This window comes from Panthera leo, chromosome A1 (assembly GCF_018350215.1).
Source record: "Panthera leo isolate Ple1 chromosome A1, P.leo_Ple1_pat1.1, whole genome shotgun sequence".
Classification (NCBI taxonomy): Eukaryota; Metazoa; Chordata; class Mammalia; order Carnivora; family Felidae; genus Panthera; species Panthera leo.
Window position 1 is genome coordinate 182,252,043 of NC_056679.1, and position 144,179 is coordinate 182,396,221.

General features: G+C 35.5%; 1 long non-coding RNA gene across 3 annotated transcripts; it reads left to right on the forward strand.

The window, feature by feature from the left end:
• Positions 1-45,242: 45,242 nt before the first annotated feature.
• On the forward strand, positions 45,243-81,839 carry LOC122201462. 3 transcript variants are annotated; one of them, XR_006194178.1, is made up of 5 exons: positions 45,243-45,578; positions 71,844-72,008; positions 77,033-77,101; positions 79,111-79,310; positions 81,564-81,839. It is a non-coding gene; the product is annotated as an uncharacterized LOC122201462 (long non-coding RNA). The 3 variants fall into 3 exon arrangements; XR_006194181.1 differs by having other exon boundaries at positions 79,200-79,310; XR_006194179.1 differs by lacking the exon at positions 45,243-45,578 and adding an exon at positions 66,491-66,569.
• The last annotated feature ends 62,340 nt before the right edge of the window (positions 81,840-144,179 follow it).

A 144,179-nucleotide genomic window follows, 5' to 3' on the forward strand; every position in this document is an offset into this window, starting at 1 on the left:
ACAACTGTGAGATCATGACCTGAGACTAAATTATGACTCCCACACTCAAGTGACTGAGCCCCCAGATGCCCCCACCCAGCTGTATATCCTAAGCCAGGCTTGCATCAGGATCAGTCATGTGATAGTAGGATTTTGTGAGACTTCCTGCTTAAATATCAATTTCAAAATCTTATTGTTATTTGCATGAATTTTGGTTTTCTGATGAATTACTTCAATGTTTGGTATTTTATTTAATAGCTATTCCTTGATTTCTTGGGCCATGTCCCCCCAAGAAGCTCCCTGAATTTTACAGGATCAGCAAGCTTTCTGGGAAGGACCAGGTTGCCAATACTTTCATTTTTATGGGCCACAAGGTCTCTATTGCAACCACTCAACTCAGCTTGGCAGTTGTAGCATAAATGTAGTCAGAGACATGATGAAATTGAATAGACATGCTATGCTCCAAAATAAAATTATTTATAAAACAGGTGGCCAATGGTAGGTAGAACTTGTCGCACAGTCAGAACCCTGTTAATGGTAATGTTTGTTAACTTTTACTCTCTTCCCCTTTGAAATGTTCGAGAGACACATTCTGTCAAAGCCTAGCCTCTCTTGAGCACCAGACATCCCAGCCTCTCATACTTGCTTCTGCTGTTGGTAAAATTGCAATGTTCTGTGCCAGGCATACAACAAATGAGAGAAAAGTGCCTGGGAGTGAGCAAGGTGAAATCCTTTAAGATGTTTAATGACAACAGTAACAAATAGAGGCAATGACTGTTTTTTTTTGCACCCTCTATGTGCCCTACCATCATTTGACCTGCCCAACATTCTTCAGAAATAGATATTATTAGAGCCTCACTTTATAGATGAGGCATCTGAGGCTTTGTAAAAGTTACAGTTAGGGGCGCCTGGGTGGGTCAGTCAGGTGAGCATCCGAATCTTGATTTCCACTCAGCCCATGATCCCAGGGTAGTGGGGTTGAGCCCTGCATAGGTCTCTGTGCTGAGCATGGAAACTGCTTAAGATTCTCCCTCTCTCTCTCTCTCTCTGTCTCTCTGTCTCTCTCTCCCTCTGCCCCTCTCCCCCACTCATGCGCTCTCTCTCTCTCTCTCTCTCTCTCTCTCTCTGTCTCACTCTAAAATTAAAAAAAAAAAAGTTATGGTTAGAAAAGCAGTCATAGGTAGGAATAGATTTCATGCCTTGGGGCCCCAGCAAGACTACGATCCATTTTTTTCTGGTCCATCTTCATAATACTTTTGCCACAATGGTTCCATTTCAATTAACACTCACAGTTCTAAAGAAATTGCTTGAGATGTGGGTTTTCACTTGATTCTTATAGAAATCCATGGGTAGACAACAGAAGAAGATTCATGACCCTTCCTTTGAGATGAGGAATGAGAATTCTAAAATGTTTACTATCTTGCTTAAGGCCAAAGAGCCAGTACCCTCCTGGATTGTCACCCATCTCTAACTTTTGTTCCCAACTTAAGTTTAAATCTCCCTTTCCTTGCTGCCACACCTAGGCTTTAGAGAGAAGAGCACCATGCAAAGGATAAGATACATTATTTAAAAAAATATTAACGTTTATTTATTTTTCAGATACAGAGAGACAGAAAGAGACAGAGTGCAGAGAGGGAGAGGGGCAGAGAGAGAGGGACACATAGAATCTGAAGCAGATTCAGAGCCAGACATGGGGCTCAAACTCACAGACCTTGAGATCATGACCTGAGCCGAAGTTGGTTGCTTAACCGACTGAGCCACCTAGGCACCCCTAAGATGTATTATATAATTCTTGCTCCCTTGCATTCAACCAGGCTATTCATTCTCATCTATGTCCACAGATAGAGACTAACAAGAGAGCTCTTGAGTTTATGCAGGCAAATAAAACCTATGAGCTCCACAACTAAGGAAAGCCACATTTCTGTTTTGAAGCCAAATGACCAGCCATCCAGCCAAGCTTTGCTTCTGAGAATGGAAGGCTATTGCCCTCATCACTGAATATACTGAGGCATAAAGCATGATTGTGGCTTTAATTCTAAGCAAATCATGAGCTTTCAAAGAGCAATAATATTGTCCTCTGATTACATGGCTCTTTGAATGTAAAATTGGGATTTGTGTAAAAGAAAGGAGAAGGCACACGACACTGCATATTAAGCACTACTTAATATCTACAAGGTTTGGTTATCAGTTCCACTAACTAGTACCAGACTCTCCTATTTGAATATAAAACACACAGATGTGTTCTTTTATTATAAATATCATAATTGTTCTTTGGTATCTTCAAATTCATGTTTGACGGAAATTTTACATAGTCAAGGACATCTCTTTGCTTTTTGCATTTTTGCTTTCTCAGCACATAAAAGCCCAGCAGAAAATGGGCCTTAATCCCTGATGAGCCTCCCTGGATGCCTTGGGGAGGACATCTAGGTTTTTTCACTATATGATAATATTTACTCATCATACTTATTTTCATCAATATCAATTGATTATTTCTTATAAAGTGAGGTGAAGTCCTCCAATAAAATTTAATCTACATGCTTTTAAGCTACTTTTTATTCCCCTTTAAAATTCAGGTTTCTGAGTAACAAAGCAGAAATTGTTTCAAAGAAGCAGTATTCAGCACATTTTAGTCTAAGGAGACACATAATTAATAAAATTTGCACACACCATTTTAAAAGGTGATCAGACCTTTTCTCTCTGGTGAGTGCCAGAGAGAACATATTTGACCAGTTCACAGACCAGTTATAGAATTTGAATAATTAAGAAAAAATTATTGCAAAAATGCACATGACTTGTTTATTATTATAAATGCAACCTCTAATACCTTCCAATTCACCAGGGTGTATTCACTTAAAGATGAATTTATATGCTATTTAAGTACCATTGATATTATCAAATGATGTCAGATTTAATTAGTAAAAAGCAGATTTTACAAACATTGACCTTGGTTCAAGGGGGAAAAAAAAAGGACCTGAAGATAAGGAGATAACAATTGATGGATGGAACATTATTCTATTTGAGAAAACGAAAAATGGTAAAGCATTTAGAAATTGAATTCATGACCTGCAAAACAAGATCAAATTAAAAACTGTCAGACTGCTGAAAAATCCCTAAATGTGTGAAGGCAGAGCATTCTAGTTCTGAAATGTAAATGAGGATAGTTAGAAATGTGAACTGAAAGCTGGTTTTCTTATTGTGAGAAAGAGGGGGAAAAAGATTTAAGGGAGAGAAAAAGTAGGTAAATATATCTGGGCTCTGAATTGGTGGTAATATTGGAATGGCGATAAAGCGCTAACAATGTCATGTACTAGATTAATTATGTATTCACAAGGAAAAAGATTCTCTACCTGTAGAAAGGCTAGAAATCCCTACCTAAGGAGTTTTAAGATGTTTTAACTTGTGATGATGCGAGTGCAATATAACCAGCAACATGCATTGAACCTTGTTTTGGATGTGCTTGACACTCAGTCATAATTTATTGAAGAAATGTAGTGGTAGTGAAACAAATTTGAAAAATGACCAAGAATAATAAAAGGTAGTAATAACTTATTTCCAATAATTGTGTGAGAACAAGTTGGGTGATATTTTTGACATTTGAGAGAAAAATGGGAAAATACTACTGATAATACTGTGGATTTTTATACTTACAGGAAATCCTGAGCTATTATTTGCCTCTGTGCACTCTGATGATAATAAAGAAGGAGGATTATTAAAAATATCATAAAGAAATCCTAAGGATATAAACCACAACTAAGAGGGCAAATGATCTTAACTTACCAGTTCTAAAGAGACATCAACATAAAATCAATAGATTCTTAACACTAGTGAATTTTAAAGGATGGGCAAAATTGGACTGAATTTTGAATGAGTATGAGATAGTAACTACAACAATGCACATGTTTATAAAATGCAACCATCATTTTAAACAACTCCCATTTATAATTTATCAGAGATAGGGTAGATATTAATCCATTTGATGAATGAGGATACTTATCCTTAGCAAATTGCATTCAGTCACTCAACTGACTAATGTTTATTGAACACTTACTATGTGCCAGGTTTCTGCCAGAAGTTGGAGATATAAAAGTGAGCCTCTGATCTCAGAGAATGTACAGTGCAGGTGAAGCAGACATTAATGAAATAATCATACAATGTTCATACAATTTCAATCTTAGAAGAGTATACAGATAAGGAAAATATCACTATGAAAATTTTTCTTTGAATAGAAAACTAATTCAATTTGCAGGGCCATAGAGTCTTCCCTAAGAAAGGAATGGTAGAGCTTTCTAGTACGTAAAGGATGAGCCATACCTGTAAGGAAAAAGGAGGCTGGTAGAATGACAGGGAATAGCTTTCCAGGCAGATGAAAAAGCATGTGCATAGTCCCTGTGGTGGGAGTGACAGAGCTGTCTTAGAAAGCTCCTGCTCATCTACCAAGGCTTTTGTCAGCTCCCCCAAGTAGCCCAGGTAAACATATATGATCTCCTGCGTGTTGTCTCAAATCATTATGGTCACAGTATTATAGCCCTTACCAACCTCTAGCAAAATTATTGTTTTAGTTATTAATTTTCTCCTAAAATCATAAATTCAACCTGATATGAGAAGCTTGCTCCCAGCTTTACTTCTCATTGTTCATTCCAGCAGTGCCTAACATAACTTGTAGCAAAGATAGGAATCCGAATAAATACTTAGAAGTATCAGTGAACATACAAATGAATCTGGGAACCATATGAGAGGCCATCTTCATTTAAAATACCAAATTAGTAAATATCAAAAGGAACTTTTTTTTTCTAACAAAATTTTAAGAAAGAATAGAAACGTTTTTAAGCAAATTAAAAACACAGGTGTTTAGAGCATAAGTACATAATATGGTAAATTGTTCGAAGGAAATAACCAAAGCAAGTGGAATTTTGGCAATGATTGTTATATACCACTGAAAGGCAAAAACAAATCTGTCCTGAAATCTTGAGAAATATATTTAAATATAACTTTAAAATCCAAGGACTGGGTTATTATATTCCTCTTCAGGACTGAGAGCAATTCATAAATGTTATAGTAGGGCTTGCAAAATATGTTGATTTATCATCTTTGTTAATAATATACTGCGGGGTATGATGCATCTTTCTTTCTCTCCTAAACACTACTGTTCTGGTTTTCGTTTTCTTGATAACAAGGCTCTTTGTACCCAAAGTGGTAGAGAAAAATGTCCCAGAAGATTGGAACACAGCTATCTTCTATTTGTCCACCAAGGCTCCGTTGGATATTGATTTTAGGATGGTTGGAGCAGTATTCTTTTTCTAACTATTGCTGCTTCCTTCATTTTTGTTTTAGAAAACAGGTCAATATTTCACAATTTAGATATATCCTGCAAAATAGTTACCTTATGAGGTAGAAATAATGGAGTTCTGAGCTCCCAAAAGTATTCTGGAAATCTGATTAGTAAGGACTACTTGAGTTACTTACTAGGATCTGAAGCTCTGATGTATTTAAATAAGATCTAATGGTCTCCAGGTAGTGCTGGAGAACACATAACCTGTCTGGTATAACTTCCAATCAGTGTTTTACTTAGGAGGAAAATAACTTGTTATGTGGGAGGCAAAAGAATGTGTGTATGCACATTACATATGCATATGTAGTGTGCATGTGTATATGTCTATGTACATGTACATGTACTCTGAGAGAGTATATTCAATATTATGAGAAATTTTGTGTTAAACATTTTGAAGTCTTCTTATTTTCTCTTTACAAATCACTTATAAATAAAATCGAACAAAAATATTTTTGGCCAGTAGGGATCATGATTGAAATAATGTTGAAACCACTGGTCTTACCTATGATTGGCAATCACCAATCAAGAAATAATGCAAATGCCCATATAATTTCAATCTTAGAAGATTATAAAACTCCTTCCTTTCTAGACGATTTTTACCTTTTTTTGGCAGCTAATTTTAATAAGTGAGGCAGAAATGAAAGTAGAAAGAATTATATTTTGAGTATCTTTGTTAGTACATTTGTAATAAAAATGTTTAAAATTCAGACAGATATCCCCTGCTTTTCTAAAGTTCATGTCACGCCACTTAGCTTTTATGAAAGACCTACATTAGTACCTGTTTTTCCTAACTGAAATAAATTCAAAGAGGATTTTTGCTTTTATATTAAAAAAAAAAAACAGCAAAAAGCAAATAAAGCATTCAGCATTTGTTTTGCAGAGACGTTAAAGGCAGCAGTACCCTGAGCTGCAAGAAAGGCCCCGCCCAGCTCCTTCCCGGGAACCACACTAAGCATCTCAGCATCAAGCTGCCATAGCTTTGAACTGTGTCTGTGAGCATCTATGCTTTATCTCAATTATTTCGTGAATCCATTAGCAAGATGCATCTTAAGAGATCAGAAAAGCCTAAGAGAGGTTAGTTTTGGGGTCTGAGAATTCTGGAAAATATTGCCATGTAAATTAATGGTAATTGCTTATTTACTTCACGCCGTTTCAACTGACAAATGTTTTCATAGGAACCCTCTACTTTCAGATAATGGGGAAAACCTGTATATGAAATGATAGCCCAGAATAAACAAATATGCAAACAAATGAAAACAAAAACATGCCCACATACAATGAAAACAAATGAAAGGAATAACCTAGAATGTCCCAGGATCAAACAATGGGTCTGCAAATGGCAAAAAAGCACTACTATATCAAATGACAGAGTTCCAGGTCAAAGTAGCTTAGAAAAAGTCAGTCTTCACAGATTGAAATAGTTGGGAAAGGAAGAGGAGTGGCTGGAGGAGGGGAGCAGAGTTGTCACCCCACAATATGCCTCTTTGGCATAAATATTATTTGCGGCTGATTGTTTTTGAGAGGCTGCAGGCACAGGAGAAGCTCTGAAAACAGAGTAGAAGTTAGCGCTTCAAAATAGACATTTACACTTGGGTCCCTAGGTGGCTCAGTTGGTTAAGCAACTGACTGTTGATATTGGCTCAGGTCATGATCTCATGGTCCTGAGATCAAGCCCCGTGTTGGGCTCTGTGCTGAGTAAGGGGTCTGCTTAAGTATCTCCTTCTCCCTCTATAGCTCTCCCCTGCTTGCTCTCTCTTCCTCAAAATAAATAAACAAACTTTTTTTTTAAAAAAAGAGGGAGACTGTGGTGTCTGGGTGGCTCAGTCAGTTATGTGTCTGACTTCTACTCAGGTCATGGTCTCAGGGTTCGTGAGTTTCAGCTCACATTGGGCTCTGCACTGTCAGTGACGATCCTGCTTCAGATCCCCCACCCCCTTCTCTCTCTGCCCTTCCACAGCGCTTGCTCTCTCTCTCTCAAAAATAAACATAAAAATTAATTAATTAATTTAAAAAGAGAGACATTTACCCTTATAAGGGAAATCTCTTGTAAGAGTGTCTTCTTCTTTACCAAAAGCAGTGTGACATCTCTAAAAATTCTTATTAATAAAGAATGTCAACTTATGTCTGCATAACAATCATATTCTTGTTTACTGGGCTTTTCTGGTAAGAGCCCATTATTGACCATCGTCCTCCATTTCCCAACATCTTTCTTTTGTCTTTAGCTGGTGATTATATTTAAGGTGATGGCTTGGGCCATCTTGGAGATTTACTCAGTTTTCCTGGCTATCTCCCGTGTATACAATGGGTATACAAGTTATTAAACTTTTGTTCTTGTTAATTTGTCTTTTTATTAAGGGGGTGGCAGGGTCTCAGCCAAGAACTTAGAAGGAGAAGTACCTTTTCATCTGTACTTTAGAAATCAAGTATTGCCAATAATGCCTCTTATTCTGCCCCCTCACCCTGGCTCCCCTGCTTCTTTCTGGATGTTAAATTCAGTCTCTTCTTTATAAAATATGGAGCCAGCTGGGGAGATGGATTGGCTGCCATCACTAGGGATATGAAATAGAGGGAACAAACAGATACATACTCCACAACTTATAGGAGTCTGATTGGATGCCCTTTTAATTATAGGAAATATGCAGATACATTTATTATATAAATGTGATATTAAACATATTGTTCTAATATATGCTTTTAATCCTTAACTATCATTCATGCCAAGACATAAATGTTAAGCCTATATTTTTCTCAGTGATTTCATTATATGAATTCATATGTTGAAATTTCCTACTTACTGGTTTTGTAACTTTGATCTAGTATTTAACATCTCCATAGATCACTTCTTCATCCAAAAAATGGGGATAATTATATTATTAGGTTTTAGAGAAAATTAAATTATATAACAAGTGTAAAGTCCTTAATATATTGCTGACACATAGTAAAAACTCAGTAAAGGTGATCTATTATTATTATTTTATTAGTATTGTTTTACCAATTACATGTGAACAAATAGATTCATTTTTCATCAGTGTAAACAACACCTAGAATAGGCTTTTCTTTAATTAATTAATTAATTAATGCATTCATTCATTTATCTGAGAGATAGCACGAGCAGGGGAGGGACAGAAAGAGGGGGGACAGAGGATCCGAAGAGGGCTTTGTGCTGACCGGCTGATACCACTGAGCGCAATGTGGGGCTCAAACTCACAAAGTGTTGAGAATGTGACCTGAGCTGATATTGGACAATTGATTGAGCCACCCAGGTCCCCCTAGATATTCTTATATTTATTGTTGTATACAAATATTTTCTTCCCATTCTTTAGATTCATTTCAAGAAATGGAATTAGTAGATAAAAAGGTCTACACATTTAAAATACTGAGATACTGCTAGGTGGTTCTCCTGAAAGGTTTTGTCAATTCATACACCTATCTCTAGGGGCATTTCTCCACATTCTTAACAGTATTAAATTTTTAGATGATTACAAGTGAGTGTATTCCAAATTCTACCTTTGGGTTAAAAATAAAAAATTCCTAATGGCCTGCTATCCCAAAATGTTACAAATACTTAAAATAGGGATAAAAAGAAAGTAAAACAGTGTTTAGGGACCATAAAAAAAAAAAAAAGAATTTTCCAACTACTAATCCTACTACTGTTGATTAACAGGGTATCCGGGGAAGAGTTAAATAATACTTTTGGGGTAAGCAGCCTTAGTTGCTAAGTAGAAAATTCAGGAAAAGAGCCAAGTGTGTTTAATTTCCTACAACATATCACTTCAACCATCTGTGAGAAAGATCATGCTCTCTTGGGGAACTGGGTGTCTCAGTTCGTTAAGCCTCTGACTTTGGCTCAGGTCATGATCTTGTAGTTGGTGAGTTCGAGCCCCACATCAGGCTCTCCGCTGTCAGTGCAGACATCACTTCAGATTCTCTGCCTTGCTGTCTCTGGCCCTCCCCTCCTGGTGCTCCAGCACGCTCTCTCCTTCTCTCAAAATAAATAAAAACATTAAAAAAAAAAAAAGAAAGATAATTTTCTCTTAAAAGGAGAAACAATTACTGAGAAAGGGGGTTTAGGGGAATAACTTGATACTTATTTCATGTTCTTAAATTAACTCTTTGTTAATGGGTTGCTAAGACATATAAAATAATTAATATCAAAACACTAAAGCTGCAGAAATAAAGATCTAAGACCTAAATTGAAATTATATTCCCAGTTAAAACTATAATATAACTTTATTTGTATACATGATAAAGTTAAAATATGACCTCCATCTTCTTCATGGATGGATACATGGATATATGGATAGATAGATTTAAACAATCATATCAGTTGACTTAATAAAATATTATTATCACTTAGATGATAGAATAAAAAGAATGGCTTCTCCAATAGAATGCTTTTTTTTTAATTTTTTTTTAATGTTTATTTATTTTTGAGACAGAGAGAGACAGAGCATGAACAGGGGAGGGGCAGAGAGAGAGGGAAACACAGAATCGGAAGCAGGCTCCAGGCTCTGAGCCATCAGCCCAGAGCCGGAGGCGGGGCTCAAACTCACGGACCGCGAGATCGTGACCTGAGCTGAAGTCGGACGCTTAACCGACTGAGCCACCCAGGCGCCCCTCCAATAGAATGCTTTTAAGTAGGATCATTTCCAGAATATGTGTTATGGACACGTATTGCTCTTTTCCATTTCATTTCCTTATAGATGAATATGCTTTCAATTTTTTGACATTTTTTTTCTCTCTAGTTTATATCTTTATTTGTGTGTGTGTGTGTGTGTGTGTGTGTGTGAGAGAGAGAGAGAGAGAGAGAGAGAGAGAGAGAGGGAGAGAGAGAGAGAGAGCGCACAGGCCAGTAGGAGAGAGGGGCAGAATGAAGGAGAGAGAGAGGATCTTAAGCAGACTCCAGTATCAGCAAGAAGCCTGACATGGGACTCGATCCCATGACCCTGCAATCAAGGCCTGAGCTGAAATCAAGAGTCAGATGCTCAACCAACTGAGCCACCCAGGCTCCCCACTCTCCAGTTTATATCTAATAAATCTCTAGATTCTATTATATATGACAAATATTTAGGTTCCATTACCCACTTTATGGAAGTAGAAAAATTTCCCAAAAAAGCAGCCTCCGTGGCAGAAAGAGTCAACTACAAAAAGAATACCATAAATTACAGGATCAAATAGCTCAGTGAATATGTGCTCCAACTGTACATTAAAATTCATCTCTGTAGTGGTGTTACAAGCAACATTCTTGGAAAAAATCACATGAAACTTCAAATTATGTGAAGCATTTGGTTTGCAAGGACAGGCTTTTTTTTTTTTTTTTTTTAATCCTGTGTAAAATTCCTAGAAACACAATTTATGTCCTAACATGCTTAAAGGCTAGGGTTGTCCCAGGCAACAGCAGCTTTTGTTCAGCATATCTGGCTTTGGGTGGATTCATGGACCGTTTGCAATCAGTGTTAAAATGCAGGCTCCAGTGAAAAGTGTGAGAAGCTGAGAAATGTTACATGCATAATTCATAGTTCCCTCATCACTGGATGCATGCATGTGAGGATTCAGGGTTACACTACTATCCTAGTTCACTGAAAGTATAAATTTGAATGTATTCTACATTCTCTTACTCATTTTTTTCAATCTCATATCTTTCATTAGGAGGAAGATTTTCGGGGAAGGTATTCTCACTTTTACAGTTGCAACTTCCCACAATGAACAACACAGCCCTAGATTATCTGGTTTTTATTTACTGCAACAATCTCATTACATATTCTTGTCTTCCTCCTCCATTTTTTTTAAGTTTTATTTATTTTGAGAGAGAGAGAGAGAGAGAGAGAGATCAAGCAAGCATGGGGGAAGGGCAGAAAGACGGAGAGAGAAAATCCCAAGCAGGTTCCACACTGTCAGCACAGAGCCCGACATGGGGCTTGATCTCATAAACCATGAGATCACAACCTGAGCCAAAATCAAGAGTCTAACACTTAACTGACTGAGCTACCAGGCACCACAACCTCCTCCATGTTAAACTACATTGGTCTTTTGACAAATTTTTTTCTTTCTTTCTTTCTTTCTTTCTTTCTTTCTTTCTTTCTTTCTTCCATTCTTTCATATGAAATTTATTGTCAAATTGGTTTCCATACAACACCCAGTGCTCATCCTGACAGGTGCCCTCCTCAGTACCCATCACCCACCCTCCCCTCCCTCCCACCCCCCCATCAACCCTCAGTTTGTTCTCAGTTTTTTAAGAGTCTCTTATGTTTTGTCTCCCTCCCTCTCTAACCTTTTTTTTTTCCTTCCCCTCCCCCAGGGTCTTCTGTTAACTTTCTCAGGATCCACATAATAGTGCATTCCAAGCTATTTCCTCACTCAAGACTTCTGGCACCATAGTGTGTTTTCTCATCTATGTAGGCAGATTCTAAGATGGCCTCCAATGATCCCTAACTCCTGATATTCACATCCTTGTTTAGTTCTTTCTTCTGAGTATAGGCTAGATCCAGTAATCAGCTTCTAATGAAGAGAATGTAGCAAAGTAATAGAATGTCACTTCAGTGATTAGGTATAAAAGACTGCGTGCTCTTTCTTGTTTTCTCTAAGAGAAACCAGCTGCAGTGTTGTGAGCTGCCCTATGGAGAGGGCCATGTGGCAGGGCACCGAGGGAAGTCTTTGACCAAAAGGAAACCAAAGAACTGAAGTCTTCAGTCCAATAGCTGGTGAGGAACTAATTCTGACTACATCCATGTGAGTGAGCTTAGAAGCAAATCCTGCTCTAGTAGAGCCTTCAGAAACCACAGGCCAGACCAACAACATAACTGCAAACTCCTAAGAGACAATGAATCAGAGGTACCCAGCAAAGCTATGCCTAGTTTCATGACCTGCAGAAACCATGAGTAGTAAATGTGTAGTTTTAAACCAATAAGTTTTGAAGTAGTTTGTTATGCAGCAATGGATAATTAATGTGCCACCCAAGCTACTCTTCTCTTGCTCTTTGCTTTTCCCCTACCTTACTTCTCAGGTTCAAATAACTCCTTCAAAGAAGCTTTCTTTTATCAGTCCAAGTGAAGTAGATTGCTCCTTACCCTTTATTCCCTATTTGAAACTTTGTTGGATTTCTTATTAGATTACAAAATAGTGTAAGTTTTCTACTTGTTCACAGTAAAATCTAAAATTAACGTGGGGGGCTATACTTTTCTTGCTCATAGTATCTATCACAGTGCCTCATACTTACTAAGAGCTCAGTGAACACTTGCTATATAAATTATTAACAAAATAAAGAGTATATATAATCCATGAGAGTTCAGTTCTTTTAAAAAAGTGGTATTTTATGATTGTTATTATTGGTAGTATATTTAGGTTATGAAAATGACTATGTAAAAACAAAAATTAATAGATAAGTCATAAACATGTTATGAACTTCATTCAAACATCTATTTCAAATTTGACTTTAAATTTTTTTTTAAGTTTATTTATTTTGAGAGACAGAGAAAGCAGAAGAGGGGCAGAGAGAGAGAGAGAGAGAGAATCCCAGGGAGGCTCCACAATAGCATGGAGACCGATGCAGTGTTGAACCAAGGAACCATGAGATTGTGACCTGAACTGAAACCAAGAGCCAGTCGCTTAACTGACTAAGCCACCCAGATGTTCCTCAAATTTGTCTTTAAATGATTTTGTATCTGTTTAAGATTTATGGGGGCTGAGTTTATCTAAAAGATAGTGATGTCACCTTACATATATTCAAGAAACAAAAGAGAAAAGAAGATTCTAGAGTTTCTAAAATGTCTCACGTCTTCTCCAACTTTAGGGTTGTTACATAATAGTATTAATGATTAGAATACAAAACACAGATGTCATAAAATTTCCTACTATCATTTAAAAAGCTGAAGAGTTCCTCAAAGTCAAAAAATGTTAAATTTTGACTATGTGAAGAAACATTAACAATATTGAAATGAGTTAGAGTTATAGATTGTGAATTTAAGAATTAAGCAATGGTGTTAAAATGAAAAATATATATTCTAAAACTTTTGTAAAATATAACATTGTAAATATTATTTATTCCATTTATGACAATACCATCAGTTAATAATAAAATAATCTATAGTTTATAACTTGTTTAAATAGAGTTGAAGAAAGGGTCAAATAATCACAACACAAATGTTGGTTAAAGACAAAAAACAACAAAAATTCAGGATGAGATCCTTCTGAAGAATACACCAGAAATGCTGAAATAGGCTATAAATCTTAGATGTATTTTATGGGAGATAAAGGATGATTTAAATTATAAAGCTGACTATCTAGCATAGGGGGAGTCACTTCTCTTAACATGAAAATTAAATCCATGGTGTAGTCAAACAGGCTGACTTGGGCTTTTATCCTTGCTCTGCCATTTATTCACTCTATGATTTCAACCAGTTACTAAATGTCCTTGAGCCACTATCTGTGAAATGAAAGAAATAGCAGAACTTTCCCCTGGGTTGACATGAAGGCTAAGTGAGTTTCGGCATGTAATGGTTAATACTTAGCACAGGACCCAGGATAAAACCAAAGCTCAATAATACCAGCTATACAATTAACAGGAATTGTTATTACCATTACCTTGTTATTATTATTACCTACTACCACTCCAAAAATAGGGAAAGAAGAGATAATTGTATCATATCTGTCTATGGCAGTGGTAAAGACAAATGAGAATTATATTAGCATGTTGAAAAGTGCCATTGGTAGTTACCTGTGAACAGCAATAAGGTTAAAATTTTTGGAATACCCTCTGTGAAACATAAGATATATGTTCATATCAAGAGATATTTCTACAATTCATCACTTATAATAAAATGTACCAATCTAACATTATTTGGTTGCACAGAGTACATATTTACGGAAATATTAGAAAAAAGTAAACAATTGTGTTTATGATCTTTACAGTTAAATCTAACTTCTAAATACTGTAGGGAACAAATAAACATGTCTGGAGACATGTCAAAAGAGCATTATGTTTTGTCCTTTAAGATAAAATTCAAGACTTCCAAGGTAAACTTAAATTTTTCATTGTACATTACAATAGTGATGTGATTATGGATTTGATTGCAGATCTAGCTACACAGATTTTAATTTCTTTTTTTTTTAAGTTTATTTATTTATATTGAGAGAGAGAGAGAGAGAGAGAGAGCGAGCGAGCATGAGTGGGAGAAGGGCAGAGAGAGAAGAGAGAAAGAATCCCAAGCAGGTTCCACACTCACAGTGTGCAGGACTCAATCCCACGAACCACGAGATCATGACCTGAGCCGAAATCATGAGTCTGACACTCATTCTGGGTGAATGAATCACCCAGAAGCCCTTAGAATTCATTTTTAATACTCATGTCTGCCAATGTTACTGTAAGTTCCAACATCTTCTCTTTGGCCTCTTCTACACTTAAAGACACATAGAGTTTCTTCTAATTATTTCCTAGAGCTATCTTGAATAGAAAGGCCCCTGCTGCTTTATGTTGTGTATCTGTGTTAGATCACAAGGCAACATGATTTGAAATTATTACTGGTTTCTACAGGTGACAAATTCTTTAACAAGGTATTTAACACTCTTTGCTAATATACCTCTCTCCCTTTGCAAATTCACATCTGCCCCTCTTTTTTTTGTAGCTTTAACGGACTATTGGAAATAATCTGAGCATGGCTTGCATTCTGACCAATGCGTGCTTTTTTTATAAAATGCCACATCTCAAATATCACTACTCCCAATTTCTCTGGTCTTCTATCTTCTTCAAGTCCCAGACTTATTGTCATCATCTCCATGAAATCCCCACTTTGTTCCTTGCCTATCTTCCACTTCTAGAAAAAATTAATGACTCCTTTTTGTGTGTGCATTTAATTTTTATCACCAGCAGAGCACTACAGTTGGCATTTGGCATTTGACTCTTGAAATGTTTTTTCCCAAGATATTGTGATTCCTTTGACAAAGACCTTATACTTTATTCCTCTTTCTTACTTCAGGGCTAGCACATAGTTTGAAAACCAGGAAGGGTACATCCTAGTTGATATATTCAAGTAGAACAAATTGCATTATTACCTTCAAACTTAGTTATTAGGTATTTTTTTTAAAGCTAGCACAGTGGATAATACATAGCAGGACGCAAAAATATTAATGAACAGATGAATGAGTAACTCTTATTCTTGTGGGAAGTAAAGCATAGAGTTATGAAAAGTTCCTTGCCTTGACCTCCACCACAGGTATGCGTACGTGAATAGGTACATCTTTTTTGAGAACTGATGATTGCCACAGGAAATGTCTGACTTACAGTTAATAGAATTGTGATTATGTTCCATTCTGATTTTATAGCTTTTCTTATTTTAAATAAGACATCAACATCAACAGTCCAAACACATTTATGGCTATAAATTCATGACTGATAGGCTCTTATTGGCGAATCTGTGGAGAGCTAAATTGACTTATTTGATTAGATGCAGTTACTCTTAAAACAGCTACCAGATTCTTGTAGATTTTCTTAAAATTTGGAATTCCTTCTTACTTTACACTGTATGTTAAAAAAATCAATTTAATGCAAAGAATGTCAACAGAGTATCATGAAAGTATAACATTTAGGAAACAATCATCCTATTTTAAGGCAAAAGTGTTTAGGAATGAGAGACTCCAAGTTTAAATCGTTGGTTTCTACTATAAACACAATTTTAAAGACCAAGGTAAAATTTACAGAGAAAGTGGAGAGTGCCAGAGGGACACAATCAGTAGTGATGATATTTGTTTACAAATGTATGAAGTTATATCTATACTCATGTGCATACATATGTATGTGTATATGTGTGTGTGTGTATATGTGTGTGTGTGTGTGTGTGTATATATATATATATATATATATATATATATATATATACATATATATATATACATATATATATATATATGTATATATATATATGTATATATATATATGTATATATATATATATATATAAAATGGGATGAATGGTGAGGAAAGGAAACTTTTGATTGCATGATGGACACTTAGATTCCACACACCTATATTCTTCTGAGCCAAGGGAAGCTGTTGATAAAAGCATTAACTTTTCAAAAACTTAAGAACTGGTGTCTCAAGAGTAAGAAGAACTATTTTGTTTGTTGTTATTGCTGCTGTTTTTGACTCAAATGAGAATGGTATTATTCTTCAGGAAGTATCAGCTGGATATAATCACAAGACAGAGAAAATATGCAAATATCAAGATTTGCTGAAGAATGTTTCAGAAAAGTCAGCTGAACTTGCTGACTAGGAAGGCTTTTGCATATAACACATGCTTATTTTAAAATATCATTTTTGAAAATTTGTGGATCTTCAATAGCTACATTGCAAAGGAAGAAAAATAAGAACCTAGCTATAAAGCAAGCAAATAAATGATTAGAGTCTCATGTAATGCTCAGCAATAAAAAGTATTATTGATTTGGAAGAACAGAGAATAACTGAAGAAAAAGGAGTCCAAATGGAAAACTTACTCCCCCAGCATTTACCACAGAAAAACTCAGAAATCGGCAAACTAAATGCTACTGAAAACGTTTGAGATGGATAGACTCAGCCTTGAATGTTCTTTGTTGGTGTTTCAGCTGGGTATCTTGTCCCAGACTCTGCCTGCCCATTTGTCACATGTATTATTAAAAACTTTCTCCTACCCTGTGACTATATACTAGTCACTATATTCAAGGAATAACTAATATTCTTGCAATGGTCAGTTCTAGGATTAGAATCCACAAAAATTATAACTACTATTATTCTAGATTTTGTCTAGAGGATCTGGATGCCATTTGCCAATTTCCATGTAACATGGCTCTGATTTATCCTTTATAAAGACATATACTATATTTCTTATTGATAAAGCAAAAATAATAGAAATGAATACCTCTACATATTTATAAATGGGATAATCTTACTCTAAGATTGTGACATTCCTTGAATAAATTTCTTTACTTCCATTGTATCTAGAAAGAATTCAATGATAAGGATGAGGTATGATCCCCAGAAGAAAGAGGTCCTTAACATAATACTGTCAACATTTTTAAAGACTGTAGAGTTATACAAGAAAAGTTTATTTGCATATACTCAATTAGCCCAGAAGAGACAAAGAATAAAGGAAGAATCATTTCTTTTGGAAAGTGTGTAATACTGAGGTGATGCATACCTCATTTTTCTATCTCAGCTGGCTAGACACCAGTTTTTTTCAAAGTAAGAAACAGAGAGAAAATTCTACTCACTGAAAGGAACGATAAGTTTTTCAAGTTCATATTATACCCATTGCTCTAACTTACTGAAGACAGTGAGGCACCAAACCTTTTCTTGTCCTGCTATCACTCAAAAAATTGTTCAGGATTCATAATGGGAATAATTAGTAATGATTTCAACTGAATACCTTTTGTTATCATGGTTTAAAACTAATGTAAGATACAAGTGCCAAGAGGGAAAAGAACAAAAAACAACTTCCAAAAGATTTGGTTTCAAAACAGTCTGATTCTTTGTAATATCTCAAAGATAACAAGTGTCCAACAAGTGGATACTAAACTTGGCAAATGAATCATTTTATAAAGAGACATTATTCTGTAAAGTACAAGTAGACACAGATAGATATTTGATATTCTCTAAAATGTGAACTTAACTGCTGTTTAAATATAGGATGACTTTAGGATCAAATCATTTACACTTCTTGTTTACATTTTCTTATTCTCTACTTCTGAAGATTTCCTTTTTGAAGTCATTTCCTATTTATCTACCTCCATATTAATAGGATTATAGTGATAAACAAGGAACAATTTTTCTCTGTCAGTGCCTCTGAAACCTTAATGTGTATAAGAATCCCCTAGTGTTTTGTTAAAATGGAGATTCTGATTCAGCATGTCTGGCTGGGGATACTGATTCTGCATGGCTAGCAATTTTCCAGTTGATGCTGATGCTGCTTGTCTGTGGACCACACTTTGAGTAGCATGGCTCTGTGTGATTTGGAGTAGGAAAAATGCAGTGTTATACAGGGTTGGACAGATAATCACTAGCCTTACCAGTTACTGTAATTAAAGTCTTAAACCATGGGAACTTCAGTTATTATGATTCACAAACCCCTGAGAAGAAAGGAATGATAGGGAATTGGACAACAAACATTGCATTTCTAGTTTGATGCATGACAACAAAATTCATTTCTTCAAATATATTTTTATTATCTGTATGATGGGAATAAAAATACCTACTTTATAATATCATGAGAAGATTATATAAGATCCTTATCACAGTTCCTTGAACACAATAAGGGCTTAATAATAGACATTACTCATTTACTATTGACATTATTATCACTATCTCACCATCATCAAAATAGTATATTGAAGACCACCGGGAGAATCCAGACTGGTGTATTTATTCATTAAATAGGTGAGGAAACTGAAGCCTAGCAGTGGAAATGACCTGTCCAAGATTATATAACAAATCAGTAGTGGAGCTGAGGTAGGAATTTTATCTTTTTCAATACTAGTAATTCATTCATTCACTCATTCATTCCTTCAAACATTTGAGTGTTAACTATCTGTAGTTACTGTGCTATGAATACAAAATAAGAATATACGATGCCCTGCTTTCAAGAAACATTGAGAAACTGTTTTCCACTAGAGAGTCATTTTAAAAATTATACACAAAAACTGCTTTCACAAAGGAATAGTTGCTATAATTAAGGTTCATCAGAAATACAAATGGAGGCTTTCATAAAAATATTTTTAAAAATCCGGAGTTTTCTAAATATGAAAGAGGAAGATATTTTAAGCCAAAGGGGCCAACATGAGCAAAGGCTAAACAGGCTGCAATAGTGGCAGGATCTGGGTATACATATGGTACAAAATTAGATGAGATTGTATTGTGAAGCAGAAGGATTGAGTTGGCCACTAGGAGACCCAGTCCTCTGGTCAACGTTTTACAACTTGTGAGTTTGTTGTCAACATTTAACATTTGGGAATTTTCACACGAATAGTCAACTTTTCAGCTTCCTTTTTAAACTCAGAAGAACTTCTCATACAGAAGAACTTATCATAGTAGATAGTCTCCTGCATGTAGCAAAGCTTAATTAGAACTAGGTGATGGGTGTCCCTTTTAAATGGCTTATCTGTTTTTCAGACTCAAATTCTTTATTGAGGTATATAGGAATCCTTTAGGACTTTGAAATCTATGACCAAGGCAACTCATATATGTTTTCTTCTTTTAACATTGAGCAGCTTTGAGCTGCTTAGAACCTGAAATTCTTGGCTAGTGGATGATATACCAAAGTGACAGATTTTCTAAACACTTCTTTTTTTTTTAACTTTTTAAATATTTATTTATTTTTGAGAGAGAGAGACAGAGACAAAGTGCGAGTGGGGGAGGGGTAGAGAGAGAAGGAGACACATAATCTGAAGCAGGCTCCAGGTTCTGAGGTGTCAGCACAGTGGGGCTCGACCCACTAACTATGAGATTATGACCTGAGCCGAAATCAGAGGCTCAACCAACTGAGCTACCCAGGTGCCCCTCTAAATACTTCTTGCTCTGAGCAAGTCAGTCATTGATACCAACAAGGTGCATTTTGATGTGAGGGCTTCTTTTTTCATTTTAAGAAGGAAACTTTTTTTTTAAGTTTATTTATTTTGATGGGGTTGGGGAGAGGGCAGAGAGAGGGAAAGACAGAATCCCAAGCAGACTCCGTGCTATCACTGCAGAGCCCAACACGGGGATCAGATTCACAAACTGTGAAATTATGACCCGAGCTGAGGTCAAGAGTGGAATGCTTAACCTCGGTGGCCCAGCTGAGCCACCCAGGCACCCCTGATGTGAGGACTTCTGTCGACTATTAAATATTAACTAAAAGGTCAAAGTCACAATTTTATCTCCTTGAATACAAGTTAGTTTACTTGATCCATGGCTATCATTACCATTAATGTATCATTTAAAACTTTTAAAATACATAAATTTCAAAATGAAATACTCAGGCAAGTCAAGTGCTTATTATCGATATTAATATTCGATTTCTACACAAATACTAAGAAAGTAAACAGAAAATATATAGATGAACCCCGAATAAAACTCATACTTAAGAATGGGTATAGAAAGGGGCTCCAAATGGGCACAGATGTGACAAAGATAGATTTGTAAAAAGATAGTTCCATATACTAAATGCTGAAACATATTTGCAGAAAGAAAAAAAATTCTTTCAAATATTTATGTAACTCTATCCATAATCTTGAATACAATTCCCTAAAGTAGTTCATTTTTATGAAATCATCAAATTCTACTAAGATATTTAAAACCAGAAGGGAAATTTTACTGGTGTTACTTATTTGAATGTAGAAACTGCACTTATTTATTCATTTGGTATTTTAGAAGACATCACCTGCTAGTGTGGTTTTCTGAAGGAATAATACATGTTTATTCAACTCAGGTTTTAGAGAAGTAATATGAAAAAGTATTAATGGGACTATTTCTAGTATTTGCTGGAGTAGAATAAATGAGGATAATATTTATGCGTTTAGGGAGCAGAGTAACAGGTTTTTGAAATTCAATGTTAGGGAGAACTGTCAGCATTCTTTTTTTAATTGGTTTTTGCTTTCATTAGAGTAGATAAATTCTCTACTACTTCCTATTGTTTACCACATATATTTTAAAGGCCTTATCGTTTTTGGTGGTAGTTTTTGGTGGACATTTTCGATGCTACCGCCATGGTAAAAAGTGATGACCTTAAAAGACAGCATACAGTGCTTAATAGTACATAGACCTAAGTATTACATGCTTATTTATTTATTTATTTATATTTTAAAAATAATCTTATTGAGATATAATTTATGTGGCATAAAATTATGCATTTTAACTATACAATACAAAGATATTTGGCAAACTCTTGCAGCTATCACCATGATCTAATTTTAGAACATTTTCACCACACCAAATGGATTCTTGTGTCCCTTTATATTTAATCCCCACACACATGCCCAGCCGACACAACCACCAATCTACGTTCTATACTACACATTAGCCTTTTCTTGAGATTTCATATAGATGGACCCATAGTTCTATATGATCTTTTGTGTCTGGCTTCCCCCACTCTGCATAATGTTTCTGAGGTTTATTCATTTGTATCATATATTAATATATATTTTTTTACCATATAGATATGGCATATTTTGTTTACTTCTTCATCAGTCTAAGCATCTATCCTTTTGCATTTCATCCACAATATTTAAAGGACTATTTTGTCGGTTCTATTTAAAATACTTCATTTCTTGGGGCGCCTGGGTAGCTCAGTCTGTTAAGCATCCGACTTGGCTCAGGTCATGATCTGACAGTGTATGAGTTGGAGCCCCATGTCGGGCTCTGTGCTGACAGCTTGGAGCCTGGAGCCTCCTTCGGATTCTGTGTCTCCCTCTCTTTCTCGGCCCTTCCCCATTTGTGCTCTGTTTCTCTCTCTCTCAAAAATATATAAACATTAAGAAAAATAAAAATAAAATAAAAAATAAAATAAAATGCTTCATATCTTTTTTTTTTAAAGGTTTATTTATTTTTGAGACAGAGAGAGACAGAGCATGAACGGGGGAGGGTCAGAGAGAGGGAGACACAGAATCTGAAACAGGCTCCAGGCTCTGAGCTGTCAGCACAGAGCCCGACGCGGGGCTCGAACTCACGGACCGCAAGATCATGACCTGAGCCGAAGTCGGCCACTTAACCGACTGAGCCACCCAGGCGCCCCTAAAATGCTTCATATCTTAATGACAATCTTAATATTTCCCTGTTATTTGAGAGGAATATAAGACAAAATCTGGATCCTATTTTAACTATAAGTTGGTCAGACTCTGATGATTTTATGTTAATAGACTAATTACCTAATAAAACTATTTACTAATTAACAAAATATAGTATAATTTAATTATGACCGCAAATTTTATTGAAGTGAAATTTTTTCCTTGAAACAATCACTTTTCTAGACATTGTTACACAAGCATGGCCAACAGCATGAGCCGTGGGGAAGAGGTTTGGGGAAGAATTACAAATGGAAAAATCCATTAATAATAAGAGCATGCTTAAAGATATTCCATTTTTCTAGCAGAGGTCAGAAGGAACTGTTTTGTTCAGCAAAGCTTTAATGCTTCTTGAACACACAGAAAAGCTAATCCCAGTCTAGTTAAAAATGCCAAGTTCATGAAATGGCAAAAGAAATGTTACACCGCTTATGGATTTGTAGAGAGAAAAAAAAGACAGAAAATATTACCAAATATGTTGTTCTATATGCTAACAGGCTTCAGAAGAAGTTTCATTCTGTTTATAATCAAAATGCTGATATTGGCTGACATAGAATGTGTAAACAGAGAACAGGAAAGCAAAAGAAGGTGTAGAAGATTAAGCAGAGTATTGTATAATTTATGAATCCTTGGAAAATGATAGAGTATAACAGAAAACAACAGAGACTCATTATCTGTGTACTACATAGAAAAAAGAAACTATCTGAGTAGCCCTCAAATACGTTTTTCTTGTAAGGCCAGTATACTTAATTTGCAATTAGTTTTTTATAGTCATCTATTTTGATTTTAAAATTAAGAAAAATATTTTCTACACATTCTTTTTATATTTATTTGAAAGCAAAGGAAATCCTGGTATAAAGAAATGAACACAAAAGACTTGATTCTTCTTTGACATATTGTTCAATGAAGTATCATGTCAATAGTTTTATTTTCTCCGGATCAAGTCTAAGTTCTTAACATTTGTAAGCAGTAAAACATTTGCGTCATTAAACAAAGTCCTTAGAACGCAAAATATCCCTATACAATAGGTCAAGGGCAGTACTTTCACTGTTTCACTCTACTGAATTGCTAGAGAGAGAAATGGTGTCTTGTGGAAGGAAAATACAGCATCACTAATGAAATATTTTGTTTCTCATAGCAGTTACTTTGTTTTGGGATCAAGAGTTTTGAAATTGTATTTCTAAAGGTGTATAAACCATTCTTTTGTATTTGGGGGGAAATATGTAATTATATTACCTGGAAAGCTTCTTATTAGTTTTGGATATTTTTATTCCAGAATTCTTTTTTTTTTAAATCTTATACAATACATTTAATTTTTTTTTTTTGGTTTGAACTTTGAAGAATTGATAGTCTATATATAGTCTTTGAGGCTTGCTTTTTTTTTTTTTTTTATTCTCAAGTTAGTTAACATATGGTGTAGTCTTGGCTTCAGGCATAGAACCCAGTGATTCATCTCTAAAATATGACATCCAGTGCTCAAACTGAAGAGTGCCCTCCTTAATGCCTGTCACCCATTTAACTCACCCCCCCACATCCCCACCCCTATCAAACCTCGTCAGTTTGTTTTCTGTATTTAAGAGTTTCTTATGGTTTGCCTCCAAATGGTTGCTAGATTTTGTTGAACTACTCTAGAGCTTCTTAGTACGAAAATGTCTTAGTATATCTCTCAAAAATGGCCCCTCAAGATCTGGGAAATGAGTCCCTGGGAGTGATAGTGTATATAATTGCTAAATGGTATATACCTTTATTCAGACACCTTGGAACTAATTAATTCAGAGATTCATTCCACAAATATGTATTGAACATTTACTATGTTTCAGGAGTACAACCAACAACCTGTTACAGGTAGATAAAATATATAGAAGAGTAACTAATGATAAGAGAAAGAAATATATTAGCAAAAAGGAATATAAAATGTGGGTAAAGGTGAAAGGTAAGATAGGAAGGCCTTTGGAGGGCTTTAGAAGGTAAGAGAGTTTGCCTGCGGGGGGGTGGGAATCTGCTGGGAATGCATTAAATCAGGGGGACAATGCAAAGTCTGAAGCAGAAATATATTTTATAAATTCAAACTATATCCATAATCCAATCAGCACAGCAAACATCTTTCTACCACTCTATTTCAGTCGGCAACCTCACTGTCCTGGCTTACTGCTAAAACCCCAGCCTGGTCTTCTTACTTACTCAATACTGAGATCCCTTGGCTTGCAGAGGTCAAGGGTAGAAATAAATGGACTAGACAGGACCTAGAACATAGAACAATCCACTTGATAGGATAAAAAGGGGCAAGTGGAAATGGAAGAAGAAATTCAGCTTTGGAAAAAACTCAGATAAGTATCTGGATGCCCATTAGATATCCAGATAAAGACTCTAGTCAGCAATTGGATATATGTCTGGAGTTCAGTGCAGAAGTCTTGGCAGGAAATATGATGTTGAGAATTATCAGTTTATAGGTGGTATGTGAAGCTGTGAAAATGGATGGATTATATTTGTAGTGAGTAGAGACAGAAAAGAATAAAGGTCCAGGGGTGGAGCTCTACAAAATGTGGAGGTCAAATGTATGGAAAGAAACCCACAATGAAACTGACAAGGTGCTCTGAGAAAAGCTAAGAGAAAAGCCAGACAAGTGTGGTGCACTGGAATCCATAAGGAGACAACCTTGTAGGTTTGTTTTCTAATTATGATTCAACCCTCCTCTGCACTCCATTCCACAATGAGGCTAAGCCCAGGGACCAGCACCACCTTACCCCTGGCTGCCCAAGTCAACGGTATGAGACTGTTCTTAACTCTTAATTGCCCACTTTTTTTTAATGTTTATTTATTTATTCTCAGAGAGAGAGATAGAAAGATGGGGAGAGGCAGAAAAAGAGGGAGAGAGAGAATCCCAAGCAGTCCCCATGTTGCCAGTTCAGAGCCTGATGCGGGGCTCCATCCCATGAACTGTGAGATCATGGTCTGAGCTGAAATCAAGAGCCGGATGCTTACCTGACTAAGCCACTCAGGTGTCCCAGTTGCCCAATTTATAATCAATTACTATATTCCTTCTCTTTGACTGCTTAAATGTTTCTCAAATCTGTACCATTTCTTCATTTCCTGCTTATCCTAGTTCAGGCCATAATCATCTAGGTCCAGGATAATAAGAGAACCTCTCACTCTTACCAGTGCCTGCTCCCTACAGTCTTTCATCCCTTAGATCCATCCTCCATATGATAATCACAGTAATTTTTTCCCCTAGTTTCAAGCTCTCATTAAAAATGAGTTAGTAAAAATACAATGAAATATTAATTTCAGGAGTAGAATTTAGTGATTCATCACTTACATACAACACCCAGGGTTGATCACAAGTGTCCTGTTTAATACCCATCAACCATCTAGCCCATCCCCCACCCACCTCCCCTCCAGCAACCCTCAGTTTGTTTTCTATAGTTAAGAATCTGTTTATGGTTTGCCTGTATCTTCCCCCCAACCATGTTCATCTGTTGTGTTTCTTAAATTCCACATATGAGTGAAATCATATAGTATTTGCCTTTCTCTGACTTATTTCACTTAGCATATTTATACTCTCTAGCTCTATCCACATTGCGGCATATGAGAAGATTTCATTCAATTTTATGGCTGATATTCCATTATCTATACCTTTATCTATTATCATCTATATCTATCTATCTATCTATCTATCTATATCTATCTATCTATCTATACATAATACAACTTATTTTTTTAAAGGTTTATTTATTTATTTTGAGAGAAAGACAGAGGGTTCATAGGATGGGCAGAAAGAAAGGGAGAGAGAGAGAATCCCAAAAAGGTTTGCACTGTCAGTGCAGAGCCTCATGAGGGGCTCAAATTCACAAACTGGAAAATCATGACCTGAGCCAAAATCAAGAGTTGGATGCTCAACCAGCTGAGCCACTTGGGTGTCCCACCACAACTTCTTTATCTATTCATCAGTTGATGGACATTTGGGCTCTTTCCATAATTTGGTTATTATTGATAAAACACTGGGGTACATGTATCAATTCAAATCATTATATTTATATCTTATGGGTAAATACCTAGTAGTTCAATTTCTGGGCCATAGGGTAGTTCTATTTTGAACTTTTTGAGGAATCCCCATATTGTTTTCCAGAGTGGCTGCACCAGTTTTTATCCCCGCCAACGGTGTAAAGAGGGTTCCCCTTTCTTTGGATCCTTGCTAACATCTGTTGTTTCCTGTGTTAATTTTAGCTATTCTTACTGGTGTGAGGTGGTATCTCATTGTGGTTTTGATTTGTATTTCCCTGATTATGGGTGACTCTGAGCATCTTTTCATGTGTCAATTACAGTAATCTTTTAAAATTTAAATATAATTAATGAGAACTCAATTACTTTCTATTGCCCTCAAGATCAAGTCTAAACTCAAGGTCCTTCACAATCTATATTCTCCAGCCTCCTGTCTCCCTTTACTGACCTCAAACACTTCAGCCATTTAATCCAGCTTTTGATTCTTTCAAAGCATCAGCTCTAGACTCTATACAAGCTGTTCCCATGTATGGAACTCCCTTCTTCACAGATTTTTACATGGATTATTTCTACCAATATTTTAGGTCTAATTAAATATTATTTCACTCAGAAATCTATCAATGGTACTCCTTATTTGGGTTTTTTGGCTCTATTTGGGGCTTCTTACTTTAGCAATGACAATTCTGATTCTTTCTTTCTTTTTATGAAGGTATAATTGAAATACAAAATTATAAGATATTTATAATATATCATGTGATTTGATATATGTACATATTGTGAGAGGATTCCCCCATCTAGCTAAATAATACATCTATCACTGCACATATTTACCTTTTTTTAATGAGCACATTTATGTTCTACTCTCTAAGCAAACTTCAATTATGAAATACAGTGTTATCAACTATGGTCACCATGTTTTACATTGATTACATCCTCAGACCATAGTCATCTTACAGCTGAAATTTTATACTCTTCTTCCAGCCTCTATTTCCCCCACACCCATCCCCTGACAACCACTTTTCTACTCTGTTTCTATGGGTTTGACAAGTTTTGTTGTTGCTAATTCCACAACTGATACCATACAACATTTGTCTTTTTCTGTCTGGCTTATTTCACTTAGCATAATTCCCTCAAGTTCCATGTACGTTGTTGTTCAATGACAGAATTTCATTCTTTCTTGTGGCTGAATATTTCATTGTGTGTATATGTGTATGCATACAAAACATATATAAATCATACATATAACACAATATATACATACAGCACATCTTCTTTATCCATTCATCTGTTAATGGTCACTTAGGTTTCTCTGTCTTGGCTATTGTGAAACATACTTCAATGAACATGGAGTACAGATATCTATTTAAGATCCTATTTTCATTCTCTTTGGGCATATACCAAAGAGTGAGATTTCTAGGTCAGAAATATTTTTGTTTTTAATTTTTTGAGGAATCTCCATATAATTTTCCATAGTGGCTATGCTAATTTACATTCTCTTCTAAAGTGTACAAGGGTTCCTTTTTCCCCACATCCTCACATTATCTCTCATCTTTTTGATGATAGCCATTCTAACAGGTATGAGGAAATATCTCATTTTGGTTTTGGTTTGCATTTTCCTGATGATTACTGGTGTTGAGCACTTTTTTCATGTTCCTATTGATCAGGTGTATGCATTCTTTGAAAAAAAATGCTCAGTTCCTCTGTCCATCTCTAGTAGGATTACTTATCCATTTTGCTACTGAGTTGTATAAATTCTTTATATCACCATTTATTTATTAATTGATGTGTATCTCCACTGTACTAACCATTAACATTGTCTTGCTCCATCACTGTGTTTGCTCTAATTCCCAGAATAATTTCAGAAGCATTTCAAGTATACAGAAATTAATTGCTAAATAAATGAACAGATGAAATTTTATCTGTTCTTGTCCTCACCTGAACAACACAGAATTTCTATCCCCTTGCAAAATCATCTTTCCTTCATCCCCACTCAGGTCCTTCTGGAGGCCTTACAAGGGTATTTCTCATGCACAAACAAAAAAGTCTATTCCCACTAGCCATTTGCAATATTTTATCCGGTACCAAACGTCTGACCAAATGCCTGACCAAAGCCCACATCCCTCCCTTGCCACAAGCATCTGCCATTTTATACTAGCATCTCATCCCTACCAGTGCCCTGAGGTGATTTCTCCATAATCAGGCAATGACAGAGATGTTATAGAATTACAGTGGTTCCAGAAAACTCTATGTGTCCAGCTCAAGTGAGTAAAATGCTCATCTCTTCCCACTCTGGGATACAGGTTATCCTAACAACAGCTAAGTAAAATTATATTGTCCTGTATTTCTTGAACATCGTTGTATAAACAGTTCTTTCTGTTTCCGCATAAAGCCTTTCTTTTAAAGGGTTCAAATCATTCTTAGGGCCCAAGCTGGGGAAAAAACTTCATACCATTCTTTTCACTTCCCCTTTTTTTTTTCATCTAAGACTCTAGGCTCCTTGAAGTAAAAACTTCCATTCATAAGCTCCTTATCCTATGTCTTCCCAAACCCCACCCTATGAAAATCAAATCATATATACTGAGGTCTAGGTGACTGCTGACTATTCTAAAACTAAGATCAGACTTAACCAGGAAATTATTTCAACTACTCCTTCACTATAAATCTCCAGAACTGTATAATTAGATTAAATGGGATATTATGGATACAATGTTTAGCTTGGGGTTAAGCACAGAACAAGCACTGAATAATTGTTAACTTTTTACTGTGAAAGCATATTTTAGATGCAAAATGTTCAAATATTAAGAATGCTGATCATACTCTTCTACTAGTACTCAACTCCATCCAGACCATGTTCTTGAAAATATTTCTCACAATGAGTCATATCTAACATTAATTTGTCATCACTCCATTTTTGTCTATTTCACCTAATTCCCTAAACTTGGAACCAAACATACTTGTTTTCTTCTTGATTACAAGCCAATATCAAGCCTAACTAAAAGCTCTATCAGAAAATATTTCTCTAGCTTTTTAATTTTCATTTATTCTTTTCTTATATGTGAAATTATATGAAATTATAGATTTTCACCATTCCACATTGGTCTCCTTTCCTCTAATGGCAAGAAATTGTAGAGAAGTATACTAATTAGTATACCCTAAATACTACTAAGGGTCTCCTTACCATATTTGCCATATAGTATAATTTTTAAAGTGTTTTGGCCTGTGCTGTTCTTTTATTGAGCTGTTCCCATCTACTCCTTTGAAAATTTAATTCTTTAATTTCCTTTTATAGAATTTTCCTGAATATTTTCTTGATTACCTTTAGCTCATTATGATCTTTACTTCTCTAAATTATTTTCTTATCTGGAATACTAAAGAATCTACCATTTGGTTGTAAGTTAGATATTAATGCTTCCGCTCCCAATGTATTGACTGTTTGCCTTTTAAACTTTATTAGAACTGAATCAAAAGGAGGGGCCCTTTTATTTATGGAGGCCCCACCACAGGCTCTAGCAGATTGTTAAGCACACTATCTGCTTAATATCTGTGTATTAATATATTGAAGAACAAAAAGAAAATCTAGCGATGACCTAAACATGTTCATCTTTATTAAGCAAAGTGATATGCTCTTAAGAAACTACATCCCTTTTTAGTTCATGCTTGACTTTCCAGACTTAGATGCAATTTATTTTCTAAAAGTATTTCATATGGCATGCAAGTCAGGAAAAATAATTTCCAAATTTCCCCATGAGTAAATGTAATTTTCAGAGAGCTGGCTTGGTCATTAACATCATATTTCTTATCGGATCCAATTTCTGATCACCTTTAAATGCATTTTATTTTAGTTATCATGATGAAAATTTCCTAAATAATCTAATTTTTTTAGTGAAAATTTTGACTACTGTAACATTTATAATATATGCTCAGAGAATATAGAAACTCAGGCCTAATAAATAAATTGCGACTTAATACCAGCTTCTAAAGGCCATTTTGGCTTATTCCAAATCTCTGACACTTTTTAAAATCTAGACATAAAGGCAAGTTCCTGATTTGTTCTAAAATGTTTCTGGAGGTGGCAGAATGGCCCTTCAGGGAGGAGGCACTAGGACCTGTCAATCTTCCAGTGGGTCTCAAGAGCCTAGTGAAGTACTGGCTTACAGCTTTGAACATAATGTTTATTATCACGGAGTGTCCTCTAACTGCACTTCAACTCTAATAGTATATAATGCTCAGTCTCCACTGCAAGTCAGTTTACTGATATCATACCTTGAACATTTGAATATTTCCATTTGATTGGCTAATAGAAGATGTACAGGAACAGTCAATTTCCAGATAAACCTTGGGTTTTTCCCCAACCCGGGCAATAATTAAAAGTCATTTGTATCTCATTCATTTATTGCACACTCTTTATTCTGTTTATTGACAACGGCAAATTGTTTTTAGTTATTGTTTTGAACCTATTCTGATTATTCACACCACTTCTTTTTCATGGTGACAAAGATTTAATTGCTTTTCCAGAACCTCTGATATTTTGAGACTCCTTATGATAGGCAAGTTCTTATGAATAGAAAGATTTAGGACATTTACTTTGGATGTATCCATACGCTGACCTACAGTAATGGACAACAAGAAAATGGAGTGCAATGTAGAAAAAATACAAAGTAGTGCTAAGTACTATTTAGGTTCTATTTTAAGAAACACAAAGTATTAACTAACATGCAGTTGTGTGCTTATTATTAAGTATGTGTATTTGTATGTGTGTATACATGCATATGTCTGTGTGTATATAGTTTTTTCTTAACATGTGATTTGAATTTCTCAGTTCATCCTTTATCTCAGAATAGGAACCAAACATCCTTATTACATTATACTTTAATAAGCATTACCCTACTTACTCAGGGTTAAAACTTTGGCCTCTATTTCTGGAATTCTGTGAAGATATATTGCTTTGAGAATACTATTCATAGGGGTTCTAAGTGTTTAGAATGCCTTCCTGATTGACTAAGTCAGTGACACACAAAATTTGACCAGACATCAAAAAGTTACATGGATGACAAAAGACATTTAGACTGAAATCCCAATGCTGCCACCAGTCTTAATAGTCCCTATATCTATGGCAAGAGTTTTCTGCTAGCTTAGCTGTTGGGTTTTGCCATTTTTAGGGCTCTTCTCTTACACCTAAGTCTAACAGGCATAATATGTTTTAGAGTGAAGAGACTGTGATAGGTCTTGGAATATGTGTGCTGACATGAAATGTGAAGACTGGTAGGCACTTAAATGATTCAAAGCATGTTTATTTTTATTTAATAGAGCCTAGAAGCATTCTTACAGTTTTATAATCCACCCTTCAAATTGGGTGTATTTATGGAAAATAAGTGGTGACTTTTCCCATATCTGTCCCTGTGATACTGTGATGTGCAATGCCAAGTCTCCAGGATGTCCTAGACAAGAAACCAGTGTCTGCTTCCTTAGTGTGCTTTTCTCTGCATTGCTGCACAGAAACAGACTCCCTTTTCAATCCCTTACCTCTTATATGGCAAGCCTGTTCCTGTTAATCTCTCTTCTTGCTCTTTTTGCCTCCCCACTTATGACTCTCAATCCTGACCCCAGGTCTGGACGCTACTCTGTGGTTTTCAGATTCAGGTAAGGTAGGATGAGAAATGGATGCTAAATAAATGACTCACAAAGGATGAATGCCATTCCATTATTCACTCTTGCAATTCTTCTTTATACCTTTCTAGTGGTAGGATTATTATTATTATTTTCAAGAATCAGCCAGTAATTTACTATTTTATGGTCAGCCTTTTCTTTTTTCTTTTCTTTGAATTTAAATTCAAGTTAGTTAACATATAGTGTAGTATTGGTTTCAGAAGTAGAATCCAGTGATTCATCAGTTCCGTATAACAGCCAGTGCTCATCCCAACAAGTCCCCTCCTAGATGCCCATCACCCATTTAGCCTATCGCTCTCCCAACTCCCCTCCAGCAACCCTTCATCTGCTCTCTGTATTTAAGAATCTCTTATGGTTGCTTTCCTAACACTTTTGCACTATTGGTGGGAATGCAAACTGGTGCAGCTCCTCTGGAGAACATTATAGAGGTGCAAAAAATAAAAAATAGGGGAGCATGGGTGGTTCAGTATGTTAAGCGTCCGACCTCAGCCCTGGTCATGATCTTATGGTTCATAGGTTTGAGTCACGCATTGGGCTCTGTGCTGACAGCTCAGAGCCTAGAGCCTGCTTCAGATTCTATGTCTCCCTTTTTCTCTGCCCTTCCCTTGCTCGTGCTCTGTCTCTCAAAACTAAAAAAAATAAACATTAAAAAATAAAAAAAAAAAGAACTACCCTATGACCCAGCAACTACACTACTAGGCAATTTATCTAAAGGATGCAAAAATGCTGATTTGAAGGGGCACATGTACCCCAACATTTATAGCAGTGCTATAGAGAATAACCAAATTGTGGAAAGAGCCCGAATGTCCATCGACTGATGAATGGATAAAGAAGATGTGGTATATGTATACAATGGAATATTACCCAGTAATCAAAAAGAATGAAATCTTACCATTTGCAACAACGTGGATGGAACTAGAGTGTATTATGCTAAGCGGAAGAAGTCAGTCAGAGAAAGAAAAATGCCGTATGATTTCGTTCTTATGCGGAGTTGAAGAAACAGAACAGATGAACATAGGGAACGGAAGGAAAAATAAGATAAAAACAGGATTTATTTTTAAAACTTTATAGCGCAAGATAATATTTGATATGTATATTTTCTCTGATTCCATGTGGCCATTTTCCCATGTTGTCAGCTCTATATTTAACATTACTTGTTTAACTGACAGAACTACCTCAGGAAGGCCATCTTCCACTTCAGAGAGTGAGATGAGAGCTAAGAGGCAATTCTTGTCCTTTGAGTTTCAAGTCCTAGACCTTAGTTTCATGTTCTGGAATGAAATGCAGGACATAAGCAATACATTCAAGACACTACCTAAAATGAAACAGTGACCTATATTTCTCAAAAGTAGGAGGAAATGGAGAGAAGCAGAGGATGCTAAGAGTAAATGGATATGGGTCCCTGAGAAAGGGGGCGTGTTCCCTGCTCTATAGACCAAGCTCCAAATTGAGGAGGGATGAGAATAATATCCTTGAGACGTCTGTGTGATCTGCTACTAAAGGAAACCTGTGCTTTAGAACCCAGAGTTAATGAGATGTCAGAAATTATAAGGCAGGAGATGATGTTGAGATAAAGGGGGTCTGAAAGAGGTTCACTCACTTCCTCTGTGCCAGTGTAGTAGAAGACCAGCATTAATATGACTATGAAGGATCTAACCCAGAAAATCTGTGAAGTCAGAACTGAAAGCTGACTCAGCATGGAGAATTGATGTGTAAGCTGGATGAATGACAGACATATAGCAATAGTTGAAGTGGTAAGTCCTTGCTCATAGTACCAAAAAGTCCCTCCACCATCACCGAAACTCCAGCCAACTCACATACCTACATAAACATCCAGGTATTTATACCTAGACCATGGTGGGGGGAGGTGGAAGAAAATCAAGAGTCAACTCAGTTTGAAAGTACATAAGAACCCATATTAGAAGTTAAGCTAGGTTCTCAAAAATTAAGTAATATCTGTCACCTATCTGAGGAGTTAGGTTGGAGTCCTTATCGGCTACATATACAAGAAAATATTTTTTTAAATATCACATTTCTGTAGGATGCAGTGTCCTTATATAGATGATATTTACACATGAAAAATAAAATAAAAGAATAAAAACCCATAAAATTAATTATTGGCTAGCTGTCATGTGTGTGCTAGGTAGTTCACAAATATTTTGTGTTTCCGTAAACACAGTATAATAAATAATATTACCCCATTTCACAGAATAGAAAACAAAGGCAGAGGGAAGTCAACTCACTTCTCAGGGTGATTAAAAAATGACCAAGGCAGAATTTAGTGCTATGCTCATGTACATTCAAACCTTCTTTTATGTTTCCCACTTAATAAAGAAAGGTTAATTGAAATTACTAGATAATGGAAGAAAAAACAACACTAGATTTTTCTCCTGAATTATGAAGAAAATAACCTACATTTCTCACTTAACTTTATATATGAACATAAAATATATTGATATCTAAATTTAAAAAATATTTCTCCATTATCATATTAAGAAACCCATTAAGCATACCATTAAATCTTGCCTATGAAAACCGACCACAAATTTTTCACTCTAAATATATTTAATAAGATTAAATAATGACCAGAACAGTAAAAAAAAAAAAACAAAACAAAACTACCTAGCCAGAAATCAATTACAGACATGGTTCATTATGTACACCTTGATTATTATGAAAGTGTTATAAGAGACAAATAGAACACAAAGAGGGATATGAAAATGAGAATTTAATTATTTTGACTTTATTTTACTACTGCATTATAAATACAAAGTGTTTGTAAAGGGCTATCTGATCATTAGCATGAAGGTGATATATATTTTCTCCAGAGCTGATAAATTCTAGTTAATAATTAATAAAATAACTGAAAATAATGAAGGAGCTGGAAATCTCAGAAACCATTGACACTTTGAAAATCTTGTTTACCAGAAATAGCACTAGATCTAATGAAAACAAATTTGTTATTTACATAATCCAGAAGTGACGTATAACAACATGCAATTGTGAGTCAAGTAAGAAAAATTGTTACTTTAATCCAAAACATTCCACAAATCAATCAACACAACAAATTATCAGTGTGATAATATATTCAACACATTTGACATTTACATTAATTGGAGGTAATGAAGAAAATATTTTTTGTTGTTTGTTGGATGAAGTTAAATGGGCTGGAAATACATATGAATAAAACATCATTATTACTCTCACTGTACACCTGTTCAAATTTCTATTGACAATTTGATATTTTTATTAGAACCCACACGGAAAGGCGACAAGCACAAACAATTTTTTACACTCACAGGATAAAAGTAAACAAGCAGTGTTTTGTGCCCAGCTCTCTTAAACCACGGCACTATGACAAGTGCTTAACTAGCCCCCGAACACTGCCACTTAGTCATGACTTCTGGTTTTATAAATTATTTACAGTTTGCTAGGTATGAGGCTGGTGGAAAATGCCTTTCTTAGCTGCTTGATTGACAGTATAATTATACTGTGTTTTTGTTTTAAGCACTGTTATGCAGAATCATAATGCCATAAAAAGTAAATAGGAATTTTATGAGCTTTTAACTTTGACAAGGTCATGCTGAAGCGTACCAAAGAGATGTCATGAAAAGCCATAGCCGTTATTAGCTGTGTCCTGTAAGTGCCACTGCACCTCAAAGCTCCGTTTGGGTTATAACATGTATTCGCTATTCTCTACCTCAGCACAGGAAGTAAGGGGATGATGGAAACCACACAAGCAGTGGGCACATTTAGTCTTTTAAAGTTTCCTTCACTTTTCTTCTTAAGTGCAGCCTGGTTAACGAGCTGAATTTTTAAAGATAATAAAATGATATACAAAGCTATATGAATAGTTTTGTGTTTGATCTTAATTTCGGTCATGTCTTATAATATATAGGAGGGCTTATTCTCTTTTTCTCCTACCTCTTGCCTTTGATATTTTTCTCCTTTTAATATTTACGCATGCTAACCAAGACAGAGGTGGTGATGGCGGTAATGGTGAATGGTATTAATCATTGTTATAAAGCGAGTGTCGCTGGGGCTATGGCTATCAGCCTTGAGTTCTCATGTGGTACCCCAATTTTGCCTCAGAATAAATGCCTCCTTTTAAAAACTGCACTGGGATCTTTAGAATAAATAGAACAGATGGGGTTTTAAGGTCTTTCCCAAAAGGCCTGTGTTCCATGCCAAACTCAATTTATCTAACTTGGCAGAAAGAGAGTGCAGCACCAACCCATTTGGGATTTGAACCCTTGGTTCTAGCTGATTGCTGATCCAAAATTTGTTCTTCATGTAGAATGGGGACTGAAGTTTAGCTTGGAGGAGGTCTTTTATAAAATTATCTACTTTTTCTCAGCAATTTTGGCTTTGATCTTGTTGTCTTTAACCTCCTAATATTGTGACATGTCCCAAGTCTTCAGAATCAGTTCCTTTTTTCATTGCTCTAACAGAATAAATACATTAGTATTTGTCTTGTGCATCCTGTTCCAGCTTTGGTGCTCCGACAACATATTTTTTTTTTCATTTCTCTCAAGTCATTTATTCTTTGTGCTCAGTCTCCATGACTGCTATAAGAAAATGAGAAAGGAGCACCGCATGATGATGGTGGCATTGGCAGGGCACAAATGTCACTTCAGACTTTCTTGTCAACCCTTATTCCAAATGCTGCCCATCTTGGCTGAGAATGAGTGATTGCTCAGCAGTGATTCCTTTGATCCATCATATAGGAGTAAATTGTTCTGAATAATGACCTATTCCATCTTTCCTACTTGGAATATATAAGATGCCTAGAAAAATACTATTTCAACTCAGTTGTTTACCATAAATGCAAGGTGGAAGTCTTAGCGTCTTGGGCCCCTTAAATGTGAAACATGCTTATGATTCAGATTTAAGCTTCTGACAATTATCTGGGTCCATTTTCTTTCAAAATTCTGCTGGAAAGTGAAGTTGTAGAGTAATTGCTATGGAAATTGCATGAGCAATCATTATATATATGTTTGTGTTGTGTAGGGACAGAGTAGGTGAGGGGAGAATTTCCATTTTGCCATATTTCAGTTTGAAAACAGAAACAGAATTTTTTTTTTTGTGGTGCAGCAGCTTAAGACACAGTATAATAATCTGATTGCTTTAGTTGTAAAACTGAATTTTCCCCTCCTCATATGCTTGAGTGGACTGATTTAAGTTCCTTATCTCTGCAGCAGAAAGAAGAGGAGACAAATTGCTATCTTCTCTCATGTGGTACTACCAGGAGTATTCAAGTCTCATCTGGTATTACTAACTTATCTGGGAAAATGTTTACAAAGGAATCCCTTGGATACAGTGCCAAACTCCTACAGAAAGATAAAAGGTTTCTAGCTTTGTGATTTTACCTGTCCCAAGAGCTATGGTGTCAGTTTTTAGACATCTCCCTTGATACCAGGGCAGGTTCAACTCTCTTGCTTTATATAAAATATTATGTACGTACACACACACACACACACACACACACATCGTTATATGTCATTATATGTATTGTATGTATCTTGTGGTTGGACATAAGTATATATAATTCACACTTGCTGATGTTGTATTATATAAGATGGATTATTTTTAAAGTTTCTAATGTTATCGTTTCTGAAAAGTTGTCAATTATTCAAAATGTACCTATAGTGTAAAAATATGTTCCAAAATTTCTGATTTTCAAGGAGAGGGACATCTCTAAAATAATAATCTTCATTCCTCTCTTGTATCTAAAGAGAGCATATACATTTATCCTGTAGAATACTACACATTACTTAAATTACTTACTTTTCTCCTAGTGAATAAATGTGTACAGGAAAATTCTGTCAACGAAGTATTATCAAATATTTTAAGTATATATTGAATGTGGGAAATGTAGTATTTAGTTCACACCTGGACAAATCAGTACATTTTTTAGGTCAGGATCATAAATCTGTTTTTTCTACATATTTTTATTATTATTTTTTAAATTATTAAGTTAACTTAAAGCTCTTTAGTCAAAAAAATCAGTCATTTTTTGGTTAACTGATTCAGTCTTCAGTAAATGTAACAAAGATTATAAAGAACAATTCATAAGTCACTTTGACAAGAGTTAAGTACTCACCATCTGCATTTTAGGTTTTATCTCTAAGTTCCCTTGATACATTCCCTTCCCAGCGGGTTTTGACTAATTCAAATTTGTTTTCAAAAAAGGAAATAAAATCACTGACTCTGGATATACTGCAATGTCATCAAACTCTTCCATGTCAAGTATATTCCATACATTCTATATAAATATATCTTTTGTGTGAAAACCGGAATACCCTCACTTAACAAGATTGTTAATTTAATCAACATATACCTACTGAACACTTACTTTGCCAGATCTCTATATGAATACCATAGAGAAAGATAAGTATGATTCCTCCCTCATGAAGTTTTAATAATGTACCACAAATAACAACGAGCATTTCAAACTTCTAATGAAACATAATTCAATATCTTCCATAAAATTCTGATGTTATATAGTAACAGAGATGCTCAGACTTTTAAAAATACATTTCAAAATCAACTAGTGTTCTCTGAGAAATACAGAAGCCTGGGTCTCTAATCCAGAGCTTCTAATTAGGGTAGTTCTGGGGCAAATCCTGAGCATCTACACTTTTAATAAGCCCTCCAGGTAATCTTTACATAAAACAGAGTTTGCAAATTAGTGGTCCAAAATGCAATTTTTAATCTTATTTTTTTTTGTTTGTTTTGATCCCATGTATGTTAAGAAGGTCAATGTATCATGTAAATATTAAACATAATATGTAAATTAGTAAATTAATAAAGAGGATGATAAAATATTTGACTAAAAGCCTACAGTCTGGGATTGTAGCTAATTTTCTGATTATTATAGTCTCTTATTGGCACTCAATATTTTTTTAACAGTTATTATCATTATCTTAGCTTTTAGATGGTATATCAGAGATGTTTTTAGAAAAGAATTTATTAGCTCATATGCTTGAGAAGTTACATGGTAGTAATATTGACTTCAGGTATAGTTCAATCTAGAGGTTTATATTATCTCTTCACGTGCTAACTCTATGTTCAGATTCATTTTCAATTCCATCAGCCATCTCTGTACCAGTTTCACGTTATGTTCTTAAACTATATCACACAGAAAAGGACTTCCTTTTACCTTCCGAATTAACTAAAATTTCTGTTATTTTACTCTAATAAAATTAACGTAGGTAATATGCCCATTTTATTTTTTAAATTTTTTTAATGTTTATTTATTTTTGACAGAGAGACAGAGCATGAGTGGGGGAGGGGCAGAGAGAGAGGGAGACACAGAATCTGAAACAGGCTCCAGGCTCTGAGCTGTGAGCACAGAGCCCGACGTGGGGCTCGAACTCACGGAGTGTGAGATCATGACCTAAGCTGAAGTCAGATGCTCAACCGACTGAGCCACCTAGGTGTCCCGATAATATGCCCATTTTAAAACCAATGTCTGAGAAAGAGAGATGAGGCTGTACTGATCAACTTATACCAATCAGGGTCCATATGGAGCCAGAGTTGTGGCCCAGTACACTACAAACCAAGGCTGTACACAATAGAGCAGTGATACAATGGATTCTGGGAACACATCCCCAAAGTCCAATACTGAAGAATATGGTATGAGATAGAAATTTAAATCATCTCTCTGAAGTATAAGATAGTCTCAACTCTAAATTTGCCAAGATGTGTCTATTCTTTCTCTTGTATAATTTTTCTTCAAATTGTATAAATCAAGCAAAAACTATCACAAAGTTAGGAAGAATAAATAAGGTGTTCCAATTTCTCTCTTATAAGCTGTGAGCCGTGTAATTTCATTGTGGGATCCTAAAGTGGTAGGGCAAGTGGATAGTAAATGCTATTATATTTACTGGAAAAGAACATGCATAATCATAAGATAAGTCTACTTGTCTTATAACCCAAAATGCAGGTAACAACATTATTAGTTTTTTAAAAGTAAGCATGAGGAACAGAGAAGAGAATTTAACTATTTGCAGTCCACACAGTAGCACAGAATGTGATGCTAATTTAAAGGAAATAATGATGAGATCCAAGCTAGAGGCAGTTTGATGATGAGCCATACAGAGGTGATTAGTGTAGGTTTAAGAACAATATGTCAGGAACATTCTATGAATTTCACTTTACTGCCTTTGGTTTCTGTAAGAGACAGTGTGAGGTGTGAGAATGCAGGCAAACCCAGGGTTTAATATATTTCTGTCCATACATGCAGATGCTCAGGGGATTAGAGAGAATATTGTACCTATGTTCTACTTAAGGGAAAGAAAGCAAGAATCCAGAAGAAAGCAATTCCAGTCTGTGTGGATCACTGCAGTGTTTTAGATAAGGTAGAAACTCGTCAGCATGATGGTTCAGGGCTTAGGTTTTAGAGTTGGCTCTCACACCAACAACTGAACTCCTAATCTGTATACTAATAGAATTTACACCCAATTATTGCTACAAGAGACAAGGTAATGCTTATGTTGTAGTTGTTATCAGACCAAATTTTAAGAAGCAATAATTACTTTAAACTAATTTTAATATCGGGACTGCCTCCATCTGGTTAGTGTATCATTTCTACTATCAAAAGTAGGATAGCATCTATAGTGAATGTCACGCTAGGGTGGGCCTGCCAAAAGTTCCTTGTTCACCCCTGACCCCACTCCTCAATCTCAATCAGGTTTTAAACAATTGTTATGGCGCTGAGTGTTATATGAAAGGATTAATGCCCGCCGCCCCTCAGAGGACACAAAAACCCTCAGACCTACTACAACCAGACAGGTACAGTAAATGAATCATCCTGTTTACACTGTGGTAACTGGGAGAATGTGTGCACCATCTAAAGGTAGACAAGCTTTAGCAAGTCCTATCTGCCTTTGCCATTTTGAGAATGTGGGCCCAGCCAGAATTGCTATATCTTCCAATTTTTCAAGACAAGCTAGAGATTCGTTTTTACATGTGCAATACCCCCTATTTCAATAAATTAATAAGATAAGAGGCTATATAATTCAAGTAACAAAAGTGTGTCAGCCAGATGTGGGTTGTGGGAATCCAGGTTCCTCTGTCTGACCTTTGGGAACCACACAATAGTAGGATAAGATCTATCTCATCACTTTACTTATGATTCTAAAGCTCAACCTGCTCCTCTGGACTTGCAAGTTTTTGGTCATCAGAATAGTCGTGTCTTTCAATAACTTTCCAATTTATAACTCCTAATTGTTGTCTGACAATAAGAGTCACAAACTCAAACACTTCCAGAAGCAAGGCATTTAAAGCTAATATTTCAAGTGGATTGGACATAAAAGGCCAGGGAGAGACTGTGAGGCATGTGGCAGTGTGCAACTCCCCTTAGAAGAGAGTGATAAATTTATCTTTCAGGTCAGAACACTACGAAAATGGAAAAGGGTGCTGTTAATAATTACACTAGATTAATAGGTGCAAAAGGGGACAAAGTAGAATATATGGCCATCTCTAAGAGGTAATGAATGCTCAGATTTCAGCAATGCTCACATTGGATCTTCAAGAACTTGTGATTTGTGAGGAGAAGATACACATGGGCATTTAGTGGTATATCTCCTAATTTTTAAACCTATTGATAATTTAATTTTAATTCTTATTTAAAACAAAAAACAAATCCACCACTGAGCCATATATGTCAACCAGATCCTGCCCTTTGCAGACTTACTATATGGCTTTGTATTAGATCTTCCTCTTTTTCTAAGTATGTATCTCTGGTCAATTGTTTTCTTTGTCTCTTGTCTGTTTTGATGCCATAATTTAACTCTGGTACATATGAACATACTTATAACCATTCCACTTCTTAAATTCCATCCTTGGAGATGGAAAGCCTTCCACCGTTTCTCAGTTTCACTTTGTGGATCCACTTATGGGCTCCTGCTTAGGGCAAGTCATACTCCTACCCATTCCAAATGAGGCACCCTCAGCCTCTCACCTTTACAATCCTAGACCTAAGGTCTCATTATCAATGACAGGTCCTTAGGAAAGAAGCTGTTCACAACTGGTATTTCTATTCTCTGGCAGAAAGTTACCTTTGTCAAATTTACTAACGATATGACTATTGGCAAAAAGGAATTACAGTCCTATATCAGTAAACATAAAATTGGTAAACAATTTCATCAATAAATATGGCCCTCATAAATCTACCACAGATCTCAAAGCTGCATATAAAATGTACTGGCAATGGTAATATAAGATTAGTGAAATTTTCATAATTGTGCTATTTTGTTAGGAAATTAAGGAATTTTCAAAGTGAAACTCTCTAAATGTTATATTTAATACATGCATACTTAAAAAAAAAAAACCCTCAGCAAATGAATAAATGCATCAGGGAAAGCAATACATCTTCCAGAGTTAAATTTGTGCTTCTATGATGTACAGTGATTTCACTTGCATGTACATATTTAATAGGTGTGTAATCTTCTAGTTTGAATGAGAGTCATCATATATGCAGGCACCAAGAATTGGCAAAGAAAATAAACATTAAATTGAGTTTAAATGTTCTTCAAAATTGATTATAGCAAATTACCCAAACTAAAGCTATATTTAGAAATAAACCTAGGAAATCTTGTTTTGGCAGATGATATAGGTCTCCTGACTAAGATGTACAAATTCATCCCAAGGGGTTAGAAGCACTCTTCTAAGCCAGGGGGCAGAGCTATGCAGACTCTTTTTGATTCAATGTCACAGTCAAAGATATACACCAATAAATCTTGCATTTTGATCTAAAAGCTCAGTTTCAAGTAAGTGACATTTTCCACAATTCCAAAGCTAATCAACATATTTTTATGACTATGTACCTGATCATAATTGGACACAATGAAATCTTTCCCTGGTAAGCATAGTTTTAAATATCTGAACTTTAAATAGTTTGATTTCTCTTTATACTTCTTATATCCCCTCACCACACTTCTGTTCTACATATATTCATAGAAAATGTCAGTATTTCCTGAGTCAATTTATTTTGTTTTCTAGATCTAATTGGTCTTCAAGTGGCCTTGAGTTTGCAGTTTTAATATATAGTATGTATTTTAAATATATTTAGAATTAATTTCATTCTTATATTTTATGTCAATATATAAAATTCCTTTCAGAGAGAGAGAAAGAGAGATAGAGACTGTTAAGAGACAGTGTTCTAGATTCTGTGAACAGAAAAGTAAATATAAATAGTTCTATCCCTTAAGTAGTCATGACCTGGCAGGACAAGGTACATGGAATTAATTGTAAGTTAATAACACAATAACCACCACTTCCACCATTATCAGCAAAATTTGTTAGCAAAATTTCTAACAATATCTAATTGCTGCTAACTGATTACTATGTGGCATTATCCTGTTCAACAAATAACCTAAATCATAGATTCATTATTTAGAGATGAGGAAACTGAGTATTAGGATTTCAAAAAGTTATTTATTAGTAAATAAAAGATTAGTAATTTGAGTCCAGAAATATAAGTTTAAATTCTTGGTACTTAGATGCTATGGAACTTAGACAAAGGATAAACTAATTATGAATCATAGGAGGAAAAAAATATATAGAAAGAATTTTTTTTAATTTATTTTATAATATTTATTAGATATTTAATATTAGATTAGTAATATGCTAAATGTTAAAAAGTTCACAGTCTGGTAGAGAAGACAGCCTTGAAAAATGATTAATGGGGAGATAAGGGCAGCAATAGACATATGGAATGGGGGCAACAGGGAGCCAGGCACCTGCTTGGGTAGGTGAGGAACGGCTTCACAAGGAAAAGACAAGTCTTACTGAGACCTGAAGAACAAGAAGGAATTGCCAGATGGCCAGAGTGAAGTTCATTTGTGGCTCAGCATGCAAAAAAGCAAGGAGGCTTAAAATATCATTGCATGTATGGGAATGTTGAAGCTGGAGATGCAGTGGAAGTGAGGAGAGTCTCGTGAATCTAGTCAGGCCACGGCAACATAGCCTTTGGGTAAGAAGCACAACAACATGTCACCCTTATTATTAGTCTTTTCTACTAAGGACTCTAAAATTTTACCCTATTCAGTATGCGGAGCCATGGAGAAATTAAACCGGGAAGGTAATGTAACTTGGTGTGTGATTTTAAAGTAGGCAGGAGTGCAAAGAATGAGTAGGCTTTTCCTAAGTACTAGAGGAAGGAGAAGGCACAACATAATGACATCATATGGTTGATGTCCTTAAGGGAAAATGATAATGCAAAGTGGGAAAGGCAGGGCTGCAATCAAAAGGTTGATTAGGGTAGATTTTAAAGGGCCTTCAATCCCATGGTGAAGAGCTCTTTTGTTCCACAAAAGAAGGGGGACAAGGAGTAATCTGGATTTTAGAAAGGTAAATCTAGTGGAAATCAAGAAGGATGATTGTCCACAGACAGCCCAGGAAGTAAGTTTTGTGATGGTCTATGTATGAGTGGGGAAAGAAGCTGGAAATGAAGTAGCAAACAGAAAGGAAAAATGGACAGTGAATTTATAAGAATCCTATGTAAGAACAGCATGACTTGGTAAGGAAAAAGATGTACATACTGAGAGGGCAGAATTAAAGATTGTTCTGAGGTTTGCTGATGTATTCTTGTCATGGATTGTCTTGTGTTATAATGTCTGTAATGTGTAGATGATCTTTCTTCTCAAATAACATATATATGTGTGTGTGTGTGTGTGTGTGTGTGTGTGTGTGTGTGTGTCTGTGTGTGTAGTACCAGGCAGTTCCATGATCATGAGGAAAAGGAACAAAAAAATTAGTTATTGGTTATAAGGTTAGAATAGAATCAGTAGCATCGTTCACTTGATAGTGAATTGGCAAATCCTTGCCTGTGACTCCTTGTATTTGTTCCCAAACAATTTGGGTTCCAGAGTCTGCAGAAAGCTAAATCCAGAAGTATAATTCATATCTCTACAGGTTGAGGGAGATGCAGAATTTTAGGCAAGGCACTGCATGATCAGAAGGTTTTGAAGGGAAGAAAGGTAACTACTATCGACTGAGCTTCTGTTTCTATGTTAGGTACTGTGGCAACAATACTAAGACATAGATGTTATTATTCCCATTTTACACACTTGGGACACTAATATTCTTATGGTGACTTGTCTCAAATCACAGAGCTAATAAGTGGATAAGCTGGGTCTGTCTGTTTAACTGCAAAGCCAAAACAAATTCTTCTGTCTCATACTTGTTCCCTGGAGTAGTCCACAAGGCCCACTTCAAATGCTTAGTGTGTGCTCACACACACAAACACAAGTACCTGGCAGCTGATATTCTAAATGCCTCCTAATTGATAAAGCGGTTCTATTTCTCTGTCCATAGAGACTAAAGAGATATTCTCTCAGCAAAGGATAAAAACAGAAATGCGTTGTTCTGCTAAGCTTCTCTCTACCCTAGTAACCTTTACTCCCTTGGCCCCCTGCCCTCTATGACACAAACAATGTTCTAAATGAAGGAATCACTGTCAGATATGACTTTCACTGCTGATCGAAGGCCACCATACTGCTAACTTCTTCATGTCTTTGCTTGCAGTTGGAGGAGCAATTGTAAAACATGATTGGATTCTTCTAGGCCATGTAAGGAACCAAGGGGCCATTTGAACGACAGCCTGCCAGTCCCATAGCAACTCTGTGTCTGACCTAATCAATCAATCAATTAGAGGCATTAGGTCAGAATGTGACACCCTTTGTCACCTTACTATTGGAGTTCCAGTCTCTGAAATACTTTTTAGAGCTTCCTTCTGGAAGTCTGATAAAGATGGTACAGGAAATGGTGCAACCAGAATGATAGAAAGTGGGACAGTGAACATCTGCTGAAAAAAGCACAAGGTGGGATTCATTTCTGTTGAGTCTATAATCCTCCTACAAGGACTACCCTTTACCTTAAGACAAATTCATTTGGTTTTGCAATGTTGATGTGTTTCTTACAAAGTCCTAACAAAAAGTTAAAACTGGTTTAATACTAAGATTTACAATTAACTTCCTAGTAGCCAGGCCTTGCACATTCACTTAAAAAAGACTATTATTATTATTATTATTCCTTTATTACTTTAAACTTGGTAGAAAATTATTTTTTTCAAGTTTTTAAGTTTATTTATTTTGAGAAAGAGACAGAGGGAGTGAGCAGGGGAGGGCAGAGACAGAGAGGGAGACAGAGAAAATTCTAAGCAGGCTCCACACTGTCAGCACAGAGCCCACTGCGGGACTCGAACTCACAAACCACAAGTTCATAACCTGAGCCGAAACCAAGAGCCTGTTGCTCAACTGACTGAGCCACCAGGTGCCCCTAAACTTGGCACACAATTAATAAATATTTTCTGATTAATTCATAAGGACTCTGAGTATCATACTAATAATTACATGGTTTTCCTATATTCCTTATGTATTTTATTTTATACAGTTGTGCTTTCTTATCCCTGGGTTGGATGTAGCATGATTTATTAAGCACTTTATTGTAGCTTTTTGATAAACTATAAACTATCTCACATAAAAGATGAGCTTTATTTTTTAAAGACACAGACTTATTTGTACTTGATTGTGAAGGAATCCTAAGTCACCAAGAGTCATGATGCTGAGAGCCCAGGATGAGGTGGTTTATTTTGCTCTCATTAAAGATTCTCTGGATGGCTTGCTTACAGGGTGAGGCTTTATTTTCCAACATCAAAAATAACTCTTAGCTTCCACTGTACTATTTCACCCCCAAAAAACACTGAAGAAAAAAGAACGCATACGTTTTTGGAATAGATTTCAGAAGAACATGTGGTTAGGGATCGACTGATATCACAGTTTATACTCTTAATTTTTAATAATAACCTCACATAGTTTGAAGTATAACAAATCCAACCATCCCACAAATGTTTGGTCAAAGTCTACAAAGACACTTTGCTGAATGGTTGAAGATGTAAAGATGCGGAAAATATGTTCTAATTTCAAGGACTAACTAGAATGTAATCCTTTCTCACATTTATCTCAAACATACAGAAAATGAAGAAGAAAGCAGAATATTTCACACACTATTAGAAAAACACCAAATGTGAGTCAATACAACACACACACACACACACACACACACCCCAAATCCAGGTATTTTACCTACATTTCACCATTAACCTTGAATCCCCTGAAACTAATAAATGTTTTAAACTCTTGACACTTCCCACTGCCCCCATTTATACCTTTGTTTAAAGGTAGAAAGGGAAAAATAGGTATAAAGATGCCTTAGATCTCAGGGCAACAAGAAAGAGAAATATATAAATATTAGATATATAAATATATATATAGAGAGAGATAGATATATAGAGAGATAGATATAAATATATAAATACATATTAGAAATATATAAATAAGGACTGAAAAATCAGAATTCAGCCTTAGAAATAACTGGACCCTTAACACATGTCTGTTCAACCACTCAGTTAACACGTTAATCCTAAAGTAGATTAATCAAGGCAAAGGTAAGTATGGAGAAAAAAGATAAGGTATAAAGCAGGTATGCATGCATGGTATATGTGTTTAAGTTGAAATAAAATAATGTGGTTTATCTAGCTATACTTTTTTTTAAAGATACACTATTTTTTTTCCCAAGAAGGTGGAATTTATGGTTATGCTAATAACATGAGTTCATCTCAAATAGTATGGTAGGATCATGCTCATTTCCTACATGGTAGTAGTTGTGGGGATAAGGGCAGGTAAGGCAAAATAGCTAGTAATAAAATATCAATGTTTTGAAGTCCAGCAGATTTGGAACTAAATTCCAACCCTATTACTTTCCAGGCCTCTGACCTTAGAAAGTCATTTGACTTCTCTGAACTTATGTGCTGTCATCTGTAAAATGAGAAAAATGATCTTCTCACAAGATTTATGAGTCAATATGTGTTAAACTTAGGACAGTGTCTGGAAGATAGTAAGAGCTCAGTAAATGATGGAAGCAGGGTAGTAAGACTAGTGGTAATAATATGGGTCATTGGAATTGTGGATTGTTAAACTGATTTGGGATAATGACTAATGACATAAGAATTGATTTCAGTTTCTACAGGACTTTTTATGGATTTACATTAAATTCAGAAAGATGCTGGCAAGTGGGGGAAAACAACCTATTTCAAATCATTCTAGGAAAAAAAATCATTGTTGATATTGTCACTTTGCCCCACATTACCTCCTTCCTTCTACGTCTTTCTGGTCATTGCCCCCACGTACTGACTCAGCTCCATTTCTGGTCTTCCTGAGAATCCCTGCCTTGGAAATCCTATGGATCAAATATGTTTCATTGAACAATGCCTCTTCATAGTTTTGTGGTTCTCAACAATCTGGGGTTAATACCACCCAATTTTAGAATACAATCGAGAGCAGATATCACTGTGGCTGTTAGGCTGTACCTGATTTGAAGATGCCATTTCTTTGTCTGTACATTTATTTTTAAACATAGAAGTAATTCTCAAAACATTAAAATTTGCAGTTTTTATTGGAAAAGGAAACCAAAATATCTTACCCCTGAGTCCCTAAGAATAATAATTGGCTGGGCCTGAGTAAGGGTATAGGAGATACCATGGACCAGCATCCATTCCCTCCTCTCTCTTTCCTGATAGAACTATATTGGTTCAGATGTACAAATGCACATAACTTTTTTTAATGTTTACTTATTTGAGAGAGAGAGAGAGAGAGAGAGAGAGAGAGAGAGAGAGAATCCCAAGTAGGCTTCATACTGTCAGCACAGAGCCCGACACACGACTATGAGATCATGACCTGAGCCAAAATCAAGAGTTGGATACTCAACAGACTGAGCTACCCAGACACCCCACAACTGCACATGACTTTTTTAACTCCAGGAAAAGTGACTCTCTCGCAATTTCTGAATTTTCCTTTTTTTTACCCATAAATGTGTTCTTCAAGGATCTGTGACCAAATATGGACTAATGAGATCTTAGGAGTCATTTTCTGGGACTTCTGGAAAAGTTTATTTCTCCTAAATCTTCTGTGAACTTCCCAAACCATCCCTGTCCTTTCTTTTGGATGCTATGTATTCATGATTATGAGGCTTGGAATGGCTGAAGCTATCTTGTTACCATCTTGAAGATAAAGCCCTACAAAAGGAAAATAAAGCTATGGGTATTGGATGAAGAAAAAGAAAAGAGTCCTGAAAATAAATCAATTCAAAATCCCACATTACCTCTGGACTTCCTGTATGCAAGCCAATAGTTCCTTTACTTCATCCATTCTTTGTTAATTGAAATGTAACTAGCATGTTACATTGGTATCAGGTGTACAACATAATGATTCAACAATTCTTGTACACTACTCGGTGCTTGGGAGGATAAATGCAGATCCCAGCTTTCACCAAACAACACTGTTACAATCTTATTGACTATATTCACTATGCTGTACTTTTCATCCTGATGACTTATTTATTTTATAACTTGAATTTCCGTTTATCTATTTCACCCAACTACTCACCCACCTCCCCTCTGGCAACCACCAGAGTATGGTTTTTGTGTCTTGTTTCTTTGTCTGTTTGTCTCTTTTGTTTCTTAGATCCCAAACACGAGTTAAATCATATGGTATTTAACTTTCTCTGACTTATTTCACCTAACATTATGCCCTCTAGGTCCATCCATGTTGCTGCAAAAGCCAACATCTCATTTTTTTTTATGGCTAAGTAATATTCACATCACATCTTCTTGAGATGTATCACATCTTCTTTATTCATTCATATATCAATGAACACAAGTTATTTCCGTATCTTTACTACTGTAAATAATGCTGGAACAAATGCAGGGATATATATATCTTTTTGAATTAGTGTTTTTATTTTCTTTGTGTAAATAACCAGTAATGGAATTAGTTGATTACTATGGTATTTCTATTTTTAATTGTTTGAGGAACCTACAGACTGTTTGCCATAGTGGCTGCACTAATTTACATTCCCACCAGCAGTGCACAAGGGTTCTCTTTTCTCTATACCCTTGCTAACACTCGTTATGTCTTGTTTTGGTTTTTTGTTTGTTTTTTGTTTTGTTTTGTTGGGTTTGTGGGGTTTTTTTATTCTCCCTATTCTTACAGGTGCAAGGTGCTATCTCATTGTGGTAAAGACTCCACCAAAAACTGCTAGAACTAATAAAGTAATTCAATAAAGTCAAAGGATAAAAAAATAATATACAGAAATATGTTGCATTTCTTTTTTTTTTTTAATGTTTATTTATCTTTGAGAGACAGAGAATAAGTGGAAGAGGGGAAGAGAGAGAGGGAGACATAGAATCTGGACCAGGATCCAGGCTCTGACCTGTCAGCACAGAGTCTGGTGCAGGGCTTGCACTCATGAACCATGAGATCATGACCTGAGCCAAGGTGGGACGCTTAACTGACTGAGCCACTCAGGAGCCCCAAAATATATTGCATTTCTAGATACAAATAATTAAATATCAAAAAGAGAAATTAAGAAAACAATCTCATTTAAAATGGGACAAAAAATAATAAAATACCTAGTAGTAAATGTAACTAGGGAGATTAAACACCTGAACTATGAAAACTATAAAACACTGATGAAAGAAATTGAAGACAACACAAATGGAAAGACATTCCATGCTCATGGACTGGAAGAAATAATATTATTAAAATGTCCAATGAAATAAAATAAAATGTCCATATTACCCAAAGCAATTTATAGGTTTAATGCACTTTCTATCAAAATACCAACAGCATTTATCACAGGACAGAACAAATAATCCTAAAATTTATATGGAACCACAAAAGACCCAAAGCAATCTTGAGAAAGAACAAAAATCTAGAAGTAACACAACCCCATATTTCAAGATATACTACAAAGCTGTACTAATCAAAACATATTGGTACCGGCACAAAAATAGACACATAAATTAATGGAACAGAAAAGAGAACCCAGAAATAAACCTACACTTACATGTCAGTTAATCTTTAAGAAAGAAGGCAAAAATATACAACAAGGAGAAGACAGTCTCTTCAATAAATGGTGCTGGGAAAGCTAGACAGCTACATGCAAGAATGAAAATGAAGTATTTTCTTATACCATACACAAAAAAATAAGTACAAAATGGATTACAGACCTAAATGTGAGACCTGAAACCATAAAACTCCTGGAAGAAAACATAGGCAGTAATCTCTCTGACATTGGCCATAGATACATTTTTCTAGATACATTTCCTAAGGCAATGGAAACAAAAGCAAAAAAAAATTATTGACACTACATCAAAACAAAACAAAACAAAACAAAAACTTCTGCACAAAGAAATCATGAACAAAATGAGAAGGCAATCTATTGAACAGGAGAAGATGCTTGTGAATGATATATCTGATAAGGGGTTAATGTCCAAAATGTATAAAGAACTTATACAACTCAACACCAAAAAACAAATAATCTACTTAAAAACGGACAGAACTTGAACAGACATGTTTTTCCTGAAGAAGGCCTACAGATAGATGGTCAACAGATATGAAAAGATGCTTAATATCGCTAATCATATTACCCACTTTGAGTGGTTGCTGCCAGTCTCTGAATTAACAAAAGTGACTAAGGGAGTGGATGTATCCTGTGCATGGCTACATCTCCATAGCGACATCACTTCATATATGTGCTCTGGCCTGCTTACTGCTATTAATTACTTATCAAGCCCAGGTCAGCATTTAAATTTGTGCTTCTTATTACAGACATGTATTGAAACAAATCCTGACCAGAAAAATATCAGGGTTCATGGTATTTTAGGAGTCAGAGTGAAATGTGCTAACTGGTGACTTCTTTTAAAATAGGTGTGATGGAAAAAGATTATCCCAGGAAATACTTCCTACTTTTCTAGGTATATACAATGTTTCTTCTCAGGAAAAGTATAAAATAGCACTTCTAGACAAGGGCTCTGAGATCAAACCGCTTAGATATAAATCCCAATCCTTCAGCTTACCATCTGTTTAACTTGCAGTAAATGGCAACTTTTTAAACCCTCAATTTCTTATGTGAAATAGTGGAATAGTAACTGTACTAAAATTATTGGACAGTTGTAAGAAGAAAGACAGTATACGTAAAGAAGTCGACTTCCTAATTCACATGGAACATGCAACACATTAGTTTTTAAAAACACAAAAAATGACAAATTGACACAAGACAATCAATTAAATGGTTTGTAGCCAACACATCTCAACAAGCAAATGGCTCTTTAAGATTCAATTTAAATCGGGGCACCTAGGTGGCTCAATTGGGTTAAGCTTCGACTTTGGCTCAGATTATGATCTCACTGTTTATGAGTTCAAGGCCCACATCAGGCTCTGTTCTGACAGCTCAGAGCCTAGAGCCTGCTTTGGATTCTGTGTCTCCCTCTCTCTCTGCCCCTCTGCAGATTATGCTCTGTCTCTGTCAAAAATAAATATTATTTTTTTTAATATTCAATTTAAATAATGGTGTATAGAACAAATAGCTACTGAAATGTAAGTGCATATTTTTCTTTAGATTTTTTAACCTAATGCCTTTGACCAACATTATTAGAACTAACTTTTTGTATGAAAAAAAAAGAAAACACAGAGCATTTATATATCTTCATCTTTGTGTGCAAGTATTATATTTATTATGTTGCAGAAACAGCCATTTATGAGCTCGTCTGCTATGCATCAGAATATATATTCAAGATTTTTATCTGAGATTGGATACCTTGGACAGGTCTTGTATGTATTATATATTTCCTAGAGTGGCATTTCTTTTTTTTTTTTTAACGTTTATTTATTTCTGAGACAGAGAGAGACAGAGCATGAACGGGGGAGGGGCAGAGAGAGAGGGAGACACAGAATCGGAAGCAGGGTCCAGGCTCTGAGCCATCAGCCCAGAGCCCAACGTGGGGCTCGAATTCACCGCGAGATGGTGACCTAAGCTGAAGTCGGACACTTAACCGACTGAGCTACCCAGGCGCCCCCCTAGAATTACATTTCAACTAGAATAAATAAACACATAAAAATTAAACATATATGGGATTTTGATTCAAGTAATTAAAAAGAATGATATTCTTTCCAAAAGGCAGGTAATAAATTGTTAGTCACCACTAATCCACTGAACTTTGTTGCTGTGATCATTCAAGACTTAGCATAGGGAATTTTGCATACTTTTACTCAATAAAATTTCGTCAGACATTAAATTAATGTACAGACCTTGAGCAGAATATAAATTAAATTAACCTTTTTTGACACTGCTGCATTTGTTCTCAAAGTTTTAACAAAGAAGAGATGTGGATTGAGTCAGACCGAAGGAGCACTTCTAGGGGCACCTGGGTTGTTCAATCAGCTAAGCGTCTGACTTTGGCTGAGGTAGCGATCTCATGGTTTGTGGGTTCAAGCCCTGCGTCGGGGCTCTGGACTGACAGCTCGGAGGCGGTAGCCTGCTTCAGATTTTGGGTCTCCCTCTCTCTCTGCCCCTCTCCTGCTTGTGCGTTGTCTCTCTCTCTCTCTCTCAAAAATAAACATTAATTTTTTTAAAAAAAAGAATCATTTATAAAGAGCACTTCTGTACATTCCTACTGTTTACTCGTACATGAAGTATATACATTTTAGCAGATTCAGTTTAAAGTGTAAATCAGAGATCTAGGAATTATAATTTAATCTCTAGTTCTGTTAGAAATGTATGATATAAACAATCATATCTGGCTCTTTTAAGATAGTTTCTTGCATAAATATAGAGATAATGCTCATGACGTCTTAACCACCAGATAAAATGATACATTAGATGGGATTATGCTATTAAAAAAAGGAATTAGAGGAAGACAAATTACGATGACTAAAAATTAGCTGTTAATAAGTCATTATTTTGTCTAAAGCACTTGGTTATTTTTTATTTAGGTATAATTTACACAGAATAAATTCATAAACCTTAAGAATACAGCTCAATCAGTTTTAACCAATATATACATTTAGTAAACTACATGCCACTCAAGATATACAGCAGTCCTGTCATCCTAATAAGATACCTCATGCTCTTTCCCAGTCAGTCTCCTCCACTTACTCAAACCAACCACTGTTTTTTGTTAATTTTTAATTTTTTAATTTTTTTAAAGTTTACAGAGGTAAAACTGATATACAAAGAATGGCTCATAATGTGCATGATTTGATGTTTGAACATACGCAACTGCCCATAAGACCATCACCACAATCAAAGGAGGAGACATATCCTACACTTCCCAGAGTTTCCTTGTGTCCCTTTTTGTTTTGTTTTGTTTTGTTTTGTTTTGTTTTGTTTTGTTTTGTAATAAGAACATTTAACCTAAGATATACTCTCTCAACAATTTTGAAAGTACAAAATACCATATTGTTTAGCTACAGGCACTATCATGTAGAGCAGATATCTAGAATTTATTCATTTAATATAACTAAAACTTTATAGCTGTTGAAAGCAACTACCCACCCTCATTTGGCCCCTGGAAACTACCAATGTATTCTCTGCTTCAGTGGGTTTGGTTATATCAGGTACTTCACATAAGTGGAATCATGTAGTATTTGTCCTTCTGTGACAAATGTCATCTAGGTTCATCCATGTTGTCACAAGTGGCAGTATTTACTTCTTTTTTAAGGCTAACATTCCCTTTTATGTATTACTACACTTCTTTTATCCATTCATCTGTGAATAAACAGTTGTTTTTATACCTTAGCTATTATGCCTAATATTGCAATGTAGATGGTGGTATCGATATCTCTTCAAGGTCCTGATTTCAATTTTTTTGGATATATATCCAGAAGTGATATTTCTGGATCCTGTGGTAAAGTTTTATTTTAAATTTTTAGATGTGTCTCCACACTGTTTTTCATAGGTGTTGCACTATTTTATATTCCCACCAAGAGTATACAAGCGTACACAATGTACATGTCTTCACATTTTTTGCCAACACTTATTGTTTTTTTTTATAATAGCCATACTACCAACTGTGAAGTGATATCTCATTATAACTTAGACTTGCACTTCCCTGACTAATTATTAATTATTTTGAGCATCTTTTTATATACCTGCTGGCCATTTGCCTTCTTTGGAGAACGTCTGTTCAAATCTTTTGCCTATCCAGGGAAGTTAGGCAAGAAAAAGAAATAAAAGGAAACCAAATAAAAAAGGAAGAAATAAATTTATATTTGTTTTAAAATGACATAATCCTATATATAGAAAAACATAAAGAGTCTACACACACATACGCACACACACACACACTCACACAAGCCTGTTAGAACTAATAAATTCAGTAAAGGTAGAGGATACAAAATCAGAATACAAAATTCAATTTTGTTTCTAACATTAACAATGAACCATCTTAAAATAATATTAATAAAATAATCTGTTTTATGATAGCATAAAAAATAATAAAATACTTAGTAATAAACTTAACCAAGGAGGTAAAACACTATACATTGAAAACCATAAGACCATGAAAGAAAGGAGACACAAATAAATCAAAAGACATCCCATGTTCATATATTAGAAGAATTAATATTGCTAAAATGTCCATACTACAGAAAGCAACCTACAGACTCAATGTTATTCTCATCAAAATCCCAATGGCATAGTTTACATAAATTTTTAAAATCCTGGGGTGCCTGGATGGTTCAATTGATTAAGCATCCAACTTTGGCTCAGGTCATGATCTCATGGTTTGTGGGTTTGAGCCCCACGTTGGGCTCAGTGCTGACAGCTCAGAGCTTGGAGCCTGCTTCGGATTCTGTGTCTCCCTCTCTCTCGGTCCCTCCCATGCTCATGCTCTGTCTCTGTTTCTCAGTAATAAATAATGTTAAAAAAAATTTTTTTAAATTCTAAAATTTATGTGTAAGCACAAATGTTCCAGAATAACCAAGGTAATCTTGAGAAGGAAGAACAAAGCATTGCACTTTCTGATTTCAAGACATATTACAAAGCTACAGTGATTAAAGTAGTATGGTAATGACATAAAGACAGACATACAGATGAATGGAATAGGATAGAAGGCCCAGAAGTAACTCAACACATTATGATCAACAGATCTTTGACAAAGATGCCAAGAACACAGAATGGAGAAATGCTGGTCTTGTCAACAAGTGATTTGGAAAACTGGATATCCACATACTTAAAAAAAAGGAATTTTCCCCTACCTTACACTATATACAAAAATCAATTCAAAATGGATAGAAGACCTAAATTTATGACCTTAAACTGTAAAATTCCTCAAAGGAAACAGGGGAAAAAGCTTCATTTGTCTTTACAGGGATTTCTTTGATACGACACCAAAACACAGGCAACTAATGCAAACATAGACAAGCAGGGCTAAATCAAAATAAACAGCTCTTGAATAGAGGAGGGAACAATCGACAGAATAAAAAGGTAAATTATGGAATGGGAGACACTGTTTAGAAATCATGCATCTGCTAAGAGATATATGTGAAATTTTAATATGAAAAATAAAGAAGAAACTCCTACAACTCAATAATAAAAACAAGAAACAGATAAAGTAACCATTCTTGTGATTTCCATTACCAGAGATTTGCTCTGCTTGTGTTATAACTTTGTAGTAATGGAAACATAAAATACATAGCATTTTAGGTCTGAATTCCTTCACATAATGTTTCGGAAGTTAACCCATATAATCTGTTCCTTTTTTATTCCCAAGTAGTATTTCATTGTATAAAAATACTATAGTTAGACAGAAGTATTGTTTACAAATTTTGGCTTTCATGAGTAAAGCTACTACGAATATCTTTGTACAAGATTTTGTTGACATGTGTTTTCATTTCTCTTGGATAAGGTACTAGGAGTACCATGCTAGTTTTTAATAATCTAATTTGAACATAGACCCCAAGAGTCATGGGTATTTTAGTACCCACTTAGAGAAATTTAAATATTATTTTCTAAAACCCTTCATTCCACATTGAAGATAGCTTCTTCTGCCAAAGGGGAACATATGTCAAAGGACATGAGTATAAGCTTCATTCAGTAGCAGCTTTCCTTCCTCTGAGCTCCCTCCACATGAGGAAAACAATGGGAAAGGGCCTGTAGGTCATGACCAGCACATTGAATGGATAGTACACTCCAAACATGAGCAGAATATAGACCTGACAGAGTTGATTAAAATATATCTTCAGAGCCAAGGGTGAAAATGGGTATGTGTTTGTATGTATGTGTTTATGTATGTACATAATTTCCCATTTATTTACTTCTATAAATCCTCAAATTAATGGAAATTAAACCATGGAAACAAATTTGATGCTCTCCCTTAAATACCATTATTGAATTTCAGTCTATAAAAAACACAGTAACACAAGTTATCCATGATATAAAAGTACCATCACTTTTATTCCTACTTTGGCTAAAAATAGACAAAAAATACGCAACTGGACTTTTCCCTAATCATTTTATTCAGCAACTTTTCAAGTGGTCTGTGATATCCAGTTAACAATTCTGGAAAATAATGTCTTTCTCAGCTTCATTTTCCAGATCACGGGTTTGACTGTGCAACTTGTTGGCAGAGTATATTATTTTTGTTTCTCCAATTAGCACTTTTCTTATTAATTTTCAAGTTAACATCACATTGTCAAATGTTAAATATAAGGTATATACTTTTATTTACCCCAGGAGATAGAGCATTTTCATTTTGTGCATCACAATGTTTACAGGGGATATGATTTCATACCAAGTATTTCTGACTAACTTGGTCCTGATAGCTAGGGCTTTCCTACTGCTATTAATGAACAACAAGGAGATCAACATACAGCACAAGACAGGGGTCTCTCATTTTGAAGACAGTGCAGACTGTCTGTTATAGGTAACATTTATGCAAACGCAAGTGTTCCAATAAATGCTCAAACTAAGCTGGGAGGACAACCTGGAAGATGATGACAATGAACACATAATAATTTTGGTTAAGTACAGGAATGGAGAAAAAGGACGAGTGTCCAAATACCTAGTATACCAAAAGGCTTTCCTATAAGGAGATAAACCATAGATTTGAATCCCCCATGACTGCTGGCAGAATATGAAATAGTGCTCTTGACCTTGTGGAGTAAGAAAGAAACCAGAAATCTGTCAGACGAATGTACAGTCAGCAAATATCAACTTCTCTCACTACTGCACGGAAAGGGACACAAAGGTGAGAGGAAGGTCTTGCATCCTTTAATTAATAATAAAGAACTTTAATTTTTACTCAACTGACCTTCAGATCTAATGCATTTTTATGGTTAACGTGATCCTATTAGTAAACATATCCTCCCATTACTAAATGTTTAGCAGCTGACTTTTCAGGCTTACTATAATAAGACACAGAATGTACATTACTTTGGCATAGGAGGGGACAGTTGCAACACACAGTACTACTGGGGCACCTGGGTGGCTCAGTTGGTTAAGTGACCAACTTCAGCTCAGGTCATGATCTCACGGTCTGTGAGTTCAAGACCCACGTCAGGCTCTGTGCTGACAGTTCAGAGTCTGGAGCCTGCTTCAGATTCTGTGTCTCCCATTCTCTCTGTCCCTCCCCAGCTCATTCTCTCTCTCTCTCTCTCTCTCTCTCTCTCTCTCTCTCTCTCTGTCTCTCTCTGTCTCTCAAAAATAAACATTAATTAAAAAAAAAACAGTACTACTAAAATTAAGTGATAACATATGGACATATGAAATATAAGTACTAAGATGCAGGATACTGAGCCACAATTTGGAGAAAACATGATTTGGAAATACTTAATATAATTACGCAATGAATAATTTATATTAGAAATTTCTAAACTTCTTTTTATTTTCTAAGTGAAGGCTGATAATGGACCCCACCTCGTTTCTTCTGCCTCATTTTGCCGTTCAAGACTGAGCCAACTGATACTCACACCCATCGTTCAGTCCCATACAGTAACTGACTGGACTGGACTGTTCCAGTCTTGACTGGAACAAAGCATACATCAGAAGTTGAGGCAACGCTATCAGGAGGATTTCAAAATCAAATCTCATCCATCAGGCCCAGGACTTGAGCTCTCTTAAGTTCATTTCAGGCAAATCAAATATTTTTGGATCTTAACTTTTGCTAAAGTTTCAACAGCAAGATTTAACTCATTCATTTCCTGAAATCTCTCCATACTGTGTCCCACTTTTATAAACTAGCTTTCTGGAAACATGGAAGGATGTAAACAAACCTAGGCTCTGAATCTACTCTCTACCCCAGAGGAGGATGTAGCCTTGCCATTACTGTTTGTTTGTTTGTTTGTTTGTTTGTCTTTAAAGAATGATGTACTGAAACAGACCCAAGCTGGCCCCTGATTTTGTTAAGTTTTCAGAAATTTCATGAAATTTTTCTTGAACAAAGCCATCATTAATAATTGAGCTATATAAATGTACAATAAAGTTGATTCTATGAAAAACAAAGATAGTAAATACTCAAAACTTCGCACTTCTGTATTAGTGTCTGAGACTGGCCATAACAAATTACCACAAAGTTACCATAATTTCTGGAGGCTAGCAGCCTAAAGTCAAGTTATTCTCATGCTCACTGTGAAAGTTCAGGGGAAGACTCCTTCCTTGCTTTTTCTAAATTCTAGTGGCCATTGGTAACTTGTGTTCCTTGGTTTGTGGGTGCATAAGTAGTCTCTGCCTCCATCATCACAGGGCCTTCTTCTCTGTGTTCCCTCTATGTCTTCATGTTTGTCTCTCCTCATAGGAACATGAGTCATCAGATTTTAGGGCCCATCCTAATTTAGCATGGCCTTGTTTTACATGCAAACACCCTACTTCCAAAAAAGGGTACATCCATAGGAACCAGGGATTTTAGAACTTCAACATATCTTTCCTTGGGGACACAATTCAACCCACAACTTCCTAATTACAACATTTTACTGGTATATTACTGGGCTTAAAATGTACATGTTTACTTGGTAGCATACACTATAATAAATTGGTAAACACTACAAATCAGGGCTTGATTTAACATTTCTTTACTGCAAATGTTTTCTCTACAGGGCTAGACAGTAAATACTTAAGCTTTGTACACACTATACATTCTTTGTAGCAACTATTTAACTCTGCTATTATACTGTGAAAGCAGATATAGGCAATATATGAACAAATAGGTTTGATAGTGTTACAAGCAAACTTTATTTATAAAGTAGGAAGTGGGCCAGATTTATCCTGTGGGCGATAGTTGGCTGAACCCTAACTTAGACTTAAGAAAGTAATTATAAAATATTAATAATGCAGACAAATTTCAAAGTATGTCACATCTGTGGCTATTACCTTATTAATAGCACACAAAAAACTGAGGAAATATTACCTTAGTGTTTGAAAACTAATATTCAATTCTGTAAAGAAATTGCCTACATCATTAGTGACTGAATGAAGTTCCAAAATACATGTTTTTTGTCTTACTCGTTAATGTAAGTAAGAATGAAAACCAATACTCGAGTCAGAGCTACTACATTAATCAATTGATTACAACCATTTGATAGAACAGTTAGGTAGTTATAAGTTAGTTAAAGAGTTTGGCAAAAATCAGGGGAAGAATTTTCAAGAATCAATTGGCCATGTGGAATTTACAATAATGAGTATTGCATTTTTTTTGTTTTTGGTAAATTGGGCCCTACATATTATTAAAACTTATAATAAACTTATATAGGCATATATATGCATACCTTTTTTTTTCTGGAGAGCCAGCTGTTAAACTTTTGCCAATATACCACTATCCAAACACCTAAGGTTTGTAAATACTCCTGCAAATGGCAGTATATATATTGGAAATGTAAGCCCTGATAGCATGGTGATGTAACTAAAAATATACAGAGAATGGAGTAGTAAAAAACTTTACTACTTCCTAAGATTGGTCATAACTATACTACTCATAGTTCCATTAGCATAAATGTACATGATTAAGAAACTAGAGCCCCATAGAAAGCTACACAAAAGAATAAATCTGCATTGCTTTACTGATTAAAATTAGGACTCCCGTTAGATTGCTTATCTCTTTCTGCAGATTTTTATAAGACATACTACACTACCCAAGAGAAATGACTTAAAGTGTAGTGACTATCTGAATCATACCTTAACTTGCGACATCTTTGGTATACAATGACTTGGACCTCTTGAAACCGGATCCTCTTTCTTTATCTGCTGTTCACTGGGTATCGATTCATTTGTATAGTTAGCCTTTCTAAGTTTCATTTCCTCTTTAAAGATTATTGACATACCACCGCACTGTCAATGCTCTGAGAATTAAAGGAGGTGAAACACAAAAAGTGCTCTTCACAAAAAATGAGCACCAAATAAATGCATGTTACACTCATTGCTCCCACTAATTCTGCTATTAGTAATACAATTATTAATTTTTACAGTGGGTCTTAATTTTCTGAGAATGCAGGTAGCCTTTGTCAGACTCCAGAGATGGATATAAATGATGTCTATAAAATAAAATATATATAACTCAATTTCTGTTCATTTTTTCCTAAAGTAATTTTTAGTGTACGAGCAAAAGGGCTGGCCCTTATCGTTTGATGGCATAAAATACCTCATGGCAGAAAATGTTTTGGTCTCAAATAATTGCATCTATGAATTCAGGCAGCTACTCCAGCTAATGCCAGTGGATGGAAATGCATGTTGAATTCTATCTAATGTCGAACACTGCATGTAAAATCAAGCCATCAACTAAGAAGTGGTTATGGCATGATCATTTCTATATTGTGTGACATGTTCCTGTTGTACTGTCAACAAACATAAACTTTAATCTCCACAAAGAGAGTTTCTGTAAACTGTATGTCACACTAATGCTTTTATTTTGCATGCCACTTTTCCCCAGAGAAATTCCTTTTACCTTGATTTCTTTAGCGCAATTGTAATTCATTTTTGACTGACATGCTGACAAATCTATCCAATTTCTTTATATTATTGTACAGCCATTGATTATTTCAACATATTTTTGCTCTCTCTTTTTCCTTTTTAAAATAAATACTTTTCCTATTTTCTGCACAGATAGCTTTGAAAATATGTTCAAGTTCAAGGGGGGAAGTACATGTCCTCAATATTAGGCTTGCCATGTCTAATTTGAAATTCTGTGCCTTGACTTTGGACAGCAGATTGAAATCATTTCCTCATCACCAAAAATGTCCTTTAGAATTTAAAATCTATCAGAATCAATATAGCGTGGTTTAAAAAACTGATGTGGCCTGTCTGTCTATACATAATAAATGAGCAAAATATTGAGATAACAATGGAGTTTTAAATTCAATTTTATGTCAAATTAGGCCAATCCCAAAATGGTGAAATAGGAATTGATATTTTACTAGACATTTGGATAACATGCTACTCCCTTTCTATTCCCTTCCCTAACACGCTATTCCCTTTCTCCAAATACTTTTTCCCCCTCCTGAAGACATTCCGCACCATGTTCCTCAAGGCCACATTATAGTTCTCTGTTCATCTTGACTTCTGATTAATTTATTAGCATCGTTCTCTATACCACTTGCCTGTCTGCAGGCATTCATATTATAACCCATCAATGCTTAGCTTCCCTTCCTTTTTAAATGGGATCATAAAGAGTAGGGAGACATGGGTACTTTTAGAAATGCTTTCCATTTGGAACAATAGGTCTGTCTCTTTCTTGTTACCCTTGAAGGCAAGGACCTTAGTCACCTAAGTCTCTGCACAGTTCTATGCACATAATTTCTACAAAATGTATATTTGTTGGCTGACAAAATTAATAAAATCTCATGAAGATGTTGATTTATACTCTGGTTTCTTATGTTCTATCACACTGATTAAAAGAATGTTCTTGAGAAGATCAACTTGGTTCCTATTTTACAAAGACCCTATATTTGTCCCTACATTTTCTCCTAAAATTGATTCTTTTGTTGAAGTGTTACCCATTGTGATTATAAGCCTCCATATAGGTCATCCGTAGATGATCATTTTTAATACTGAAAAAGTGAGAGCTCTTATTCAGGCCATCACTTCACCAGTGCATTAAAACTCCCAAGTCAGTATTTATTTAAAATAAAATGAAAGTAAAATAATTTAAATAGCCCTTGTTTTATACACATATTAAAGTCAGGTTTGATAAAACAAAGATACTTTTATAGTAAGTCTCACAAATTAAATTTTTAAAAAATTGCCTGGATTTGACTCATTCTATTCTGGTATTTTTAAATTGAGATCATTTCTCACTTATTGTGAATTTGATATCAACTCATGAGAAAAGTGATATGCTGTCTATTACATTTATAATTTTAGAGCCCTGAAAAATAGACATATTTTCGTTGAGTTCAAAAATAAAATGGTTTATTGATTTCAACTATCCAGAGATGTTTTTGATTGTCAGGTACTCACAATTTGGTGGTAGATGTGTTGCTCCTTTTCTATGCATTTGAAATCTTAGATCAAAACTACAAAGTATCATGAAAAGGCAATAAACCACAATGGACAATTGTGCTGATGACCATTCTATGGCTGAAGAAATAAAGTATTACAGCACTAAGCTATAACTTCTAACATGATGCTTAGTTACATCTAGGCGTAACAATGTCTTTTATGTTTTTTTTTTCCTTGTGTGGCAGAAAGGGAAACAAATACAAACATTCTAGATTTAGTAGTCACATATGCTGCTCTCTTCCTCTTCATTTTCCCTTCCTTAATAAAACTTAAGATCAAGAGTTAAAGTTATATTAACAACTTTCTGGCAATCCAACAAATTCTAATTTTCTTTTTTACTCAGATTCCTTTAATTAAAAAAAAATAGTCATTGAATTATTAGCTCATCTTTTTGTTACTGTCATTTTGTTTTATCTTTCAGGGCTGACTTCTCTTGAAAACCAACAACTTTTAGCTAAGATGATAGAGGTACTACAAAACAGATATTTTATTTTGGCTGGAATCCACTAATGTTGCAAATTATTTTCCAAATTAGGGCATAGGTAAGCTTGCCATTCATATTTTACAATATCATAAGGTAGCATCATATTTGTTGAGTCTTTAATGTCTTATGACTCTACGGTAAACTAATGGAGATTCTCTTCTCGGAAACTGAGTGGGGAAGTCATTCCTGTAGAGTATACCATTTCCAGACAATGTTCTCTTAATTTTTTAATGTAACTATTATCGTGATTTATAATTGCATTGAACGTTCTCTGTAATATTTTTCAGTATATGTTCATTGTTATTAGGGAAATTCTTAACTCTTTGGATAGGAGCATTCATGAACCTATTTAATAATGTAATACTTTCTTGAAAAAGGGTGCAAGCCTAACTTTTTTTAATGGATCAGATTTATACCTGCAAATATTGAAAAGCCTCCTATGTCTAAATAACTCTAACTCAGAGGGGTGTCAAATTTGAGAACAGCTTTTCATCACTTGGCTTAGGAAGAAATACAAAGTACCTATTAATTTTATATGTCATAATTTTTAACTGTTTTCTATTTTAGAATATCCACAGTTAATGTCTGCAGTGTGACTTAAAAACATTTGTAAAAAGTTCAAGTTCTTTCTTTTATAATTGTAATTAGATTAAAAATTCTGCTAATTGGTGGATTCTAACAGAGTAGTCAGAAAGCCAAAATAAGTCAGTCAGAAATGACTGAGCAGAGGAGAGCAGGTCAAAATGTGTTTTCTATACTTACTGCACTGGCTTGACTTAATAGTGACTAGTAGACTTTTTTTTTTTTTTTTTCTTTAAATGAGAAAAATGTGTTGAAGCTGCACTGGAGCACTAGCATTTCAAAATCTTTTCTACTGAGAATTCAAGAGAAGTGGGATCACTATTGGGCTATGTCTATCGTATCTATTACCCTTGATACTGGAGGGAGGTTGCTATAAATATGTTTCAGTCTTGTATTGCGAAGCATGAGCATAGGTGAATAGTGGCGCTCCAGCATATGAGTTATATATGCCTCTTGATAATGTATTAACACAGTAATTGCAAGACAGAATTTTAATAAATTCTTCCCCTTATTCTTTATCAAATGTCTCAAAATCAGGTTTGATTATAGTCAAGTTTTGGACATCATTTCCCATTTATCCAAATAGTTAAGGAGAAAAGAACAATCTAATGCTAGGAAATACATTTACAAAAGTTAAATGTTAGTTTGGAATTAAATATTAATTTCCTTATCTTTTTAATTTATTACATACTGGAGGTATCTAATAAAAAAGTTTAATTAGAAATTACAATCTTCCTCTCTTACCAATATTTATTCAATATATACAAAATAAATTAAAAAATAACATGAAAGTCAACAATGGGGGGGGAAGTCTACTGAATTACTTATAGAATAATACAAAGAAAAAGTAGAGGGATCAAACTAAATAACTGTCATTGGGCATAGAGTTGTTATAATTTGGGGGCAACATAATTATGCATTTTTTAAATGAAACATGTGAGAGTTTTCCTTATGGTAATAGAAATTCAAAAGATGGGGCAATGAATCCAGGTGAACTAATCAAACACATCAATTATTAAGGAACCTTTCAGACACTAGTTTACATTCATTTTGTTATAGGAAAGTGATAACAGGGCAAACAAGTTTTTTCAAGATGTTTAGTGCTAGAAGCAATACCAGAAATTTTGATGGTTGAACACAATTTCTAATTTTACCACGAGTCAGCAATGTATTCATTTCAAGTAAGTGTGAAATAACAACACACTACTTGTGCCCACAACCTAGCAAAAAGTCATTTTGGCAAAGCAAAAATGTCTACAGGAGATGAAAAATTATCTTTTGATGAAAGAATATAAAAAAAAAATCCAGTACACAGCAGCAAGTTTTTGTTTTTGTTTTTAAAGACAGAGTGAGAATTAATCATGGAATTTTGAAAGGCAGGAGGAAGGAAAGTAGAAAGAAAGGTAGGAGGCAGGAAAGGAAAGAAAACATCAACATGAGCTATGATGTATGTCATAACTTCTGAAGGCTTAGTTACCCTCTCAAATTTGCTATGAGATTGATAGATTTGTAGGATGGGCTCTGTCTTCAGTTGCTAATTTGGGGGTCATACTAAAAAAAACTATGATATATACTAATTAGATATTTTATAAAACTGCTATGAAATTCAGAAGATAGATTAAAACACCAGGAAATTTATATTCTAGTAAACTATTAATTGTCTTTAGACAATAGGATGCAAATTTTCAGGTTCAACACATGAATTTGAACTATAAAAATATACTTAAAAAAAACCTCTTCCTCTCATCTCTGGCCCCTAAAGTTTCTGAATTGAGATTGTCGATGCACTTAGTGTTTACTCCAGGTTAATTATGTGTGGTGGCCATGCCTCATTTTGGCATTGCATGCTACATAATTTATAATACATTACTTAATTTACAATCTGGCTAGATTGTTTTGTTCTGTAGGGAGGCTCAAATGGAACATATTTCATTATCTTAGCTCCTAGAAGAACACTGTGGAGAATGAAATGGGCTTAAATTGGCATTCCTCACATTATGCTAGGTTTCAGAAAGACAGAGTCCAGTTGCTTTTAGCTAAATCAGACAAATGGTCTTTCCAAAATCCACCAGTATAAAACCCCTGGCCTACACATAGATATCATTATATACAAAGGCTGCCTTAATTGCTGGTAAAAAAATGAACATTTTTTAGTGATGCAAATTAATAAGTCACAATCATTGCTACAAATACAGAATTAAAAAAAATTATCTGCAAAATGTCACAAGTTGAAATATTCAGGTCTAACATTCATTTCTGTATTCCTCATGTTTCAAATTCTCTCCTACATAGCATGCTTCTAGGATCTATGTCTTCTTCAGATGTTTCGTGATTTTCCTTTACAGAAACACCAAAGGGAAAAGAGAACAACCACCTGTGGCTCCCTGTATGTGGCCATGCCTTTTCTGACTCTCCTTAGTGTGTAAGTTGAGGTTTCTCCTGTGTGGGTCCCCTTAGCAGGGATTCAAAACTTTCTTCAAATTTCACCACACATGATGGTGGCTGTTGACATACATAATCTGTAAGTAGAACTGTCACATAGTAAAGGCAAGCTATGGCTTTGTGTTTTATGGGGTAAAGAGAGAGAGAGAGAGAAAAACACATGTATCATCTGAAGAGCTGCTTCCAGTATTCATCAGAGAAGGCCTCATTTTGCTTGGAGAACATGAATAAATGCACAGAATGATAACAATCACATCAAACTTGATATTTGGAAATAGAATATGAAACTCTGAGAACCCTAGGGCTGATGGTGAGAGGAAGGAAAAACCACTCCATATGGTTGAAAGGCCTGAAGAAAAGTGTGTGTGTGTGTGTGTGTGTGTGTGTGTGTGTGTGTGTCTATATGCACTTTTTTTTTTAAGATGGAGAAGGCACATGAGAGAGTGAAAGGAAGAGAAAAGAGGAGCAGAGAGAGAGAGAAGACAGGGGAGACTACAGAACTTTTATGGCAAGGGTGCCAACCATGAAGCCCTTTAGGGCAACAAAAAAAGTTTTTGGAGAACTTTAAAGTCTAACATGATAATAATTTGTTATGTAGGACCTAATGTGATACTTCTCTTATTAGCAACACTGTTCTAAAGATGACTGTGCTTGTATGAGTGGGCTGATTTGTGGAAATGAGTTTCATGTCTGTGTCAACATGGTAAAGAACACAGACCGAATGAAGACATATCCTGAAAACCTTGATCTTGTTGGAGATTTGCAGAAATTACATTGAGGAATTTGGTATTTCGGAGAATGTGGAATTGCAGTTAGGGTCATATCACTTCTTTCTGGCATGCAGTGTAAAGCATGCATTTCCAAGAAGTCCACCTGGCATCTGACCTATGGTGTACAATTCCTTACTTGCAGGGCTCAGTGGATTGAGTGAAATGAGGTATGGAGGAGATATAAGGGGATGATAGGGACTGAGGGGACTCTGCTGTTTCCAACTCTGCTGTTTCTGCGGCTCTTTAGTTTCACAGTATGTGGGCCATGTGAGAACATGGGCTCAGTGTTCCTAGAGTTACCTTTTGTTTTTCAAGAGAAGACCCAATTCTAAATATTTAGGTAAAATATCTACACCCTTTTTATCCAATAATGTCTTTGAGTCACACTGATGTGAGGGCTACCAGTTTGCAAACCCTGCATACATATTCGCCGAAATCTCGCTCCTTTATGAAACCAATTAATACTGGTGATGTTAGTTCTTTTTCAGCTTATAAAAATACAAACCCAAATATTCATCTATCCCCTCCCAAATGGATGGCTCACATTTAACAGTCCAAGACTGAATTCCAAATATCACATCCACATTTCATGAAGCAATGGGAAGAAACTTGACAATGTCAGAGACAGTGTGGTATTCTCTACATTGTACCTAGAACTTTCTTCTCACCAAGGGCAAAATAATGAAGCAGCCATCTCTTGAGGAAGAATTCCATAAGCTATCACTCGATATTCCAAATATAGACCACTGGCTTAAGCTCAGTCACATGGGTAAACGTGCCTTGGAAATGTAGTCCTTTTCTGACTGCTCACTTCCATCTAAAAATTCTATTCACTTTAAATAAGAGTGGAGAATAAATTAGGAGATGTCCAGGACAAACAGACAGCCAACCTCTATTAGCTGGTGCAAGAGGGAAACTATAATATCAACACTTTCCCATCTCTGTCACATACACTAAGACTTCTCATTATAAGGAAAGCAATCTACTTGGTTAAAATGTTGATAATTTCATTCAGTCTCAGTTAACATGCTGGTGACATGACAGAGCAATAAAGTTCAAAGACATTTTTTTGAACGTGTGCAGATATTTCAAAAAATAATGTTTTGAATTGTTAATGTTTAATTTAAAAACATCTCAAAAACAGAGAAAAGCAAAATAATCAATGTTATAGACACTCAGGTCCCTACCAGCTAGATTTAACTGATATCAGCATACTGCCATGTAAGTTCTCTCTTTCTTAAAACACATTTTTATAGAAAATCACAATATGCAAAGCCCATGTGGAACTGAATTATCTGAAAATGAAGGAAGGCTCAGAATTCCACCCTTTGTACAACTCCCATTATCCCCAAACCTTTAGTGTTCTGCTGAATATTGAATCGGCAAGATTTAACAAGGCACTGACAATCAAAGATAAATGAGTACCATTATCAGATTTAGACTTCTGAATATACAACTAGGAAAAATTAATCTACAATACAACCATACTTTTCTTCCTTCCCTCCCTCTCTCCTTTCTTCCCTTCCCTGCCCTTTCTCTCCCCTGCTTTCTCTTTTTTTTTCCATTTCTTTCTTCCTTTTTCTCTTTTCTTCCTCTTTCCTTTCAAGGGAGATCTTGGTTTTATTGTTATTTATTATACATGAAAATGCTATTTGTTCTGACTTTGTTACTCATTTACATTCTGAATAACTTCAGGAAATTTCTCAAGACATTTTGTTCTAATTCTCTACTTGAAGAAAATGATTTTTTGCAGATCTATTACACACTAGAAGTGAAGTAAATCATATAAGTCATCGGTAAGAAGTCCATGGCTTTCGATTTTACATGATTATTTATAACACAACAAATGCTTTATCCTTTCATAAAGTCAAATACATTTAAACTTCATAGAAAAACAACTAAGTGGTACTAAAAAGACTAAACAGATACTAACAGAAACATGATTATGTTATAATCAACTCCAGTCTGTGACCTTCTGCACTTGGACTTCAACATGGGTCACATTTGGAAGCCTAGCTTAGTACTGCCCTGCGATTTTAAGCACTATCTATGCCATACCAGACTAACAGGGAACAAAACAAAACAAAGAAGCTACACAGAGAGATGAGACTCACAATTCTAAAATGGGAATTCATCCAGAGATTCTTTTGCCACTTTGGCCATGATACACTTAACAATGTGGAACAGTAAGATGGCTGGCATGCAGAAAGCAGGGTCTCAAAATGTCAGGGATAAGTGGCATATTTCTGTGTAGCATAGCTATAGCAAACATCTCATTTCCCCTGAAAAACTCAATTTGTCTAATTTATCTGAGACACGAGCCCCTGAGAGTTCCTGAACAAGTTTTACACAATGTATTCTTTACACTTCAAAAGTAAGAAATAAATATGATATGACTTACCCTGACCTCCCTTCCAGTAATTTCTGCCTTCATGCACTCATTTCTAAAGAAAAAAATAAAAAAAAGGCAAGAAGCACTTACCGTTAGTGTGCCTAGTAGTTATATAATTTAATCCAGAATATAATTCAGAAATTAAACTACTGAAAGGCAGCTTTGCTTTTTTATTTTTGACAAGTTGATGAAACTGTTTTTATATAAAAAAAACCTTATTGAGGTATGATTGACATACAAAATGCTATATTTGTTTAATGTGTACAACTTGATGAGTTTGAAGAGAAGCATGTACCTGTGAAGTCATCACCAAAATCTATATCATAAGCTCATCTATCACTTCTAAAGTTGCTTGTGAAAATTGTTTTAACATTTTCTATCATTAACTATCCACTTTACTTGTTATAAGCCAAAGTACATCAGTACACATCTGTTCAGGAAACCCAGATTGCTCCCTTTTTCTTTCAGAATTCATCTGTCTTTAAACTTTTTAGTTAAATGTAGCTCTCTGATCTACACTTCACTTTGGAATTAAAAAAAATTCTTTAACTACATTGGAAAGAGAATACATGAACAATTTGTCCCTTTCCTGTTATTTACTTAGGTCAACACTCCTCTCCCATTTACGGTTAGTTTTGTAATTATCTCATCTCTGAATATGTCTGCATTAATTTAGAAGAAACAATCAGGCAGTCAAATTCAATATGCATTAAGAAAAATGAGATTATGAGAATTTCACACGTTAACTATATATTCTGAATTTTCAAAATTAAGGGATGAGGTGGATACAAAAGAGAAATAATGCATAAATGCTCAGATTGTGAAAAGTTAATTTTCAAAATTTAAGCTTTTATATTTGATAAGTGGCTTGTATTAATTTTAAATATCAAAATTAAGCAGAAAAAATGATTGCTACCTAGTGCAGTTTGATATAAGCCTGAGAAACAAGTAAAGATCAAGATTGGTTAAAAACTGGAGAGTCACCTCTTTTTCTAATTTCAATTTTATTTAAGCCAAAGTAGAGCACCCCCATGGGTCCCCACTGTTGTTGGAATACCAAGTGGCATACACACTAGCTCTTGAGCCATTGGGCGCAACTGGCAATAAAATAGTATAATAAGAAGTTGGCACAACCACGTCCTTCTATCATATGGTGACAGGGAAAAGTAATGAAACCCACACCAACAACTATACTTAAGACGAAAATGCATTTACACAAAATATTTTATTTTTTTAAGGTTTTCATTTACAGCAGCTGTTACCTGAGTGGTGCCAATAGTCCAGATCCTCACTGAGGAAAATGAGAATTCACCTCCTGTTTCTTGGGAATTTCAGTTTTCTAATCATTTTGAAATGGTGGGTGACAAGCATAGTCACCTCCCCACTCTGTAATACACCAGCAGCCCATCTTAGAAACAGGCTCTGAGGAACCGAACATCTCTACCCTCCATGGTAATGGATTTCATTTTGTACTTCCCCCACCACTCTGGCCAGGGTTCTTTTAAGGTGACTTGGCTCTGAACTTTTAGAAAGATGTGTTGTTTTACATTAACACCAGAAGCTCTATACATCAAGGAAAAAACTTCAAGTGATGGGAGCTTCAAACAGATTTCTAATCTTTACAGTCCTTCAGTACTTGTATTTTAAGAATGAAGGCATAATTTATTGGGGATGAAACCGAATTGCTCAGCTCTCTGCTAATAGGATCCTCAGGGCAAAAAGGGTAGAGAAAGCATCATCATAAAAAGCAGAAAGCTTCACAATATTTTAAAATTTAAGCTAGAAACAATAAATTAATAATTATGTTTGCCATGATTATTGCCCATTAATGATAAATTGTTCTCATTGAGTAAATGGCACGATGAACTCAAGTGGCCCAGAGGATTAATAAAAGACTGCTTATATTGGCCTATGAAGCATTGGTGATTGTTTCTATTTTGTTAAGAAAGCCATCAAGCCTTTTGCAGGGACCCTCTTGTCCTTAAGCTTTTCTCTTCCTAGATTCAAGTCAATTGTGAAGATCTTTCTGTGTTTGCTACAAAACTGTAGTGGAGTCCCCATCTGGTAAAGTGAAACACTTTTTTTTTTGTAGCCCAATCATGAAGATTTATTTTTCAATCAGGCCACATAATCACAGAAATGCTTAAACACCTTATACTGTCATTGTGGAGGGACGGAACAGCATTCTACAAAAGAATCATCACTGAAGCAATGGAGAGCCATCTGCCTAATTAGCCAGTGACGAAGATCGCCTTTGGTAAGCACAATATTAAAACTGTTTTCGGTTCTTCAAAGTGTGCTGTCCCGTCATCTTCCCTTGAAAATAATGAAGGGGAAGATACAATAACAGAGCACTAAAGTGGATGACATGTAGCAAGGGCTCCAGGCAAGCATTGTGTTTCCTCCTGTGAAAAGTACCACCATTTATTATCACTCATTAAAATTTAATTTCATATGCCATCTTTAAAAGGTCATTTTTTAAATTGGAATTTTGTAGGCAACGTTACTGACTGGTTAACTACTGTGAAAAAACAAACCTTCATAGATTTATTGTTTTAAGCTATTATTAAAGAGGCACCTTAAAAAAAAAACAAATTATTTCCCTCTCACAGACAAGATTATTCCACTTTCTCAGTAATTTCGTTTACATAGTATTTTCAGTTGGTTTTTGCACTAGAAGCACCTTGGAAACCTAATTAGCAAAGAACAATCATTAGCATCTAAAAGGTTTAAACCTATAACTTAAATATGACAAATTTAAACCAAGACGAAGATGGTTAAGATAGAAAAAGCACTAAAATGGAAAGTGGAGTTTAACATGTCCTTTATTTGCATTTACTGCAATTAAAATCTATTTTTCTTCTACTGGACTTTATTTCATTACAGACTATGATTATTTTGACTCCTGATATAAAATGGTTTTATGTAGTTGTAAAGTTGTAATAAGTGTTAATATGTATAATACCAATATAAGATAATATCTTTATTCTCCAAAAGGAAAGCATAACAAGTTTTTATGGAGCACCAACAACTGCAAACATGTATATACATTTTATTATTTAACCCTGTAAGAACACATCAGGATAGGCACTGGGCCCATTTTGGAGTCAAGGAAACTGATACACAGGAAAGATAAGTGGCATGCTAAAAACCACACAAGACAGTGGTAGAATGGGAAAATTGGAATACTAATCCAGGTTTCCCTGATTCCAATGGATTTCCTATAACCTAGGCTATCGCCTGAATAAATAGATAGTATGTCTACCTGCAACAGAACAGGGGTCAGCAAACTTGCCTTGAAGAGTGTAACAGTAAATATATTCTGCTTTGTAGGGCATATGATCTCTTTAAAACTTTTTTTTTTAACGTTTTTTTATTTATTTTTGAGACAGAGAGAGACAGAGCATGAACGGGGGAGGGGCAGAGAGAGAGGGAGACACAGAATCGGAAGCAGGCTCCAGGCTCTGAGCCATCAGCCCAGAGCCCGACGCCGGGCTCGAACCCACGGTCTGTGGGATCGTGACCTGAGCTGAAGTCGGACACTTAACCGACTGAGCCACCCAGGCGCCCCTTTTTTTTTTTTTTTAAACTTTTTTTTTTTGATCTCTTTAACAACTATTCAGTGTCGCTGTTGCAGCATGAAGCAACTTTAGACAAATAATAAAGAAATGAGCTAGCTATATTCCAATAAAACTTTATTAATGCTTATGTATTTATTTTTGAGAGAGAGAATGTGTGTGCACACCAGCAGGGAAGGGAGAGAGAGAAAGAGGAAGAGAGAGAGAATCCCAAGCAGGCTCATGCTCTCAGCACAGAGCCCTACATGGGGGTTGATCTCACAAATGGTGAGACCATGACCAGAGCTGTAATCAAGAGCCAGACCCTCAACCTATTGAGCCGCCCAGGCACGTCTCCAATAAAACATGATGTACAAAACTGGTGAGTGAGCCAAATTTAGTCACAGTTTTCCCTGTACTTGAATGTAAACTATGTGAAGACATACACTGTATTTTGTTCAACATTATGTAATACAATATACAAAAAAAGTAATGATTAATTAATGATGATGTTTAAAATAATGCTAGCTAATAATTGTATGGAGTTTGTTATGTGTTAGTCACTTCTGCATGTAATAACTCATTATATAAATTAGTTACTGTTTTTACCCATTTCAGGAGATAAAGAAACTGAGAAATGATTAATTTATTTGTCACAGCAACTCAGCAAGTAAATGGGGGATCTGAGGTTCAGACTATAAAAGTCCAAAATACACAATAAGTTAGTTAAATGAATAAATGATTAAATGAATGAATAAAGGAAAGATTGAATAAATCAATATATACAGTTAGTCCTGGGTATTTTAAGACAGAATCATTTATCTTGCTCATCCACACACTATCTCTCTTCCAAAATGTCTAAGTTACAAAGCCAAATTTGAGACTGAGTGACAGAGAGAGAGAGAGAGAAAGAGAAAAAAAAAGGAAATGAAAATCTGCTATTGGGTATATGTTTCTTTATCTGAATTAAACTAGTTGTCTCACTCTTAAATAAGAATAAACTTTATAAGTAGGTAGGGATTTTTAGTTTTAACTGGAAAGTCCATGTTTTCCATGAAGGAATGAAGAGAAGTAAAAAATAAAGGAAAGAAGAAGGAAAGGATAAAGAGAGAAAAGGACAGAGTTAGGAATCAATCTGAGAGAAGTAGCAAAAGGAGATGGAAACTAGAAAAAAAATATCTAGTAAGAAGAATACTTGTAAGGAATACCTTTTATTCAACAGATATTTACTAAGGGCCTAATATGTTTTAGGCTCTGAGTTGCACCCTGGTTGATATAATCATTTAAAAAAGAAAGGAACACTATCAAGGATACTGCACTCATAAGGCTTACAGTATATTAAGGAGATAACATGAAATAACATTCATATAAAAGCAGAATTATGACTCAAGGTAACTGCTACAAAGAATTGCATAAATGCTCTGAGAGCATGCCAGTGGGATTGAGGGGTCTGGGAAGGTCTCTGAGCAAAGGACATTTAAATTAAGAGTGGTAGATCAGGGGCACCTGGGTGTCTCAGTTCGTTAAGTGTTTGACTCTCGGTTTTGGCTCAGGTCATGATCTTTCTGTTTGTGAGTTACAGCCCCATGTTGAGCCCTGTCCTGACAGTGAGGAGCCTGCTTGGGATTCTCTCTGTCCCTCTCTGTGCCCCTCCCCCACTCATGCTATCTCTTTCTCTCTCTGTGTCTCTCTCTTTCTCTCTCTCTCTCTCAAATAAATAAACAAACTTAAAAAAAAAAAAAGACCTGCAGATAAATAGGAATTCTCTGTAATAAAGAGTGGGGAGAACAGCATTTCAGGAAGATGACTAAAAGGGGTAAAGTTTCAGAGACAACAATGATGATGAATCAGACAAGGGAATGAACAGTGTAGCTGAGGATGCATGGATAGGGTGGAGATAGATGTTGGCATGAATTTGTGGGTCAGTTATAGCAGATGAGAGAGAGAAAACATCAGGTGTTGAAGTGAGAAGGTGAGAATTCAGGAGTAGAATTTTGGACATTTCAAGTTAGAGATACCTGAGAGCTATTCAAGTAGAGTTTCCCAGAAGACAATGAATCCATAAACCTATCTGTTAGATGAGAGGCATGGATGCATGATAGGAAGTAGTGAATATTAGCATTTGAATCATATGTGTGTAAGATCACTCAGGGAAAGACAGTAGAGGAAGAAGAGTAGAACTTTAATGTTTAGGAGTGAGACAAAGACAGTACCTTGTAAAGGAGACTGAAAAGGAGTGTTCAGGGAGGAAGGCACAAAGCCACAGAATGTCAGTAGTTTGGAAGCCAAAAGAAAAGAACCTTCAAGAAGGAAGCACATCAATTGTGTGAAATGTAGTGAGTGGTTAAGTAAGGTGGGGACTGAGAAGTGTTCTTTCGATTTCGAACATGGATATTACTGATGTCCTTAGCAAGGCTGTTTGTGAGTCATGGGTATAAAATAAGACAAGAGTAGTAAGGTAATTATGACAGTAAAAGTGTGACAGCCTTTATAGACAATGTTTTTTAAAAGCTTCATGGCAGATTAGAACAAACAGTATCTGGAGAGGAATGAAAAGACAGGAGTGGTGTCTTAATTATTCATGTTTGAATGCTGATCAGAGTATTCAGTAAGAAGGAGAGGTGAGAAAAGAGGAATAAGAGTGGCTCTGTGGAAAGATGCAAAGGAAAAGAAAGCAAAAGCAAAGTACATTTGAGAAAGTAACAGCATGAGACTTAAAAAAAAAAAAAAAAAAAGAACAAGTGAGTAAAACTGAGAATGGACAGGGGCACCTGGGTGGATCAGTCGGTTGAGCAGCCGACTTCGGCTCAGGTCATGATCTCACGGTCCGTGAGTTCGAGCCCCGCGTCGGGCTCTGTGCTGACAGTTCAGAGCCTGGAGCCTGCTTCCGATTCTGTGTCTCCCTCTCTCTCTGACCCTCCCCCGTTCATGCTCTGTCTCTCTCTGTCTCAAAAATAAAATAAACGTTAAAAAAAAAAAAAAAAAAAAAACACAAAACTTAGAATGGACAGGGAAATCTAAAATCCAAATACCTCATGGCTTACCCTCCAAGAGATTCTCCAGGAAGCCTACAAGTTGGTACCACATGATAATTTAAGAGTAATATAGATTACACACTCTCACTTTCTCCCACTAGTTATGGGTGCAGTCAATTAAGCTTAGCAACATTACACAGTAGTAGCAGAGCTATTGCGTTTCCCATCCTGTGGGGCTGTCAGTGCGTAGAGTCATTTTCCAACTGTCAGGGCAGAGGATTCGGTCTCTGGATAGTGATTACAATCCTTTGAATGTTTATGTAGAAACTCTTACTACCCAGAAGAGAAACTATTACAACAAGCGCTATCAGCAAATGATACACTGCTTCCTTTTGCATTCCTAACACAAGCATGACTAAGCTACCAAATAAATCAGAGAAGCATAGATATTCCCTAGGAATTATTTTCTTGAATTTAAATAGTAATTGATTGGTAGGGACCAGGTCTCTACTTCTATCTTTTTTTTTTTTGTTTGTTTAATTTTAATCAAATTAAGGCTTTAATCAAAGCCCTGGGTTTTACTATTTACTAATTTATTCAAAAAATTATAAAGCACTTACTATTTATCAAAAAACTAGAAATAGTGAATGAACAAGATTGCTCCAGCTTTCATGGAGCTTATGCCCTAGTGAAGGAGACAAGGTTTATATTTATTTTGTAGCTGTATTTTGTTGTTGTTGTCTTTGCAGATGATTTGAAACAGCAATATTGAGACTTGAGAGGAAGACAGAGTAAATACTCTTCATCTAATTTTAAAGGTAAGCTGAAAGGACTTGGGGAAGATATTAAAAAAGATAATGGCAAAGCATAATGGTTCTCAAGGTGTGGTCCCCCACCAGCATCAACTAGGTACTTGCTAGAAATACAAATTTGTTGGCCCCAATCCAGACTTGGTAAATAGAAAACAGACAAGCAAACAACTCTTGGGTAGGGGCTAACGATCTGTTTACCAAGATCTCCAGGTATCTCTGAGACACACTCAAGAATGGGAAACACTGTGTAAGAGAAAGATACTGAATTGAATTAAAAGACTGGGCTTTAAGTAACATGACTTTGGGAAGATTACTTAACTATTTGCCCTCAATTTTCTAGAAATAAATCCTATCTTGCTTGTGGCTATAAATAAATCTATGCCAGGGGTCATAAACACAAGTCTCTTCAGAGATCGAGCAGGCAGCAGAGTGAATGAAGATGGACAAACATAAGAGAAAACAATAGCATAAGTAAGCTGATAAATAGCATCTAGGTGTTAGGAGAAAAGAGTAGTAGGAACTGTATCAAACTTGTATAAACAAAACTCTTTTAGAAAAATTTCTCAAGAAAATAGAAACCCAAATTTGGATGTGTACATAGTAAATTATTAAATATGAACAAACACCATAATTTAAAATTCTATGTGTGTAAAAAATAAAATAGAAACGGATGGATGCAGGGAGGCAGAAAGAACAAGAGAGACAGGGAAAAAGAGGTTGATTTTGAGGCTGGAGGGCTAAATATTGTGTGAAGACTATCAGAATGAACTATGCTATGTTTTAGAGGTCCACACAAGAAAAGCAATATCTCTCGGGGCGAAGGTAAGAAAGGTAAGGGTTGTGGGGGAAAAGGATTGATTAGATGGCAAGATATAAACAGTAGACTTCCATAATGGACTCCTGCCATGATGATCTTGATCAAGGTCATATAGCTGGTAATTAGTGGAATCATATGTCTGACTGTCAATTAAGATATCCAATTAAGACTGTGAAGAAATGGTAGACAGTCGAAGTTTCAGTGCTCTTGAATTGACCTGCTTGGTCCCAAGTGTCAAAGAGACAGAGTAGACCAGGTAAGGCCAGGTCTGGAACTCTGGTTAAAAGAGAGGTTACACAATTTAACCGGGCAAATGTTACATATTAAAATGACAAGGGACATTTTAAATACTGGATAAATACAATATACAGGTATAGGAGGATAAGATTAAAAAGAAGGAAATGTGCTTATTGTAAATCTAGGTAAGAGGACAGTATTTAATCAGGAAGGCAAAATTAACTAGCAAAAAAGGCCCAATGAAGTCCAGGGTCATTTCTTCTTGCCCTTTAAAAATATACAGCCTAATAACTTTCTTCTTTGGCCAAGCAAGACAATAAGCGCCAGTAAGTGAAGAAGGGAGACACACAGGCAATTCTCATCCTTCTCCTAGGAAGTGGACAAGATAACAGACAAAATCATGGCTATAACCCTCTACTTCTTTTTTTAGTGGAAACATAACAATATGACAGAGAATACGGAGAATTTTAAGGGGATCTTTTACTATGAGAACTTGAATTCTCAATTGGAATATAAATGAGTTCTTGAAGACTACTTAGGAAGCTCCCATAAACAATATCTCCAATGAAATAAATGCCTTGTTTAAGAGCAAGAAAGAGTGTGTTCCTTTCCATTTCCCTCCCTAAAACACAAACTATACAATGACACGAGATACAGTTCAAAGCAAAATTGGCAAATCTGCAAATACCACCTACTTACACATGCTTCAAGATATCATTACCTGTGTCAATTGTAACAAATTTTATAAACATTATTACACAATGAACTCAACCAAGATAAGAATGACCACTTTTCTGAAAGAAAGGTTTATTAGTAGGGAAAATTTTTTTATATCCAGTTCAGGTTCTGTTCTATTCTACTTGACTTATTTCATAGCCTTATTTAGGGTACAGATAGGAGGAGACAGTTTCTACTAAAATAACTCCCCATGACTGTGTTTTAAATCATATCTCAATTACAGGTTACCATCAGCAGGCATCATGTGGGGAATGCCTCAGTGAATTTGCAAAGGTCCTTTTTCCTTGGTACATCTTCCATTTTTCTCTGTAGGAGGCAGACTTCTGCTTATACTTCAAGATCCAGCACAAGTACACCTGCTCTGTGGAGCCTTTCTGGACTACTAGTGACAAAGCTGATTGCTTTCTTCCAGCTTCCATAGTGGTCTGTTTTGATATTTTTTCATCATTATAACTTGTTTATAGGGGTATCTTCTTTAGACTATGAGTTTCTCAACAGTTGTGCCCTTGCCCCATCAATCTCCTAATCTTTGGTATGTATCAGAACATCTGGCCTGTAAAATACTCACTAAATAAGCACAGATTTGAAAGAATGAGTAGATGCATGCATGAAAGTAGGATATGAAAGGCAGTATCCATTTCATAAGGTCAAGGCCATCTTCCCTATGTCATGTGAATGATTTGGGCAGGTGGTAGTAATTTCCAATTGAGCTTTTTAGCTCATGGACCAGTCTACATTAGGTATATCCCAATACGCTAAAATTCCCATGGTTTATGTATGCAAAGAGAAACAGACAGGAAGTGTGTGAATTATTTCTACATAATAATGGAAAAGCAGTCAAGTCAGAAGATTCATTCTGCTTCCTAGTATGCCTTGGATTTCTACAATCATAATCAGATTTTTCAGAAACAAATATGATAGATTTTTTATTATTTATTTTTTTAAGTTTTTTTTTTTTTATTTTATTTTAAGAGAGACAGAGACAGTGTGAATGGGGGAGGGGCAGAGAGAGAGGAGAGAGAAAATCTCAAGTAGGCCCCACACTGCCAGCATAGAGCCTGATGAGGGGCTTGAACCCAGGAAGCTGTGAAATCACGACCTGAGCTGAAACCAAGAGTTGGACACTTAACTGACTGAGCTACTCAGGTGCCTCTTTATGTATGTATGTATGTGTGTATTTTTCACAGCTTTTAAAAAAATGATCCTATGAATTCTAGCCCTTAAATTTGTATCTGGTTTTCCACTAGGAGTACAAGAACAGATTTAATGTATTCTTGTCCTGAGAAGTAAGGAAAGTGATGGGATACTATGGTCTTACATTCACCATATTTTGATAAATCTAATTCTATTTTACAGCAACTCTACCTTTGATGGGCAAGGATGGGAAACTGAGGAACTCTTTCTCTTATGAAAGTTATTGATCCTGTTTTTATACTTATCAAAATTCATTTTTAAGATCATACACATTGTTCCTTCTGTTAAACTTGGTATAAAGTACATTTTGTTAAGATAATGTTCATATTTTTCTCCTGTCTGTGTGTATACATAAGTGTACACGTATTTATATGTATATAAAACAGTAAATGCCTGAGAGACTAGAAAATGACCCACAATTTGGACCAAGGGGTGAGAAATTGCAAGTGTATGTCATTTCGTGTAAGGGAAAATAAAGAAAATTGTTTGAAAAACACAGAAAAGTTGCAGGGAAATGTTCAGCTATTGTACAAGGATAGCTACTTCATTGGACATTTTTCCCTATTACTTTTATCTTCAGATAGAATATGAAGTGTTTTGTTTATGTACAAGTTTATGTCTCAGCTTTGATCTCTGATCCTCATTTGGACCCAGCCATTGACACAGCTATACAGATGCTCTTGGGCAGACTCAAGGAGGGATGCAGCATACCGAACTCAGTACCTGCAAGGGAGTACAGAGCCTGGATGTGAACAATCCATTTCTGTCTCTCAAAGACTGAAACACTGGTATAATTCCTCCTGCACTCTTCTGCATCACTCATTCCATAAGCTTAAGAAGCTTTAAGAGAAACATATACAAGATAATGCTTTTTGTATGAAGTAAAAGGAAATCTTTATTTTCCCTGGTTTAATTTTCTAGATTTACTACCTTTCTATTTTTTATAAATATCTTTCAGTTTTTATTGTTCAAGGCCAGTCACATTTACTTCATGTTTCATTTTCTGATATCTAAATTCTCTCTGGTGCTTCCTCTAATGACAAGCACAGTCTTCTACTGGTATACAATTTTGTTTGTGTGGCTAATTTCTTAATCCTCCTGTCCATATCCTCTTTCTTTATTGCAAAGTATCGCTTGAGTCTAAGTGAGTTTTATTTATTTATTTTTTTAAGCCTTCACCTTTCCTGCTGCTCGATTTCCAGCTGAAGTTATTATCTTCTGTTTGGGATACGACAGTTGATTACTCTAGAAATGGCTGTAATATTATCTGCATTTGTTGGAATGGCAGAAGAAAACTGTGATTAGATAAAAATTGGCTTGGATTTTGCCTCAAACTTCTACTACATTAATTTAAGGGCTTAATCAAAATTTTGCTGTTGGTGTTTCTAAATGTTTTTCTCTATCACTTGCTTGGGTAGTACAAATGTGATAGACTGAATAATTGACTCCATTATTTACCAAAATTCATGCCCTTTTTCATAGAACTTTGCAGTTATTCCTACTGGAGATGGAGTGTACAACTTCTACTACGACTTGCTTTAGCCAATAAGGCTTGTGATGTGCTTATCCTCCTTCCTGCCATCTTTGTAAAAAGAGCCTGCCACATCAAACATGCTGGCCCAGGAAAGATGAGAGAGAGATACAGAAATGTGTTTGAATTGAACCACTACCCCGGGGCCCACGGCAGCTGAGAAAGTCAACTCTGTGCCTACCTACACACAACAAACCAGGAATAAATGGTTATCTTAAATCATTGAACTTTGGGAATTTTTATTATGTTAATGGCTGACTAATACAACTACCCACTTTTATGACTCTGAGGAAAAAATACATTATTACCTTCAGTCATATCATCAATTAACATTCATATAGTACTCATTGTGCACAGAAATATGCATTCTGAGAGCCATATAAGATATAGAGATTTTAGACATTGTTCTGGAAGGTTCAGGGGGAAGGGCATGACATTCATCCCATTCACTACTTTAATACCATTTACTGAGAGCTTCCTCTGTGCCAGAAACACTGTCCTACAGCCTGGAAGAAAAAAATAAACAAGATGGACACCTGACCTCAATAAACATGAGGCCTAGTGGGAGGAGACAGATTTTCAAACAAAGGAGTGCTTTATGAAATTATACACATTTACTGAATTTGAATTGTACATAGTGCATCAACTGAAGTCCAGCATATTGTGTCATCATGCTTGGGTCAGAATCTAGGCTCAACCTCTGTCTTACCTTTATAGACCTCAGTTACCTCATTTTTAAAAGGAAGTGAACTAGCCATTAGGCCCCTGCCTAATATGTAACATAAACTCAATTCTAGTTATTATTATCACTATTATCATTATTATCAATATGAGCAGTATCTTTAATATTATTCTTTATTAACAGTCAACATTTTCCTGAGCAGAGCTTGCCTAGAGACATGGAAGGTGCTGTGCCAAAGGCTAAGAAAGACTTGAAGAGTAATGAAGCAAACTTCCACTCTCAAGGAGCTCACCAGGAAAATCCCCAAGAAAAGGCCAGTAGTTATAGTGAGTAAAAAATATACTCACTAGAAGAATCATGTAATATATACCTTGTCAAGTCAAAAAAATTAACACAAATTATTTTATGTTCATATAAGCAGTCAGACCTAACCAGTTAAGAGTTTTCACCTGTATTATGAATTTGTTCAACCTTGCTGAGGATAACCCTACGTAAACTTTTGAGTGTTACAATTAAAATCAAATAGTAAGAATTTGTATTTCTTCCTTGATAAATTGACTCAGTCTAACCTGCATTCTCAGAAACAGGGCCTCAGACAATAAATCCCTATATAATTCTATTCAAGTTGTATAAACAGGTCTATAGCCACAACTCTGCCATTAGCAAAGAAAAAAAATATAAAATATAATCTGGATTCCTGAGCTGGTCTTACTTACCACACTTCTAATTCAGACTAAGAGGCCATAAAACAGCCTTTACATTGATCCAAATTTCCAGATTAACCACAATATCTAATTTCTATCCAAAATATACATGCAGAAAAAAAAAAAACAAATAAGCTTGTTATTAAAGTTTAGTATAAAAGATAAAAATAATCCTAAAAAGATAACACGTTGATGAAGGCTATATGTGACTGGAACAAAGGGAAAGCCAGTTTCCTGGATTTTGCCTAGGTCATAGATACGGTGGTTGATGGAAGGTGCAGAGCTGGGATGGGAAATGGGTAATGGCTTGGTTTTAATTAATTGATTAATTAACCAATATATACATATAAATAAAAGATTCAGATATTTTCCCTTCCAAAACGATACATTTTGTTGATTATAAAACTTTAAAAACGCGCAAACACATACACAGACACACACACACACACACACACACACACACACACCATTCACAAAACAATAAGAGATATCTTTATAAAAATAGGCAAATGGTTAACAAATGTAGTTCATGGTAAAGAAAATATAAAGAGTTAACACATAAAAATATGTTTGACCTTCCCAGTAACTACAGAACTTAAAATAAAATTAAAACGATATTAAACCAGTTTACACTTATTTGATTACATTTTAAAATATTACATATTAACAATAGTTGATAAGCAAATGAGGAAGATGTTCTTTCATATACACAATTTTGTTGTGAAGGATTCTAGAGGGCAACTTGACACTATCAAATTTTAAAAGGTGCTTACCCTTAGCTTAGATATTCTATTTGTATTATCTGTCTTAGAGAAATATTTGTACAACTGCATAAAGAGGAGTATATAAGGCTGTTCATCTCACCTATCATTTCAGTAGAGAAAAAATGAAAAAAAATATCGTAATCAATACAGAAATGATTAAACACACTATTTTACCAATACTGAATAAATTGAAAAGAATGAGTGAGACTTCTATGTATGGGGATGGAAATGTCTCACATCATTGCATGAAAATAGTAGGTTTCTGAACAATATGAAAGATGTGGCATCATTTGTTTGGAAAATGCACACATGAAATATATTATGCTATGTGAAGATATATACGTATAAATGTATGGAAAATAGTTTTGAAAGATACTCACAAAACAGTGGTTATGTCTCAGAAAGGGACTGACATTGCAGACAACTAAAGGGAGACTTCTATATTAATCCACACTATTTTAATTTTTACAAAAAATTCCTCATAGTTTACTATGTAATTACAAATAAATAGAATTTTCACTTCTGAGCAAGATGGAATAACAAGGAATAACAATCTTTACTGAAACAACCAAAAATGGACAAAATATGGGAAACAAAAAGTTTTAAGACACTAGAAATCAGGCAATCAAGGTGAGTAATCGTTGAGAGATGGTAAACAAATGAGGTGAGGCTTGTGACTAATGTCTTAACCTTTAAGACTGCTCTAACCAAATATTATAGACTGGGAAGTTTATAAACAACAGAAATTTATTTTTCACGGTTTTGGAGGCTAAAAGTCCAAGATCAGGATGCCAGCCATGGTCAGGTGAAGACCCTATTCTGTTTAGCAGATTTTTCACTATACTCTCACATGGCGGAAGGGACAAGAGAACTCTCTTGAGCCTCTTGTACGAGACGCTAATCAGATTCATGAAGGCTCTGTCCTCATGACCTAATCACCTCTCAAAGGCCCACTTCCTAATACTATCAATTTGGGCATTAAGATTTTAACATAAATTTTGGAGGATACCAACATCCTCAAAAGCCTAAGTCTATTAACTTGAGAGAATTTCTGGGATGCAGTAGAAGGAGTGGGAATCCAGTAAATGCTCAGAGGACTTTCTGACTTGGATAGAGAGCTAAGATTCTAGGAGAGGCAAGATGGTGACTTGGATTCACAAGACAGTGTAACAGACAGAGGTCAACACAATGAAAACTCCAGAAATCTACAGAGTTCCTTTCAAGTATTCAGCTGAGTACTGATCAGTGAATTCAGGAGAGGAAACTACTTGAAGCTGTAGAAGGAACCATCTGAAAGGAATCATCACACAGGACTAGGAGTAGTGCTGTTTCCATAATTCATGGGGCATCAAGTAGAGCAAGAAGAATGATCTTGCCACAGTAGTGCAGAATAATTACCACAAGGATGAGCACTGCTGTGGTCTATCTAAAGAATCTTAAAACCGGGGCACCTGGGTGGCTCAGTCCTTTAAGCATCCAACTTCAGTTCATGTCATTGTCTGGCAGTTCATGAGTTTGAGCCCCACATAGGGCTGTGTGCTGACAGCTCAGAGACTGAAGCCTGCTTCAGATTCCATGTCTCATTCTCTCTCTTTGCCCCTCCTAGCTTGTGTTCTCTATATCTAAAAACTAAATAAATAAACATTTTTCAAATCACTTTATGAAGCCATCATTACTTTGATATCAAAACTGGACAAAGGCACTACAAGAAAAGACAACTACAGACCCATATCACTAATAATTATAGGTGAAAAAATCATTAATAGAATTTTATAATATCAAATCCAAAAATTTTTACAAGGATTTATTCCAGAAAAACAAGCCTGATAAAAAGGACCGTACTATATATAAAATCTCACTAGATGTAGAAAAAGCATCTGACAAAATCCAACATCCATTCTTAATAATAACTCTTACTGGGGCGCCTGGGTGGCTCAGTCGGTTAAGTGTCCGACTTCGGCTCAGGTCATGATCTCGCGGTCCATGGGTTCGAGCCCCACATCGGGCTCTGTGCTGACAGCTCAGAGTCTGGATCCTGTTTCAGATTCTGTGTCTCCCTCTTTCTCTGACCCTCCCCTGTTCATGCTCTCTCTCTCTCTGTCTCAAAAATAAATAAATGTTAAAAAAATTTAAAAAATAATAATAACTCTTACTAAATCAGAAATAGCAGGAAATTTCCTCAACCTGGAAAAGTATTTCTATGAAAAACACATAGTTAATACAATAGTAATGATGGAAGACTGAATGCTTCCAACCTAAGATCAGTAACAAGACAAAGGTGTCCAATCTCACCATCTCCATTAAATATTTCACTAGAAGCTCTAGGCAGAATTATGAAACAGAAAAAAAATTAAGTAAAAACAATTTTTATTTTCATATATGGTAATTTATTTGAAAATTTGATAGAAAAAAGTTAAAGAATGTATAAGTGATTTTGGCAATATTTCATGATACAAAATCAATATCTTTAAAAAACCACAGTGCTATGCACCAGCAAAAATAAAAACTGAAATAAAAAATACATTTGCATTACCATAAAAACATGAAATTCTTATGGGTAAATCTGACAAAAGAAACAAAAGATTTGTACAGAGAAAACTAAAAACTATATTGCTATAAGAAATGAAAGAAGAACTAAATAATGAGAATGATATTTATGTTCATCTTTTGAAGATTCAATATTGTTAAGATGTCAATTATTCCCTTTTTGACCTATAGATTCAACACATACCAAACAAAATGTCATCAGGATTTTCTCACAGAAACTTACAACTTATTCCAAAATTCACTGGGAAAGGCAAAGGACCTAGAATAACCAAAACAACTTAAAAAAAGAAAAGAAAAAGAATTGTAGTGCTAACATTCTTTGATTTCAAGATTTAGTACAGAACAAAACACCCAACAATCTATGTTTTATACTATATATAAAAAATAAGTCAAAAAGTATTATAAACATAAATGTAAAATCTAAAACTATAAATTTGTTAAAGAGAAAATTTTCTGTGGGCGCCTGTGTGTCTCAGTCGGTTTACCATCTGACTCTTGGTTTCTGCTCAGGTCATTATCTCATTGTTCGTGAGTTTGAGTCCTGCATCAGGCTCTGGGCTGACGGCATGGAATCTGCTTGGGATTCTCTGTCTCCCTCTTTCTCTTTACCCCTCCCCTGCTTGCACTTTCTCTCTCTAAAAATAAATAAATAAACATTTAAAATTTTTTTTTTCTGGATGCAGCTTAGGCAAAGGTCTCCTGAGTATGATATCAACAGCAAAAAATAATATAAAAATTAATTATACTTCACAAACAACAAAAAATTCTGTTCCTCAAAAGACACTGATAAGAGAATGCAAAGATAAATTTCATCTTGGAAGAAAATATGGCAAGTTATATTTTTGATAAATGACTTATATCTGGAATATATAGTTTTCAATACTCACTGGCCAAAAACCAAATAGCCCAATACTAAAATAGACAAAAAGATACACATAACACATAGAACACACACACACACACACACACACACACACACACATATACCACATATGACAAAGAGGCATATGGAAATAGTAAATACCATTTCATTGCAGAAATGTAAAACTATAATGTGGTTGAGGTACAAACTTCCAGTTATAAAATAAATCAGTCATGAGGATGAGAAGTACAGCTCAGAGAATATAGTCATAATATTATAATACTGCATGGTGACAGATGTTAACTACACTTGTGGTGGGCACTGCATAGTGTATACATTGTAAACTTACTATATTGTACACCTAAAACTAATATAACATCATATGTCAACTATACTTTAATAATAAAATTTAATAAAAAAACTACCATATGACCCACTACGTACCTATTAGAATGGTTCATATAAACAAAAACTGACAAGACTTAGTACTGTGAGGATATGTGTGAATTACCATAGAAAATATTCACTTTATGCAGAGGAAGGCAGTAAAGGAAAAATAGAGGAATCACAGGAGGCACAAAAAATAATACCAATATTGTGGAAATCTTTCTATATAAATGGATGAGGTATTAGCTACCCTTTTCCTTTTGCATGCCTGTATCATATTCTTTTAATGTTGTTTCACACTTTAATTTACTACCAGTTATGATTCTTTAGATGGGATACATGTCATTGGAATGATAAATACTGCTATAACAAACATCCATACAGGTGTGCCTTTGCAATTCTGAGCTTGGCTGTTTGTGTTAAAGCACCAGATGGCATACATTTTCTTCTCTCACAGAGCAGTGGCTAGCTATGGAAGAACAGTGTGGAGTGATCACAATATACAATTATGGTACTGTTCCATACTTTCAAAACCACTCAGGTTCCTTCCAAATATGAGCTAATCAAAAAAAAATTACTTGGGTAGCATTGGCAATATAGATGATCCTTCTGTTCAGGATTAAATTGTGGTAAAGTTCATGTAAGCCTCAGATGTGTTGTGTTAGAGAAAATTTCTTAGCCTCAACTACTATGCATGGTGTTCATACAAGAGCTCTATGCAATAACACAAACCACCGCCAATATCATAAAAAAATGCTTTCAATACCACCATTTATTCTGGGCTTATACACTTAATAGTGAAATATGAACTAAGCACTTCCTATCATCTCACTATGTCCTCAAGGTAGTAAATGAGAAAGACATTACTGTTACATTCTAATAGATCACCGAAGATCTGCCTAAGTTGTGTAAGGAATCTCGTCCAGTCATACAGGTGGCAAGGAAAGGGGTCATAGATTCAAACATAGACCTTTCTGACAGAAAAGTCACACTCTTAGTTACAACTTTACTGCTATACTTTACATAAAAAATAATGTGGTGGGGCGCCTGGCTGGCTTGGTTGGTTAAGCATTTGATTCTTGATTTCGGCTCAGGTCATGATCTCGCAATTCATGAGTTTGAGCCCCGTGTTGGGCTCCACACTGGCAATACAGAGCCTGCTTGGGATTCTCTCTTTCCCTCTTTCTCTGACCCTCTCCTGTGGTCTCTGTCTCAAAATAAATAAATAAACTTTTTTTTTAATGTGGAATTTCAATTTACAAAAGTAGAAAAATACTTTGTGTAAAGGGTACAATATTTACATGATGAAATATTCTGCACACATTGGAAACATATATTCATAATTCATTAATTCAAATAAAGCTAAACTGTAAAACATAATGATTCAAATTTTGTCCAAAACTGGGAGTGTGGGAGGAGACAGAAACAAGTCTGTATTGTTCCAAATCTTTATTTCATTTTACTTCTCCTGGGCACTTAGAAAGATTATATCTGTCAATTTATTTTGCAGTAAATTTGAGACCATGTGGCAGAAGTAATATAAACCACTTATATGCCTGGATCTTATAAACATCCTGCATGAGCCTTCTCTTAATCAACCACAGCAAACTTGTAGGCCATGTGTTTCAAATACTTTAGCTACACTATACTGGAGGCTCCAACAGACTGGGACTCAGAGTGACTCTGGGAAGCAGAAGGCCTGCCAACCTGCATTAGACATATGATGCGAATTAGAAACAGACCTTTGTTCTGTTCAGCCCTTGAAATTTGGGAATTTGTCACTGCCATGTAACCTAGACAATCTGACTAATAATTTCTCTGTGTTTGCAAACTATACAAAACTCTCAGGGAAGTATGTAACCATATTTTTCTCTTTTGAGAGTATGTTGTTTCTTCTTTGTCTTTTCTCTGTATTTTATACTTTCCTTTTAAAAATACCTATTTATGGAGTTCCTGGGTGGGTCAGTCAGTTAAGCATCCAATTCGATCTCAGCTCAGGTCTTGATCTCAGGGACTTGAATTCAAGCCCCATGTTGGGCTCCATGCTGAGGATGAAGCCTAGTTAAAAAAAAGAGTCGGGGAGGGGGGCGCCTGGTTGGCTCAGTTGGTTGGGCATCTGACTTCGGCCCAGGTCATGATCTCATGGTTCATGGGTTCCATCGGTTCGAGTCCTGCATCAGGCTCTGTGCTGACAGCTCAGAGCCTGCCTTGAATTCTGTGTCTCCCTCCCTCTCTGCCCCTTCCCTGCTCACACTCTGTCTCTCTCTGTCTCTCAAAAATAAATAATACTTTGAAAAAAACTTTTAAAAAAAGTTGGGGGGTGCCTGGGTGGTTAATTTGGTTAAGTGTCTGACTCTCCATTTCAGCTCAAGTCATGATCCCACCGTTCATGAGTTTGAGCCCTAAACTGGGCTCCATGCTGATGGTGTGGCACCTGCTTGGGATTCTCTTTCTCTTGCTCTCCCTTTGCCTCTCCCACACTCACTTTCCTTCTTTCTCTCTCTCTCTCTGTCTTTCCCCACACCCCCAAAATATAAATAAACTTTAAAGAACAAAAACAAAAAACTATTTATTATGTAACTAAATTATTTTTTAAAATTGCCTAGATATCTTTTCAGTTATTAATCAAGATGGACTCACTTGTTCAGACACACTTTCTTTATTGCTTTTTGGGAAATATTTCAAATTTATTTCTCTCTTGCAGCTTAGCATATGTTTTAATCTCAGCTCATTTGTCTTATATATTTGAAGTCTTTTAAAACTATACTAACCTTTTTTTCAAAGTCACCTCCACACCCAACATGGTGCTCAAACTCATGACTCCAAGATCAAGAGTCACATGTTCTCCAACTTAGCCAGTCAGGTGCCTGCTGACTCAGTTGGGAGAGCATACAGTTCTGGGTTTTGAGGTTCTAAGTTAGAGCCCTGTCTTGGATATAGAGATTACTTAAAAAATAAAATCTTTAAAAAAGTGAATAAACTCTACTAATCTTCATTTATATCTATGTTCTTGGAACAAATAATTTTCCACTAAATTCCATGCTACTTTACTGTTTTCCCTATATGTTTCAGAATATTTTTATTTCATATTTTGTTTGAAAACTCTGCATTTTTTCAGTGCTTTTAGCTCCATATAGAGCTTTTAGATTATAGGAAGAAACCTTTCTTAATTTTTGTGTTATTTCACCTAAGCCCAGGTATAGCTGTGACACTAAAAATATTCACAATTTATACCTATGAACATAGAAATGTGCATTATAATTCTCACATTCTATTTAATTAAGGAAGTCTGTAAGTACTATATATTTACATTCTAACCAAGAGGGACCAAATGAGGAGGGAGGAAGTGATGGTTGACAAGAAGGTGAGTCAATGTCAAATCAAACAGTGGCTTCCAAGAGACTCTCAGATTTGTACATTGATTATTGATATCTTTCTGAATCAATAAGCTGATCAATTGTGAGGACTTCTCAAAAAATAACCCTTAAATAATTTACCTCACTGGTCCACAAAGCAGCTGTTCCAATTGTTTCCTGTGGGTTTCTTTGTTTGTTTTTTGCTTGTTTGTTTGCATACATGTGTTCATATATCTGTGCTCATGGAAGGTGGCAAGATCAGGAAGGAAAGAAGCAAAAAGGAGGAAAGGAGCTCACAAACAACCAGATCAAGAAGTCACGTGCCAGCTGGATTTCTTTTCTCAAGAGCAGCCACAGAAAAAAACAACTCATCTGATATAATCCTGCATTCAACGAAAAGAAACACCAGCTGAAAAACATCATCAAAACTCAAACAGCAGCAGAAATTATGGCCTCTTCCTTTACCTACATTAATCTGTTGCCATCAGAACACAAAACACTTTTGGGCAGAGTTCTTCAAAAAACCATTGTTACCAAATTTGCAAAAATTCCCATTGTTTTGCAATTAGGAAATATAACGTGTTAGAGGAAACAACTAATGATGAACTCTTTCAAAAGTGGGCTGCCTTTTAAGCAAGAGCTATTTGAAGCCATGGGTCAGGAAGAGGGATGCCCAGTGCTGATTGACTTTTTAGTCATTTTTTTTTTTTTTTGAGAAAGAGAGAGAAAGAGAGAGAAGGAGCACCTGCAGGAAAGGGGCAGAGGGAGAAGGAGAAAGAGAATCTCAAGCAGGCTCCATGCTCAGCACAGAGCCTGATGTGGGGATGGATCTCAGGACTGTGAGATCGTGACCTGAGACAAAATCAAGAGTCGGACGCTTAACCAAATGAGCTACTCAGATGCCCTGACTTTTTAGTAATATTTAACCGCAAGGTTTCTATGCCGAGTAAATATTCCTTGCTTCAAAATGGGCAGCTGTTCTCACCCTCAGAATCATTTGCACAGTTTTACGAAATTGAAAATCAACATGGAACATGTGGCATTTTATATCCCCTAGTCCCAGAATGCCATGGTCACTTTATTTGCAATATCCTCATTTTAAAACCTTTGATTATCTCTGTTCTGCACCTTCTCCATTTTTAATGTGTGCTCCTCTACAGGTAGCCATGCACATCACCAAAGCCCTTAAGTGGAATGCTAGAAATGACAAGACAGAAACAAAATGTCCTTTAAGATGTAGTTTGCAAACTCTTCCTTGTTTGCTGCCTACTGTCTGTTTTTAAATAATGCACAAATCAACTTCAGTACCATGGAAATAATCAACACAGGATCAAAACCTGGAGTTTCTAGTAGAGCACAAATCAAAAGCTGTAGGAATCCAACAGCTGGAGCCTGTCTCATTATTTCCCTGTTCTTTGATGTGCTTTTCAGGAAAGTATCTTTGCAGATATGTCTATCTACAAATTCTACATTGCTTACATATTATAGTTTCCAACAGAGATAAATACTGTAACTGAGTTCTCATTTTCAAAATAGAACCCCCCTCTTTTTTTATCTTCTATTATGCATACAATCTTGTAAATGGCAGTACTGAAAATCAGCTGCATCTAATAAGAGAATCAAGTTTGTTATTGACTCTGAGATGCTAGTTTCCATTAGATCATCCATCATAGCTTTATTATGTGATCAACTGCCTAATTAATTTTGTACTGGGGTATTTAGACAGAACACTGAACGTTTCACTGGGGTTTTGCTATAATCCTGCACCTGCGGCCTCAGAGATTTAGATATCCTCCTATCATAAGTTTATACTGTGCCTATAATCACTTCTGCTTCACTAGGATTCCAGCAATTCAGTCCAGTGAAATTCAGCAATATTAATTTCAGAAACACCAGAACATTTGCATTTGTGGTTATGTTTCTTTGGATTTTAATCAGATCAAAGTCACCGCAAGATATTAAGAGCGCTAGATACAATATTTTGTTCAGACAGTTTTAGTGGTTAAATCAGACACTGTTTTGATTTTCTGTGCTTATCTGTTAATATGAACAGATGCAATCATGCTATTGTATAATGACTCTTGATTGCCAGCAGTATTTGATTTTTCAACCATTCGGCAATGATAATTAAAGATAACGGGATATCCTATACAGTAATAATTAAAGATAGCTTTGTGGGCTTTATCACATGAATAAATGCCATAGAGGAAGAATTGGTTTCTGACATTCATTATTTGGTGAATATTTTTGGAAGTCCAAGTTTGAAATGTCTCAAAAAGAGACATTTAGGTGCAATAGATTTGGTTGCATTTTAGCTGATATGAAAATGTTCACTTGTCCTGGGTGCCATACATTGAGGGTTTGTTCTGTATTTGTTCAGGAAAACACCAGCATGATTGTGCTGCTCATAAGATAGAAACATAGAAGAGTCAAATAATATGGAATCTTTTATTTCCCATATAAATAGGGATTCATAAAGGTACTCATAAAGAACCTTTGAATATATATTCAATTTGAGAAGAGGAAATAAAAGCTCTTAAAGCCCTGCCTTTAGCTACTCTGTGAAAACGAGGCAAGAATTTAAGATGCTGACAACCCTTTTGATAGGATATTATGAGTCCTAAGTGGCTGAGGCTGAAGCAAAAATTTTACTATTTTTTTTCAATTAATTTAAAGAAATGACCATGGATTATCAAAAAAGGCAATCTTTAAAGCAAGGTTGTCTGAGGGCCTTGCTGAGAACACCTGCCTCTTGGAATATATTGCTTATAAGCATAGGGATGCCACATAAACTACAGGATCCCCAATTAAATTTGAATTTGAGATTTAAAAAGTGAATTATTTAGTATAAGTATGCCCTATGAAATATTTGGAATATACTTATAACCTAAAAGGTTGTGTATCTAAAATTCATATTTAACTCTATGTCCTATATTTTTATTTACAAAATCTGGTAACCATATATAAACATCTATATTTTCTGACAAACACTCTCAGAGCACCTGCTGTGTTCTTCCAAGTGATATTTGATGGGTGGAGAAAGAGTTAGAATAACAGCTGACATGAAGCCTTAAAAAGAGCAAAATAAGTCCTCATAGCTGGCAATTAGCAGTAGCCAGGTAACTTCCTGGGCAGAGAACCAACTTTTCCTCTGGCCAAATCTACAATTGCTTTCCTCCCTCCTGCCACCCCTCAGTGCTTAAGCAGACAACACTTGAAGATAATACTGTTGCATGAAGGAGGGAAACGGGGGATACATTATTTTAAGGGGCTTTAATCAAGTGTCTATTGCATTTGCCAGAAGAGAGAGTTCATAGTTTTTATCAGCTTCTTAAAGGATGGGTAGCAAGTAAAGATCCCTTATTTGACCACAACTTTACCAATCTGGAAGAGAATATATATTTTGCAATGCTCTTCCCACTCCACACCCATGCTAATTAGGTTCTTGACCCAAGGGACATCTTTTCCCTTGAATTAAAGGAACGGAAAAGATTAAGCATCTCTACATTCAGTCTCCTAAGTTCTCTGATAAGGCAAACTAAAACCACGCCAAAGATGTAAGGGTAATACATTTGTTAATAGGCATAATGCTCTACTATAAAGAACTTATCAGTCAACAGAATGGAAATTTTATAGGCCCTTTCTCTCAAATCTCCATGCCAAGAACTTAAAAATTACCTCTGAGTGGTTCTAAAGAACCTGAATCAGAATACTAAAGTAATTAGCCTTGCACTTATCTGCTATATGAACTTCAAGAAATTGCTTACCCACTCTACGCTATAGTCACCAGTTCTATAAATGAGTATATTAGCAAACCAACAAAACAAACATGGGGGCTCTAAGTGAACAACATATGATATGAGGCAGTTAGAATTTGTAGCATTGTTCCTGGCCCATAGTATGTATTTAATTAAAATTAACTCTTTTCTTTATTCCTTGATGATTAAGAGATTCCTATTTGAAAAAAAAAATCTTTAGAAAGTAATTTTGTAAAGATTTGACAAAGATTGTTATCCTTCAAATAGGACAGATTGAAAGTGGATTTGAGAAAGCCAAAAGTGCAAAATACCCCAAATCTTTGCCTCGTAAAGATGTTCAGCATAAGGAAAATTGTGTTCAATACTGTATTTCTGAATATTCAAATTTTGTCATGACAGGTTTATGACATAATGGGCATATACTATATAACTAAAATTTGCACAGATTCCAATTGAGTCAGCTGTGCTATAATGCTTGTGTTTTTTTTTAATTTTTTAAAATTTAATGTTTGTTTATTTTTGAGAGAGACAGAGAGAGAGAGAGAACACAAGAGGCGGAGGGGCAGAGAGAGAGGGAGACACAGAATCTGAAACAGGATTCAGGCTCCGAGCTGACAGCATAAAGCCTGACACAGGGCTTGAACCCATGAACCATGAGATCATGACCTGAGCTGAAGTCAGACACTTAACTGACTGGGCCACTCAGGTGCCCCTATAACTCTTGTTTTAAATACATAAATTTGGCCCAATGCAATTGTTATACTAGGTAATAATGAGTGTAATGTGAATTGTGTTTACCTACATGCTATTTCATTTGGGTGACATGCTAAGTGAACACCGAAAAACTGCACCCAGATGACCCATGTTGCACTGGAATACAGAAGATACACACCCAAACATCTACCAGTTACCATAGCTCATTGCCTGTGTTGTGAGACGCACCCATCCCTATATAGCATTATAGCTTTCCTTGTGAGATAACCCTCCTTTCAAATAAACTGAAGTTTTCTGATAGCCACTTCTACAAGCAGGTTTTTTCAAGTATCACACTTCTTGTAGTCTTTATGTATTCCTTAACCATTTAATATATGTAAAACTGTGCTACCATTTTTATTTGGTTCCTATTTTTTAATGTTAATCACAATCATACTTATAAAATGATGTCAATAATAAAGTTATTGAGTGCTGTACCCTAACCACATTTACCCTATAAGTTCCCTATTTTACTGGGTGGTTTTGCACAGCAGAGTAATTTTTAGAAATGTATATGTTGCATTACAGCAGAACTGACTGTACAGTGAAAGCACACATTTCCCATTTTGAACTAACTTTATGCTTACAAAAAAAAGATAAATTAATTATTTTGTTTCTGATGTGTAATTTGTAGCATAAGCATTTAATTTATTGTCAAGTATATAACTTATACGTTGATTTAAGATTGGAGGATGAAAGGGTAGAGCAGAAGGTTAGTTTAAATTCCTTCCCTGTTACTGGTTTAACACCTCATTTTTATTAATTACCCAAATCTCGCCTAACATACACAGTAGGCTGCCGTCTAAATGTCTCTATGGATACTTGAGAAGTTGAACCAAATGTAGGCAAGTATTTATAATCAGTAAACTCATGGTTGACAATTTCACTTTCTTCTTTCAAACAGGAACAACTTAAACCATTTAATTTCAATAATACGATTTAACAATTTCTAAAGCGACTTCAGTTTTAACACTCATTTTCTTCATCATTTAATCACATATATACTTATTCTACTTTCAGACGAAAACAGTTCCTATCTTAGTGCTGTTATACATCAATGCTGATGGGCTCATGGTATTAAGCAGATGCTGCCATTTTCAATGTGGCATTCGAACGCTTGTCACTAAATCCCAGACTGCATGATTAATTTTGATCATGGTTCAGGATCCAGATTAGCCAGCATCCCAGTTAGTCCACTGGTATTTCATCTGAGAAGTGATAACAAATAAAATAAAAGGCACTTGCATATAGGAGCTTTATTCTGTTTAAGAAGTGATGTGTGTCATGTATCCAAAAAGGCCAGTTAAAGCATTTCTTTGGTTTCTTGAAGCTGCTGACTGTATACTACAATGTGCCTGTTTTTAAAAATCATATATGTCCTCCTGTTATTCTTACCCATCAGGCCTGAGAAATGTCTGTGTATACTTCCTATAAGAAAGTACATAGATAATGGTGGTTTAGGTGTCCTGTTCTTCGTTTTGGTCCTGTGTCTTAGGAAGAGATCAGTTCCTTTAAGGAAAAGAACTCTAGAAGCATTTGTGCTGACATTGTGCTAATACCTTTTTATTCCAACTTACACATAACAGGGTGAAACAATTTTATGACTCCATGTGTGCCCTATTGGGGTGACAGTATAAGCCTTGATTAGCTCATCAGAGATCAAACTCTTTAGCAAGTTACCGACAGATGCAGTTTTAAATCTAGGAAGTAGGTCAGGTTTATTACCTACATCAATCCTTTTATATAGTAGGACAGAGACATAAAGGGGAAGAAAGAGCATTTGTGTGCAAGAACAAGTTGACAGATACAATACAAAAATAAGTCTTATCCTTCAGAACATCACTCATTTTTTTTAATTGAACACATCTCAAGTCAGGCACTGTGCACATGCCAGGCTGCCCAGTGTAAATGTGATTGTGTCGCTTCTCATGATTATAAAGACAATTTCGCAGGACACATGGTTGGAAACCTTAAACGTCATTCTTTTTATGCTAATATAGTCCTGATAACTAAGTAAATACCAGTGTGAAATGGATTTTTAATATGGCCTGTGATTTATAATACACATATATTTGCCAGCTGAAAGGTAGGAACATCACAGTAATATGTAAACCAAAATCATTCTTAGAAGTTCCCACAGGTTTTGACGCCTGTCTAAAATTCTCAAGTGAGTATTTCTGTTAGATCATCACTTCCAGATTCAATCTCCCTCTCTCAGACCCTTTTAGCACTTTGTTTTCCACTGCTGTTAGTGAAAACAAATTTAGTCCCCAAATAAAACTTAGCAAAATTAACAACAATAACAACAACAACAAAATCCTCTAACTTTCATTTTTAAAGTATATTTGCTTGGATTTTGGAAGAAAGACAATTACAACTCAGTCTCTGTCCCTTACTGGTTAAATAATTGGTGGTAGAAATAAAATATATAGTGATTATTTCCATCAAAAATCAGGAGTTTGCTATTTATTTTGATAAATTGTGTGACACAACCACAAAACCTTTTTTTCTCAATCCCCTTTTGCATTTAATTTATGATAAACCCCTAAAAATATTTAAAAAAATAATAAAATAAATTGCTCCAGATTAAAACACCTGATGTCTAAATGTGCTAATCATTAGAGTTTTAAAGAACTAAAATAATAAGCAGAGCTAAAACTGAGATCCATGGAGAATCACATTTCATAACTAAAACATATGCTAATATGCTTTCTTGGCCAATCATGTCATTTCTATGGATATATCATAAGGGGCACCTGGGTGGCTCAGTTGGTTAAGCATCTGATTTTGGCTCAGGTCATGGCTTCACAGTTCATGAGTTTGAGCACCATTTCAGGCTCCATGCTGACAGCACAGAGCCTGCTTGAGATTCTCTTTCTCTCCCTCTCTCTCTACCCCTCCCCCACGTGCACTCTCTCTCTCTCTCTCTTTCTCTCTCTCTGTCTCTCAAAATAAATAAAAACAAATCAGAGCACACCCACATACTCCAATTAATGTTTCCATAATAGCCAACTTGGTGGATCCAGAAAGCCAGAATATGCTAACAACTTCACATATATAGCATATGAGTTGGGCCCATATTTTAACATGTTACTCTTTCCAAATACTGACACATGTTTCTAATTCAAAATGACAGGTATAGTTTGAATGTAATGCTATAAAAATCTGGGGGAAAAAGATAGCAAAAATGGCATTGCATATTCATACTTGTAATTGTAAATACTTTTTCTTTTTAGGTGTATGGGTTGTATTATGTTAGCCCATACTTACAAAAGCTTGTGTATTTTTTGTTCTGACCAAATGAGTCCCATCAAGGTCATGAACTTGAGAAGACATCTGTTAAAAAGTACTGACATGCCCCATTACAAACAAATCAAAAGACATTTTCAAAGCACTAAATAAAGCTATTTATTTGGTTAGACAATATTTCTGAAATAAATTAATAAATTCCTTTGAGTCGATCAAAATCTCAATATTTCATCCATCTAGTCCACAAACAATTTCATGGTCTGTCAAATCCCAGTTGCCAGATTATAATCTTTGTTAGGTATCATCATTTAGAAGAATGGCAGGCAGACAATAGGGAGAAAGGAATTATTAGAAGAAAAACATTTGTAGGGATTGGGGTAGATTTTAGCCCAGAGAAATACCTTTCAGGATAACATATGTTCTTAATTTAAGTTTGTGTCTCCTTCTGACTTGTTGTTTTTCTTAAGTAATATTTAATTGGTTTCTAAGGCAATTGATAAATTCTCTTCCACCACTACTATTGCCTGGTATTTATGCCCCTTTGGTTTCTGGTAGATATGGAAAGATGTAGTTTCATTTTACTCACTATGTCAAATGTAGAGTTGAGATAGCTCTATTCAGCTTTCTAGAGCTTAGCATCTTGTTACTTAGGCTTTACCTTTGTGCCCAATAGTTTGCATATTTTTAGGCCAATGGCTGATGGAAACTGGAGCCTACTAATACAATCTCTTAAAAATTTTTTTCTTGAAACAAAATTACATAAGGCACTTAATAAAATGCTTATTCCTGGGCTCCGACACTGCCCTACTGAACCAGATACTTAGGGTCAGAAATCTGCAATGTTAACAATTTTTTGAGTTGATTCTTATGTCTACTGCTGTTTGGAGATGATCACTTTCAACATTTTCACAGCTCAATAACATCTCCACTACAGTCTAACAAGCAAAACCCAAATGGAGAGAATAAAGCATCATTCTATTTGTTAGTCACACTTTAGTGGAAGCAAGATAAAATACCAACTAAATGAGGTTTTGGAATTGTGCCTGGCTTTTAATAATTCCTGCCATTTTCCCCTACTATCATGAAAAATGAAAATGTGATGACCTGAACTTTGGGTCCATTATATAAACTGAATTTCTGAAGCCATTTGTGGAAAACTATTTCATAACTAGTGAAATAGAGACACATTATATGTATTCATGCATTCATTTATGCATTTACTCTTGTATCAATCACATATTAATTGTACACGGATGACATATTATGAATACATCAATTATTATTTTAAATTCTGGGCAAAAAAAGATAAACTAAAGATGATCTCTTCCTCCAGGAAGAAAAACATGTGACCAGTAATTTAGAAAACAAATGACTATAATTGATGTATGGACAAAGTGAGGTATAGACAGAATAAAGAGGAATGATGTATTAAGTCAGTTTTTGTGGGCCATAAACAATCAATGGAATATCTTTGAGGCATGAGATTTAGGCAAAGAGATTATTATGAGCAAAAGCATGAAGGTAGGAGGTATGGAAGTAGGGTAGTTTCAGGAAACAGGTTAGTGTGGTTTACTGAGAAACTACATGAGAAATCATGTTAGAAAGTGAGGAGGGAATGATCAGTTCTGCAGTGTTTTTGTGTCCATGTTTGAGATGGGTTTAGCACCTTCATTCACATAAGAGCTGACATTAAAGCTGTCTAGAAAGATGAATAGGATTTTACCACCAAACATTGAAAGCATACTCTGACAGTAGAAACAGCTTAAGAAAAGGCATAAGAACATTAGATTGTCCCCTGTCACTGGGGAACAATGTAGTTTCATAGCCTTAGAATAATAATGCATGTGGTAGGGATGACATTATATAAAGTTGGAAGATAAGATTAAAGTTACATTACAGAAAGCTACAAATTATGAGCTAAGGTGTTTAAACGTTATCCTCAATGGAATGGAATGGAATAGAATGGAATGGATGAAATGAAAGGTCTGTTCTAAAATTATAATTATAGTAGCAGTATAAAAAATGAATTGAACCAAATAAGGAATTTACACTTTCAGAAATGACATATTACTTTGGAGAAGTCCTCCACTGAAGTAAAAAAACTACACATATATTTATAATATTTAACATCTGTGTGTATATTTAAAAACTGCTCAAGCAAATGAAAGGCCTAATAAAATAATAAAGAATTACTGGGCCAGGAAGATAAAGGTTCAGGGAGGTTAGGTTGGAATTTGAGGCCACCTTTTTTTTTTTTTCTAACTTGTTTGCTGATCATTGTTTTTGCAGCCTTGTTGGGTTAAGTGGATGGATGGATATTAATATCTAAGCTGCCAGGTAAGGGAAACCTAAGGAATCTCCCTTGTTTTGAGGAGGATACTGAAATACTACATCTTGGGAATAGGTTTAAAAGAGAAATAGGCAGGGATACCTGGGTAGTTCAGTTGTTTGAGCGTCCGACTCTTGGTTTAGGCTCAGGTCATGATCTCACAGTTTTGTGGGTTCGAGCCCCACATCTGGCTCTGTGTTGGCAGTGTGGAGTCTGCTTGGGCTTCTCTCTTTCTCTCTCTCTCTCTCCCCCCCCCCCACCTTTCTGCACCTCCCTCTGCTTGTGCCATCTTAGTCTGTCTCAAAATAAATTAATAAACTTAATAAAAAATTGACCGCTTCAGGGACTTGTAACTCATCTCCAAATAAGCTAAAGCCAACATTTCCCAGGTTAGGAAGAAAATCTATATCCTATCTGAAAGAAGATAATATCAGAGACCTCAAATTATTTCTACAAATAATTTTATAAAAACAATGCCCAATAAAATAAAAAAAAAATAACCAGGTACATGATCCAAAATTACATGATCCAAATCAGCAGAAATATTAAAAAATAAAAGCAGATCTACTCATGGTCCAGATACTAGAGTAGCCACTCAGAATTTAAAAGTAACCACTCTATATGTTCAAACAGAATAAAAGACTATGAGCAGAATATTGACATAGATAGAAATTTAAAAAAATAGTGGAAATTTTAGAACATAAAAATAAAATAATTGAAATTAAGAACTCAGCAGATGGGATTAGCACAGGCTAAACATAAGTGACAAAAGAATTAGTGAAATGAATGATAACTCAGAATAATGAATGAAGCAGAGAGACAAAGAAGGAAAGTACAAAGAGGAGAACAACAACCATGAAATTTACAGTAAGAACATCTAGAAAAATAAGAACGAGAAAAAGACAGCCATCATATTTGAGTAGATAATAGCTTTGAACCTTCCAAAAATAATGAAAATTATCAACCAAAGACATAGGAAATTAGACTTGAACTGGCATTTCACAAAAGAGGATATAAAAGTGGGAATAAACTTAAAAAAAAAAGGTACTCAACCTCTTATTAATTAGGGAGGTGCAAATTAAAATCGCAATGAAAAAACACTTCATAAGCATAAAAATAGCTAAAATTAAAAATACTATATGCAACTGTCAAATAAGCATACCAATGAAAACTCTCATTCAGTGATGGTTGGAGTATAACTTGCTAAAATATCTTTAGAAAATATGTTATCTCCTAAAGTTGAACATACATGCAACATACATATAACCCATAGTTATATAGTTTTAACCCATAGTCATATGTTATATGGAAATCCACCCTTTAAAAATTTCCCAGTAGAAATGCAAGTACATGAGCTTAAAAGAAACATGTATGTGGATGTTGATAGTACTATGATTTAGAGTCAATAGGGTAAACAGCTCCAACACCCATTAATATAATAATAGATAAATTTCAGCATATCCATGATGTAATACTATACTGCACCTGAATTGATTGAGATACAGCTTCCCACAACAACACAGATGTATCTCACAATGATAACCTTAAGTGAAAGAAGTCAAGCACAGTAAAAGACTTTCCATATATTTCTGTTAGTACAAAACCCCCCAAAAAATAGGCAAAAATAAGTTATGACTACATGAAAAAACATGGTACAACCAAAGGAGTGATTACAATAAATGTCAGGATGATGTCTCCCTTGGAGATGAGGAAGAAGAAGGTAGAAAGAGCTTCCAGGGTACAGCTCATGACCTGTTTGTTGATCTGAGTGATAGTCACATGGATGTTGGTTTTATAATAATTCATTGTTTTGTTTTTTCTGTGGGTTTTTTCTGCATATTTCATACACATGCATTTTTTTAAACGTATTGGTGAGAGGCTTCGAGATCAGATGTATGCTTTAATTTTAAAAACTTTCCTTTCAGATGCCTGGGTGGCTCAGTTGGTTAAGTGTCTGACTCCATTTCAGCTCGGGTCATGATCTAATGATTCGTAAGTTTGAGCCCCACATTGGACTCTGTGCTGACAGTGAAGAACCTGTTTGGGAATCTCTCTCTCTCTCTCTCTGCTCCTCTCCCACTCAGGCTGCCTCTGTCTCTCTCAAAATAAATAATCTTAAAATAAATAAATAAATGAATAAATATCTTTTCAACATTCCAACACAGTCAGTTATAAGCTCAATTTAAAATTGTTTCAAATAATCAAAATAAATTTACTTTTGCTTATTAGGCAGTTGTTAATTTAAGTGATAAATATCCTCTTAGAGAATTTGTTAAAGTTTCTTGCTGTTTTTTTTCATTTTCACTAGCATTGCTTTTCCTAAATGAATTTTCCTTACCCCAGATAAAACTTGTACCTAATATGTTAGATCTGGATTTCCCTTCATTGACTGGCCTTGGGCTTTAACTAGTAATCCCAAGTAGTTTTCTTGCTGTAAAGGTCAGCATTTCACAAACCTGTCTTAAAACGTATAAGTAAAGAATAATTTAGATATTCTATTTCATTTTTGACTACACAAATGTCATTTTTTCAATTGATCCTAAAATGTTTTTTATTATGTCTTCCTTCTGCTCAGAAACTTCCAACATTTCACGATGGCTTAAAGAATAAAAATACATAGTTACAGGGGTGCCTGGGTGGCTCAGTAGGTTGAGCGTCTGACTTCAGCCCAGGTCATGATCTCCTGGTTGGTGAGTTCGAGCCCCGCGTCGGGCTCTGTGCTGACAGCTCAGAGCCTGGAGCCTGTTTCAGATTCTGTGTCTCCCTCTCTCTCTGACCCTCCCCTATTCATGCTCTCTCTCTGTCTCAAAAATAAATAAACACTAAAAAAAATAAAAAAGTACATAGTTACACAATTATAGAGCTAAACAGAATCTTCAGATAACCCAGCCCATTTCCATGACCTCAGAGATAAGTGAAACTCACAGATATCATGGTATAACGCCATAGATGTCATGGACACAGTCTAGAAATTGGGTTTTCCCTCTTCTCTGTTCTTTTGTACTATATCACAGCAAATTACAGAGTCTAGAATTTAAGGTCTCCCAAATTCAAGGTCCACACTAATTGTTTTCAATGCCCCAAGCCCCCCAATACATGCTATTCCCTTATAACATAATCAGATATATTTGCTATATTCTTAATGTCTTTGGCCAAGTAATTATTTCTTTAGCTTATCTGGTTGAATGAAGGTTTTGATATCATAGTATCAGTTCATGTTCTTAGACTACAACCCAAAGAATTACTTTTGCTTAAACATGAATGTATTATAAAGAAATAGAATAGCTTCCAAAATGAAGGAATCCATTACAACCAGATCTTAGTAAGTACAGGTTACATACAGGGCAGCTTCAGTAATGTGAGGAAGAAGAAACTAATAGGAATTATTTAATTTTCTATATAGGGATGAATCAGAGACAACCATTTTCCCTCTCTTATACATCCCTTCTAAATATAGATGTAAGAGAATAATTTCTTGGTGTAATTTGGGTCACATGTTTATCCACCCTTCGCTCTGGAAGGTGAGTTATCTCCACTGACAATTCTACAAAACTGCACACAAGTGGGAATGAGGAAAGGATGTAATTGCCTAAAGGAAAATCAAATTGGAGAACTCCTACAAGAAGGAAGCAATGCTTGGGACCTCTGGGTGGCTCAGTCAGTTAAGAGTCTAACTTTATCTCAGGTCATCATCTCATGGTTCATGGGTTGAGCCCCATGTTGGACTCTGTGCTGACAGCTCGGAGCCAGGGTCCTGCTTTGGATTCATTCTCTCTCTCTCTCTCTCTCTCTCTCTCTCTCTCCCACTCCCTTGCTTGCTTTGTCTCTCTTTCTTTCAAAAATACATAAACATTAAAAAAATTAAAAAGAAGGAAGCAATGCTGGGAGTCAAAGACAATAGAAGTGTACAAAGTAATCTAATCCAAACTAATTAATGAGTGCTTTTCACCATATCTTTCTTCCTTAAAAATTACAAGTTTTGAAATTATAATTTGTCAAGCCCTCTAATTTATACCTTTAGGAGTCTTATTATGAGTAAAGTGCACAAAGTCTGTATATGTAATGGAGTTACAGAAACAAGGTAAAGAAAGGGAAAAGTTAATTAAAAAATAAGTTCCTAAGTGATAATATATGTTCTCATAGTCTAATAAAGATGTAAGCTTTAAAAAAAAATTGTAAAAGAGAAAGAAAAGAAACCCTTAACTTTTCAGGGTAACAGAACAAGGGAGATTCTTCTCAGGTTATTCGTTCCCAAAGTTTCTCTTTAAATTTTCACTGCAAGTACTTGATTAATTCCTTCAAGTCTTGTTTGGTGGATGAGAATCCCACATAAATCAAAACTGTCTTGTCCAGCCCCTTCTGCTTTCGACACTGGGTTTTGAACACTATGCTGTGCAGTCCACAACTCTCTGGATAGGTCTGGGAACTCTGCCATGAGCCTCACTCACTAACCCAATCTTATTTTATGGCTTTAGGTTGGAGAATTATACAGCACTATAGAGCCTAGATGACATTTTTCAGTCACAATACTACTGACATATGGCATTGTCTTCATAACCCTTCCATTTGTGACAAAATAATTTTCTACTTATTTTCTTAAAACATGGGGGTTGAGTGGCTGTTGCAGCTTCTGAAATGGACACTCAACACTAATGAGCACTAGCCTATGGTGACCTATTCAGAATGGAAGACTCACAGTGTGACATTCTATTTAAGTGGGCTAAATGATTGGACATCAGTCACAGGAGTTTAAAGGTCTGGAGAGATGGCAAAATATTATTAATTCAATATCTCTTTAATGCTAAAAAAAACTATGGCCAGAGGGAACTTTGGACAATTTCTTGGGCTATCAGAATACCTAATTGAAGATTAATCTCTAATAACCTCTCAATGCCATTCAGAAGTTTAAATAAAGCCCAAACAAGGAAGAAATTGTCAGTTCAGTAGTGTCGTTTACAGCTAATGCTATGGAAAACTATTTAATTCATTACAGAGGCAGAGAGGCCCATTTCAATTTTTGCCCTATTTCTATCTGGCCAATTAAATATAATGCTGGATAACCACTAAAATTAGAAAATGGAAACTTCTGCACCCAGCATTAACTTCTTCAAAGACTTTCTGAGCTGGTACTTTGGGTTTCAGGCTAACCATCAATCCCAAGGGCGGCCTTCCTTTGCACTCAGGCTAGGTTAGGCACTCAATATCCTTCACAGAACTTAATAGGTCTGAAGTTGTAGGTTTTGTTTTGTTGTTGTTTTTTGTTTGTTTTGTTTTGTTTTTCTTTTTTAAAAAGAAATTGTGTCACCACCCATAAAAAACAAACTCTATAAGGACCGTTGATTTCTCTGGCTTACTAACAGACCCCAGCACCTGAAAAAGGACTTGGTTTGATACATAGATAGGAACTTACTCATTGAAAAAAAGAAGGAAGGAAAAGAAAAAAGAAAAACATACTTGGAGGCCTGAATTTGAAATCTATTGTAATGTTTATATTTGTTTCTGTCCTACAAATATTATCACTCTATTAGCAAAATCTTAGAAGAATAATCTTAGAATAAAAGAAATTTTTATACTCTACAATTTCTAGCCCTTTAGAAAATATATATTGGAGGGTCACAAGGTTCTAGCATGCCACTGCTCTTATACGAAAGAAGGAACCAGACCTTGGCATTCTTAATTTTTGTTTCCCTATTTGGTTTAGTCAGCCTGCTCTCTTAGCAATTTTTGCTTTATCTTCATTTGTTCTGGGAGGAAGCTGCCTTTGGTTGCTAGAGTTAGGGGAACCAGGGCATTCTCATACAGCAGGGAAAGACCAGTGCAGTAGAGTTTGAACCCATTTTTTGATGTTGAATCACTAACATCTTATAAGCCTTAGTTTCTCCTTCCCTCCTAGCCTCAGATCTAAGGTTTATTTATTTTTGAGACAGAGAGAGACAGAGCATGAACGGGGGAGGGGCAGAGAGAGAGGGAGACACAGAATCGGAAGCAGGCTCCAGGCTGTGAGCCATCAGCCCAGAGCCCTACGCGGGGCTCGAACCCACGGACCACCAGATCGTGACCTGAGCTGAAGTCGGACGCTTAACCGACTGAGCCACCCAGGCGCCCCAAGCCTCGGATCTAAACAAGCTGATAGGAAAGCTGGTGCATGCCCCTTCCTTTGGCCCCTGTGGAACATTAAAAGAGACCTTGAAAATTGCCAACCTAAGTCTAGCAAATTCCCTAGTCTTACAACAAAGGCGCAACCCACTCCTTCTACCATAGTCACCACATCCCAGGTCTATTTGTGCCAATTCTATTCTTCACAGGAATCCCTTGTCTGAGTAATGAACTTTCTTTCAAATTCTCCCAAATTCTCTTCATCTTACCTGTTAATTGTGACATGGCCCAACCCACATCCATGGGAGTGATCACACAGTAGCCAGCCTGACACAAATAGTTTTCACCACTGACTTGCTTTGTACCTCAAAATAACTTGGGTACATTTGTGATAAGAGTTTATTTTTAGAGGACCTTGCTGAAATCTACATTTGACTCATGGCTATAAATTGGTTGGCCCTACAGAGAATGATTCTAAAGAACAAGGTTTTCAACAGTAAGATCTTAAAACAACACAAGGGTTAAAATCATCTGAAGCTGGAACTAAACACATGGGACACTGTGCAAAAAAGGAAGTGTGTTTTTAAGAAAGAAGTAGAGATAGGAGACATCTTCCTCTATTTTTTTTACCCTGGCTATCCCCAAATTTAATGATGTTTTGGGGGGATGGGGTTTATGTTAAAGTCTTTGTAAAAAGGTCTATTTTTTATCACAAGTGAATGTTATTCCCTCCTTCCTTCCTCCCTTTTCATAAGCTTTCATCAATTCCTAATTTCTAAGTTACATTTAGTCTCAAGTTTTACAATGACAAAGAAAGTATATAATAACAACACAATGTGAAGTGGTGGACAAGTTGCTATTTGGCCTTTTGGCATCAGCAAAAGGCCTAAACCTTCAGAAGGCTATATCAATCCCCCAGAAGAAGTTTCTGTGGTGGGGCCAGAAAATAATAGTGTCAGTTTGTGATTTATTAGTGTACAAAGGCTGAAATCCAGGCAGCACAAAGAAAAAGAAAAAAAAAAACAAACTTGTGAAAATATTTGCCAAGATGGTTACCTCAGCTATGACTCCTCTAAGACAGTAGGATCACTGACACTAGGCAGGATCTGGGCCTATATGCCCTAGTAGGCACCCAACCCTGCTGTGAGTTTTTAGAACCAAGATAGTTTGGGAGGATAGAGCATGCCTAAACAAATTAGCCCCAGCCCATGTAACATGGCAGGGGGGCTGCTATTTGTTTTCTTCTGGAACCAAACCTGGTGACACTGTGACACTAAGAGCTGGAAGATAGGGAGCAATTTCAGATGTGATGCTAAGATGCCAAAAAAGACAACAATATGTCACTGTGAATAGAACATAGGTTGAAACAAGGAGGCTGAGCAAATACTGATATGATTCCAGAAAATCAGGTGCATCTAGAGGCAATGCTGGTAAGAGTAGAGCACAGTAAATACAGTATTTATTAGTTTAATTCTAAAATAGCTTGAGGCGACATGGAGCACACTAATACTATATATGTTTGACCATCAAGAAGAATGGAAGCTCAAGATAGAAAGTCATAGAAAACAAGAATTACATTATTTTCCTGCATATCTAAGTTAGTGGCTGAGAAATATCACCTCCAATATTTTCAATTAACATATTATGTTAAAAGCTAGCTTGTTAACTTCGTCTTAGAGAACTCTTTCAACTAAGAATTTGCTGAAATATCACTGACTATTTTACTAACTAATAATCTGAAAGCAAAATGAGCAAGTCACCAAGGACAAATCTTGTCCTCTGGTAGATTCTGCATAAATGATTTTTGTTAGCTTTCTTTCATCAAGATTTTTGCCAATTAATTCATAAATATTAGCATTTCATTAATTGCACCAATATTAACATTTCATGTCAGTGGGGATTTTTAAGCAAATTTCTAATTACTTTAAAAAGTAAAACAAGGGAAAGGTTTTCTAATAATGCTTGTATTAGCAAGCACTAGAATTAGTTTTGTCTTGAGTACACATACATTCTAGTATGAAATTCTATTGCTCTGAGTTTTAATGATCAATTTTATGGGTATATTATGTATAACACATACTGAATGTCATTAATGGGCTAATGAATTTCAATGCTTACGATGAATTTAAGAACCAGTCCATGAATCTTAAGAATCTCTCTCTCTCCTTTCTTTTCTTTCTTTCTTTTTTTTTTTTTTTTTTAGATCAACAGAAAATCAATTCCCAGGAAGCAAAATATTTTCTACATGCTTATTTAAGTATTGGTATTTCAAATGAATGATAAACATAATATATTTTTGTTTTAATCATTTTTTTTCAAGAAGAAAATTGTTTCCATGGTATGGTATAATAAAATGAAGCATGGAAGTTCTTTGAGGAAGTCATCTTATTCATCTTATTCTTGATTTTAATAATAATCCAGAGACACTTCCATTATTCTGAGATTTGCTGGCTATTAAAATACTAAACCTTATGCTAATTTACCATAACTTATTTTGCTTTACATATAAGCTGTTTTCACATCAGCAATGTGCTACAGGAACTAAAATAACAATTCATTTGTTTAATAATCCCTTTATAGAAATTCCTGAGGTCTAATGAGGTGGGAATCTGAGAAACAATGACTTGGGGGCTTAAACTGGCATAAATCATTTTGTTTGTTTTATCCCTTGTCAGACTCATTTTAATTTCTATAGGGAATCCTCAATTAACTTAAGGGAAAATTTGATGATGAATAACAAACATAAAGGTAACCTGTGGATTATATCTGCATTTGACCTAAATCCTCATTAATGCTTAAGAATACTTAGTTCTTTTTGTATCAAATTGTCCTGAACTCTGTAGCTTTTCCCCCTAAATTTTAAAATAATTTATTGGGAAGTAATTAGAAGCTCTTTCTCTTAAAACATTTAGAGAGCGTGATATCCTTCTGAAACCCCACTCCCATAATATGCTATAGCAATTTGAACCTTTCATCCAGGCTTTGGGTTTTCTGAGGTCTTTCCCACCTTAAGCCCTTTGTACAAGCTATTCCTTTTCTCCAGCTAATTCCTAATTTTAAAAATATCATTGGAAAAACTTTACTTCCTCAGAACCTTTCCCTAACTCTTTAACCTAATTAGATAACTCTGCTCCTCTCTATAATGACATCCTGTTCTTTATCTTCTTGGCATTTATTATATTTGAATTACATATTTTTTGCATGTATTTATTCTATCTATACCCACTTCAGTCTAGACTAAATTCAAGAAGACAAAGATAGTGTCTATTTTGGTTTATTGATGTTTATTGAACATAGCATTTGGCAAATAATTGGAACTTGATAACCATATGTAGAGATTTAATTAATTAAAGATAGAAAGAAATTTGTCTATAGGAAGACCTGACTTACTACATTATATAGAATCCAACACAGCATCACTATCCCATAACACAATAATGTATATTTATAATGATGTTCTGAGCTCTCTAGAATGAGGTTAAATTATGTTCAATGTATTATGTTTAAAAAGGCAGGAAATATATAATATATCTGGAATAATTCCCACAAAAAATTTTAAAAGAGCAATGAAAGGGAAGATCCCAGTTATGCGGAAATGTACATATTATAATATAAAATACTTATTTTTAAATAGTCCCATATGCATTTAACATTATTAGAGTCATTTTCCCTCTCAAAATCTAAATACTACCTCCTTAAGAAGATGCAGTTAACAGTGTACAGTTTGAAAAGCTCTTCCAGAACTTTAAATTTTAGCAGCAGTTTTATTTTAATATATATATAACAGCTAGAGAGAAGGCTAGAAATTTACAAATGTTAATTGAAACTCATAGCCCGGCCAAATACTTCAAACCTAATGCTTTTCAGTAGTTTCCAATTAATTATTCCAGCTTTCTTATGTAGGAAGAAGAAAAGATGCCAAATGTGGAAATTCCGTGCAGTGACTGCCTCCTTTGGATCATTGTGTTGGTAACTGCCATACTGATTGACTGAGAGCAACAGAAAACCCCTGAGGCCTTCTGGTTCAGTTGGGATTGTAATGATAGACTAGCAAGATAAAAGTCTGACAGAACATTAGCTTCAACTGTATGACAATGCCCTCCCCAAGAAGATATGATGCTGTGTGGATGAATATAGATTGAAAATGTGGATCCTGTCAGCAGCACTGATTTCACTCAGAAAACCTATATGCTGGGAGAATGCTGTGTCTGCTCAGGGTTAGGATTCCAGCAATGTGTGAAAAATTCGTTTTCTCAGCTGGAAACACTCATGTGTCTAGTCGTACAAGTACTAAGTTTGGGGTCCATATTGACATTGAAGCCGAGAGAAAGGAGAGAGAGAGAAAGGAGAGAGAGAGAGAGAGAGAGAGAGAGAGAGAGAGAGAGAGGTGTGCGGATGTTTGCCCCTATTAGGAATGAGTGGGTACTTTTTGGCCTCATGTTGGGCCATGAGAAAGGATCCCACATTGCTCAGAAATAAAGCTTCTTCCTAGGATTACTCAAAGTCCTACTTTCCAAATGCACCCTGATGCCATGAAGTGATTCATTTTCCTCTCCTCCATAGAACTGGCACAGTTGTCATCATTTTTATTATTTCTCTGACTGATTCTCTCCTTCTGACTCCACAGAGCAGAAAATTTACCCTCCAGAGGTGCAGAGGGGATAGATTTTCCTCTTTTTTATTATTTCTCCAAATAGGAGAAGTGAAAGAAAAAGATGAAGATAAATTTCTATCCCTTTAAGTTGGAGTGGTTAATAACATTGACTTTGGAATTAGCCAGCAATCCTGAGTAGGATTTCTCTAACTATGAGAACTTAAGAAAGTCACTATAACTTTCAAAAATGCCATAGGACTGTTGTATGAATTTGATGAAATAATGATCATGATGTGAGGTACATAGAAGTTCTCTATAATTGTTATCTGATGGCATTATTATAACCTAAACACAATGGAGAAACCACCATCTTTCCGTCATGCTTATGGATATTTTATGCTGTGAATTTAGCTGAGAATCAGGCTAAAGTATGGTGTTAATTATCTCCCCCCTCCACACTTTTGACAGAGCTATCAGTGGTATAAAATGTCACTTGAAAATTCTTTCTTGGTCAAAGTAGAATGCATGAATTTGGATCTTCACCGAAGAGAAATGGTGAGGAAAATTACTTTGTGTGACATGATTATCAAGATGTTCTGACATTTGAGATAAAATGAAGTATTTTTACTAAAAATTTAACTGTCATCAGACTCAGTACCTATGGGATATGTGCAATTCAATACTAGCAATTCAATACTAATTTATAGTCTTTACATAATATAAATCAAACCCTTTGCATTTACTCCTCTCATCTAACAGCTTGTTTTCTGGGTGCCTGGGAGTAACTGAATAAAAACATAACTTTTATTTTTAGTTTTTGTTGATGGATATGTTTTGATAGGATAAAAATACTGTTGATATTCTGAAATCATACAACAGGCATTTGCAAAATCCATTGCATTTTATATTCCTCCCTGTAAATGAATTGATGTATTAGCTGCATAAAGGAAAAGGTGTTTAAGTGTTGACGTCAAAAATTATTTAAGATGAAAGATCATAAATAATCATCTTTCTTCTAAGAAATTAATATATGTTATCCCCATTTATTTTTATTATTTTTATTATAATTATTAATTTTTCTGCCATTTATTCTTTTCTTTCCATAATAACTCAGTCTGTACCTTCCAAGCCACATGGAATTAAGAACTGAGTAGTGCAACACCATTTTAGTTTTATGTAAGATGTCTTTATTTAAAAAAATATTATAGTAATTAGTATTATAAGATAAAAATTATTTGATCACCTCTCCATTAACTGAAATATAGAAATAAAAGAAGGGAAAGATAATGAGTTTATTTTTGAACATATTGTGTTTTACATACCTACTTAAATATCAGCCATCTGGGGATATTCAACACGCTGAGATATAAATCTGGACCACATTATAATGGCATGTACTAAATATGTAAGAACTATCAGCAGAGGAGACAGTTGAAACCATAGATATAAGTTACAATACTACTTCTCAAGCTTTAATATGTGTATATAGGAATCACCTGGGGATCTTGTTAAAATGCAGATTTGATGTAGTGGGTCAGGTGTAGAGGTTCTGCAAGTCTAAAGAGCTCACAGATGCTGGTGCAGCAGGTTGACAGATCACACTGTGAGTAGCAAGAATTTGGACCACTGAGGGAAAAAAAAATTAGACTGGCTTCTTTTTCCCAAAAAGTAAAATTATAATAATAAAAAAGATCTTGGATAACACATCAGAAGAAAATTCCAAAAGAAGCAGTTAAAATGACCAAAATAGATGAAGTAGTGAGAACAAAATGAACAAATAAGGAAAACAACAACCAAGATGAATAAATTTTCAAGAAGTGGGTGGTCAAACCAGACCAAATGATGTGAAAAAATAAGCCATAAAAGAAATGAAAAACCCATATATTTAATAATTAAAAGATCATTAGTTATTTATATATTCTTCCTACAAGAACTTGTCAGATATATGCATTGTGAATATTTTCTCTCAGTCTGTGGTTTGCCTATTCATTTTCTTAATGGTGACTATTGATGAGCATAAGGTTTTAATTTTTATGAAATCTAATATAGCAATATTTTATTATATGGATAGTTCTTTCTCTGTCCCTTCTAAGAAATCTCTGCCTATGTTGTGAAGCTCCTTTCCTAAGCTTTCTTCCAAAAGTTTGCAGTTTGGGGAACTTGGATGTTTCACTTTACACTCCATTGTGGTTTAATTTATGTATGTGGTATGAGGTAGGGGTTTCCTACAAGCAAATAATAATAATAATAATAATAATAATAATAATAATAATAAGTCAACTCAATAAAAACGGGAAAATACTTGAATAAACACTTCACAATTGAACAATAAAATCAAGAAAAAAGGGCTCAACATCCTTAGTCATTAGGAAAATGCCAATTAAAATCACATGGAGATATTATACCTACATGCTAGAAGAGTCAAAATTACAAAGACTGAAAATGCCTAATGTTGGTAAGTATATGGAGTAAGTAGGCTTTTATTCATTGTTGGTAGGAATGTAAAATGTACATGTACTTGGAAAATTGGAGGTTTCTCATAAAATTAAACATAGATTTACCCTATGAATTAGCAATCCTGCTTCTAGGCATTTCACCAAGAGAAATGAAAACATGTTCACAAATAAATGTGCAAGAATGCTCAAAACAACTTTACTCATAATGGGCCCAAACTGGAAAAAATCCAAATATACAAAAACAAGGGAATGGATTTTGAGGTATGCTCATTTGATAAAAAGAACCTAATAGTAAAACAGAATGAACTTCTGCTGCCACTTTTTTTTTTTTAATTTTTTTAATGTTTATTTATTTCTGATACAGAGAGAGAGAGACAGAGCATGAGCAGGGGAGGGGCAGAGAGAGAGGGAGACACAGAAACTGAAACAGGCTCCAGGCTCTGAGCTGTCAGCACAGAGCCCGACGCGGGGCTCGAACTCACGGACCGTGAGATCATGACCTGAGCCGAAGTCGGACGCTCAACCGACTGAGCCACCCAGGAGCCCCTCTGCTGCCACTTTAATTCAAAAATATTTTTAAATGAAAGAAACCAGATACAAAAGAGTACACACTGTATGATCCCATTTATTTTAAGTTGTATAACAGGAAAAAGTAATCTATAGTGAAAGAAATTAAAATTCATTGTTTATGCCCCCAGAGAGAATAACCATTCTGATTTATTTCATTGCATCTGTAAGGTGGTATAGGGAATGTTCTGGAATTATGCACGTTTACTATATCTATATAGATCTGTGATTTATATATTGTACACATTTTTAAAAATATTTAGATGTCTCTGCTTTTTCACTCAAATAAATTATATCTCAATTTAGGAAAAATAAAAGGCAAAAAAAGGAATCACTAATTGTATTTGCAAGAGATATTTCAGTTGAGTGATAGGGTAGACCTCTATACCAGGGACTAAAGGAATGTATTGCAAATAGGAAATGCAGACCCTTTTCTTGAGAATTTTAGTTTTGAAGGGAGAAAGACTCTACAGTTACATGGAATGAGACATGGTAGTTTTATTGTTACAGTTAAATTTAGGAAAGATCTGATGAACTTTTTAGTTATGAGACAGAAGTAATAAACAGGATGGAGAAACAAGAAGAATGAGATCAAGAAAGATCTAAAAATTGATAGTAGTGCTTGTGAATAAGTTTCAATCACCCTAGGCCTTTCACATTTGAATCTCTATCAGTTGAAGGAAAACATACTTCGGACCCTTACATTCTGTTTAGCCTTTTTTCTTTCCTTATATTAATTCTAGCCTACATTATTACAGTTAAAAGTTAAATGTATATCTGCTCAAAATCATTTTAGGATTTTAGAAAATCATGTGCAAATAGAGCATTTAAAAAAATGTGTTGTGTTCTCCATTCCTATTTGTTTATTTGGTGAACCACTTGTTAGGAGTTGAGAAGACTTGAAGAAAAATTGTTATTCAAGCTCAAGGAACAAAGATATCATGCAAACTTACATTTAGTAAGAAAAGAAGCTACTTAAATGTCCTTGGCATTTTGCTCTCCTGTTCTTAAACTAGTAGTCTCATTTCCTTTGGATTTTCAGAATAATCGCATAACAGAAGTTTCCTATGCCAGTTGGTTTTCATCTCCACCAATCTGAAACAAAAGGTGCTCTAGTATTGTATTTTAAAATAAATATCTGTATTTTAAAATAAAATATCACCAGGGCACCTGGGTGTCTCAGTCGGTTGAGTGTCCGACTTCAGCTCAGGTCATGATCTCACACTCTGTGAGTTCGAGCCCCGCATTGGGCTCTGTGCTGACAGCTCAGAGCCTAGAGCCCGCTTCAGATTCTGTGTCTCCCCCTCTCTCTGTCCCTCCCCTGCTCATGCTCTGTCTCACTCTGTCTCAAAAATAAATAAAAACATTTAAAAAATTTAAAATAAATATCACCTAAAATAATTCACAATCAAGAATTTTTTGAAGGCTCCTTGGATAAAGAGAGAGCTTGGGTGTGACAAAGACACAGAAAATAGAAAGATAAGGGATCTTTGCATAGTAAGAAACACCTGTGATATTGCTACAATTGGGATAGACAATAGGAAAGCTACTTAAGGTCTTCATTTAGCTACAATTTATTTGGATATGAAACTGGTGAATTTAGGCTGCTATAGCTACTTTGGGGCCTTCCGTAATGAAGCTAAGATATTTGCAAATATTTTCTAGAAGCTCAAACTTTATTACATGGTCTATTTACCAGTTTTACTCTGTTCTTTCATGGGGGCTGAGTGGATTCATAATATTGTTTCTAATCTCTTAATATTTAATCTAGAATTTTAGATATTAAATCTATTATACTTGACACAACGTCATTTTATTCATCCTAATCTACTGATTCATATAGTGAATTTCAGCAGAATGCAAACTGTACACAGAAAATGATATATGGGATCACAGAAATACAAAAGAAATAAGTGTTCTCTAACCTTCATAAAAATATAGGAGGATTCCCTGAAGGGGGTGTTTTTTTTTTGAGCATGGAAATCTGGATTTTGAAAGGCATTTATGCATAGTGCTTACAGTACTGACTTTGAAGCCAGACTATCTGTTTTCAGAAGCTACTTAGTCTCTGCCTCAATTTATTCATCTGTGGAATGGAATTTGTAACAATTATAACACTTACCTCACAGAGCTGCTGTGAGGAATCGAGAGAATGTAAGCAATGTTGAGAATAGTACCTTGCTATGGTAGGCACTCAATTAATATTGACCATTATTATTGGAGTGAAAATACACACCTTCTTGCTTCCAGTAGTTGCTCTACCTTGTTGTATACATGCATATATAATACACAGAACAGAACAATGGACTTACATTCCAAAATATGTTTGAGTCCACACAACCACTGCTCTGGACTCATGACCTTTCCGCATATAATTTTAACTAAATGTCACTATATCTTCTTTAATAACCAACTTAGAGTTCATTTATCAAATGCCTGCCAGAATTTCTGTATGGTCCAATTAAATTTTCAAATTTTGAAGCACACACCACACATACCCATCCCTATCTGTTCTCCATGGATACTTTCAAACCTATCTTATTTCCTGAGATACTAGATACTATTTCTTTATTAAAAACCTTGGTTCCTATTTTCTTCTTTATAATATGGCTATACTCATTATTTCCAGGAGGTCCCCAGTTCTCCATTCGCTGCAGAGATATCCTGCCCTGAAATCTTTAATTACTGATCATACCATCCTCCTAATCTCCTTTCCTCCTTGGTCTATTCACCCAAAGTTGATTTGTGTCTTCTGTCAAAGTCCCTATAGATGAAACTCCTTCTCAATTAATGTGCGTCCTTTACCCCCACCCACTGATTTATTAAAAAAAAAAAAACAAGAAAAAAAATCCCTCCTATTCTACAAAGAATGCCACTTAGAAAGGTTGTTAATCACCACATGCTTGTTCTGAATTGTATTGTTCTGCATTGTATCATGCTGCTCGATTGTAAGCTCCACAGGGCAGAGTCTTTGTTTGCCATGCCCTGACTATTGTTCAGTGCAGTGCACATTGATGGCACTATAGAAAAAACAAACAATGGCTTTTTCCACATTTTTCCATTTTAATTGTCAAATGGGATGGTATAAAAGCACAATTCACACAAGAAGTTGAGTACACAGCCTCTGAAATTGCTAAAATAAACCACGTGAGCTTACAGGCTAAGTCTGTCTTTTTAAAGAATAACTCAACACTGTCCATTTGCCATTATTTCTCCCTAAAAATTACCTGAAATTCAAATGTGTCTATTTAAATGATTGCAGATACCCTTAATTCATTTGACTTTGAGGAGAACTCTCTGGGTGTTGAATCTAGTATCTTAAAATGCCTGGCACTGCCATAATTATAGTGATTAAAAGCAGTATCTGTTAAAGGCTTTTCACAAGCTGACTCTATGCAAGGTGCCATTCCCCAGTGAAGTTCTCAATTAGCACCATGGACAGCAGTCGACAATTTTTTTTTTTTTAACCTTTTTTTTTTTTTTTTTGAGGAAGTGATTAAAAAAAAAAATATCTTGCCAAAGCACACTTTGTCTTATCTCTAGGAATTTCATGCATGGCAAGCACAGCAGTTCAGTCAGTTGCCAAGTATTTTAACTGCTTCTGCCTGACGTTAGATCCTAAAGCACATCTTAGTTGGAATTGTTTCATTGCACCTTTGGATTCAATATCTTACTAAATAGAATGTTGATTGAATGGTCAAAGTTCTAAACAGACTCTAAGAAATAACAATATTATGGAAGACAGATGTGTAAATACCATAAATATAAAAGCATATTGCAAGAAAATTGTCTTATAAATAGACACCACACAGGTCTAAATGTATAGCTTCCCCCCAAAATAAATTCATAATGATATATTCTAGAAATTTTTATAGAGGTTTAAATGATAAGTATTAGCCTTTGATCTTTAAAGGCAAAATTATATGGTACAAAGCTCCATTGGATTATTTAGCTGCTGCCAAATACCTTCTTGTGGGCCTTGGGTCAATTGTTTTAGCATTCTGAACCTGTTTCTTTCTCAAATATAAAAGGAAGGGTCTAAAGTGGGTACTGTCTAAAATACATTTTTATTTCAACATTCATTCTATGTTTGCAGTTAAGGAGATGAGCTGGTTCATATTGTTTTCTGATTCATCTTTATATATCTGAGAGATTAAGTGAGCTTGCTAAGAACAAAGTACATTTGCTTTGTTGTTTCTCTTGATACATATAACTCAAGGCTAATTTCCCTACTGCGTATCAATGCATTAATACTAATACAGAAAAAGGATTCCTTGAGAAATTTGGATTGTTGGGTGTTTGGAAGGGGATAAGCAGTAAGTAAAAATGTTTGATACAAAGATTAAATTAGGTTTTAGAAGGCTCTTAGAACATTCTTTAAACATCTTTTTATAATATGGCCACAAGCCCCTGGAGGGTCAAATAAATTATTCTTAAGATCCTTTCGTAAGATAATGGAGGCTAATTTGAAGAAGTAAATAGTAATTGCAATATTAAGCAGTTCAAACTACCTTTAAAAACTATTTCTGGAACTCCCCATGCTGACAGATTTATTTGATGTTAAGTCCTTTTCCCTCATCTTTAAAAAAAAGCATTTTACATAATCCGGCATTACCTATTTTACATATGTGGCATTTTGCTTAGCATTAAAGTAGTTTATTTGGAGAAGATCTTTTACAGACTATTCTAGGGAACAGCCTGCTACCCTCTTCAAGTAGCAGCAAAAGATTCAGGGATGCTTGTTTAAATGTGGCTTCTCTTAACAGCTTGTTGAGATAGGGAGCAGAACAAGAGTGTAAACATTATTAAAATAGTCTATAGTGCCAAATGCAAAAAAACAAATGCCAACAATTTTCCAAAAGTAGCATGGAATTGACAAAGAATGCATACTCCAGTATTTACACTCTTGCTTTACTACGACTTACCAAGGTTCATGCACCAGACACATGTTCTAATCAGTAAGCTCCGGCTGTACACCTTCTCTTCCCAACAGCTCTGCAGAGAAAACAACAGGTGTTTCCAGTCAAATAAACCAGTGGAACACAGTCAGTAAAGACCCAGATGGGCCCAGTAACCCACAGATTTGCTTTCAGATTTTCTTTTAATAGTCTCCTTTGCTTTTCAGGTCTTTGGGACACATGCACATGCGCACGCACACACACGCAGAGTTGTTTGTAAAAACCCATTTCCCATTGTTTAACAGAATTCAACAGTGTTCCCAACCTGACAACAAAGGCTTAAGGTAAAAAAGAATGTAACAGAAACATTTTGTGGCTCCCATAAAAAGGATATAAACAAGGATTTCTGATAATGCCAAGTACTTTAAATGGAACCACCCTGCCCTTTGTAAAACACTAGCTGCTCTATGCTTGTACATGAATGGAGTTCAAATGCAGAGCTGAGACAATAGCTTAGTCCTTGGGATCCTCTTTTGAATACCGTGTACAAGAGTAGAGTGAGGAGGGTAGAAGCTATTTCTGCTAGGCATGAATTTTAATCTGTACCCTCTGGCCTCTTGGAGGTCTGAAGGTTTTGTATGGACGAGGCAGGAATTTACCCGTGCCCTGAAAAAAAGATGATGTTATAGGCTGTTTTCCTTGGCAACAAGATATGTATGTGGTCCCTCCAAGGAGACTAACCCTGCCTGACAGCTGGTGAGTCTTGTGTTACTTGAATTGGTTTTCTCGCAGTTAATTCAGTTCCAGGCATTAATTGACAGTGGCTGGACGTGACAGAGCTATTTCAGTTTTTGCTTTTTTACTATAGAATCTGGAAGATAAAAGGAAATTCCTGAGGTTGCAGGTTACAAGTTTGGATAGCTCATTATGAAATCTCCATTGAGATATAGGAAATCTTGTTCTCTGCAATTTTTTTATATCACTACCTCATTTTTAATACTAAAGTCTTGGCTGTTCTAATTTGCCACATGCTTATCCATCATATCCCTCTGTCAATTGTGGAAATATTGTTATCTAGTGAAAATACCTTAAACAGATTTTAAGCTCCTAGAAGTTAAGTTAGATCTACCATATTTCTGGACACATAGCTGACATGTTGAATGAATAAATAAATAAAGATAATGCAAATAATACCAATGACAAATATTTTTGAAAACTTATTATGTGCCAGATACTACTACATATCTTATTTGCATCATTTTATCTAAACCTCAAAACAATCCTATAGGTTAAATATTGTTTCACAAAAAAATAACAGAATAAGTAATTTGTTCAAGATCTTATATCAGTAAGTAGACAGAAAACTAATCATGCTCTACTACATAATCATTTGGAATCCCTTATAAAGGACTTATAACTAATAAAACTTATGTGAATGTGTAGATGGAATATAATATGTTAACATGGGTAGATGGAAGATATTTTAGCATTTTATTTTATAGCACAAGGTTCAATAGATGAGAAAAATACAGAATAATAGTTATACAATTCTCAAACATATATATATGTAACTTTACATGTGCCCGTATTCATGCATGCAGATTATAAGCACAACTTCCCTCCTATTGGTGAAACGGCAATTGATTGTTTTTATTTGTTTTGTTTGTCTCTATTTTATTTCTCAAATTTATACTTCAAAAATTTTTAACTGTATATTAACTACTTTTAAAAACATTTAGAAAATTAGAGCTCTGAAATCAGTAATTAATAGAGTATAATATGGGCAGGACTTGATGAAGGAAGACAACTGAGCTATTGTGAAGAATTTGTCAGATTTAGGCAAATGGAGAAGATGGATAAAGGCATTTAGAAAGAGGAGAAAATCTTTCAGCAAAGCCAGAGGCAAGAAAATAACAGAGCATGTTCCAAGGATAGCACAGGCCAATTTTCCCTGCCAGATACATGTCAGTATATAAAAAAGAATGAGCCATATGAGGAGAGGTATCCCCACATCCCAATCTTCAGAATGATTATATTCAGCCTTTTCCATATCATTCCCATAAAGAAGTATGGACATACATGAAGCTACACTAAAAACTACTTCTGAATTCATTTTCCAAATAGCATGTCAGTCACTTCAGTCAAGATCTACCATTACCTTCTGCCTTTTTTTTTCAATTCTTACATGGCACAAAGGTCCTAATAATTTAGATATATAAGCCAAGCTGCATGAGGGCGTCAAAGACTTCAGTAACAATACTGTCCCTAGCAAAACTGGCCTTACAGTAGTTCCAACTGTCTAGTGTCATGATGAGAAATACAAAGACTATTGCATGTCAAAAACTAGCACAATGCCAGGCACATTCCATAAATGACGGTTATTAATTATAGTTCTGTACGTAACTAATGGGAATAATCGTTGACAAAAGCGCTTGGTGAGGTGTTGAAAGCCCTCTTGCAAGGGAATATTTTCCCCGTCACATTCATATAATCTACATACAACCTACAATTTCTCCCATTAGTCATCCTCTTGACATAACAAACAAAGGTTCCTGCTTTGATGAAATAGGCTTATGTAAGAAACAGAAAAGAAGAAAGGAATTAAACATTCACCAACAAACTGACATTTCCCCAAGCACTGTGCTAAGGACTTTATACACAAATCTGTATATAGGCCTGCCCCCTTCTTTCTCTCTTTCTCTCACTCTCTCACTCTCTCTATCTCTCTCTCTTTCTCTCTCTCTCTCTCTCTCTCTCACACACACACACACACACACACACACGATTTCTGTTTTTATTATTAAAAAAAAGAAAATAGGGGCTCAAAAGAATACCTAATTTGCTCATAATTGTTTGGTTGAACATGGGAAAAATGGAATTCCAACCTACTTTGCTATGATTCTGAAATCCCTGGTCTTTCCATGACAAGTCCTGCTTCATTAGAAAAAAGTCAGAATTATATGGTGTAGTAGCAACAGCACAAGAAAGCATGAGTTCCGATCCCACTAACCATCTCTTTACCCTTGGCCAGATCATTTAATCCTCTGTAGGTATGCATATTGACTGTTAAAGGAAGGGATTAAATTCTGTCAGTGTTTCAGTACCTTTTCTCTTCTAAAATCTATCCAGTCTAATTATTTAATGCCACTGACAATGGACAATTTTAATAAGAGCTAAGGCTTATACAGTCCTTAAGTATGTATCAGGAGCTGTTCTAAGCACTTTACATATATTAGCTCACTGAATTCTCCCAATAACCTATGACAGTGTTATTATTATTAGATACTATTATTACTGACATTTTACATAGGAAGAAATTGAGGCACACAGATGTTAAACAACATGTCCAAGGTCGTATAAAAGACAAAAGAAGGTCCTTAACCCAAGAACTCTAGATCTGTTCTGTGACTTTAATAGTTATTCAGTCATCAGATCTTCAGGTCAGGATCTTCTGAAAAAAGGGAAAAAAAGAATATGTTTTGATTTATAACAGTAAAGATCTGCTTGAAGGTAAGCAACTTTGTGAACTCAGAAAAGAATCGTGAGGTTACTGAGCAGATGAAATAGAAGGGGTCACAGAGAAGGGAAAAGGACTGAAATGAGAGCAGTTATCATGGACTTCCTAAATTTGTACAGTCAGAATTAGTTCTATGGTTTTAGCTAGCTTGGAATCCAGTCCCTATCTTTAGGTCACATCACTCAGATTTTTCATGAAAAACTATCTTTCAAATTCTCAAAGGCAGTGGTTCTCCAAAAAACTTGTTATAACTGCAACCTTGACCTGCTGAATGAGACACACTCTGGAGAGTAGGAGCCAGCATCTGCGTACTAACAGAACCTCCAAAGGAGTCTAATGTGTGCAAAAATCTGAGAACCACTGGTTTAAGGCCTGTGGTTTGGATACACTTAATATAGATATGACTTTTGAAGTGGACTTTTTAATCAGATATGGACAATCAAAACATTGCCAACCTGTGAGTAAAGTGCTTGATTTACCCAAATAAAATCCATGAGACACAATTCTGAGATTTTTATTGGAAATGTTGAGAGAACAACATGTGAGATCGAGATTGGAACTGTTTGTTACTAATAGAGGAGAGCCTGCCTGAAAATGGCGTCAACACAGAGAAATGTAGAGGACACTGAGTTGGGTCTTCTGCTAATATCTCTCTGCGTCTCTGAAATCTGGGCAACACAAACCATCTATCATGTGTTATTTATTCATGTTGTTTCTGTGCTTGCAATGCTTTTCCCACTTATTTACTTTCCTCAGGAAGAATTAACCATGTCCTGTTCTCATTCACACATCAATCTTTTCTTACACTGTAGATAGCCCTAATTACCCTCCACTATAGTTTGTTATTTTTGTGTTTCCTCCCCACACCTTTCAGAAGAGGATCTCCCTGAGGGTGGGGGAGTGAAATTGCTGCTTATTTTTACATTTGTATCCCAAGCACTCAGCATCATAATAGATGCTTAAAATATGTTTGTTAAATAAATAACTTTCGTACATTCCTCATGGGATTATTGCAAGGATCAAATGAGGATAAGACTTAGAATAGGCTTAGTAAAATATAAAACCCTGTACAAACATGAGTCATATTTATAATTATTGTTCTTTTCTTTTGTGGCCTCATCTTTTCCACAAATGTATCATCACAAGGAATGACTGGGGAATAAGACTGGTAAACCCTCTAAATCTGTGATAAATTGATTAGAAAAATGGCTGCAATTATTTTCTACTCCCTCTATGAAATCAGCACATAAACACATAGAAAACTGACCACTGTCATAGGAATATAAGAAGAGAGATTGAGGTTCCTTGAGTACTTATTATCTAGAGATTTGACTCTGTCTGAGTGATTAAGTATAAGCAAAGCACAAGGGAGTAAATAGAATGCGACTTTCAGGAAAAGGCAATAGCATGTGCAAAGGTACCGTGGCAGTAGCCACCTGGTGTGAGGGGGACTGGAGAAGTAGAAAAGACAGTACTGGGCACGAGGCTATTTTAGGAAGTTGTATTTGTTTGTTTGTTTGTTCATTTGTTTGTTTTAACTGAGAGTAATGAGGAACCATGAAAGGATGTTCAGTAGAGGAATGACATTATTAGATTGGTATTTTGCAATATTACCCCAGCAATATTGTGGCCTTTACATAGATATCCCACCCTTATGTTTTGTTGTTTTTATTACATCTGAATTGTGAGGTTAAAAATGTAATATAGTTAATCCTTGAACAACAGAGGTTTGAAGTGTGTGAGTCCACTCATATGTGGATTCTTTACAATAAATAGAGTACAGTAGTGTAAATGTGTCAATGTATTTTCTCTTCCTTGTGATTTACTTAATATTGTCTTTTGCTCTAGCTTACTTTATTGAAAGAATATAGTACGTAATACATACAACAAATAAAATATGTGGTAATCGACTGTTTATGTTATCAGTAAGTCTTCTGGTCAACAGTAGGCCATAGTAATTAAGTTTTGGTGGAGTCAAATTTATATAGGTATTTTTGGTTGCATGGGAGGTGGTCTCTTTAGCCCCATTTTGCTCAAGGTTCAACTGTAATTGTTTTTAAACTTTCAAAATTTATACTTATATTTCCTAACTTTCATATGAGCTATGAAATTTGCTAAATACTAACACCTTTTGATCTGGGACTCTTGTTACCTATGCATTGTGAAAAATAAAGTTTGAATTTAACAGATTCTAGAAATCATCATTTAAGGAAGTGCTTCATTCAAAATTAAAATATACTCGTAAAAAATTAATATACACATATCTGATTTTTGCATACATTATTAGGATGTATTTACTAATTTCAAATGTTTATATTTAAAATGAATTTGGAATGCTTAAGTAAATTAACACGAATCACTTGTAATTTTTTTAAATTATAAAACTGCCAAATTTTACACATAAAACACTACAGAAGCATTTGTTCTTATTCAATCTTGAAATTACAAATTATAAATAACATGAGCACTCCCAGCCACTAATATTACTTGGCAACTAATTAAGGTACTATTGCAATAAAAATAAATACCGAAGTCTCTAAGGAAATTGAGGAGATTGTATATAGAAGCTCATAGCACAATCAATAACATTTATTGACTATATAAGCCCTCATTTTAGTCTACATAATAGTTTCTTACATTAATGTTTTAGAGATTCTACATATTAAGCTAACTTTATGTTCTTTTAAAAAACTGGTTTTGCTTAATTTGGATGTTCTAGCAATATTCTTTGCAGATGTTTGACACTATCCCGCCTCAGTCACAGATTTGACACTCCCATATAATCTTCATGTTTCTCCACAGTACTTTAGAAATCCACGATTGCTATTGTCAGCTACAATTACCACCCACTGCAGAGGTTTGCTTAAGCTGATTAACTAGAGAAGGTATATATGTTCCAGCAGCTTTGAAAATAAGCAAACTCTATATGCAGTTCACTATATGATGTTTACTTTGTATTCCAGTATAAAGGAAGGAAGCAAAGGCAAAAGATACAGACAACCATGTAACAAAGAGCTTTAAAGACAGGAACTCACTGTTGGCACCTTGTGCCAGCAATTGCCCCTATTCCAACTAGCCAGCATGCTGTATGTGAGGGGTTTCCAAATTCAACTCTATTGATGTTAGCAGCATTCCTGGTCTCTACCCACTACCCCCAGTTGTGGCAAGCAATAATGTCTCCAGACATTGCCGAATATCCTATGGAAAGCAAAATCACCCCAAGTTGAGAACCATTGCTGTAGGCCCCACTAATTTGGAGCCATGATACCTGCTTGCTTTTTACTTTCTTTCCGAAGTTGATATCTCCTGGAAATTATCTACTTGTGCTACTGTTCACTAGGCCCTGCTTTGCCTACCCACAAATTGACTTATTTAATAATAAATCTAGAAATAACCCTTAGCAAATGAATCATAGCTATTATTATGAATTATTTGTAATGTGCCAGGTCTTGTTTCTAAGCAAATTATATACACATATCTCATATAATCTTTATAAAGACCTTATAAGTTAGATAACATTATCTTCATTTAAGCTGAATGAATTGGCATTTAGAAAGGTTAAGCAATGTTCTTAGGAAAAATGTCTAAAATCCTGACATTCCTCTCAAGCCCCTTCAGGATCTAGCCACAGTTGACCTCTCCAGGCAACCCACTGCCCCCCTCCCCCACCCACACACACACACACAATACCACCAACATGATGTAGGCCAACCAGGCTTCATTTCAATTCCTCAAATGAACAAGTCAGTCTGTGGGAACCCACACTTACTGTGCCTGTTCATGGTGCTCTGCTCTTAGTTCCCTGAAATCCATTTCCAAATGGGCCTATTCATTTTTTGGCTTCAGCTTGGACATCACCTGTATTTAGACATGCTTCATCTAACCGTACACATTTAGGTTTTCCATTTGGAGATTCACTGTAGCTAATATTTGTTATGTGTCCTTGTTTGTTTTTTCACACCTTGCCTAGTCTATTGCTATCTCCCCAGGGCCCAGAATGGTGTTGACCTCAACGTTACCACCATATAGCTGTTATTCACTGACTGATAGAATGAGGGAATAGTGAATTAATATTCTCCAAACCACTGAGAAGCAACCGAGTAGGGATTTTAACTTGGGTCTGATTTTAAAGCCAATTCCCAGTCTTTTAGGCCTATGAGACCATACCCGTGTGAAAAGTTTCTCTGTGCAGCTGGCTTCATTTTGGCCCTTTCCAGCTACCAACCATGACCTTGCATGAAGACAACTTGAGATATATAAGTATTACAAGATCTGATCTCAGAAATAGTAATGACCAAAATTATTATTTGTGATTCCATAGAACAGACATCTAAAAAAGGAAGGAAACAATAGTTTGCTTGACACTGAAAAATCAACATTGGATGACTTTAATAAAAATCACAACCAACAATGAGACATTTTTAAAAAATCCTCTACTAGATATTATCAATTCACATGATAATGAGTTTAATACTGTGCTGGAGTTTCAAATGCCAAGTATCACGCTCTGTGACTGTTAGCAAATGGAGTTGCACCATGTGTGACAATTTCATGATGATACAATCTGTGCTTCCCCACATATTTCAATAGAGAGCAAGTGGTTTTGGTTAAGACTTATCTAACCAGTCCTCAGATTTCATTGAACTTCATTATGATCGGATGACCTCCTCAAATCCAATAACAAATAGTGGCACAATTCTCTGCAAATGAATGAATGGATATGTTTAGAATATCTAAAATGCCTTGTGAAATATGTTTAATTATGCATAGGTTAACAGCTGTTTGTTTAGTGTGCTGTATATAGGATGAGACATTCAAGTCAGAAATAATATATAACCTATTGGAAAAGGATATTAAAGACAGCTACTGTGTAAACATCCACTTTGGAGCTGTATGTCAAATGTCAACATTCCAAATTTTTGAGTAACTGCATTTTCTTATCTTTCCTACTGCTTGTGGTTTTGTAATTAGTCCACTGGGCAATGGCAATATTACAAAGAGGCTATTAATCTAAATTCATAATTTAATTCTACATTAAAAAAAAAAAAAAAACCTCTTAGCTAGTAGCTAAAGCTTAAATTCTGAGCCCAGCCTAAACACAAATGAATGACTTAACATGAAACAAAGACAAGCTGACCCCCACTCCCATGCACAACAACAACAAAGTCTCTGGAAGGGCAGTTTCCTTAACCCTTAAACTTGGGGAATCCAAAGTAATAAATGGCAGAGTAAAAATGACTATAGTTCTTTCAGACTAACAGAAATGACTTGCATCTCTACAACTGAATTATATATTGTCATATGTAAAGGTTTTTGTACTGATCTCTCAAATTACTCATGTCACCTGCCATTGCTTGGATCTCCTTTGGAAGCAAAGTTGATATATCATATTTTTTTTTCTGCTAAAGTATATATTTATATATATATGATTAGTGAAGAAAATGTCTGATAAAAATATCTTTTTTTCACTTTTATTTTTTTATTTATTTTTTTTCAATATATGAAATTTATTGTCAAATTGGTTTCCATACAACACCCAGTGCTCATCCCAAAAGGTGCCCTCCTCAATACCCATCACTCACCCTCCCCTCCCTCCCAGCCTTCATCAACCCTCAGTTTGTTCTCAGTTTTTAACAGTCTCTTATGCTTTGGCTCTCTCCCACTCTAACCTCTTTTTTTTTTTTCCTTCCCCTCCCCCATGGGTTTCTGTTAAGTTTCTCAGGATCCACATAAGAGTGAAAACATACGGTATCTGTCTTTCTCTGTATGGCTTATTTCACTTAGCATCACACTCTCCAGTTCCATCCACGTTGCTACAAAGGGCTATATTTCATTCTTTCTCATTGCCATATAGTACTCCATTGTGTATATAAACCACAATTTCTTTATCCATTCATCAGTTGATGGACATTTAGGCTCTTTCCATAATTTGGCTATCGTTGAGAGTGCTGCTATAAACATTGGGGTACAAGTGCCCCTATGCGTCAGTACTCCTGTATCCCTTGGGTAAATTCCTAGAAGTGCTATTGCTGGGTCATAGGGTAGGTCTATTTTTAATTTTCTGAGGAACCTCCACACTGCTTTCCAGGGCGGCTGCACCAATTTGCATTCCTACCAACAGTGCAAGAGGGTTCCCGTTTCTCCACATCCTCTCCAGCATCTATAGTCTCCTGATTTGTTCATTTTGTCCACTCTGACTGGCGTGAGGTGATATCTGAGTGTGGTTTTGATTTGTATTTCCCTGATGAGGAGTGACGTTGAACATCTTTTCATGTGCCTGTTGGCCATCCGGATGTCTTCTTTAGAGAAGTGTCTACTCATGTTTTCTGCCCATTTCTTCACTGGGTTATTTGTTTTTTGGGTGTGGAGTTTGGTGAGCTCTTTATAGATTTTGGATACTAGCCCTTTGTCTGATATGTCATTTGCAAATATCTTTTCCCATTCCGTTGGTTGCCTTTTAGTTTTGTTGGTTGTTTCCTTTGCTGTGCAGAAGCTTTTTACCTTCATAAGGTCCCAGTAATTCATTTTTGCTTTTAATTCCCTTGCCTTTGGGGATGTGTCGAGTAAGAGATTGCTACGGCTGAGGTCAGAGAGGTCTTTTCCTGCTTTCTCCTCTAGGGTTTTGATGGTTTCCTGTCTCACATTCAGGTCCTTTATCCATTTTGAGTTTATTTTTGTGAATGGTGTGAGAAAGTGGTCTAGTTTCAACCTTCTGCATGTTGCTGTCCAGTTCTCCCAGCACCATTTGTTAAAGAGACTGTCTTTTTTCCATTGGATGTTCTTTCCTGCTTTGTCAAAAATGAGTTGGCCAGGGGCGCCTGGGTGGCTCAGTCGGTTAAGCGGCCGACTTGGGCTCTGGTCATGATCTCGCGGTCTGTGAGTTCGAGCCCCGCGTCGGGCTCTGTGCTGACAGCTCAGAGCCTGGAGCCTGTCTCAGATTCTGTGTTTCCCTCTCTCTCTGCTCCTCCCCCGTTCATGCTCTGTCTCTCTCTGTCTCAAAAATAAAATAAAACGTTAAAAAAAAAATTAAAAAAAAAAATGAGTTGGCCATACATTTGTGGGTCTAGTTCTGGGGTTTCTATTCTATTCCATTGGTCTGTGTGTCTGTTTTTGTGCCAATACCAAGCTCTCTTGATGATGACAGCTTTGTAGTAGAGGCTAAAGTCTGGGATTGTGATGCCTCCTGCCTTGGTCTTCTTCTTCAAAATTACTTTGGCTATTCGGGGCCTTTTGTGGTTCCATATGAATTTTAGGATTGCTTGTTCTAGTTTCGAGAAGAATGCTGGTGCAATTTTGATTGGGATTGCATTGAATGTGTAGATAGCTTTGGGTAGTATTGACATTTTGACAATATTTATTCTTCCAATCCATGAGCAGGGAATGTCTTTCCATTTCTTTATATCTTCTTCAATTACCTGCATAAGCTTTCTATAGTTTTCAGCATACAGATCTTTTATATCTTTGGTTAGATTTATTCCTAGATATTTTATGCTTCTTGGTGCAATTGTGAATGGGGTCAGTTTCTTTATTTGTCTTTCTGTTGCTTCATTGTTCGTGTATAAGAATGCAACTGATTTCTGTACATTGATTTTGTATCCTGCAACTTTGCTGAATTCATGTTTCACTTCTAGCAGACTTTTGGTGGAGTCTATCGGATTTTCCACGTATAATATCATGTCATCTGCAAAAGTGACAGCTTGACTTCATCTTTGCCAATTTTGATGCCTTTGATTTCCTTTTGTTGTCTGATTGCTGATGTTAGAACTTCCAACACTATATTAAACAAGAGCGGTGAGAGTGGGCATCCTTGTCGTGTTCCTGATCTCAGGGAAAAAGCTCTCAGTTTTTCCCCATTGAGGATGATGTTAGCTGTGGGCTTTTCATAAATGGCCTTTATGATCTTTAAATATGTTCCTTCTATCCCGACTTTCTCAAGGGTTTTTATTAAGAAAGGGTGCTGGATTTTGTCAAAGGCCTTTTCTGCATCGATTGACAGGATCATATGGTTCTTATCTTTTTTTTTTTGTTAATGTGATGTATCACGTTGATTGATTTGCGAATGTTGAACCAGCCCTGCATCCCAGGAATGTATCCCACTTGATCATGGTGAATAATTCTTTTTATATGCTGTTGAATTCGATTTACTAGTAACTTATTGAGAATTTTTGCATCCATATTCATCAGGGATATTGGCCTGTAGTTCTCTTTTTTTACTGGGTCTCTGTCTGGTTTAGGAACCAAAGTAATACTGGCTTCATAGAATGAGTCTGGAAGTTTTCCTTCCCTTTCTATTTCTTGGAATAGCTTGAGAAGGATAGGTATTATCTCTGCTTTAAATGTCTGGTAGAACTCCCCTGGGAAGCCATCTGGTCCTGGACTCTTATTTCTTGGGAGATTTTTGATAACCGATTCAATTTCTTCGCTGGTTATGGGTCTGTTCAAGCTTTCTATTTCCTCCTCATTGAGTTTTGGAAGAGTGTGGGTGTTTAGGAATTTGTCCATTTCTTCCAGGTTGTCCAGTTGGTTGGCATATAATTTTTCATAGTATTCCCTGATAACTGTTTGTATCTCTGAGGGATTGGTTGTAATAATTCCATTTTCATTCATGATTTTATCTATTTGGGTCATCTCCCTTTTCTTTTTGAGAAGCCTGGCTAGAGGTTTGTCAATTTTGTTTATTTTTTCAAAAAACAAACTCTTGGTTTCGTTGATCTGCTCTACGTTTTTTTTAGGTTCTATATTGTTTATTTCTGCTCTGATCTTTATTATTTCTCTTCTTCTGCTGGGTTTAGGCTGCCTTTGCTGTTCTGCTTCTATTTCCTTTAGGTGTGCTGTTAGATTTTGTATTTGGGATTTTTCTTGTTTCTTGAGATAGGCCTGGATTGCAATGTATTTTCCTCTCAGGACTGCCTTTGCTGCGTCCCAAAGCGCTTGGATTGTTGTATTTTCATTTTCGTTTGTTTCCATATATTTTTTAATTTCTTCTATACTTGCCTGGTTGACCCACTCATTCTTTAGTAAGGTGTTCTTTAACCTGCATGCTTTTGGAGGTTTTCCAGACTTTTTCCTGTGGTTGATTTCAAGCTTCATAGCATTGTGGTCTGAAAGTATGCATGGTATGATTTCAATTCTTGTAAACTTACGAAGGGCTGTTTTGTGACCCATTATATGATCTATCTTGGAGAATGTTCCATGTGCACTCGAGAAGAAAGTCTATTCTGTTGCTTTGGGATGCAGAGTTCTAAATATATCTGTCAAGTCCATCTGATCCAATGTATCATTCAGGGCCCTTGTTTCTTTATTGACCGTGTGTTTAGATGATCTATCCATTTCTGTAAGTGGGGTGTTAAAGTCCCCTTCAATTACCACATTCTTATCAATAAGGTTGCTTATGTTTGTGAGTAATTGTTTTATATATTTGGGGGCTCCAGTATTCGACACATAGACATTTATAATTGTTAGCTCTTCCTGATGGATAGACCCTGTGATTATTATATAATGCCCTTCTTCATCTCTTGTTACAGCCTTTAATTTAAAGTCTAGTTTGTCTGATATAAGTATGGCTACTCCAGGTTTCTTTTGGCTTCCAGTAGCATGATAAATAGTTCTCCATCCCCTCACTCTCAATCTATAGGTGTCCTCAGGTCTAAAATGAGTCTCTTGTAGACAGCAAATAAATGGGTCTTGTTTTTTTATCCATTCTGATACCCTATGGCTTTTGGTTGGCACATTTAATCCATTTACATTCAGTGTTATTATAGAAAGATACGGGTTTAGAGTCATTGTGATGTCTGTATGTTTTATGCTTGTAGTGATGTCTCTGGTACTTTGTCTCACAGGATCCCCCTTAGGATCTCTTGTAGGGCTGGTATGGTGGTGACAAATTCCTTCAGTTTTTGTTTGTTTGGGAAGACCTTAATCTCTCCTTCTATTCTAAATGACAGACTTGCTGGATAAAGGATTCTTGGCTGCATATTTTTTTCTGTTTAGCACACTGAAGATATCGTGCCAATCCTTTCTGGCCTGCCAAGTTTCAAAAGAGAGATCAGTTACGAGTCTCATAGGTCTCCCTTTATATGTGAGGGCACGTTTATCCCTTGCTGCTTTCAGAATTTTCTCTTTATCCTTGTATTTTGCCAGTTTCACTATGATATGTCGTGCAGAAGATCGATTCAAGTTACGTCTGAAGGGAGTTCTCTGTGCCTCTTGGATTTCAATGCCTTTTTCCTTCCCCAGTTCAGGGAAGTTCTCAGCTATTATTTCTTCAAGTACCCCTTCAGCACCTTTCCCTCTATCTTCCTTCTCTGGGATACCAATTATGCGTATATTATTTCTTTTTAGTGTATCACTTAGTTCTCTAATTTTCCCCTCATACTCCTGGATTTTTTTATCTCTCTTTCTCTCAGCTTCCTCTTTTTCCATAACTTTATCTTCTAGTTCACCTATTCTCTCCTCCGCCTCTTCAATCCGAGCCGTCGTCGTTTCCATTTTGTTTTGCATTTCGTTTAAAGCGTTTTTCAGCTCCTCGTGACTGTTCCTTAGTCCCTTGATCTCTGTAGCAAGATTCTCTGCTGTCCTCTATACTCTTTTCAAGCCCAGCGATTAATTTTATGACTATTATTCTAAATTCACTTTCTGTTATATTATTTAAATCCTTTTTGATCAGTTCATTGGCTGTTGTTATTTCCTGGAGATTCTTCTGAGGGGAATTCTTCTGTTTGGTCATTTTGGATAGTCCCTGGAGTGGTGAGGACCTGCAGGGCGCTTCCCCTGTGCTGTGGTGTATAACTGGAGTTGGTGGGAGGGGCCGCAGTCAGACCTGATGTCTGCCCCCAGCCCACCGCTGGGGCCACAGTCAGACTGGTGTGTGCCTTCTCTTCCCCTTTCCTAGGGGCGGGATTCACTGTGGGGTGGCGTGGCCCGTTTGGGCTACTTGCACACTGCCAGGCTTGTGGTGCTGGGGATCTGGCGTATTAGCTGGGGTGGGTAGGCAAGGTGCATGGGGGCAGGAGTGTCAGGCTTAGCTTGCTTCTCCTTAGGTGATCCACTTCAGGAGGGGCCCCTCTTCCGTGGGCCTCTCGTCTGCGCTTGGCTCTGGAGACTCCATTCTGCTAATCCTCTGGCAGTTTTCTGGGTTATTTAGGCAGGTGTACGTGGAATCTAAGTGATCAGCAGGATGCGCGGTGAGCCCAGCGTCCTCCTATGCCGCCATCTTCCAACCTCCTCCATTCACTTTTCAAAAATATCTTTTAAAAATTAATTCCCATGGCCAACTCCCTATTGCCTGTGGATGGGAGGAAAATATCCACATCCTCTGTCAACTTATCTTTGGATTTTTAAACTTCTATTTCATTCCAACAGGAAATTACTTAGATATAAAAACATAAATGTGCTAAAGTGTTTGCAAGGACAATGTAATGGCTTATAGAGGACTACTAAATGATTAGTAGAAAAAAGAGAAATAAGAAATACATTTTAATTTTATTGACAACTTAATATAAGACGATCACAGGGACATGCTTTTTAAAAATGATGCATGATAGAGAGCCTGGGTGGCTCAGTCAGTTAAGTGTTAGACTTTCGATTTCTGCTCAGGTCATGATCTTGTGGTTTATGAGACTGAGCCCCATGTCAGGCTCTGTGCAGACAATGCAGAATCTGCTTGGGATTCTCATTCTCTCTCTCCATCTGCCCATCCCTCGTTCATGTGCACACGTTCTCTCTCTCTCAAAATAAATAAACATGAAAAAAGAAAACACGGCACTGAAGAAAACATCCAGATTCTTCATTAAAAAACAAATGGTGTATGGGGCACCTGTGTGACTCGGTTAAGTGTCCAGCTTCGGTTCAGGTCATGATCTCACAATTCGTGGGTTCAAGTCCCGTGTCGGGCTCTGTGCTGACAGCTTAGAGCCTGGAGCCTGTTTCAGATTCTGTGTCTCCCTCTCTTTCTCTGCTCCTCCCTTGCTTGTATTCTATCTCTCTCTCCCTCTTAAAAATAAATATTTAAAAAAAATAAAAAAACAAAAACAAATGGTGTACCATATAATCATTACTAAAGTTCCATATGATAAATTATGTTAGTTTTGCTTTCCTTATAATTCAGCAGTTATGCATCATACCCATAATTATCAACTAGATATTATAAAGATCAAAAATTTAATTCCATGTCTATTTTATTTTGAAATCTATGCTCTTGTTATGTATTTTGGATCACATAAGCAATATTTGTTAAATATCTCCTATTCACACCAGGTGCTATGCTTATTCTCATAGCTCTGCAAAAACTCATAGCTTAAACGAGAATATAAATTAATAAGTACACAATTACAATAGATTAAAAAAAGAAAAGATTACACAATGATACAGATGAACTCAGGGAAATGGATTCTTTTATCAGGATGTTCAATATGTTACCTTAAATTAGAATGTGTTGCTATTTTCAAATATACAGAAGTATATAAGAAAATTAAGGTGGCCCATTATGACATCAACCAAATACCAATGACATTATAAATTACTAGATCAAGAGGTGCTGAATATAATGTGAAAACCTCTCTTATCCCAAACACCTGTCCTTAGAGCTATTTTGCTAAATGTTTCCTTTATATGTGCACATACACATACTTGTGTATGACTTACTGGATCACTGTGTGGACATTATTGCATCTTGCATTTTTTAGAATGATATAACTTGTGATGATTTCTGTGTTAATACATTAATGTCTATCACACTTATTTTAATAGATCAGCAGTTTTTTTACTGTATAGAGGTACCAGAATTGATCTAATTAATCTCTACTGGTCAACACTTCAGTTGTTTTCAGTATTTGTTATTAAAAATGATGCATTGAACATCCTATGCATGTGTGTTTAAATGTGAAATTTTTGTGTATATTGGTGAATTCCTAACAATAAGATTGCTAAACCACATATTGACTTATAACTGACAAATGTGTATATTGTTAAGTAGAATCCCTATTCTCTAAATAAATAAGAAAATAATATTTGAAAATTAGGACTAATTTAAGGGTTTTAGTCCCAAATAAGCTTAGACATCAATCCAGAATTATTATATTCCCTGATAAATGATCAAGGCAGTTGATCCAAAGTATAGAAAAAAAGATTACAGACTTTACATTTTATGCTATTTAAAACAGTTCTCAAAAAGGGAATGAGAATATATATAAACTCTGTGGTTTGTTTTGGTTTCCTTTTAAATTGAGTTATAATACAGAAGTCCATCAGAACCATCTGGTTTCCTTTATAGTTCCATGTTAAGAAAGATTTTTACGTGGTCATGTGTCTCATATTACTTTTCCAAGTAAAAAATATATATATATTCATCTACAGTTTCTGTTGAACCATGCATCACTTTCTGGTTGAACAACATTTTTCAAAAAAAGCAAATAATACAAAATGGGTAGCTAACAATAATTGAATATTTGCCAGGTACCAGGCACTGTTATATATAATTAAATGCTTTAATTCATTTAGCCCTCAAACAATCCATGAAGAAATTTTATGAACTGGAAATCTGAATCCAGGATAAACCCAAGTAGTCCCTCACCACAGTTGATGTTCTTACCCATGACCCTCTAGTTTTCTTAAGGATAAAATGTGTTCATATCATGAAACTGTGCTAAAAATTTATAATATTAGGATTCTTTATCCTGGCTTGGTGAGAAGTTGATGCAAATACATATTTAACTACAATTTAACTCTCTTTCTCATGACAACTTCCAGCAATGACTGATCAAAGGCCAATGAACACTAAAAGAATAATTATAAATTTACCTAATAGATTCTCTCTATATCTCAATTGTCCCCTCCTTTTTAGATTAATGTACTCATTCTGATGGACTTTCTTATCCATTGGAAGCCAAGTTAGTAATAGATTTTTGTCCATTAAAACAATGAAGAAAGCAAGATGCATCCTGACACACCTGAAGTTTACTAGAGAAAAAGATTTCAATATTTTTTGTCAATATTGACAGAAAATTCCAAACATCTGAAAACTGTAATTTTTAATCATTAAAATGACACATTGATTATTCGTATTATTTAAGCATTTAGTGATCCACAGAGAATTAATCAGCAGATTATTATTAACATAGAGTATTTCATAATAACTTTAGACTCTATGTTTAGTTAGCTTAGCTGGTTTCCGATAGTACCAATAAGACTGAGGTAGATCTCTACTTAGACAACAAGTTTTCCATAACTCTTACACAAAAGACAAATACCTTGCCCTACCTAATTCTCAAGGGGTAATGGACACAGAAAGCATAACATGATTACTACAGAAAGCATCTTCAGGAAAAGTGATGTTAACACAGCGTTTAAGTATGGTGGGTTAATAACACTGCTTTCATCTGTGGATGATTATCAACATCCACAAATTTGTAACATTTTTGTTACATTTGTAACAAATTTGTATAGCATTTGTAACAAATTTGTATAAATACAAATTTATAACTGACAAATTTGTATATTGTTAAGTAGAATCCCTATTCTCTAAATAAATAAGAAAATAATATTTGAAAATTAGGACTAATTTAAGGGTTTTAGTCCCAAATAAGCTTAGACATCAATCCAGAATTATTATTCTGGGCATATAATTTTACTGGGCATTTAATATGCCAGGTATTGTCTTAAACCCTTACACATATTATTTAATTTATTCTTCAAAGTAACTCTCTGAAGTAGGTATTTTATCATAAATATTTACAGATAGGGAAACTGAGGCAAAGTGATGTTAAATTGCTTGCCCAAATTGAAATACCTTGTGGCAAAGCCAGGATTCAAATCTGGACAAAAGTTACTAACTCTGGCTCTTGGAAAGACTCAAGTATATGAAATGAGAATGAGAGATGCAATTGTCATTAAGTATATACATGCTCCCTGGGAAATATGCAAATAGCATATTCAGATATTTATGTCCCTTATGTTTAACTACTTTGAAATTCCACATAATTTTAATTCCACATAATGCTAGCCTAAAATGGGATTTTGAAAAATACAGATAATTTCAAAAATTGTTTTTTATTTTGATATCTTTTTTCTTTCTTACATACTTAATTTTTCCTGCTATTAGATCTTTATCATTGATTATTTTTATTTTAAAAAAATTTTAATGTTGATTTATTTTTGAAGGAGAGAGAGACACATACACACCGAATACGAGCATGGGAAGGAACAGAGAGAGGAAGACACAGAATCCAAAGCAGTCTACAGACTCTATGCTGTCAGCACCAAGACCGATGGGGGGCTCGAACTCACATGGTGAGATCATGACCTAAGCCCAAGTCAGATGCTTAACCGACTGAGCCACCCAGGCACTCATTTTTATTGTTTTCTAATTGACATGAATGTCGTATAATATAAAATTAACCATTTTAAAGTGAACAATTCAGTAGCATGTACTATTCACAATGCTGTTCAACTATAAACTATCTAGTTCCAAAATCTAGCAAGTTCTAAAACATTTTCATCATCTCGAAAGGAAACCTCTTACTCATTAATCAGCTGTTCCTCATTCCACCTTCCCACAGTCCATGGCAATCGTCGATTTGTATTTTGTCTCTATGGATTTACCTATTCTGAATATTTCATATAGAATGAGTCATACAACATGTAATCTTTTGTGTCTGGTTTCTTTCACTTACTCACTTATGTTTTAGAAGTTCATTCATGTTGTAGCATGACAAGTTCTTCATCAGTTTTATGGCTGAAAAATCACCCATCATATCTGTATATCACCATGTTTTTATTCATTCACGTATTCATGAACATTTGGGGTATTTCTATCTGTTGGCTATTGTGAATAGTGCTTCAATGAACATGCATGTACATAAATTTGTGTGAGTACCAATTTTCAATTATTTTAGGTATATAACTAGGAGTAGAATTATTGTTTTTTATATTGTTTTCTTTTTTTTAAACAACAGTCAAGCCATTCACCTTAAACTAACTTTACTCAATCAGTCAAGCATTACTAGCTACAACTCAATCTATTTCCCCCTCTTGGTATGACAACTTCTAGGGACAATCGTCTATATTTCTTGCTTCCATTTACTCACTCTTCACTTTTTCCTTAATTCATTCCATTTTAGCTTCTGCCTTTCTTTATTCTGCACCGAAACATACTTCACTGGAGTCACTGAAAATTTCCAGGTTTCTATTAAAGTCTCTTGTTGCCTCAACAGCATTCAGCACCGTTAATCAATTCCTTCTTCTGGAAACACTATATTCCCTTGGATTCTCTAGTCCCTTGGACATTACATTTCCTGGTAATCTGTCTGGATCTTCCTTATCATTTGCAAGACTAACCTCTATCGAGACTTTAGGCACTGGCATGTCTTAGGGCAACTCGGAGTACATACTTCTTTTTTGTCCGTATAGTCTCCCTAAGTGATCACAAAATCTCCCATAATTTTAAGTAGACTCTGAGGAGCCTCCCCGTTGCATTTCCAGTTGCACATTCTCCCCCTTGTTCTTTTTACACTAGTCTCACTGCTTCTAGTCTCAGTCAGCTGCTTATGCCTGTTATAGCCCCTCCTGGCAGGGGTACTTTGCACATGTTCTTTCTTTAGTCTAGACTTCTAGCTTTCACCTCAACTTACTCATCCTGATCTCTGCTCAGCTGATACACTGGATTTTCTAGTTTTCAGATTATGAGGCAAATTGCAGCCGGGAATTCTGCCCACTTGGATTGAGTATAATCCCAGGAGTTCTTCATTGTTTTAGGCTGGAAGAATCCCAGAGCAGAGAGAATGATATTTTGTTAATTGTGAGAAAGGTCGTATACCTTTATGATCTGGATTTCACAAAGAAATGTTATTTTATTTTTGTGCCCTCGAAATGTGAAACAAAGTAAACTAGTTATATGATGGGAACATTAAAAATTTAGGTAGAAACATTTATAAGCTTGGATTAATATTTAAACTGCTTGCAAAATGTTTTTATATCACATACTGGAAGCATATGCAGAAGTACCCCCAGGACATCTGTTTGAAGGTGATAGGACCATATTTATAGAAAAATGCAATACAGTGATTTGCAGGCCAGGATCCACCTTCCCAGTGATACTGTACTGAGATATTCTCAAGTTATTCTCTATGGATTTCGCTCAATGTATATGTGTGGACAGGTGCATTTTTTCATGTGCAAGTACCCACATTCATGTCAGGTTGTACACACATACATTTTATGGAGTCACTGAAGAAGCCAAAAAAGGATTACCACTGGAACCAAATGGAGTTTCTCAAGCATTTTAAAGAGTGGCATTTGACTGATACCTGTTACTCCTTAATGAAATCACCATCAAAACTATATGTGACAATGCCTTGCTTGGAATGAATTTTACTGATTACGATCAAGACTTATATCAATAATTCTCATAATGGTCAGAATGGAAATTAATTATGCTAATGATAGAAGACTAAACTTAACAGTCCCCTTAAACATTTTTTTATGAATAGACTAGGATAAAATATCTTTTTGGGGCGCCTGGGTGGCTCAGTCGGTTAAGCATCCGACTTCGGCTCAGGTCATGATCTCATGGTCCGTGAGTTCGAGCCCCGCATTGGGCTCTGTGCTGACCACTCAGAGCCTGGAGCCTATTTCTGATTCTTTTTCTCCCTCTCTCTCTGACCCTCCCCCGTTCATGCTCTGTCTCTGTCTCAAAAATAAATAAACGTTAAAAAAAATTTTTTTTTAAAAAATATCTTTTTAAAAAAACGTGCTTGGCCTGTTAAAAAAAAATCAAAAAAGGCTCTGATTTTTTTCTTATTTTGTAATTAGAAAATTATTTTTTAAGTGATTCACTCTTTATAGGAATCCAACCATTGAGCAACAAATACATGTAGAGCTTCTAAACACCTATACTAATATATTTTCCAAATCAATTTTCTGTTAATTTTACAAATATTACACTAATAAAGGTGACAAGAAGACACTAAACACTCCTCTCGTGTCTTCTGAAACACTTCTTGCAAAATAAGCCCCACTCCTTAGCATCGTATATAAGGCTCTCCAGCACTTCTGAAGGGCTATTTGCTCTGACTCTGCATATACCCCTTTATCCTTGATCCCAGGTAGTCCCCCTTGTTATATTTACCTGGGAGCTTTTGCTCACATCAACTTAACAGTCATTCTAATAATTCATTTTTTAAATGGGAATATACTACTCAGTATTACTTCTGAGAAGGCTTCCTTTCCTTTTCTCTCCTTTTATTCATTCCAGAGATTAATCAACACAAGGTGCAATGCAACATGAAAAATGTTGACATGAGTTTTCTGTGATAGGCAGCCTGTAAGGTGGCCCACAGATCCCCACTTCCTGGTATTCACCCCCTAGCCTGAGGGCTGAAACACTTAGTATCTCACTTCTGATAAGTGGGAGCCAGAAAAAAGTACTGGGCTGCCACTTTCAAGAATAAGCAATGAGAGACTCTGGCTTCCAGTTACACACCCTTCTTTTTGCCCAGTCTATAGGCAATGGGCTGCCATGCTGTGTTCTCAATAGGTGGAGACACCAATGGAAGTAATGGAGGAAAGTCTCCAGCCAACAGCCCATTAGGAGACTTGCCAAGAGCTACATGAGTGGTTTGGAATGAGATCTACCTCCAGTTTAGCCTTTAAATGACTGCAACTTCAACAGACACATCCACTGTAATCCTATAAAGACCCAGAACCAGAGGTTTCCAGCTAAGCTGTACCAAAGTTCCTGATCTTTAGAAACTATGAGAGAATACATATCTGTTGTGTAAGCTTCAAGGGCTTGGGGTAATTTGTTAAGCAGAAATAGGTAACTAATATAGTTGCTAACAGAAATACATAACTAATGTTGTTGATTCTTTTTGGAAAAGATACATTTTACCCTAAGATCATGCCTTTCCTACATTTTTAGTGTTAAAAATTGCCTATATTTTATGATTTTATTGTGATAGTTTTTTTTTTTTTCTCCTAAGCATATAGCTAGCAAAATAAGTCTATCTGAGCGCATAGAATTTCTACTTAAGTTTTCTGATTAATGAAATAAAAAAGTTTGGGAACTTGGGCTCCAAACAATTTTCTTATCATTTACATTCTTCTATTATTACTATTTTGTGTAAAATAGCATAAATATTTATTTGCATCTAAATAAATATAAACACATTTAAATTTATCTAAATAAACTGTGAATATCAAAAGTGTGAGGACTATGTTATTTAAGCTTACCAGCACCGAGTGGGGCGTCTGGCACAGAGTGCAGATTACACAACTGTTTATTGAATGAGTGAATAAATGCAACTACAAATGAAAAAAAGCATTGCTTACCCATGTCAGCAATTCTCCCACAATATTTGGGCATCATAATGTATATCACTATAGTGTGAAAATTCCAGATATAATAGTAAACATTTTAGACAGCCTCTGGATACCTTCTGATATATCGTTTCCTCTAACTAGAAAGTTCAGTTAATCAGAATGCCCATTCTGTTTTCCAAATCACAGTTATTTTCATGCCTATACTCTATATGTGACACAGGTGAATGCTGATTCAAATTTTAAGTTTTCTATTTCTATCATCAAAAAGGAATAGTACATGTAAATTACTTATTTATATACTAGATCACTTGTGATCACAGTCATGGGACTAATTAGAAATAACCACCGAAATACAAAATTCTTAGATTTATGCATCCCAAGGCAGACAATGATTCAGGAAACATAGACACACACTCACATACACATCCACTTTCTGTGATCAGATATAAAAGAAATAAATTTAAGAGTAACTGAATGGGGCGCCTGGGTGGCTCCATCGGTTAAGCATCCAGCTTGGGCTCAGGTCATGATCTTGCAGTTCACAAGTTCGAGCCCCGCATCAGGCTCTGTGCTGACAGCTCAGAGCCTGGAGCCTGCTTCAGATTCTGTGTTTCCCTCTCTCTCTCTGACCCTCCCCTGCTTGTGCTCTGTCTCTCTCTCTCTCTCAAAAATAAAAATAAACACATTGAAACAAAAATTAAAAAAAAGAGTAACTGAGAATCGTCATATTAAGATAATATCCTTAAAAAAGAATAGAAAAGGAAAAGACTGGTTACTTGGTGCATGAAAAATACATGGACATTCTTCTGTCAGAAGATGTCCAATTGCTTAGCAAAAATGTGAGCCCACAAGTCACTGGCATTCCCAAAGAATTAAGTTAACTGCATTCAAATATTCCCTCAGAGAGAACAGTGACTGAACAGCTGATTGTCAGTGAAGACCCTGTACAGTATGGCACCATAAGAAAATAGGACTATCACCTCTAGCATGTCTAAATCACATTGTATCCTGGTCACTGGGCTATGTAACACCACAAGCTTTAAAGGAACATACTGCTGCGTAACTAAAAGTGACAACGAGATGATTTCAATGAGAAATGTATGTGAAGTTTCTTTTCAGAAGCATAGAACTGCTACCGTATAAAACGCAGAAATGTGATGACATTGTAAAGTGAACGCTATGTTATTTCCTGCCTTACTGTTGTCAATGTTTGGTGATTAAGCTCCTGTATAACAATAAATGAACAAAAAAAGTGGTCAAGCCCACTGTGGAAATCAGATTCTGACCTGACTCCTGGTCATGAGCTTGTGGAATCCCCTAATCTTGAGGGTGAGCCAGGCAATAGGACTTGCAAACAATATGCAAATGTGATGGGACGTCACTTCCAAGCTTAGCTTGTAAAGGATTGCGACTTCTATTCTGTTCATACTCTTTCTTTCTTTCTCTCCCTCTCTTGCTTGCCTACTCTGATGAAGCCAGGTGTCATATGGAGAAGCCTACAAGTCACAGAACTGAAGATAGCTTCCAGCCAATAGCCAGTGAGAAACTTGTCCCTCAGTCCAATATGACTTGAGGAATTGAATCATGCTGACAACCACATAAGTGAGTTTGGAAGTAGATCCTTGCCCACTTTAGCCTTGAGGTGAGGCCACAGACACTGATGGCATGTTTTGTGGGGTTTTATTTAAATTTATTTATTTATCTTTCAGAGAGAAAGAGAGAGAGAGAGAGAGA